Consider the following 133,692-nt stretch of genomic DNA (forward strand, 5'->3'; position numbering starts at 1 on the left):
ATCATTTTGTTCGGCGTTCTCTTGGGTCCTCGCCTGTAACTGAAACAAGTGAAACTAGAAAACGCGACACCACGTAAGCACGATTGTAAAAATATGAAAGTGCAATGATGAAATTGTGAGTTCGTAATACATATCAAAAACATTTGAAAAAAAAACACTGTCAGTATAATTCTGTTTCATCGATTTTAATAAAATTTTAATAAAATAATTTCGTATGTCGTGACAAGATTTCAATGACATGTACGAGTATGTACCTTTCATTGTCACACAGAAAAATACTCAAAATGAGTCAGCAATTTTCACCTCGTAATCTGATTTCGTTCTCTCGGAGGATTTTTTTAGAATTGAGCGCATAATTAATGACGATAGGTCTCAACAAGTGCTCGCTCGTGTTTGAAATAGTGCACAAAGGGGCACCCGAAGTCCTCCACCAAACACTTGTAAAGTCGACGTGTGACTGCGATGTTTATAAACTACGAACAAAATGTCAACATAATAAAAATATTTTCAACAAGACCTATAAATTATTTCTTGCTGAGGCGTTTTTTTTTTTTTTTTGAAGATGTTTTTTTAACAACCTCTTTAAAATAGATTTATAAACTCATAAATTAAAAAAAAACGAATCTTTAGTTAAAAGAACTCGTTACAAATCTTTAAAGGTCACATAACATATCTACATTTTAGATGTCCAGGATGTTTAGTTTTTCATTCTATAAAGGCACATTATGCCTCAGATATCCATATTTTCATGAGTTTAATTATGTTATGAAGTGACATTATGCCCATGCAAGGGTAAATAGTGAATGAGTAAGTAAAGGTAAAAAAAAGTTGCTATAAATATTGCACTTTTATCATTTATTTTGCATGAACGATGAATAAGCCAGTGGCATGTTGTCCAAGGAAATATCGGAATATTTACTTGTAACGTTCAATATATAAAAAGAATGTAACAGTCTTTTTATATTATCTAAATCATTTTCATATATTAACTGTTCAGCATTATAGCAATAAATTCAGCTCAATTTGGTAATGAAAAAATGAGCATAATGCAACTTTATTAATGGACATGTTCGATGAAATGGATGAAATAAAGAAAGACAGAAGCCCAAAAGAAGGTCCAAAACGGCAAAGTTGTAAATGTTGCAGGATCGATTTGATTAAGAGTATGTTCACTGATGGTAATGGTTAATTCAAAATTCCGCTCTAACCCCTGGCAACGGTTTTAGCGGATTCAATGGAGAGTAAAATGGAGGATGAAATTTTGATTTGAGTCTGCTTTAATAATGATACAGATATCTTTTGTTAAAGAATAATTATAAATTATCATAATTGTGAACAAAGCTTATGTCATTAATCAAATAGAGGAGAAAGTAATCCCGAAATAATTCCTAAAACGACAACACTGAAAATGGTGCAGGCTCGGTTTGATTGAGCCTGTTCCTGGATGGATCTGAAACGTGCAAACTATCATCCACATTCCTTAGCACCGGTTAAAGCAAAAACTCTACATTTTATCTTGGTCATGGTAAACTTTTGATTTCAAAAACATCCGAAATTAAAAAAAGATGTATGTGTCTTAAACATAATGCTAGCATTTTTTAATCGTGAGAATAATATGTTATCAAACATCAGACAGTGTACCTTAAAAATTGAAGTTGATCCTTCTCAACATTAAGATAATAAATAATTAATTTCACCACAAACGATCGAGGCTCATTTTCAGAACGTCATTTCAAGAGACGAGATGTATTTCCTGATACTTTTCTTAAACATTTTGTGCGCGATTCAAACAATATTTGCCTTATGTTCCGAAGATGGGTCATGTTGCAAGAACTTTGAATGTGATTACAATATACTGCAGAAGTTGATTCAACTTGAGGAGAAATCTTCTCAACAAAACAAGCAAATAGCATCACTGCTTCGAGAACTCAACGGTTAGTTTTTATTAGTTAGTTTAATTAAACATTCTGTCGATGATTCTCATAGAATAACATTACGTTGAACCTGAGTTAATTTTAGAATATCGGTAGATCATCTTTCCATTATAATCTGTTTTAATTGTTTATAATATAAAATGTGTGAGTATCCATTTATGAAAATTATCATGAATAATTTTGGATGGGAAATTATCATTTTAGGAATAAACATATATGGAACATGCTTCCTTATAACCCGAATAAGTAATAAATATAGAAATCAATTATTTTACTTTTAGTTCACAACGTTGGATTTAATATTTTCAATTCCTTAACTTAATAAAACCGCGGTTTATATAGTTATTAATGTATTTATGAAAATATTTAGCAAACATTTATTTGTGGTATTTATCGATCCTAACATATCTTTAAAAACAATGGGGCTAACTTATTGTTTTTTCATGTATGATATTTGGGAGTTAACACAAGATGCAATATTTTATAAATGGTGTAACAACGAGTGTAAATATTAAGGCTAGTGCTCACGGGATAAATTTCTTTTGATCTGACATGCATTTTCAATTTATTAAATGTTTCTTTCATTTTAATTGTTTTAAGTCAGTTAACATTTTTTTCATAATGGTAAGCTATTTATTTGTGTTTTTATTATAAACTCAACTCAAATCATTTATTTGTAAATAAAGGCCTCCGGCCCAAAATACATCATAAGGTATAACATATAATAAAATGTCAAGTAGTTGTATATTGTGAAACTTAAGTATCATTAATTATATTCATAAGTTGATAGATGTAAATAGATATATTTTTAACAATGTCAGGGTTTTGAGAAGACAAAAGAGCATAGAAATCTTGAAGTTCTGTTCCATGTATATACCAGCTAAATAAATACATTTGTCTAACAGTATCATATTTAACACATTTAAAAAAGGCATGGTACTCACAATCAATTACATTAGCATTATTAAACTGTTGGCAAAAGTTACATATACGATTTTCTTTTATAACATTATTATATCTACCTAATTCAATATTCAGCTTGTGATTTGAAAGGCGAAACTTTGACATAGTAATTCTATATTTTAACTGAATATCCATAGTTAAATATTTTTCAACAGTAAGTAGGCTTTTAAAGTTATTATAGTGATCACATCTACTAGAGGATTCAAGAGCTGTTTGCCAGTCTAGTGTACAATAGTTAACAACTCTTTGTTTAAACATGGTAATAAAAGCATTGACATCGCCAACATCTTGACTTATCCATATAAAACTGAATCCATATTTATACAAAAGTGTTCTAATTTTGGTTGCCCAGCAGTTTCTACCGGCATCATCTAGAGATTTTAACATGTTATAACATTGCTTTGGATATCTATGTGATGGCATGGTTAACAAATTACACCAATATCGAATACAATTTATATAATATGTAGTACATAAAGGTGATCTACCACATTCACCAAGAACCATACATGTATTAGTAGTTCTACGTACATATAAAATACTTTTACAAAATTTATTATGAATAGATTCTATTGTATCTATATATTCATAGCCCCAAATTTGAGATGCATAACAAAGTATCGGTTTGACCATGGAATCAAAAATCTTAAATGAATCAACAACAGAGAAATAACCAAAAGGTATTTGATAAGCCTTTATGGCAAAGAGAGCTCTTTGCGCCTGAGAAACTAACTTAGAATGAGCAGATGACCATGACAAACTTGATGTAAGTAAGATACCCATGTACTTATACTGAGAGGTAATATTGATTTGTGTCCCACGATACGACCAGTGTTCATATCGACGAAGAGGACCTCCATTTCGAAAAACCGTAATTTCAGTCTTATCCATATTTATTTCCATCCCAGTATCACAACAAAAGTTGTCAATAATATTTATTTGCTGTTGAAGCTTAAATATTATATTATTATATTGATATATAACTTCTATGTAACAATGTCTACAATGTCCTGTTTAAGTACGGAAACGTTTAGCGACCACCCCTATATGTTAGTTAAAACAGAATGTTTGACAATTTATTTAATACATATTATATACCTAACCAATTTTTACAAACTTACTTGATCTGAAATATTTATCTAGTATTATCTACAGCACCTGCATGTTGGTAAAAACAGAATTTAAGACAACTTATTTAACACACAATATATATTTGACCAATAATTACATTGTTTTTAGATCTTGAATATATATCATTTACTCAATCTGCTGTTAATATTGCTTGATTCAAATTTATGTGACATTTTTCTGTTCATTTATATGTATTTGTTATATATAATTGAGGTTTTTTATATGCATACCTCTATCATTACACAATATAACATAACATATTTTACAATTTATATTTGATAATGAGGACAGAAAAATCTCGAACAGCAAAAAGCCTTTTTAAAGATTATATATAAAACATTTGATTAAGGCTTTTTGTATTCCAAAGATTAAGGAATTTTTAAATAATTGTGCTTCAGATACTGTTACAAGATAAAGATTATATAAAAATGACAAACTCCGTTAGTTGTTAATAAGCATAAAATAAGCTAGTGAAGTGGTACCTGATGTAAATAAGTAATCATAGAAACCATTATATTTTTGTAAGATATATAATATATATAGCTTTAAACGACCACTTCCGACAAATTTACGATTTTAAATGTATGTACATAGGATGGTACATGAAAAATATTAAATAAAAAGGTATATTCGGCCTCTTGATGTTATTATAAGAACAGAGATCCCAAAGCTTTAGTGATATTCGTCTTATATGATGTGTGACACGAGAAAAGTCAAGACATTTGTATTTGATAAAGGAAGCAATTAAATCAAGTTATGTTGTAAATCATATATAATACGTATTTTTTTGTAATCTATCGTACGTTTTTATCTTATAATGCAAGATAAACTACTTTTAACTTTTTGACAAAATGAAAAAATAAAACACTTACATCTTTTTAAATATGTAATTCTTTCCTGAAATCATATTTGCATATAACAAACATACTATAAAACTGTAAAAAAAGTCATTTGATATATATCATATAGGGGTGGTCGGTATACGTTTCCGTATTTAAGTGCGATCTTTTAATCAAGTTTTAAACATAATGTATGCATTGTTACTTTGGTTTTAGATGCCAAGGATAAGCTATCTGTTTTGAACAACACACTTTCAATGCAACACAAATCTGCTGACGGGGGCACTTACACTCGTTGGGGACGAACGGAGTGTCCGGCTTCGGCTGAACTGGTTTATAAGGGTTATGCGGCTGGATCCCACTATACCCACCATGGTACGGCATCAAATCTTTTGTGTCTTCCAGAGGATCCTATTTATCAAACATTCACAGCAGGGTTCCAGGTAGGAGGAAGAGTTTATGGGGCGGAATACGAAACAAGCGATCAACCTCTATGGCGTCATCTTCACGATCACGAAGTTCCGTGTGCCGTCTGCCAAATTCCACGCAAAAACATTCTTATGGTTCCCGGTAAAAATGTTTGTCACAAAAACTACTTACTTGAATACAAAGGGTATTTGATGGCAGAGCACTATGCCCATAATGCTGCATCAGAATTCGTTTGTGTCGATGAAAACCCAGAAGTCTTACCAGGCGGCCATGGTAGTCAAAATGGAAAGTTGTTTTATTTTGTTCAAGGGCAATGTGGGTCTCTAAAATGTGGTCCATATAAGGACGGATTGGAGCTTACATGTGCCGTTTGTTCTTTCCTACCGTATGCCAACTCAACAACTCTTAAACCGTATATTTAATATGACAAACACCCACTGCCTTAAATAGCACGCTTAAGTCGCAAAATGATAAATATATATGTTCTTCATAAAGGATTTCAATCTTATTTAATATTACTTTTGTAAATGTCATAGATAAGAAAAGTATGTTTAAACATATTTATGCAATGTTAATTCTAGTACACATTGAGAGTACAGTCATATTTAACTTGACTTGAATTACAATAAAATGTATGATATAATATAATATATTACGAATACTTGCGTGTTTGTACTATCTATTTATTTTATAACACTTGACTTTGAATTTATAGCGTAGTTTTTATTTTTTGTAGTTATCAAACGGAGAACATGATTACTTTTTTCTTGTAATATGATTGCTTATTAACTATTGAACACACATGTTGTTAATAATTGTTAAGGAACAAAATTTGCAAATCTAAAATTGTCGAACATCAATATATAACACAACATTATGGTTTGGCTATTTTTTATATTCTATTTATATATTATACATGTATGATATTGAATATTTTTATAATAAGTTGTTTCCTTCCGTATCAAAAAGATATAATTTATAGGATCTCAAAAGTTTTTTTATTTTACTGTAACCATAATCTCTTTTTTTCATAATGTGTTTTACAACACGCACATCGGCAAAATAATCTTGTTTTTTTTGTAGCCAATTTAAGTCGTATTGTCGCCACGAAAATTTAACTAAAACTCCGTGAGTCGGATATGTCGCCTTGTGAACAATATAGTTTAGGAGTAATGGCCAGGACAAACATGAAATATGAAAATTAACAAAGGGCAATAATAATAAAAAATAATAAGTGCAGTGCAGCAGTTTCGGTAAGATCTATCTATGAAGTTCTATTCTATGAAGTTTCAAGTCCATATCTTTTATAATTTATGAGAAATGGCCTGGACAAAAATAAGGTATGCAAATTAATAATTCAATAAAAGGGTAATAACTCAAAAATTAAAAATTCAGAGTAACAGTTCTTGTACACTGCACTTTTTCTTAATGAGATCTATCATCCTATAAAGTTTCATGTCCATAGCTTTCATACTTGAGGAGAAATGACCTGGACAAAAATAAAGTATGAAAATTAACAAAGGGCAATAGCTCAAAAAATAGAAATGCAGAGTACCGGCTCTTGTACACTGCATGTTTTCTTAATGAGATCTATCATTTTAAAAAGATTCTAGTTCATTGCTTTTAAACTTTTGGAGAAAATAAAGTATGAAAATTAACAAAGGGCAATAACTCAAAAATTGAGAAGTGCAGAGTAATGGTCCTTGTGCAGTGCACTTCCAGTTATTGAAAGAAGCATGCATACCAAGTCTGAAGTCAATCCGGCTTGTTTGGTTCCTTCTAGGTGCCCTACTTGGGTGTGTCCGGGGGCGGCGTCCTGTGAACGTTGCCTTTGCCTTGTTGATTTTTATTCTTGTTATTTTATATTGACTGAGTTATGCTCCGAACAAGTTTTACGGGAACGCCGACACCGCCGACGCCGCCGACAACTCCGGCAAAAGTAACCCCTGTATATTCCCTTTTCAAGGCGACACAAAAAAGATAAAGTACAGAGTTGTGTAAGCGAAATGACGACATAATTAGGCATTACGACATACAATTTGGTTTTTATCGTATGTTTCGCATATTTGCATCCTCTTTACCAAAAACAAAAATATGACATGGCGATCATCTGCCACCATATGTTTGTATTTTCACGTTTTGTCTCTAGCAACGTACATGCTCTAACAGAAGTAAATGTACAACACCATTGTCTAAAGAAACTTTCGGAAGCGATAAACTGGACTGATTCGCTTGTTATTGTTGTATAATTATGCAAGCTGTAATTACTTCGCAAACATTTCTACAAAGGTAAGTATAGTCAAACTGGCTTTTAAGGTTTAATTGTAATAAACAGGTGTCTATAAAAGGATTGCCGACACAAAAGAAAGTGTTTTATAATGTGTACATCATCAAAATCATTCGTTATTGTTCCTACTCAAATAATGATTAATTGACAAAAGTTTGATAGAGAAAATTTTTTAATAATGTTCGTAAAGAACCTGTGGCCGTCGCTTTCCAATCGCATTAAAGATTCCCTTGAATCTAAAACCATTTAAGTCTTTCCAATGAAAAGTTTTATCACTAGTCAAGAGCTGGGGAACTCACAAGACACAAGCATAATTTTGTAGCTCCGTGACTGAAACCAAATAGGTCAGCATAATCGTTAACGGAAAGTCGTCGACCTTGTGAAATTCCGTCGGTTACATACAATCCGTTGTTCCACATCTAAGATATGCATGTATGTTCTATACTCGTTTCCCTCAGGGTGAATTTACCGTCATCAAAAAAAAGTGTCCATGATCACCTAATTGCAATATCCGCAACTCTCTTGTTGAATTCCTCGGATTTATGAGATCTGTAAACTTCTTCCCAATAAATATCTTACACAGCTTTAAAATTATTCATTAATTATTTAGTGAATATCATATTTAATATAAGAATTTACCGATTTATAAATGACATTCTAAAATGACGGGACGACCAATAACGTCCACGATCCCGGAAAAGCATATGCATAACGAAAGGCACCATGGAAGAAGAAGCAGTTTTACCTCGTCCAAGAATTTTTTAAAAGAAAATTTTTGTTTCTTTATAATTTATAGTTGGTCCACAAGTCAAAATATATCATTTAAAAAGACAAATATTGAAGGATATCTTGAGAACGTAAGATGAAACAAACTTTGATCGATCAAGTGTGCATTTTCTTGACAAAATGCGATAAATAAGTATAACACGTTTGCTTGCAATGCATATTTATGATGCGTAATTCGTCTGGCAAAGTCCCTAGTGAACACACCGAACAACCCTTACCATTCAATGAAGTGTTTTCAAAATCTACTTTCTTTATGCAATAATTTTAAGTCGTGACAGTATGTTTCACACATAGATTAACATTGTTTTATAAAAACCTAAGGTTTTATGTCATATAAGGACGTATTTCTAGACAAGAATTTTATAATCTAACGTACAAGACTGTTGTCGTCGCCTGATTATATAAATTGTGTTTAACTATTATAATTAATGTTATCATCACCTTATTAGTACATCAACTGTGTTTAACAAAAATTCATATTACCTGAATACACGGATAAAAGTGTTCTATTTATGTCTTTGAATGTTATACATAATTCTTGTAATTTGATGCAAATTAAGCATCAAGAAGTAAAACGGTAACCATTTGCCGTTTTTTCATTTCATTTCATTTTATTTATATTTTTTTTCAACTTATCATTTGGGCTAAGTCAAATAATAATGTATATTTCGGAAACGATTATGAATAATTGTATTTATTTTTATTAAAAGTTTTGTCAACAGATATTCGACACCTTCAAAATTATTTAAATGTGATTTGTCTTTTACAAAATTAATACTTTTGACATCAAACGTCTCTGTCGTCTTATGTAATTTAAACAATTATATTTCTTTAATATGTCTTATAACAGCACGCGATTTTAATCCGTTGTTTATATTAGAATTATATAGATTTCACTAAGTGTTTTTAAACATGTACTTTAATCTTTAATTATTTGATTGTTTAGGTAAGGGGTTATTTTATGTAATTATATGATAAAGTAATTTAACAGTTTATTGCAGTGTTTGTTTCTTTCCCCTTCAAATGTAGCATAATTTTACTGATGATTAAATTCTACATTTAACTACATTGCGACTGGACATAATTATTTAACGGACTTGGTTTTTATGCATAACGGGCTAAGAAATAATGCTCTGAGCTATTTAAGCCAGTACCAACAATTTGTCTTCAAAAATTCAAATTCATTTGCTCAGCAGCCTGTTCTTCATAAATCGGCATTTTTATTGTGAGAATGACATTTTAGTAACATAAAAAACCTTTAAATGCTTTTGATTCAGATCGGGCTATTGAATGTACTTAATTATAAGTAAGAATCAACTTTTCAGAACATTTCTTTATTATTGTTTTCGTAATTTTCCGTTTTGTTTTTTAAGTTGATATATATTAAATTAATAGCAATTAAAACAGTAGAAAAGTTTATGTGATTATACATCCGACTATAAAGTTTAAGGATGAATACGGATAATATTTATTTTATTTTATTTAAAGCAAATTTTATCTATGTTCTTTACGGATGTTTTTTTTTTCCAAACATTATTGACGTCGTCGAATTCGTTTATGATATATGTGAAAGAGGATTTGTTAGGAGGTTGTAGTTAAGAAGGGTACTTAAACTGGTAAATTGTTGCTAAAACTTTAGTGTGTAATAGGAACAATTATGTCTGTAAAACAGCTTTTTTAGCGTAAGAAGATTCGTTTGTTTTTGTATGCTAGATTCCTAAATTATTGATTCAATGTTACCTATAGCTACCAGCTAGCATATCTACATTTACGTCTCTTACTTCAATAAATATTTAATTCGACAATTGAAAATAACGATCATAAAAATGTTATTGCTATAATTGTTAATGTGTAAAGAATTATGAAACAAATATCAGAAATTATTCTTTTTTTAAAAGTTTTTGCAATTGTCATTTGTCTAACTTTTGATATCAGGTGCCAGATTAAGTATTTGAACTTGTATCTCGATTAATTTAAAGTTTTAAAGTTAAAGAAAGACAAAGGGGTGCAAAAATACAGTAGGATAAGCTAAATAAAACAATCACATGTCAAGCTGTATAGAACGGGCAGCACACTGCGTGCGTAATCGATTGTTTCATGTTTGCCATCGTCAAATGTCGCTAAACCGACAGGAAAGACATTTTTCACAGTGGGAGAAAAGCCGTTACTACTAAAATTGTAATTCAAACACCTCCACATGATTTTGATTGATTTTATTGTACTTTAAATTGCATTATGTTTACAATCCCTTGTTTCTATAAAATTCAAATGCCAGAGTGTCTTAAATAATCAAAGTTTACAAGGTTCATCGATGTCGTGTGAACATTAAGAAATACTCTGTGAATAGTTAAGATGTATGCCGTTAAACGTTTTCATGAGTAAACGATGGACGATTGAAACCGTTGTGATTTTGTTTTAAGAATATATTTAAAAGTAAAAGAAGTGGCAGAACAGGAAAATTAATATAAGTTTGTACATTTAATCAAAGATGTTATATTTTAGATCCATGACAGCACGACATTATTGTTGTGTATACATGTTATGTGGTATTTAAGTTTCTTGTTTGACCTTTATCAACTCGGTTGGTTCCATTGTTCCTACTTGAATACTGTAAATCACCCTTAGGATATGTTGCCTGCTGCTTTTTCTTTTTTTTCTTTTGACATCTTGTCTGTGATATGCAGGCTTCGAAACCTCGGATTCCTTTTCATAATTTTATTTTATTTAGTTCCGCTCATTGTTTTCTCATTTAGGGCACACGCATTCTCTTACTTGGACGGATGTTTCTGAATTCAATATTTTCACCATTTCGTGTTTAAATGTTGAATTCTGCGTCTTTATTCTTTTTACTCTATTTTAGTCATATCTATTTGACTTTTCTTAGTTGGGTGGTTTCAGTGTATTGTTCTTTAATAATCTTTAATCATATCTTGCATACTTTTAAAGTTTTCTTTTCCCAGCCTGCCTGCAATATACAGGCTTCGTAAGTTCTGATCCCCTCTAATATTATATTTTTGTTTGTTTTTGGTTTTGCTCATTCTTTGGTTGTTAAGGATACACGCATTTTTCTTTTGTTTGGGGACCATGCGCCGCTGTCTATGGAAAGTCACTTCACTCATGTGTCAAATCGACGGTTCCATGTTTCCGCCGAGTAAACGCTTTAAAAATACCAATATGCTGATACTTCTAACCGCTCATTTTTGCTATGTCATGTTTATGTTAATGCTGCTGAAGCAAGTGCTAGTGAACGTGCACTGCCGCTTGCACTTTTCAGTACTGTCCATGAGCATGCTCAATCAAACCAAGCCTAGATCATCAATTTGCCGTAGTGGGCTTTTTGTGGATTCTATTTGCCTTTATTTCAAACAAAAACAATTACATCATACTATGCAGGCTTGAGATATTCAATGTCCTATCTCGTTTACAGCATTTAATTCAAAACAACTAAACATAATAAATTTGATTAATTTATAAATCACAGCAAATTCTCAAATGAAAGGAATGGCGTATATTTTGTGTTACCAATTATATTATATATTTCAGTAAACTTTTACATAATTCAATCACACTCACTTTTCTATTGTCGCAGATGCATTTCATAAAGTAAAATATCAGAAATAAATTTTCAGATCAAGAATATTAATTTTGATGCAAATTATAACAGAAACCAAAACCAACTGTTTCCCACAAGTGAGTTAATAATGATAAAAGAACTGCAATAAAGTGGTACAGACAAAGAACCACATCCACTGATAGTATCATACATATGTCAATCCATACAAACATAACATATAATGTTTCCAAGTATGTACATTGTAAGTTTGTAAAAAAAGTGTTTTGTTCAACGCCAAGAGATATACAATCTCAAATGTTCACTTATTTTCTCGAGTACATGCAAAAATTAAAAAAAAATATTACATAAATTTAGTTTTACTATGTTGGTGTAATCCGACAAATGTATATGATGAGATATTTAACATGCTTAAACATGTAAAGCATGGATTTAATGCATATTTCAATTATAATATTGCTTTTCGTTGATGCACAAAATACAAGTTTTGCTTTAAATATAAAAAGAGCACATATTAATCATTACGAACATCGGGAAAATGGGGGATACCTCGAAATTTATAAAAAAAACCACACACAAACAATATATAAAACTCAGAGACTCGGTTTTAGCAAGACTGTTTTTGAGATATAATGTAACAGTTCAACATCTATCACGCCCCTTTCAGCGGCAAAAGCGATATTCAATCATATCAACTAAATGATCTAAAACAACAAGAAAATCACAGAACCGAGGTGAAGTGTACGAGTCCACATTCAACAACTACATCACGGCACTGTTCCCTTTCACTGTTCACTTGAATGCTTTTATTTGATATAAGTCTTCGAAAGACTTACTTCTGAACTAAAACATTTTAGGATTTTCGCACCTAAACTAAAAAACTTTTACAGTTAGAGTTTCGTAAATAAGCCCAACTGGTTGACCAATCTATTATGACCGGTAGTGCATTGTCATGTTGTAACGGTAAAAATGTGTTTGTACCGAGGGAGTAGCTTGGAAAATCCAATATTTGCCGAGTTTCGGATAATATCTTTTGCTTTAAACAGAACTTATTTTAGTTCGATTGTGTAGGAAGCTATTAGCTTATAGACACATTTTAGAATATGTTCCTAAAACCAACCAGTACTGAGCAATGAGTGTAAAGTTTCTTGCTCAAGGAAACAACGACTAGCCCCTGACGGGATTTGAACCCGGGCGGCTAGCGATCATTGGATTACTACTCCGACTCGTTAACCACTCGGCCATGCCGCTTCTTAACATATTTTATTCCCGCAGGTTTCTACAATCACAAACTAATGCTAGATGTACGGACTCGATTGGTGCTCCATGTACGTGTGATTGTCACTTCAACGTACATTGTCCTTGACGTTGTGGGCTTGAATCAATCTGTGATTTTGGAGGATTTCATGTGAGGACGCAATCTACAGAACCTTTCGTTATAAAATTTTCTCGATCGTACTAAATACAAATTAAGTTTAACGTGGTCTGGGATTATTGTCGCCATCCAATACCCTGTAATAGCTTTTCACTTATTGCTTATCCTCATTTTATTTTCATTACCGTTTTAAGTGCTTTTGGTAGCGTTTTTTTGTTGTTGTTTTTTAATTACACTTGTATTTGAAATTGTTATCGTACTATATTATTAACTCAATGTTATCAGCAAGAATAAAATAAGATTTAGGGCAACTTAATAACGTACTCTTTTAAACGGGTGCTGCATGTGCAAGTATCACGGTAAAAGTTAAACAAAATGATAAAATGTAGATAAGTGAGTCATTTAAAAAAAAGAAGAGAGATACGAAACTATCTATTAATGCACATTGGCCTATTTTTTAGAACTACTTGCCTATCAGAACAGCTTTCACTCCAAACTTGTGTCTATTTGGTTAGCACGTCTATTTTACAAACAGGATTGGCTTGTACATGATGTTTTGGTGTATAATTACAATGTAAAATAAATACAACATGATGTTCCTCGGCATTTCTTTGATCCTTACCCAAGTTCCTTATGTTCATTGAAACAGAGAAACTGTTAGAATAGTGACTTAAAACATCGGAATTGTATTCAATAACAAAGAGAAGAAAGAGAAATAACATCTAATATCAGAAATCTAGATGTTGAACAAAAATTGTATATACACTAATCAAAACTTACACATCCTGCCGCATATTAGTTGGCAAAACTAAAAAGGATTACATGTGAAAATAATATTTTTTATTTTAAATACCCATCAGAAATTTCATTAATTTCTACCAATAATCTACACAGTTTAAGCCGGATTGAAAACAAAACGCTCGAAGCTAACAGAACATTATTTGTTTCTTTGTTTTTATTTATCGCACACATTATGATGTACATAAAGTTAGTTCCCTATTCCTTATTCCTTTTTCGAATAAGGAATAAGGAATCAGTCAAATCTAAATAAGGAACAGCAGAATTAGTATTTATTTAAAATAAAATTATCAGAAAACTAGAACGGTTCTTTCTTTCACAAATCTGTTGAAAAATGCACAAATCAATCATCAAAATCATAGAATGAAGCAACCGCATCGACCTATTTTTAAACAATATTCAAATCGAACAACGATTAATGAACCCTTTCCTTATAACTCATTCAAATCATTGCATAAAGAATCTGTATATATTATTTAGCTAAATCTATACGTTTTACATATTTTAGGTTATTGAACAATTAAGATGACGGCACATAACTTACTCGTAAGTTCAGTAGGTTTTAATAAGTATAATATGTACATACTTAAATTCGACTTTGTCCGTTGTTTCTGATAAAGTTTTTTTTGTAACTTTTGGAAACTTTAACGATTGCTCAATATGGCTACATTAAAAATCACGCAGACTCGGTTTGAACATGTTTATGCTCCCTAGCTGCAGAAAAAAACAGTATTAAAGTGACATTATGCTCATAATTGTATTGATAAGTTGAGTCAAATAGACTTTATATTTCAAAAGATTGGCTGTTTTACAATGGTAATTGACCAACAGCTGATAACTGGAAAATGTTTGGGATCAATATAAATCTGCTTGAAATATGGGAAGAAGAAAGGTCTGTACAACGCATTTAAATTTTACAAGAGTTTTATTGTAAATGTAAGGTGACGAAAATGCTTACGAAAAAAACAAGAGGGCCATGATGGCCCTAGGGTCGCTCACCTGTATATAGGCCCCCGGAGCGGGGCCAGTTTAAACCCCAGGGCTTTTATTTGAACAAACTTGGTAGACACCCATTAGAAGATGTTTCATGCTAAACATCTAAGGTCTAGCTTGTTGGGTTTTTTAAAAGAAGATTTTTTTAAAGTTTTTTTCTTTATACATATAGTTAAAAACAATGACACGCCTGGGGCAGGGCCAGTTTTGACCCCAGGGCTTTTATTTGAACACTCTTTGTAGACACTTACTAGACAATGTTTCATGCTAAATATCTGAACTCTAGCTATTCAGGTTTTTTCAAAGTAGATTTGTAAGTTTTTGCTATACACATATAAGGAAAATCAATGTCCCCTGGGACGGGGCCAATTTTGACCCCAGGGCTTTTATTTGAACAAACTTTGTAGACACTCACTAGAAGATGCTTCGTGCTTAATATCTAAACTCTATCTATTTGAATTTTTTCAAAGAAAATTTTGTAAGTTTTTGTCATACACATATAAGGAAAATGAATGACCCCCGGGGCGGGGCCAATTTTGACCCCAGGGCTTTTATTTGAACAAACTTGGTAGACACTCACTAGAAGATGTTTTATGCTTAGTACCTTAACTCTAGCTATTTGTTTTTTTTTTCAAAAAAGATCTTTTAAGTTTTTGTTATAAACATATAAGGAAAATGAATGACCCCCGGGGCGGGGCCAGTTTTGACCCCAGGGCTCTTATTTGAACGAACTTGATAGACATCCATTAGAACATGTTTCATGCTAAATATCTTAGCTCTAGCTCTTTGCATTCTTTAAAAGAATTTTTTAAAGTTTTTACTATATGCATATAGGGAAAATCAATGACCCCCTGGGGCGGGGCCAATTTTGACCCAAGGGCTTTTATTTGAACAAACTTGGTAGACACCCATTAGTAGATGTTTCATGCTAAATATCTTAGTTCTAGCTCTTTGGGTTCTTTAAAAGAAGATTTTTTAAGTTTTTACTATATGTATATAGGGAAAATCAATGACCCCCTGGGGCGGGACAAATTTTAACCCCAGTGCTTTTATTTGAACAAACTTGGTAAACACTCACTAGAAGATGTTTCATGCCAAATATCTAAGCTCTAGATCTTTTGGTTTTTTAGAAGAAGATATTTAAAGTTTTTTCTTTTGGTTGCCATGGCAACCAGAGTTTTGCATGGAATGGAATTCTTTGAACAACTTTGTTAAGGCTTCACACAAGGAACATCCCTGTGAAGTTTCACTATGATCTGCCTTATGGTTTCAGAGGAGATGTCGTTTTAAAAGTGTGAACGGACAACGGACGATGGACGACAGACGACGGACGAAGAGTGATCCTACAAGCTCACCCTGAGCATATGCTCAGGTGAGCTAATTACAAATTGTTAGTAAATCGGCCCCGTCCAGTCCTGCATCAAGCTCTTCGAAAAATGTTAACTTGTTATGACTTATCATGTCATGTTGTGTGTAACACAGTGCAACCCAATACTTAATAAATGATTTGCTCTTGTGAATGCTTGAAATAAAAGAAATTTAGTATAAGTACTGTGTCTTATCAAGGCCAGGATTTCGGATACTTAGACGGTTGTAGCAACATAAAATTGGATGCAAATTATTGCACCATGTGTCATTTAAGTGTTTGAGACTTGAAAACAGATTTACTGTGAACAGTTTCATAGAATGCTATCTATGATTCTTGAAACTGCTATGAGGTAACATTTTAAAATGTAAACTTTTATGGTATAATTACACGATATTACATGTATTTATTTATTTGCGTAATATGTACATGCATAACTAATATAATAAATCAACTGAAGCTTTGCGTTTTTAATAAAATATTTCATTAAGTTCATTATGGACAATCATTTTACACTTTTTAGTATTGTTCTTTTAGTATTGTTCCCTTAAACATTAAGAAATATTTAATTATCATGTTGCTCACCTACAATACAAAGGGAAACGTAACATGAAATTATCGAAACTTATGATAAATAATTTGCAATGTATATACATGTTTGTCAGTTGACTGTGTTAATGTACAGACACGTCATTGTAGACCCTTAAATGATATGCCTAAAGATAAAAGTAGAGCAAACGATAATAAGGCATATACTCTTCCAAACATTGCAATATATGTTTTGTATTTAAACATCAAGAGTCATAAGAACATAATTTGATTTACATTTTTAAAAAATTAAATGCCCATGCTCCTTATCAATACATATTATCAAATGAATAAAAATATTTAATAAATTCAACTTTGCATATTATCTTGTAATTTTGTTTAAATTACTTGTATAAAAGTACAGCTTATGTCATCACTTTTTTACGATTTGTTTTGAAAGATCTTTTTCGCTTTTACTAAGTAAATCTTGATTTAGTAGGATGTAACAACATCCGATCAATAAAAAGAAGTTTGACAAATATGTGTAACAAGTTTGCTTGCAGTGCTTATCTTATGATGCGTAAAACGTCTGGGAAAGTCCCAAGTGAACACATCTTAAAACATTTATCATTCAAGAAACTGTTTTCACAATCGACTGGCTCGTGGCAGCCTTTTGACGTTATGACAAAGTGTTTCGTACTTTGATAAACATTGTTGTGAACACAAAGGTTTAATGTCACATGGGGACGTATTTGTAGACAGGAATTACATACTCTTGTTTAAGTACTATCATGATGTTATCTCCATATATTTACATAGATTGTTTTTATATGCCTTCGATATTATATTTAACCATGGAATTACTGACGAAAGTGTTTTCTGTATATCCCGAAAATTATACGTAGTATTTGTGATTTGGTTTATTTGTTCAACCAAAAAATCAGATCATTTATCACACTGCTCAAGCTACTTTGTATTATGTTTAAATTAAGTGAATGTTATGTATCTGTATAATTATAACGAACAATTTTGATATTATATATTATACTTGTCTATGGATAGCCAACACCTGTAAAAACGCAGAAAAAGTTCAATCGTTTCTAATACTATTCACATCAAACATATTTGTATACTTTGCAATTTTGTAATTTAGATAATTATGTTTCTGTAATGAGTATTGTAGCAGCAATTGATTTTATTCTGTTATCTAGATTAGAATTAAATAGGTTTCATCAAGTCGAATGTAAGATTTAAAAAACAATCTAGAATTATTTAATTGTAAAAATGAGGGTAACTGTTTCTTAGTTGTACGATACTAAATTTAAACAGTTGATTATAATGGTTGTTTCTTTCTCCTTAAAATATAACATAATTCTACCCTTTAATTTGTTTATATTATTACTATTTAACTAGATGCTTATTACAAGAAATACCATGTGAAGGCAATCTCCAGATTTAAATTAGATTTTCAGACAAAACAAATTGAAATTACTTCAACATCTTTAAGTTATTTCACTGAGTATAGCTGGGAACTCAAAACTGAACAATTATTTGGGACATAACATGTCTATTAACGACGCTAAATTTTAGAAATTTTCTGATTAGTGCTTTTAGTGCGAGTTTTTTTTATTAAACAAAACGTTTTGGTATACATGTATGTAACAGTCTATTGTAAATATAAAATATCTCAAATAAGTTGCACAGATACATAAACTCATAGTTAATCAATTTTATTTCTATTTTCAATTATCACTTTTAGCTGAAAACCATTTCAGATTCTGCAATGTAATGAAGTTCCGTCGGAAATCTAGACCTAATATTGCACAGTGTTATCTATAGGCTAACAAGTATTATTACTTGAGAAACATAAATAATTCATGTTATATTTGTAAGTTATTTAACCTAAATGTAAATACAATTTCTTTTTAAATCTGATTTTAAACATTTTATTTTATTATTAAACATCATTAAAATTTTTATGATAAATGCGGATTATATTTATTGATATTTTCATTTTAAATGTATATTTATTTTACAGGTGTTTCAATCATTATTAACGTCGTTGATTTGGCTAGGTTGTAGTAGGTTCTAGATGAAAGTAGGATTGAGTTGTAGTTAAAGGTTTGGAGATACCTAAATTGGTTAAAATAAAGTATCTTTGCTATCAAACATTGCTTGGTAGCAGTTACAGTTATCAGTTTTTCAAATCAGTTTTTTTTTGCGTTCAAAAAAATAAAAGTCCTATGCCATTTTAGCAGAAGTGCATTAATATAAAAGGCAATAAGACGGTAAAAAGTATAACTATTGTACTTTCTCATCTAAAAGTTCAACGCAGTTTCTCTGATATAAACGTCGGTTTGATTGCCTACATTTGCTCATATTTCATGGATTTTTTTCTAATTTCTAACAATAGCACTAAAGTGAATTAATCCTTAATAAGAAACTTATTGTTTCAAAAACAAGATATATTCACGGACAAAACTCAGGTTTAAATTGGAGATGGCGACAGGAAGAATATTATATTCCACTATAGTAACGGTTGAATAGGGTAAATGTTGTTTATATATTTTCAAATGATATATTTTCAAAGTCTGTTTTAGCAAATTTTAAAATAACATGCTATTATGTAAACGATTTTACTTACTATTTCATTGGATAGGAAGACATTGATTTTTTTAATAATATTTAGATTATCGAATTGATTGCTAAAATCAGTTATAATTATTTCTTTTTTCAACTGATTGTAGGCGGTTATACAGTATATGAATATTTTTAAACATGAGATTCAATTAATATATATCAAGAGGAAAGACGTTAACATCCAATAACATGTGAATACATGTTGAATCAAAAGCATAGCAATTTCATAGAAGTATATATATTTGAGCATGGATTAAATAATAATCTTTTTCTATGTATTGACTCAATGATAATTTGGTCAATATGTTATTCGTTTCTGCACGGTGTATATTTGGTTCACAGTATAAAAATCTAAATGATAATAATAATAATAATAATAATAATAATAATAATAATAATAATACGACTATTAAAAGTAAAATAACTTTTATCATTTACCCCCTGCAATTATCGACACCCGTCCCTTACTTAGTTCCGTTTACTATCATTTAGTGTATGCTTTATATGACGTGTACAAATATACATGACGTCATTTTTTTTTCACTACCGCGTTCTTTTGAACTCCAAACTGAATCTGTATCGAACGTTTGTTACTATAGAATAGCTTCTTACTGGGCGAGTTAAGGTAGGTGTGTCATTTATTTCACATCCAAATGCACTTAAAATGTGTTTGATTACTGATATTTTGTTATTTAGTCATTGTAAACATCCACAGCTTCCATTCTGCTCCATTTTGATAATCTCTAACAAACCTGCAGTTGATCACGTGGGGGTCGATAATAGCAGATAAAAAAATATGCTTTCTGCATTTATCGACCCCCTCCTCTTATTTTTTCTTAAGACTATATTTTGTATATATACTGAGGTAAAATTACAAAGTAAGTGTTAAAAATACTTTAAACTTTGGTTTCAAGATTATATTATTTACGAACAAATAGATATGTCATTGTCATCTGTATTAATTTACGATCGAATCAAGTGTGTGTCATTATCGTCTATATCTTCCGTATACATCTTCTATATCTGCATGTATAGCAGGTCAGTATTTTGTGTATATAATCACCCCTTCTTCTATTACAGATATGTCGTCCCAAATTCAAGTCAAGAAAAAGGTAAAATACAAGCCAGAGCAAATGGCCATGGCAATACACATGGTTAAAACAGGTACCATGAGCAAAAAGTTGGCAGCAAAAACCTACGGTGTACCTAAAACCACCTTACTTGACAAGTTAAGTGGTTGTGTTCCAGAGGCTCCAACAAGGCCTGGGAAGAAGCCTGAACTAACTGCAGCCGAAGAGATGACATTAGTAAATTATATTTCGCTTATGCATGAAATCGGTTACCCGGTTACAAGGAAAGAACTCCTCAGAGAAGTAAAGAAAATACTTGATATTGATGGAAGAAAAACGTCTTTTAAAGATAACTTACCTGGCAAGGACTGGTTTTCAAAATTTCAGAAACGCCATCCTGAAGTTTCTATGAGGACACCCATGTCCCTAGGCCATGAACGAGTCTCTATTTCTTTTTCTATGATAAATGTTTGGTTTGAGGATGTATTTGCCTTCTTAAAGAAGGAAATACCAGACTACCAAGCCATGTTGAAAAATCCAAGAAGGGTTTTCAACGCTGACGAGTCTGGGTTTCCTTTAGCCGTCAAGTCAGGTCGTGTGATTGCCCCTTTGGGAGCACGTCACGTGTACCAAGTTGTAACAAATACAAAAACCCAGATTACAGTGATGGTCTCATTCAATGCATTTGGGAAAGATGTTCCTCCAATGATTTTATTCCCAGGGGAAAGACTTAGGAATGTTGGACTGTCTGGTTTTCCTGAAGCAACCTATGCCACAACCCCTAATGGTTGGATGGACTCAGAAACATTTGTCGAATTTCTAAAACTTCTGTTGTCCTTTGCAAAGGAAAAGAAATTACATTTCCCATCATTCTTTTTGTTGACGGGCATTCAACCCATATGTCACTGCCTGCAGCACAATTTTGCCACGATAATAAAATTATTTTGTATTGTCTGTTGCCAAACGCAACCCATGTGCTGCAGGCCTGTGACATTGGTCTCTTTTCGCCTTTGAAATCAGCATGGCAAGCTGCTGTCAAAGCTTGGCAGCTTGAGCATATAGGCCAAGCTTTGTCAAAAAATCAGTTTCCTGAAATATTTCGGCAAACTTGGTACAAAGTTGCAAATTTCGAAAATGCATGCCATGGTTTCCGACAGTCTGGGCTTTTTCCCTTAACTTCCAATGACATAGACAGAACTAAATTGGGGCCCTAAAAATGGTTGTTCGAGGCAGTTTGCAACAGGAAAACCAAACAGCTAATAATGAAAGGGAGTCAAATATACCCTCAACAACCAGCAGTGAAAATACTATTAAATTAAATGATACTAGTAGTTCTGAAAATGAAAATTGTAAAATACATGTAAATTTGTCTCAGTCTGTGATTTCACTTGGCGGGGATTCATTTTATTTACACTGTCTCGTTTATAGGAACATGGTGGGGCTAAGAGCGAGGTTTGGTGCACCATTAACCGGTTTAAACTCCCCAGCAGTCATTATTATGCTGCTGACCGTTCCAAGGCGGCGCCCCACTATGTTCCTCAGATGTTTGTCTATGTTGTTTCATACTGTTTTGGTGACACTTTTGCTTGTGTCCCTTGTTGTTTTCTCGTCTACGGTAAGTATCTTCCCCATTGCCTCTAGTTTTTATTTCTTTGATTACCCCCCCACCTTCCCCCGGTCTCCTGTCCCCTTCCCCTTTGTGGGCCTATTATTATTTTCTTTGAATTCCTAATCAGTTACATATTATTTATCGTTTGGTGATTAACCTGTCCGTGCTCTGTCTTTGCCCTGTCCTGTTTTTGTTTGGGGTCCGCCTGGGCTCCTTGCCATTGGTTCTTGTTGCTGGGTCATATGGGGGTTGCGTTCATTGAACGCCGCCTTTCCTTGTTGATCTTGTTTATCATATTTCATGTTTAACAGCTACTTGTAGTGTCGGCACTTTGCCATCACAGTCTAGTGTATCTGTCTTATCAGTCTCATGTACACAGTCTTTGTCTGATACGTCTGTCACAGTCAGTACTGCAATGTCTCTATTTCCAGTGTTTCCCCAAGTACTTCAAAAACTTCTGTTAAAGACCAAAACTATGTGTCTCCTGCATTTCATCACCTAAGTATCCCTGAGTCAGTTCGTAAAAAGCAACGCATAGCACTTTGCCAGAAACTACCCGAGGCAATTTCTGGTTCAGTGGCGTTACAAATGCTTAAGGATAGAGAAAAACAAAAACAAGAACAAGCAAAGTTGAGGAGAAAACAAGAACGAGAAATGAAAAAGAAACAAAAAGAGGAAGAAAAGGCTAAAAAGATAAGGGAAAGAGAAATTAAAAAGAAACTAAAAGAAATGAAAAATAAATCAAAGAAAAGAACTGTAAGTGATGAAAGTTCATCTGATTCTGACACTGAAATACACTATATGGACAGTGATGATTTAGAAGAGTCATTTGATGATGACCTGGCAGGGTCCTGCCATGGGTGCCATTTAAGTACGGGGGATCCAAATGAATGGATCGGATGTGATGACTGTGCCCGTTGGTGGCATATTGCATGTACTGAAAATCCCAATGTTCAGGGTCTTTCTCATGATGAGTTGCAGGAGATACCATTTAAATGTTCAAAGTGTTGAACAGTCCTAGGTTTAAATAAGCGTAGAAACATGTAGTTGTTAAAGAGATTGTAGAATAAAAGACATCTGGTTTTGTTTTTCCAAAACATTAAATCTGACTGTTGTTTACATTGTTTAAAAATTGTTAAATAATTGTTGTTCCGTCCAGGGTTTGTCATTTGCTGTTTACATTGTTAACATTGTTAAATGAATTATTGTTGTTCTGTCCAGGGTTTGAATATTGATATATGTTATACAAATTACAATGTATTGATAAATTCAACACAATGGAATATTAAATAAACTATGATCATGTTTATCTTTTTATTCAGTGAAATCCGTGTTATTTGTGGTGAGGTGACAAGTTATATTTTTAAAAACCAAATTGGGGGTCGATATTTGCAGAAAACGGTCGATAATGGCAGATCAACACCATTCGTAAATGTTTTAGATTAAAACATCCCATTGTTTGTTACAAACCTTCTGATTGGCTTAAAACAACCAATGAAAATAAACCTTCTTCGTATGGTAGGTACCGTGCCCACAAATTGCAATAAAATGTCAAGGTGTTATTTTACGTGCTAAGGGGTCGATAATAGCCTGCCTTTCTCTAATAATAATTGTCTACACTAATAAGGATAAGAGAATTAAATTGTACTGATTACGAATGATCCTCCTTCGGCATAATTAAGATATTGTAAAGATAAAGAAGCACAACCACTGATAGTATCATGCATATATACATCCATACAAACGTAAAATATAACATTACGACTATGTAAACTGTCATAGGTGCTTGTACAATCCCGTGATTTGTTAACCGCCAAGAAATGTGTTACCTCAAATATTCAAAGACTATATCCGAGGACAAAAACTATTGGTCCTCCGTGTACAAGGGATTTAGATCGTCGACATCAATGATTGTTCCTCATCGCTGTTGGTCGCAATCCACTCAGGATCTTTTGATTATGACATGTGATGTATCTATCACCAGAACCTTTTCTATATAAACTATCATTTCCACAATTGAACTAAATAAACAGTTTAACTTGGCGTTTGAACATGTTTTTTTATATACCTATACCCGCCAATTACTTATCTCCATTTTATGTTATATAATTTGAAGATTGAAAGTGTTCTAGGATAGCTTATTTTGTTCACTTGGCAGAAAATTTACCGTACAGTGCATTTAGCATATACTTAATGAATATAATGAACATAAATTTTTTATCTCATGGTATTTTAAATTCGGATTATTTTTTACTTTTTAAAAGTATGAAATAACATAATAAAATTATTTGAAAATGAATACAGATAAATGCCACGTGCGTTATGCATATTTTAAGATTTCAATTATTTAAACATATGTATTTAAAAGCTATAGCGTTTTTTGGTGTATACTAGAGTCATCCTTTAAAAATAATCCGATATAACTCACTTGGAAATCGATGTGGTATAATAATAATGATAAATTTATTATCAATTTCAAATAATATTCTATATAAATAACAACCAAAATTGAATATAATTTACTCCATCAAATGAAGGAGTCTCGTTTCTTCTTATGTCGCACACATTGGAGTTTATATGATGTTGTTTTTTGTAAAGTTGTTTCTATACATGTACGTATTAAATTTAAATTAACTTTCCTACATACATATGAGGCAGTCGCAATATTGCTATTTTATCATGCAATGTAATATCTTACATGTACCTGAATTACCATGTTGTTGGCGTCAATTAAAGTTTAAATATATAAACAGATCTTAAACACAGTAACGATATTCTATTAAATACATAGTACGTGTTACATTCTGTAGGTGATTAAACAATTTAGATGTTTCCACCATTAATTTTACAGTTACGGCCAGATTAATAATAAAATCCTCGAAACTAACAGATCCACATGTGTTTCTTAGTATTTATTTATTTATCGTACACATTTTGTAGAGATGAAATGCTGGTATACTTACTTAATTTACATCTCTACATACTAATACATATATTTTTTGACAGCCGCTTTTTCGCGATATTAATGAATGTTGTTATAAACTATTTTAAAGCTATTTTCATCCACTATAAATAATTCAAAAGATGAGTACATCAAAAAGTGAATATAAACGGAAAACATCACAGGTGTGAGGTTAAGTACCTAAACAGCTACAAAGGAGGGTTAAAGGTTTAGGGGGGGGGGGGTTAGTTGGAATACGAAGTAATAATTATGTTATACATAACATATAGCTAAAAAGAAACTTTAAAAATCGATGGCTAAATTAAAAATGATGCATACTCTGTTTGAACTTAGCTGCAGAATAAACAATATTGAAGTGCCACTATTGACAATCATAATGTAACTGGTAAGTTGGGCCAACTATACTTTAGATTTCAAAAAATTTGCTGAAATATAGAAAGAAGAAAGTTTTGTACAACGCATTTAAAAAGTTTTACGCATAAAGTGACGATAATGCTTACAAAAAAAAAAACAATTCCAAAGTTTAGTAAATCGGCCCTGTCCAGTTCCGCATCAAGTGGTGGCCTATTTTTGAAAAACAATATCTTGTTCCATCATGTCATGTTGTGTGTAACACAATGCAATAAATGGTTTGCTCTTGTGAATGCTTGAACTTAAAGCAATTAAGTATCAGTATTGTGTCTAATCAACGCAAGGATATCGACTTAGACGGTTGTAGCATGCAAGTTATTGTACCATATGTCACTTTTTATATAACAACAAGTGTTTGCGATTTGAATTTGAAATAATTCCGAAGACAAATTTGTTTTGAAAAGTTTCAAGGTATATTATCTTGGATTTTTGAAACTGATATGAGGAAACATTTAAAATGTTAATTTTTATTCTATATTTCTTTATTTCTTTGCGTAAAATGTACAAGCACAACCTGTATTAGATAAGCAGGAGCTATGCGTTTTCAAAAAAGAAATGAAATAAAAAAAATCATTAAAATAATTATGTACAATTTTTTTTACACATTTCAGAAATGCCCCCTCAAACATTAAGAACGATTTTATTGCCATGATGTGGCTCGCCTAAAATAAAAGGGGAAACGTAAGATGAAAATTATCGAAACTATTACTAAAACATTTGAAATGTAAATGTTTGTATGTCGGTTAACTGTGTTAATGTATAGATACATCATTGTAGACCCTTAAATGACATGCCTAAAGATAAATGTTAGAGCAAACGAGTTTGATAGTCAATATAAAGGCATATACTCTTCTGAACATTGTAATATATGTTTTGTATTTGAACATCAAGAGTCATTAGAACATAATCTGATTTTCATTTAAAAAAATAATAAATGTGCATGCTCCGTATCAAGACATACTATCAAATGAATAAAAATATTAAATAAATTCATTTTTGCATATTGTCTTGTAATTTTGTTTAAATTACTTGTATAAAAGTACAGCTTATGTCATCATATTTTATGGATTTATGTTTACGTGTGATGCGATCTGTATTGAATTATCTAATTCGCTTTAAAGTAAATCTTGACTACGTAAGATGTAACAAACTTTGATCAATAAAATGTGCATTTTCTTGACAAATTATGACAAATAAGTATGACAAGTATGTACAGACTCAATCAAACCGAGTCTGCAATTCTTCTGTTATTTTGTTGTGATTAATGCTTCCGAGGGATCACTTTGTTTCCAGAATTTTGCTTGCAGTGCGTATTTTATGATGCATAATACGTCTGGGAAAGTCCCAAGTGAACGCATATAAAACACTTATCATTATAGGAACTGTTTTCACAGTCGACTGACTTATGGCAGACTTTTGTCGTTATGACAAAGAGTTTCGTACTTTGATAAACATTGTTGTGAACACAAAGGTTCAATGTCACTTGGGGACATATTTGTAGACAGGAATTACATACTCTTGTTTAAATACTATCATGATGTTATCTCCATATATTTACATATTTTTTATATGCCTTCGATATTATATTTAACCATTGAATTACTGACGAAAGTGTTTTCTGTATATCCCGAAAATTACACCCAGTATTTGTGATTTGGTTTATTTGTTCAACCAAAAAATCAGATCATTTATCACTGGACTGCTCAAGCTACTTTGTATTATGTTTAAATTCAAAGAATGTTATGTATCTGTATTATTATATGGAACAATTTTGATATTATATTATACTTGTCTATGGATAGCCAACACCTGTAAAAACGCAGAATACGTTCAATTGTTTCAAAAACTATTCACATCAAACATATATGATTGTATACTTTGAAATTTTGTAATTTAGATAATTATGTTTTTGTTATGAGTATTGTAGCAGCATTTGATTTTATTCTGTTATCTAGATTAGAATTAAATAGGTTTCATTAGGTCGAATATAAGATTTACAAAGTTAACAATCTAGAATTATTTAATTGTAACAATGGGGGTAACTGTTTCTTAGTTGTACGGTTCTAAATTTAAACAGTTGATTATAATGGTTGTTTCTTTCTCATTAAAATATAACATAATTCTACCCTTAAATTTGTTTATATTATTACTATTTAACTAGATGTTTATTACAAGAAATTCCATGTTAAGGCAATCGTCAGATTTTAAATTAGATTTTCAGACAGAACAAATTAAAATTACTTCAACATACTATTTATTTCACTGAGTATAGCTGGAAACTCAAAACTGAACAATTATTTGGGACATAACATGTCTATTAACGACACTAAAATTTAGAAATTTTCTGATTAGTGCTCTTAGTGCGAGTTTTTATTCAACAAAACGTTTTGGTATACATGTATGTAACATTCTATTGTAAATATAAAATATCTCAAGTAAGTTGAACATACATATATTCTCATAGCCAATCAATTTTATTTCTATTTGCAATTATCACTTTAAGCAGAAAATCATTTCAGATTCTGCAATGTAATGGAGTTCCGTCTGAAATCTAAACCTAAAATCTATAGGCTAACAAGTCTTATTACTTGAGAAACATAAATAATTCATGTTATATTTATAAGCATTTAAATTTAAATTTTGTAATTTGGTAAGTTATTTTACCTAAACGTATATACAATTTCTTTTTAAATCTGATTCCAAACAAGTCTTTTTGTTATTTTTAAACATCATTAAAAGTTTTACGATAAATGCGGATACTATTCATTGATATTTTCATTTTAAATGTATATTTACTTTACAGGTGCATCAATCATTATTATCGTCGATGATTTGGCTAGGTTGCAGTAGGTTTTAGATGTAGGAATGAGTTGTATTTAGATACCTAAATTGGTTCAAATAAAGTATCTTTGCTATCAAATCAGATATATTTTTCGTTCAAAAAATAAAAGTCCTATAATAATTTCCGATTAGAGTATGCAAAAGAAACGTATTAAAGTGTAAATAGTATCCATCCAAAACGTGCACATCTGTCTATCACCTTCTCTGTCTGTTCTTAACAAAATTAGTATATAGCACGTACCATAAAATGCAATTTTAGTAGGAGTGCATAAATATAAAAGGCAATAAGACGGTAAAAAGAATAACTATTGTACTTTATCATCTTAAAGTTCAACGCAGTTTATCTGATATATACGTGGGTTTGATTGCCTACATTTGCTCATATTTCATGGATTTTTTTCTAATTTCTAACAATAACACTTAAGTGAAATAATTCTTAATACGAACTTATTGTATCAAAAACAAGATATATCCACGGACAAAACGTGATTTGAATTGGAGATGGCGACAGGAAGAATATTATTTTGAAGCATATGTAAAGGCTGAAAAGGGTAAATGTTATTTATTTATTTTCAAATTCTGTATTTAACCAATTCTAAAACCACATGCTAAACGACTTTACTTAATGCTTTACCAGATAGGGAAACATCGATCGATTTATTTATTTAGATTTTTGAATTGTTTGTTATAATAAGTTATACTTATATATCTTTTTTCTACTGATTTTAGACGTTTATACAGTATATGAATATTTTTAAACATGAGATTCAAAAGGTTATATTATACATATTCAGAAGAAAGACGTTTTAAGTCCAAGAACATATCTGTGAATCTTCATAATATGTCAAATATGTTATACGTTTCTGCTATTTAATACGCATTTAAAAAAAATAATATTATTAGGGCATTATAAGAAATAATATTATTAATCTTAATAATAATAATAATGTGACTATTAAAAGTAATATTATAACTTTTATCATAAAACTTACTGAATTTAGGACAGAAATGAGTTTGACTATTGCAATGAAATAAAATAGCCTTCATATCTATATTTACTTTTTCAATATAGTAAACCATCATTCAATTTAGCAATTGAAAGTAACGGCTATACAGAAATCATAATCATCTTTCATGTATAAAAAAAATATGAAACAAAAGTCAGATACTACAACACTAGTTTTATAATTGTAAAAGCTAATCAGTTCGTTTGACTCATATAATATTTGATGCCAGATTGTGTACCTTTTTACATTTATCTTGCATATATTTAGTTTTTAAGTTAAAGTATGACACACTAGTGTTAACATAAAAAGGGTAAAGTAATAAAAGGTCAAATTGAGACAGAAACATGTCCAGTTGTATGATACGGGCAGCACACCGCGCCCATTTATGTTACATGTTCACCGTCCTCAAATGTCCCCAAATGGACCTAAAAAAATATGTTCACTGCTGGAGAAAACCATTTCTGAAAGTTTCTTTTTGTATACCGCCGCAGATTTTTCATTAATTTCATTGTTAATAATTTGCATTGTGACTATAATTCGCTGTTTCGTATTAAATCTAAATATCAAAGTGTCTTATAGAATCAAAACATAGGGTTTATTTAAGTTGTGTAAAAATATAAAAAAATAAAACATGCGAATAGTTTAGATATATGCGAGCTTCAGAATACTGTCATTGTTAAAGGTTTCCTTGATTAATCTATAGTTTATAATCACCGTTCTAATTTTGTTTTAAGAAGTACAGATTTTTAAAACAGAAAATGCCAGAAATAGGAATATTACTCGAAAATAATCAAGTAATACCGGTTTTCCTCCATTTAATACGTTGCCTACCAACAAGGCATATATATTGATTGTTAATTTTCGAAAAATGTTCTTCTTTGTCTATTTAAAACATGAAGAAACTATTATTATTGTTAACGTCTTTGGGTTAATGAATCAAAACAAATACAGTTCTTAAATGATAAGTTAGAAGTACTATTTGTGTAACCAATTACACAACTTAATTGTTCAGTCCCGGATAAGGGTTGTTAAATATATATTGTTTAATAAATATAAGAGAGATAGAATTGTTTTTTTTTTGTTCACGTCATTCCGTCATTCCTTAAAGTTACGTTTGTCTTTGATCTGACACGCTTTTAGAATAAATCAGACGTCATGTGGTTGTAAGTATATCAAAACAGCATGACATATTCTAACAGATTTGTAATTTCATTAACATATGTAACACTTGCTACTTGTTTCCAAACATCCTTGCTAGATCTCAAGAGACCATATTATATTTATATACATTGGAATACAATTGTGCTGTGTCTGTAGTTCCTTTAGAACTCAATATTCAATCAGTTTGAGAGTTAAATCTGTCACTGGAAGTTCAAGTATATCAAAACAGTTTATAAATGAGATAGTATTGCATTAGTGTGCTATATCGATGGGTTATGCAGCTGTAGTTGATGTTGTACGTATGTAGTCGTACAAGCACACAATAACTCCACATTATCACAGTGACACAGTTTTCTAGATTTAAAGGAATATATTCATTAAAAGACGTTAAAGAGTTATGCTCTTCTTAATTTATAAAGACATGAGAATAATATCAATGCACAAACGTAACGTGACTAGCTTTTATGCTATATTACAGCAAATACTTATACTTTAATATTCATGTAATACTTTTGCTTTAATGGTAGAACATAAACAGTATTAAATTAACTTGTCTTAGTTTACTTGACAAACTACAATTACATTTGTTTATTTTTCTCCATGCCGTAGATGCATTTCTTAAACTAAAATAAACATCTTTAAATTACAGGTAAAGAATATAGATCTTTATGCAAATTTCAGTAAAATACAATGTTTGAATAATACATTTAATGTCAAATTTTGAAAAGTAAACGTTGCATTATTCTATGTGAAATCAAGTTGTTGATTTAAAATAAATATATTGTCCAACAAAATATACAAATATTTCTTTAAAAATAATTGACATGTGTTATTATTGCATGGCGTAAAGAATACTCAACTTGACGAAAATATAATTATCCATTAAAAAGAAATAAATATGCATCTAAAACCGTTTCCTAAATATATATATATTTAAGAGGTAAACAATTATTAAAATGGACTTAAAATGCTATATGCATTTAAGGTACAATCACTCTAATGGGCACTATATGGAACTGTAAATTTGACAACATAGGTCATAAAAATGCCTGAATGCACAATTTAAACAAACGAGTTATGGTCACTGTTCTGAACTTAGAGCTTGAATGTTTGAAGGGCCCTTTTTTATAAATGATGAACCTTTAAATGATCTATTATTGTATCCTTGTGAAAAATGTTTTCCTATTTATATTGTTAAGAAACCAACAAATAATAACATCCACTAACAATCCACAAATTGCCAAGCAAAACAATTGTTTTTTTACTTAAACTTATGAAGTATGTATAAAAGTTTTCCCCACCTCAAACATTGTTTCCAGGTGTTTGACCATATTCCTACTGAGAGAGCCTAATTAACAAAATCCCTAAAATTTACCAAAATTTCAAAGGTTCTCTATTTTTTTCAAAAGTACGCTGCTTAATCCTATAAAATATAAAATACTTTTACCTTGTGGTTTTGATTTTATTGGACTTCGAACTCGGATCGCTCGACTACCTCCCTTCTCTCGAACTCATCGGCCAGTCCACGCAAAATTCCTATATAATATATATTGTCCTACCTCGGATCGCTCTAACACCGATCGCTGGAACTCTCGAACCTGATCTCTGGTCCCTTCGGCAGAAATTTATAGAATGATACTTGCACATGTTTTTATTTTAGTAAATGACTACAAATAGATGCTGCTGTAAAATGTTTTTATGCCACCGCAGCATCTGCGATGCGGTGGCATATAGCGATTCACCTGTGTGTATGTGTGTGCGTTTGTGTGTTATATAGATTATATAGTGAAATTATAAAATCTTCTTGTAAAAAACCACTAGTCCAATTTCAACCAAACTTGACAGGATTGATCCTTGGGTGAAGGGCTGTCAAAGTTGTTCAAAAAATTTCATTCCATGCAGAAATCTGGTTGCCATGGCAACCAAAAGGAATTATAAGAATAAATTTAAAAAATCTTCTTGTAAAGACCCAAAAGGCCTAGAGCTTAGATATTTTGCACAAGGCATTGTCTGGTAGACCTCTACCAAGATTGTTCAAATTATAGCCCTGGGGTCACAATCGGCCCCGCCCCGGGGGTCATTGATTTTCACTATATGTACACATAGTTAAAACTTAAAATACCTTCTTGTGAAGACCCAAAAAGCCTAGAGCTTAGATATTTTTCATAAGGCATTGTCTGGTAGACCCTTACCAAGATTGTTCAAATTATAGCCCTAGGGTCAAAATCGGCCCCGCCCCGGGGGTCATTGATTTTCACTATATGTACATATAGTAAAAACTTTAAATACCTTTCTTGTAAAGACCCAAAAGCCTAGAGCTTAGATATTTTGCATAAGGCATTGTTTGGTAGACCTCTACCCAGATTGATCAAATTATAGCCCTGGGGTCAAAATCGGCCCAGCCCCGGGGGTCATTGGTATATAGTGAAAACTTATAGTAAAAACTTTTAAAAAAATTTCTTCTAGCAATTGACAAATGCTAGAGGTTAGATATTTTGCATGAAACATTGTGTAGTGAACCTCTAGCAAGATTGTTCAAATTATAGCCCTGGGGTCAAAATTGCCCCCGCCCCGGGGGTCATTGATTTTCAATATATACATATAGTAAAAAATAAAAAAATCTTATTGTCTGAAGGTACAAGGCTTCAAAAACTTAAAATACCTTCTTGTAAAGACCCAAAAGGCCTAGAGCTTAGGTATTAATGCGGTGGCATAGCATTTTTCTCAAATGCAATCTTGTTTTAATGTTTTATTTATTCATTTTTTTAAATAAAATTTATCCCATAATAAACATAGAAATATATTTTGAACATAATAATTCTTCATATTTAAAAGAAATGACGTATCTGACAAACTGATGTACTAACAAACAATTATATTGACGTATTTATCATTCGAACGATGTAAGCCGGAAAACCTTTATGTCTATGTCCCACGTGATAATAGTTCAACCTCGGTTGGTTCGAACTACCGATCTTTCGAACAAATTTGCACAGGCCCTCCGAGTTTGAGCGAACGAAACTCGACTGTATATTGGTAATTGTCTACAATTTGTTGAAAAAAAGATAACGAAGTTGAATTATCCTGATTACGAATGATTCTCCTTCGGCATAATTAATAGATGCAATCATAAATATTGTTATAAGACCACTCGATGTCCCGTCATACTTAATATACCTTACATATTTACTTTTAGAAAACAATTATCTTTTGAGTTCACATTATTTTTTTTCATTATGGAAAAATATAGTTTTTGTCCATATTAATAATTTATCGCCTCATCATTTTTATAAGAACACAATTACTTAGGTGCATTTTCATTTTTTTTATTTGACAAATAAACTTTTTAAATCAACAAGTTTATTTGACATCGGATAATGTAACGTTTCTAACGGAATAATCATTTTATACAGATTTTTTCGTTACAGCTGTTCACCAAAAGTGCGAAGAATGTAATAGAAATGTAATGATGTTATAAAGATAAAAAACCACATCCTCTGATAGTATAACCAAATTCTCTGATAGTGTCATACATATGTACATCCATACCAACATAAAATATAACATTACGAGTATGTAAACTGTCATGGGTGCTTGTACAAATCCCGTGTTTTGTAAACCGGCCAGATATGTGTAACCTCAAATATCCACAGACTCAATCCGAGCACATGAACTATTGGTCCTCCGTGCACAAGGGATTAGGATCGTCGACACCAATTGTTGCCCCTCATCGCTGTTGGTCACAATCCTATCAGGATCTTTGGATTTTTACATGTGATGTATCTGTCCACAGATTTGTTACTTATATCATCATTTCCACAATCGAACAAAAGATACAGTTTAATTTGATATTTAAACATGTTTTATTTAATATAAATATGTAACAATCTCTTTCCTATCCCCGCTAATTACTTACTAGTATCTTCATTTTATTTTAATTTTGAGAATTGAAAGTGCTTTAAGGTACCTTATTTTGTTTGCTTGACACGTTTTCAACTGTTATTTTAAATATTGATTCGTTTTTAAAATATTAGATAACAGAGTAAAATAACATTAAAATGAAAACAGATAACTGCCACGTGCATTATGCGTATTTTTAGATTTCAATTATGTTAACATATGAATTTAAAAGCGATAGCAAATGTTTTGTGTAGGTAAAGCGTGTATATTATATTTAGCCTTAAATAATTCTCTGATATAACTCACTTGAAAATCTATGTGGTATGCAATGTTTGTAATAATAATTGAAACAACAATAACTTAGTATTCACGGAAACCAGTAAAACGTCAAACTTTACAAAACCAAACTCTGCTAAACTGATGATTTTCAGAGTAGAACGGGAAAATAGAATGATATAAATGTAGAATAGTGATGTTAAAAGTGTACATCGACTTTTTATTCAAATATAAAAAAGAGATGCGAAACTTGTTTCATGTACCTTGGCCTTTTTGTAAAAACTCCTTGTTTATCAGATCAGCTCTCACTACTACCTTACATGTATTTGGTTGTAACTTTTATTTTACATACAAGCTTGGCTAGCACTTGATGTTTCCGTGTATTCGTACAATGTATAAAACGTGCAACATGACTTTTCCCGACATATCCTTGATTTGTACCCAAGTTTGTTTTGTTTGTTTAAAGAAAGAAACTTTTAGATAAACAAGTTTAGATATTTACGAATGGTTTTAATAACAAAATACAGAAAGAAAATGCGAAGAAATAAGAACCGATTCCGCATATAATGAGAATTTTGTTAGGCAAAATTAAAATGATATACATACATGAGGTTAAAACATTTCATTCCACATACCCATGATAAATTTATTATCAATTTCAAACAATATTTTATACGAAAAACAACCACATTGAATATAATTAACTCCCGAAACTGAAAGAATCTCGTTTCTTCTCATGTCGCACACATTGGAGTTTATATTGTGTTGTTTTTTAAAGTTGCTTCTATACAAGTACGTATTAAATTTAAATTTACTTTCCTACATACATATTAGTCAGTTGCAATATTGCTATTTTATCATGCAATGTAATATCTTACATGTACCTGAATTACTATCTTGTTGACGTCAATTAAAGTTTAATGATGTAAAAAGATCTTAAACACAGTAACGATATTCTATTAAATACATACATTTTACATTCTTGAGGTAATTAAACAGTCTAGATGTTTCCACGAATAATTTACACAGTTACACCCGGATTGAAAATAAAATCCTCGGAAACTGACAGAAACTCATTTGTGTCTTTGTATTTATTTATCGCACACATTTTGTAGAGATGTAATGCTGGTATACTTCCTTAATTTACATCTCTACATACTAATACATACATTATTTGACAGCCGCTATATCGCGATATTATCATATTGACTGACTTTAACCTGTACTATTGTCATGTTAAAGTTAATTGAAATGTTATAATGTTTAAAGATCCTAATCACAGTGACGATTTTTAGCTAAATCTATACGTTTTATATATTGCCACGTAACTTAATGTTATTTGTCAATAGCGAGTTCTCCCCCGTAGACCATTTATCCTCCGTCTTTTTTTCTGGAAAGTTGCCAATTAGTAATGGTTCAGTAAGTTTTAATAAGTACTGACTAAAATTCGAATTTGTTCGTTGTCTCTGATGACGTTTTTGTAAACTTGCCTTGCGATTGTACGCTGTCTTTTATATATTTAGTTTGATAAAAACACTTTGTACTTTTGATCAGAATCTATTTATACTCACAATTATGGCACAGGAGACATTAGTTATTGTTTTATTCCTGTTAGACTTAAATCATACAAGTATTTATAGCTGAAATGATGTGAAATATCCATGATAATGATTCCCATGTTATCTTTTATCTTGTTTCCACATTTTATAGCTGTTGTGACGTTTCACGAATGAATGTTGTAATTATTTTGACGCTATTTTCATCCACTGAACTATAAATTATTCAAAAGATAAGTACATCAAAAGGTGAATATAAACTCTATTGCATTTATTTATCAAAGTCAGCAAATACCTTAACACATACAAATAATACAGTGCAGGTTTGTTTTGTTCGGTTTTACGGAAAACATCATAGGTTCGTGAGGTTAAGTACATTAAACAACTAAAAAGGAGGGTTTAAGGCGGGTAGTCGGAATACGAAGTAATAATTATATTATACATAACATATAGCTAAAAAGAAACTTTAAAGATCGATGGCTAAATGTGGCTTAATTAAAAATGATGATGACTGCAGAATAAGTGTTTGAGATTTGAATTTGAAATAATTCCGAAGACAAATATTTTTTGAACAGTTTCAAAGAATATTATCTAGGATTCTTGAAACTGATATAAGGAAACAATTTAAAAGTTTTATTGTATAATTATACGATATTACATGTTTTTATTTCTTTGCGTAACATCTACATGCACAACTTGTATTAGATAAGCAGTTGCATTGCGTTTTCAAAAAAGAAATGAAATAAAAAAAATCATTAAAATAATTATGATAAACAATATCAACAAGGAAAAGCAGTTCAATGAAAGGCGGCGTTCATTAAGTTTATTATTCACAATCATTTTATATTAGAATTGCCCCCTTTAACATTAAGAACTGTTTAATTGTCATGATGTTGCTTGTCTACAATAAAAGGGGAAACGTTACATGAAATAATCAAAACTATACTAAAACATTTGGAATGTAAATGCTTGTATGTCGGTTAACTGTGTTAATGTAAAATCACATCATTGTACACCCTTAAATGACATGCCTCAAGATAAATGTTAAGCAAACGCGTGTGATAGTCAATATAAAGGCATATACTCTTCCGAACATTGCAATATATGTTTCGTATTTGAACATCAAGAGTCATAAGAACATAATTTGATTTTCATTTATAAATGCCCATGCTCCTTATCAAGACATATCATCAAATGAATTAAAATACAAATAAATTCAATTTTGCGTATTATCTTGTAATTGTGTTTAAATAACTTGTGTAAAAATGCAGCTTATGTCATCATATTTTATGGATATATGTTTACCTGGGATGCGATCTGTATTGAATTTTCTAATTCGCTTTTAAGTAAATCTTGATTACGTAAGATGTAACAAACTTTGATCAATAAAGTGTGCATTTTCTTGACAAATTATGACAAATAAGTATAACAAGTTTGCTTGCAGTGCTTATTTTGTGATGCGTAATACGTCTGGAAAAGTCCCAAGTGAACTAATCCATTCAAGAAACTGTTTTCACAATCGACTGACTTGTGGCAGCCTTTTGACGTTATGACAAAGAGTTTCGTACTTTGATAAACATTGTTGTGAACACAAAGGTTTAATGTCACATGGGGACGTATTTGTAGACAGGAATTACATACTCTTGTTTGAGTACTCTCACGATGTTATCTCTATCTATTTACATATTTTTATATGCCTTCGATATTATATTTAGCCCTAAAATGACTGACGAAAGTATTTTCTGTATATGTATATCCCGAAATGTTATGCGTAGTTTTTGTGCTTTGGTTCATTTTGTTTTTTCAACCAAAAAATCAGATCATTTATCATACACTGGTATTAAGTATAAGTGAACGTTATGTATCTGTATAATAATAACACACAATTTTGATATTATGCTTGTCTATGAGTAGCCGACACCTGTAAGAATGCAGAATAAGATCAATCTTTTCAAATAGTATTCTCATCAAACATCTAGATTTTATGTAAACATGGCATTTAGATAATTATGTTATATTAATTAGTATTGTAGCAGCACGATATTTTATTCTGGTATTTAGATTAGAATTAAATAGGTCTCATGTCGAGTGTAACATTTACAAACAATCTAGAATTATTTAATTGTATAGAAGGGGTAAGTGTTTCTAAGTTGTACGATAATACAGTTGAACTCTTTCTCCCTAAAGTTTAAAATACTATTAGAGATAATTGTATTCCTTTAATTTGTTTATATTATTACTTTTTAACTACCTGTTTATGTCAAGAAATACCATGTACATGTAAAAGGCAATCATCAGATTTCAATTAGATTTTCAGGCAAAAGAAAATGAATTTACTTCAGTATATTGGGGATATATAACTGGGAACTTAAAACCGAATAGTGTGGGACATGGCATGTCTATTAACGAAAACGAGCTACTTGAAAGTATAAATAATTAATCATTTAAGGATCTTATATTTATAAGATTTCAAAACTGAATGTACATTTAGTTGTTGTACCTTCACAAATCATTTTTAAATTATTAAATATCATTAATGATCAACACAGATGGTTTTATTGAAATTTTTATTTGATGTAAATTTAAAGTTTTATCTATGCTCTATACAGATTTTTTTCCCAAATAATTAATAACGTCGTTGATTTGGCCAGGTTGTAGCTAACAGAAGGCTTAGGTTCTAGACGAAAGTAGGACTGAGTTGTAGTTGAGGGTTGGAGATACCAAAATGGCTAGAGCTTAAAACGAAGTATCTTTGTTATCAAACATTGCTTGGTAGCGGTAACAGTTATGTCTGCTAATCGGAAATATTTTTTGCGTTCAAAAAAATAAAAGTCCTATAATTATTTTCGATGAGATTATGCAAATGAAACGTATTAAAATGTAAACAATATCCATCCAAAACTTACACACCTACCTATCACCTTCTCTGTCTGTTCTTAACAAAATTAGTATGTAGTACGTACCATAAAATGTCATTTTAGTAGGAGTGCATAAATATAAAAGGCAATAAGACGGTAAAAAACTAACTATTGTACTTTTTCATCTTAAAGTTCAACGCAGTTTCTCTGATATATACGTCGGTTTGATTGCCTACATTTGCTCATATTTCATTCATTTTTTTCTAATATCTAACAATAGCACTAAAGTAAAATAATCCTTAATACGAACTTATTGTATCAAAAACAAGATATATTCACGGACAAAACGCTGGTTTAAATTGGAGATGGCGACAGGAAGAATATTATATTGAAGTATATGAAACGTTTGAAAAGGGTAAGTGTTATTTATATATTTTCAAAGTCTGTATTTAGCCAATTCTAAAATAATATGCTATGTTTTTTCATTAAGATTATCTAATTGATTGCTAAAATCGGTTATAATTATTTTTTACTGATTGTAGGCGGCTACACAGTATATGTACATTTTTTAAACAAGAGATTGAACTAAAAAAATAAATACAGAAAGACTTTTATAACCCCGAACATATCTGTTCACAAGCGTAGCAATTTGATTATAATATATATAATAAATATCTAAGTATGAAATAAATTATAACTGTTTTGATATGAATCATTTCTTCAATGTGTGCAAAATTTGGCAAATATATTATTCCTTTCTTCACGGTGTTTATATGGTACACTGTATAAAAAATATGGATAATAATACTGCGGCTACTTAAAGTACTATAATAACTTTTGTCATAAAAGTTATTAAATTTTAGACAGAAAAGTTGATTATTACATTGACATTAATTAGCTGTAATATATTTTTCAAAATAGTAAATCATCATTCAATTTAGTAATTGTAGGTTACGACTATACAGAAATCATTGCTATTTTTTATGTATAAAGAATAATTAAACAAACATTTAAATACTATAATACTAGTATTATTAATGTAAAAGCAAAACAGTTCGTTTAAAAATTCTTGACTCATATAATATTAGGTGCCAGATTAAGTAATTTTAAATTGATCTTAAATATCTTCTGATAAACAGTTTATAAGTTAAAACATGACAGACTGGTATAAAGCAGGGTAAACTTAGTAATAGGTCCAATTGAGACAATCACATGTTAAGTTGTATGATACGGGCAGCTCACTGCCCGTTTATGGAACCAAAAGTTTCATGTTCGCCTTTTTCAAATGTCGCCAAACTGACAGGGAAAATAATTATGTTCACAGCTGGAGAAAACCGTTTCTATTAAAGTTTCAATTTATATACCTTCACAAACTTTTGGTTAATTTTATTGTTCTTAATTTGCATTGTGACTATAATCCGCTGTTTCGTATTAAATCTAAATATCAAAGTATCTTATAGAAGCAAACTTAACAGGGTTTATTTAGATTGTGTAAAAATGTGAAAAAAAACCCTGCTAATAGTTAAGATATATGCCTGATTCAAAATGTTGTTTTTGTTCAAGGTTTCAATGATTAATTTGTAGTTGATTATAACCATTGCAGTGCTGTTTAAAGAAGTACAGATTTTAAAAATAAAAAGTCAAGAATCGAAAAACATCAAGTGATGCCGATTTTACTCCATTTAATACGTTGCCAACCGATTTCTTTCTATCAATAAGGCATATATATTATGCTGCCTTTTGAAAATCCATTACCATATAATTGTGCTTTCAAATGTCCGTTTGTTGATTTCAAGATTAAAAAGGTATATTGGTATAATCTCAAACAGTAAGCATGATGACCCATATTTTTTCACACATTTGTTTCCATTATTAATCATGAAAATGTAAAAAGGTTCTTTTCACAAGTGTATAATTTCCTTTTTTGTCTATGTAAGAAGAATGAAGAAACAATAGAAAACGTCTCTCAGTTCATGAATCACAACAAATATTGTTCTCAAATGAAAGGTTGAACTAAACTGTTATGTCCCGGATAAGGGTGGTAAAATTATATATTTTAAATAAATATAAAAAAGATAGAATTGTTTTTTCACGCCATTCTTTTAAATTACGTTTGTCTTTGATCTGACACTCTTTTAAAATAACTCAGACGCCATGTAGTTGAAAGAATATCGAAACAGCATGACATATTCTGAACAGATTTGTAATTTCTTTAACATATGTTAAACTTGCTACTTATTTCAAAGCATTGGCTTGCTATATCTCAGGAGACCATATTATAAATACATTGGACTAAAATTGTGTTGTGTCTGTAATCCCTTTAGAACTTAATACCCAATCATTTGAGTGAGTATTTCATTGGTAGTTCAAGTATGGCAAAGCAAACGTTGCATGATTTTATGTCAAATAAATTAGTTGACTTAAGAATAAAATGTCCAAAAAATAGATACATAAATATGCACTTCAAAATAATTGTGTTCCTAAAAGAGTGTGACCCAAAAAGTATGTAAAAGGACAACAAATATATTTAACCTTTAAAAAATATTTACCTTAAAATAAGATCTGTTAAAAATCTATGTATAAGGTACACAATTACAGAAATGGACACAAATATATTATTCGCTAAAAATGAATATGTGCCTAAAATGATTCAATTTGTAAAAGATAAACAATTATTAAAATGGACAAAAATACATGTATCCAATAAAAATGTGAAAAATGGTTGTTGAGTAAAAGAAATAAATATGGTCTTATCGAATTTTATATGGACCATTATTTACATTATAGGATGTTTACGAGACTTGTTACAACAGTTTGTATTAGTTTAAGTCAACCCAATATGAAAGCGATTGCTTTTAGCACAAAAACATGTTTGCGTTACATTTTTAATGTGTTCCAATATAGTTTCTATTCTTTAAAAAGTCTTTTTCAACGGTGTCAAGCTGTATGAAAGATACCTTTTAGGCATTTTGAAAACTCAATGTCTGCCGATTCGTTATTCAAACAAGTCGTTCGCAAGACATGCCACTTGCCTGTGCTCGAGTCTGCTGGAACGTTTGCGAAAATGATTTTTAGTAAGAATATTGCTCTACATGATGTAATTTAAAACGATATTTAGTAGTTATTGTCTACACTTATGTAAAATAAAGGTTGGGGGAGCTGAATTTTTACGAATGATTCTCGTTCGGTATAATTAAGAGATTGAAAAGATATAGAACCACATCCACTGATAGTATCATATATATGTACATCCCTACAAACATATAATATAATGTAACGAGTATGTAAACTGTCATAAGTGCTTGTACAAATCCCGTATTTTGTGAACCGCCAAGAAATGTGTATTACGATCGGCGACATTAATGTCTGCCCCTCATCACTGTGGGTTGCAACCAAATCAAGATCTTTGGAGAATTACACATATCTTTTACAGGAATAACAGGGCCATTCTTTTATACTAGTAATCATTTCTACAATTTAATATTAAAATAACAATAACTTGTTATTCAAGTCTAAAAATTCAAACAAACAAACAAACAAACTGTTTTTAGGATCCGAACGGGACAACAGAAACATAAAAATGTAGAATAGTGATGTTAAAACCATTCTTCTACTGTCTATTTAAAACTTAATTGTATTCGTACAATGTATAAAACGTGCAACATGACTTTTCCCGACATATCCTTGATTTGTACCCAACATTTTATTGTTTATATTTAAAGAAAGAAACTTTAAGATATATAAGTATAGATATATACGAATTGTTTTATTACCACAATACAAAAGTGAAGAAAGGACAAACTGTTTGTAGAAAGAGATATTCAGTGTTTTATCTAGCAGGTTATATAGAAGTGCACGTAATTGAACAATAAAGTTGTTTGCATGTTCCACGGAGAGTTGTCCCCCGTAGACCAATAACCATCCGGCTCTAAATCTTTCATGGCAATACGAAATGGAACAGTAAATGTTGATACGTTTTGTCTCAAAGTTGATTCGGTTCATTGACTTTTTTGTTAACAAATGTGCCCTGCGCTTATACGCTATCTTCTATTTAACTCAATTTAACCCTTTTAAGAACATGTCTGTGAGAACATCACCGTGTACTTTTAAGCAGAATCTATTTATACTCAGAATACATTAATTATCGGTTTATTTCTGTTAAAATTATATAATATAGGGATTTATAGCTAGAATGATCTGAAATATTCATGATAATTATTCCCATGTTATCTATTATCGTGCCTAAATATTCTACAGTTGTAATGTCTTTCTTTCATGAAGTTATGTAATAAGAAACTATTCTAACGCGAATATTCCCATCCAGTGAATTACAAATCAATCAAAATATGAGTACAAACTCCATTGCATATAATCAAATTTGAAAGCTGTTTTCTCTTATACAAAATATGCAATTAAGATATCTAATGTCAAATACCTTAAACAACTAAATAAGTCATTTTGATTTTTAGGGAGAAAGCTAAAACACGTAATAATCCAACGAGGATCCGAAAAGACTGGTCGCCCAATGTGGCTGAATTAAAAAAAAAACGATAATGCTCGGTTTGAACATGAGCATGCTCTCATGCGACAGCCTTCACAGACTTCATCTATAATATGTATTAAATTGATGTCATGTTGAATTTATTCATATTTACAGGTAAACTGCGTTCAACTTGGATGTCCCATTCATAAAAGGCAGTGAATAGTCACAAATAGAAATAATGTAGCTGTCTTTGACAGTACTTTGGAAGGGGATAATATTCGTTTCAGTCACATACACCTATCAAAATTAACATTAAAAATATTCTAAGGACAATACAGGAAGGTCAACTAGAGAGGATGGAATAAAGCATAACTGACTATACAGGGAGATCAAGTTCACTTTACAAAAAATATACGCTTCGTTTGGATATATCTGATAACTTAATTATACGAACAATCCATCAATTACTGATAGAAAATACAGGTACATGTATGTAAGCAAGTTACATTTTAATAATGTTAAAGTATAGAGTATGGTCCTTTTATTTACTTTTGATCAAAATTAAGAAAAGCAAGTAGCATACTTTAAATAATAGGTAAAAGTAACATTATGCTCGTTTAAAGTAACATTATGCTCAATTTTGCTGAAAGATGGAATTGAATTAGATTTATATTTCACGAAATTGAATGTTAAACTATTCATTGACCGATAATTGATTATGGCAACGTTAAGGGGGAAAACTACCATGAATATAAAAAAACTGCCCCAATTGTTTCAGTTTTCTATTTACAATTACACTCACAATTTATACTTATACTTGGATGGGAATAATGTCCATTTAAAAAGTTTGTGAATTTCTGTCTTTCCTGTGTTTTATTTAAGACAAAACAAAACAAATAAAGCCCATTTACGTTTCCAATATGTCATTCTTGCGCACAAAGATTACAGATAAATTTCGTCTTTGAGTACCGCTGAAGCCGATGAGAGTGGGCGTGAGGTATGTTACACGTTTTCATTATCCCTCATGAACAGTCTAAATTAAACAGAGCCTGTAGATTCCATGTACTTGTGTTGTGATTAATGCTTCCAATAGATCACATTCTTCCAGACTTTTGAATTGAATGTAAAACGAAAAATGAATTCGGTTTGAGAAAGAGGGCTCAATATAGAAGATCATTCACAAACTTTATTAACAAAAGTGTAACAATGTAAGTATAACATAATAGTAATCATCGGTCAACAAAAAATATAAATTAGATGATTGCTCTAAAAAACCGCCCAGCGAAACAAGACACTGAGCTACATAGCAAACTGCACATATACAAATGTTAAGTATTTTATGAAACAAAACAAAACAGCAACAAAAATCCTCTATATTTGGTGATAATTGATTAAAATGATTTTTAAGGTATTCTGCATTCTTTTTAATCTGGTCGTTTCATAAAGACATGACTCATTTACCTGAAAACAAAATTAACAAGATTGCATTTGTAAAAAATGCTATGCCACCGCATATGAGGAAAACCTATGACCCCCGGGGCAGGGCTAATTTTGACACTAGACGCAAAATTTGAATAACTTTGGTAGAGTACCTATAGATAATAACACATACCAAATATCAAACCTCTAAGCCTGGTACCTTCAGACAAGAAGGTATTTTAAGTTTTTACTATATGTACATATAGTGAAAATCAATGACCCCCGGGGCGGGGCCGATTTGGACCCCAGGGGTATAATTTGAACAATCTTGGTAGAGGTCTACCAGACAATGCCTTATGCAAAATATCTAAGCTCTAGGCCTTTTGGGTCTTTACAAGAAGATTTTTTAAATTTATTCTTATAATTCCTTTTGGTTGCCATGGCAACCAGAATTCTGCATGGAATGAAATTCTTTGAACAACTTTGGAAGGCCTTCACCCAAGGAACAATCCTGCCAAGTTTGGTTGAAATTGGACTAGTGGTTTTTCACCAGAAGATTTTTTAAGTCTATACACACACACACACACACAAACAAACACACAGGTGAATCGCTATATGCCACCGCATCGCGGATGCTGCGGTGGCATATAAATGTATAAGTTGTTAGACCATCCTCAATTACATAATACAAAGCGTGGAAGATGTTTAATAAAAACATCGTCAAACTCATAATATATTTTACCGTCTATTTAAAATAACAGTACCAAATAGCAGGACTATTTTCAATTGTCTGTAAAGAGTTCAACTGTATTACGTTCATCACATAGTATTTTAATCACGTATAGCCTGTTCTCACTCTTAGCGATTATGTTTTCATTTGATGACCTCTATCTAAAACGCGAAAGTTAAAGGATATATAATAACAAATCTATGCTAAAAATGTATATACATACATGTTGATGGTTGAATTGTATATAATTGTACTTCAACAGTTCATATCCTGATTCATAACTTAATCTAAAATGCTTATCATTTGGTCGCGTAGTGATGAGGCACCATCAAATAATATATTTACAACATTTAAACATAACATTTCATATGTTCATGAAGTGATTAAATGTTCCATAATATTGTATGGACTTTTCCATAATATTGTATGGACGAATACATTACCCAGCAAATAAAGCTGTCATTTTCAGCTAATATCATATCATTTCCAAACCCATAATTGGCTGAACAAACTTTTCTTTCGTGTCTTTAATACAAATTATTTCAATTTATTGAATATAATTATTAACATGTCTTTATACGCAGTTTATTTCCAAAAAATCACGTTCATTATTCACCATAATTGTATTCAATTTACTCACATAATAGTATTCACTTCATCTATTCAATATCTTGCTGTTTATTGCAGCAGCACTTTCATTTAACAAGGCAATCTTTTACTTGAGGTTCAACTTATCACACGCCAATGGCACCAATAAACAATTATCGTCACATATTTCCCTGTTTGTGCTACGAGGAGAATCAACGGCACATTTCAACTGCTTCATTGTTAAAAGATAACCGTGACTTGCGTTTCCTCAATCAAAGACAATTTTTTGAATTCTTAAAACTTGAATATTTAAATGTTCTTGAATATTCTCTATGTCTAGGCATAATCAGGAAAGCCAAATTTAAGTCTATCAAATATAATGCAGAAGGCGTGTATCACGATGGGCAGTACTGTTTTGCTTGTAAAAATACAGTAATACAAATTAACACAATATTGAGCAGGTATGTCTCTGTAGAATTTGCCATTGTATGACTTGATGAATTAGATTCTCCTCCATCACTCTTTGATCCTCCAGCTGTCCCTATAAAGCAAAATTCGATATGCATTAGATGTTATATTTTCATATAAATAATCATGTAAATGAAAATAAACCTTAACAGAGAGAATTATTGAACATCGTTCATTATTTACAAAAACACATTTGACAAAGTTTCAATTCTTTATTGAAATTCTTGTCATTTTACAATAACGCAGAAAACGTACTTATTTACGGGTAGATCAAAATATTTAAGGCTACTATGTTTTAAGTTTAATAAATATTTTATCTCAAATGTTGCATTGTCCAAAACGAATAACACGGTAGGTAAACGAACTTACACAGTAAAGAAAGTCACATTAAAAGAAATGAAGAAAAATATCCGGCTGATATGACATTAAAAATTAACCAGCATTTCTAAGATGTTCAGGAATATGTTGACTTTAGGGATCATTCCTGTGAATGAAGCACTGACTGCCGTGTTGCGTTTCATCGATATAATTCAGTAAATTGATATGCATTGAAAACGTTACTGTTTTTGATATATGGTTTACCTTAAACATTTGCCAAACTACTAGTGTCATACAATAGTAGCAGAATGAATAGAAAAAATGATTCAGATACTTTTATGGGGTAGCCAGTGATGCTTTAGTTCACCGTTCACGAAATCGACGTTACCTCGTCAAAATGGTCTCAATCACATTTAATCTGCTAAATCAGTACAATACCAGTAGTTTGGCAAATATCTCCGGTATACCGAATATAAAAATCAATAATAAAATATATGCGTGATTTTGTTAAATAATATCGACAAAACTAAAAATTTTAGCCAGATCCTCAACGTCACGAATGGTCTTGACCCTGAAAATAGTTTTATGAGGTTCAAAATTTATACTCTCAATAACCATTGGCGCTTATTCATTTCTTTCAATCTGATTAAATATTAAACATATCTGTTCATCTCCATACTATGGTGCTCGTCTCGGACATAGAATTGCTTCTGCCTTTCTATAGTACAATACATGTTTTATTTTCACATTCCTTTGTTACTAGATATGCACGGTTATGTTACGATATATTCGAGCCTTTTGTACCATTCGTATGCCGATATCGCCATATTTAGATACGGCAAATGCCATTAGCCGGAAATTATCAAAGCAGACAATTTAAAATTATTAGAAATGATTGATTTTTAAAACCTTCAGAGACATGAGCATAGGGGCGATTACATGGTTCTCCAGAGTTTGCATGCTGTTGTCAGTTCAAGATGCGTTAAAAACGTCTCGAGGAAAAGCTCAAGGACAAGTGCTAAAACAAGGAATCCTAATGGAAATGTTCTTAAACTCAGCCTTTTATAACGCATAAATCATATTAACGCAACTTTAAATCATGTATCACATTTCACAGCATTTTGTGTTAAGATTTAAAATCACAATGCATAAAATTGATTTGTTCACGGAATTTCTGAATTCTTGTTTTTGTTTGTGTCAACAGCAGCAAACAACAGCAGCAGCAATGAAGTGTAGAGTGAGTTAGAATAAAAATGATCACAGTATGACTCAAAGCATTTTGTACAATACATTCATTTGATAGATATGTATAAATATGTATATGTAAGTGATAAAATTAAGAAAGAAAAACAGTGTTGTAAAGTGTTTGATGAATACAAAATTTCGAATACCTAATAATTATTGTGTTCTGAATGTAAATGGCCAAAATGTATGTCTTGAACTTCAGTCCGATTTTAAATGAAATAAATCTCTCGATATACATGATATTCTCGAAAGGTGTAGTTTTCGTGTATTTCCGTGTTCGTGCAGGTCCTTTTTAAGTGGCGTTTCAAACGTGCCATATGGACAATGATATGTGAAAAATATGTGCGAATATTGAATAATGTTCTTAATGATTACATGTATGTGAATGGTTGCGGTGTGAGTAGTTTAGGTATATTTATTTTTGATACGCAAATGATGTATACGTGATTGAATCAGAGCCCTACAAATGTGATTGATATGTGATCAGGTAAGGGTACTACTAAGTACTCACAGACTGGAAGTAGAGCAGGAATTGCTGTGATATTTAAAAGAAATAATATCGTTGTAATATTCAAATTTGAATAATGAAAGAACGTACATTAAAAAGGCACAGTAACATCGCCCGAATATAGTTTGTTTTTCTTTATTCTTGTATTTTGATAGATCATTCCGGCAAAACGAATCAAAATACCAAAACAACTTCCGAAGACAGTTTCATTTATTTAGCCTTTTACAAGAAACAACCAGCTGCAGATATTCAGGCGATATAAACAATGCCTTTTCAAAAAATATTTAAAATCTAGATTTCGACTCACCTCTTTTTCTTGGAGATGTTTCAGCTGAAAAATTAATAAAGATATATATTTTTGTCCAATCCCTACTTTCTATAATAACTATAATTCTTATAAAAGGCACATTACATATACTTAATTGCTTCTGTAACATTATATAACGAAGGAAATACACATAACATTCAAAGTTATTATTTAAATGCTAGTTGTGGAAATATGATCATAGTTATGTTTGTATCAGACAAGTGTAATGGTATGGCTATATTTTCTGTATAAAAATAAGTATATGAAAAATGAAATAAGAACGAATGAAATAATGAAAATAATCTTGGATTATGAAATTATTTGAATACAGTTAAATCGACACGTAAAATGTTACAAAAACATTAAAGCTATGAAAACACACAATCACAATTCAAGCAAAACTTTGTATTTAGCAATTTAAACACTATTATTTTATCCCTTTACTGACTGTGTAAGAGAAATGTCTTTATCTATATTTGATTACTTGGAGGAATTATTTTGTAAACACTAAAGGATATGTTTAAATCACTTACATTTCACATTTCAACATTCTAAATTATCAATATTTAATTACATGTATTACAAATCTGCATGCTTTAGGGGTAGTATTTGTAAAATAAATATCAAATGCTTTATGATTATTGATGTTGATGCATGTTCTAAAACGTCAGCACTTCACAGACCATCAATATTTATCAACATGTTAGAAAATTACATGGGCAAAACAGTTATCTTTTTGTGAAGGTCAGACCTGTTTCGAAAATGTATATTATTGTTTTGTTTATACTAGTAGTTGACCACTTTAAATGGACCTTTTATATATTGAAACGATGTTTGTTTAAAGATATACTATGCTCAAATTTGATATTCGAAAATATTGATAATTGCTACACAGACTCTTTGTAAACATAAAATAAAAAGGTTTTGCCTTCATACAAAGTAGATATATTGTGTTTAAAATTCTACAAACTATAGGTGGTCATAATATGAATATATAGTGTCATTAAAAAAACAACTGGCAGTTTTTTTTAAGGAAAGACCAACTTTACTTGACTGGTAACAGGAAATGCAGCTTCCAATACACAGTTTATTCATACTTTTATTCAAGTTAGACATATTCAGTTAGAATGTCATAGATTTCAACAAATATGTGATTAAATTGTTTCACTTAAAGATGAGCATAGTATATCTTTAAGCTTTTTAACAAATATTCAAGTTGAACCACACAAAGGCGGCCATATGTTCAAACATTTAAACTTAATAAATTGCCATTGAAGATATATTTTATACCAAAGGCTACCAGACCGACTGCAGAATAATTGAAAAATGAAAAAAGGTATGTTATAATTTCAACTACAATATAGAGCAATTATAATGTTTTGTCCAGCAAAGACATTCGAAATATACACATTTGTATTAAAATGTAATATAACTGTAATGAATCTATGGTATTGATAACAAGCAATGTTTAACGCTGTTTAGTACTTGTATTGTTGATGTTGTTGGAAAGATATGTCTTAATGTCTTGCAGTTAGTATTGATTAAGGAAACATTGGTAATTAAGTTGTTACTTGACTGATTGGTTTACTTTTCTAGAATGAAAAAAGCGACTTAGATTGATGAATGAAAGGATTTCTACCGGCATATAAAAGACAAATACATCACATGATGACGTTAAACAGGTCTTCTGAATTTCTTCGGGTCTACAAGAACAGAAATGGTCATTAAGATCTTCATGCATTGTCCAAAATCGTAATTTATATTATAATGTTCAATATCAAATATACTAGAAGAAAGAGTCACATCACAAAGAAATTATTCTTTATCTTCAAAAGATCTTCTTAATAGTTATTATACATGTATATTATATTTTTAATTTTTGAAATAATTTTTCTTGTCACCAATGATAAATAATGATTTTGTATTGTCTCTCAGAAGAAAGAAACCGCTTCTTACTAACTTTCAAAACAATTTCTAAACTGACAGATAAATAACAAAATTAAGCTAAACTAAAAGCAGTCTTTCAAATGCGTTCTGAATTAATTATGATATCAAAAGAAATAAACATCCATCTTTCCTATACTTTCTTTCCCTTATTAATTAATAAGTCTAAATCTTCTTAATTAAAACCAAGAAATCCGTCTTTGTTAAGACATTAATTCGAGGAAAACTGTAATTAAAGCATTATTTGATTAACGAGTACGTTTTTCTAGAAGTGATTGATGGTAAGTGAGATTTCTGTTGACAGAAAAGAGACAGCTATGTACCGTTTGATGAAACCCATTTAGCCATTTAACATACTATTGTTTTTCCAAGAAACTTGGCGGTATTAAAAAAATATGATATCATTTTACTAGTCCTGGAGATATAGATATTACAAAATACCATACATACAACAGTATATGTACAGTAATAATTTAGAAAAAGTACATACTATCTGATTTAATTCTAGCTAAGTATGAGTCTTCGCGTTTGTGCACAAAACGTGTATTTAGAGACGACATACCCCCAATTAGTAAAATTCGAAAAAAGAAGAAAAATAATTATAATACAGGTGGTGTTTATCTGCTATTTTTATACCTCCTTGAAGTTTTAGTGCTTGGGAATTCACCACAAGTACGCAGACCCGTGTATTTGAATTTTTTGTCGCATCAAAATGATTCTATTAAGACAAAATAATGAAAAAAATTAGCGCTTTTTTCATAGGAGATTATTTTCGCTATTTAAATTTTCGTATTTTGCTGTTTTATTCTGTATCCTACTGTCGCAATCCTATATATCTTTATTTAAAATTTAAGAATATTTCATCTTTTTTCTTTTATTTCAACAACTTAAACATACGTATCAGACTGGATATATAGAGTTTACATTAGTCCTAGATGATTCAATCGTCATCTCCTCCCTATCAAGTTTTATTTAAATTGACGCGATTCTAAGGCCTTTATGAATTAGTTGCATGCATAGGATTATATCATTACGCTTCTAACAAATTGCCTAAGATTCTTTAAAGACAAAATGGATAAAGAAAGAAAATCAAAGCCTACAGCAAGAGTGTATGTGAGGTGTTATGTTAGAATTATATGAAGAAAAAAAAAAAACTACAATAAAATTAGAATATCTTGTAGGGGGAAAATTACCGAAGTCTCAATTTTTGGAAGAATAGTAATTAATCATGGATAAAACGAGATCATATATAAATAAAGAAAATGCCTTCTACGAAATGCTACTTACCATTTAAAACAATTACTTTGGTACTTGTAATTTGCATATTAGACGATCGACACACGTAAGTTCCGTCGTCCTTCATTTCTGCTCTGTCTATTTTTAAAACACTAGTGAATTTACGTTTTGATATTGAATATTGTTTTGATATGTGAATTCCTCTCTTAGTATCTGATGTAATTGCTTGTCCATTTCGGAACCAGTCCATTTCATCCGGAGGATAGCTTTCACCCGTGGCGTTACATTGTAATGTAATTGTTTCTCCTCGTTCTACATACTGTGGTTCTGTAATATTTATTTCAGGAATTTCTACTTTTGGTTCTGAAAACAACATGTTTGTATGCGAAATTAACTTATATACGAGTATAAGATAAGATAAGATATTGTTTATTATTATTAAATGTCAAGATGTTAATCTATATTTATTATTTCCTGTTTACTTCGATTAGAATTTGTTTAGGTTCATGATTGATTTAGTTTTACTAAATCGGATATGATTGATTTGATTTATAATACTTTCTACATTGGATATCAACTGAATATTATTGTTATTTTTTAACACCATTTTACCTATATATACCGGAAAGTTTATTCTATTTTGCGAATATTTGTTAATGCCAATTACACTTTATTGGCTAAACATGTTGTTTGATATTTTATCCAGATTACATTTATACAACATGCCAAAATAATACAAAAGATATTATATATTACTTAACATTTTGTACCATATTCAAAGGTAGTGAGTGATATTTCTCTAGGAAAATCATTAATTTGCACAGACAGATAATTTTTAATATACTACAGAAATCTTCAAACGTTGACTGACAACGAAGCTGTACAAAATCATGATTAATTTATAGACTTCACGGTATACCCTTACCAAACACATGAAGTGTAACCAATCTCCTGACCGTCCTATCTTTGGAAGAAATCTGACATTCATAAACGCCATCATCCTCCAGTTTAACATCTTTAATCATTAGATCCCATTGGTTCTTGTGTACCACGTGAGATACTCGGACACGCTTATCGTCAATAACTGTCATTTTACCGGAAGTAAGTGGAAATGAGCTGTCGAGGCGCCGCCATACGACCTGTTAAAGTAAAATGAGGCTTTTATCATACACGTCTTTCTTATTGATTAAAAATAGAGGACAAGATACAATGACAAAAAGGCCAAGATATTGAATAAAAAAGATGTTGCAGAAAATATCACAATAATTGACATAATTGAATATTCTATTTAAACGATTTTCCCCCGCAAAATAAATATTGAGATATATGTGTATATTTGTGTTATGTAACTCTGATCATACTTATCGTCATCAAAGTAGTAACATTTACGAATTCAGTTCTATTTGGATGATTACCGTTCTTTAAAACATGTAAAACGAGTATATAACTTACATTGATTTTTGTGGAATTAGACGCACATCACATAACTTTTTGTTTGATAATTATAAATTATAAATTTATGCGTTTATTGATTCCAACACTTTAAAGAGTTAATATTTGAGTATCGCTGAAGTCAGAGCTAGGATCGTGAGTGTTGCATTTGTTTCCTTATCCCTCATGTAAAGACTCATCACACCGAGACTGCAATTTTTATGTCATTTTGTAGTGATTATACTTACGAGGAATATCCCTTCTTCCAGATGTTTAATACAGCATCAACATTATTAGGAAAATAGCAAATTGAAATTATGTTTACATTTTGTCTATAAAGGTGATAATATCTTCAATATGCTGATTTTTTATTGCAATTTACATTTTGTAGGATATCAGCCATAGCTAATGATACAGTTTAGTATTTCAACACCATTGCTGTTCCGCATAGATAAGAAATAACATAAAACCTTCAAGATTGCTTAGTTGACACAAACAACTCCGACATCATTCATAAACCAGTTATAAAGTCTATACAAGAGTTTTTTTTTACATGTACTCATTCAAAAATCAAAATATTCTACGGAAACATTATCAGAACACATTGGTATGAGTAAAAAATGAACCAGTTAATTCGAAAGAACAGTGTTATCTACTTTCCCGAAGTTTGTGATAGTATTTGGCAAAGGTCTAGAAAATATTTTCAAGAATGCACGCTCTTATCATTTTAGGTCTATAACGTTTGAGAAATTTATTCATTGTATCAAAACACCTGTTTCAAATATTTGAATGAAAGCGATATATGTAAAAGAAAATGTTATTATAACACTGTGTATAATACGTATTCGGAAAACACTTAGTTTAGGTATAATTGTGTACAATAGCGGACATATTTGAAACAAATACACATTAAACTTGTACTTCCCAAGCAAAACAATGTTTGTAAATATTTGTTATTATGTTGTGTCAATGTATGGTTCAACCTTAAGATAAGCTTACTTTATTACAGTGACCAGTCATAAACGAACACGCATTTTTTTTTCTTAAAATGTCAACCATCAAACATTATCTATTCTTTAACATTCTGTTATAAATATATGCAGTTAAAACTTAAAAAAATCCTACTAAGTTGTTGTCAAGTTAGAGTGACATTATGCCCATCCAAAAATAAATGGTCAGTGAATAGGTAACATTGAGTTTTGTCATGATTGTCTTCATATTCTATATTCAACTATGAAAAATTAATCAGTAATCCATGTGAGCAACGGGGTTTTCGATGAACATCATTCATTCGTGCAGTCTTTTTTATAATTTAGAAATACATTACTAATTCTACTCAACTTGACAACGAAAAATGAAGATAATGTCACTTTAAAGTGAAAGATATTTTCTGAATGTTATGAAAACTGTGATGAAACGTCAATTTGTCTGATATTTGCAAGAAAGTAATCTTAAAAGATAAGTTGATACAAACGAGGATTTAATTTTAGATTTCCATTAAATTTTCTTAACTTTCATGTTGCTCTATAAATACGGGGAAAACATATTTACTTTATGTTTTAATGTGTTAAACATATGTCCCTGATTAATGCATTAAAACCAAATTTGTTTCCAATCGATCACCAGGGACCTCATTAAAGTTGCTGCAATCAACAGGTTTCTGTGAATATAATCATATTATATTTTGTTTATCTTGCGGGCATTTGAAATATGCAAAAACGCCAGCCAAACAGTGGCTTCATACAAGGCAACTTGCTGGGATCTTATCAGATTTGAACTAAGTCCCAATTTCTGCTAGTTTTATTTAGGCTAAGATACGGAAACAATTCGGAAAAAATCATTTTGTCGATTACCTGATATCAAATGATTTATGAATAATGCATCTCAGACAAAAAGGAATCTTGTTAAAATGCTTGCTTTATCACTATTTCTTCTTTGATCTATTCTCAATGCATTGTAGTGCATATAACTATTGTACGAATCATTGTATTTGATTAACATAGCAAAACATAGATTTATCTTATATTTCTGTTTAAAAATGATAATTTATATCATTTCGAACGGTTGAATGTGCTTTTAAAAACACATAATAGTGAATTGTAAGAATATTTTTCATTTCAATACACTTTTGCGCATTCTAAATATTTCTTTGTTTCTATTGAGTTAAATGTCATTTATCAAATAATTTTATCAAAAGTGTGCAAATGAAAAATATGAATCTCGGCCATTTTTATGCATACACAGTTGAAGTTACACCTTTTTTTCAATTTTTGTCGCAGAAAAAGCTTGTTTCATATGGAAGTTAAAATTCTTTTTGAATGTTTATTCTACCTATGCTCAAGCTTGTTTCACATTAAGGGGTAATTTTCTTTATCAGAGTTAGAGGTGTGCAGATATTTGGATATAAAGAAATATTACAAATAATTATAAAAAATGGGAGAAAAACAGTATACTTTCTAGAATAAAAAAGAGAATGACGGTAAAATTTATTGAATGATAAGAGAAAAGCGGAATACGTTATTAAATAATACATGTAATAAGAGAAAAACTGTATATTTTATAAAATATAATGAAGAAAAAACGGTATACTTATAGCTGCTTATTTACATAATAAATTATTCAGTAAGGTTAGATAACTGAGGTGTCGGAAAACACACATATTGTTGACAGCATCAAAACAAACAAAAAATAAATAAATTACACTGACCGTTTTCGTCCCTAAGTTGTTTATACCACAGCTCAACATAGCCGAGTCTCCTACGTGAAAGCTTACGTTGAAAGGTGCTGGTAGGAATTCTGGTGCAAGTGTTGATTGGAACAAGTTACCAGCTGGAAAAGAAGAAATTCTTTATAAAAAATGCATTAGAAACACTTTCAGATAAAGTAGTATCTGTGAAATGTCACAGCCCTATTTTTCCTCGTAATATCAGGAGAAACTTGAACGTGCCGTATTATCAGATAAATAAACTATGTGGTAAAATAAGATGACTCATCTTTCACACATTTTATGAACCCATTTCTTTTCTCACAAATTTATTTAAACACTTGTAGTATTTAAAGACGTAACTCTGTACGGATTTTGACAAGTCTCAAGAAGAAAAGTAGTTTGTACAGTTAGATTGCACTTGCATTTTTATTATATCATTTGTGGAGTAATAATAATTTCTCATGCATACAACCTTTTTATTTTGACTCTATTACGTAAATTGAAAAGTTGAAAGTATCTTCAAAAAACGGACTTAAATTTATTCCTGGAATAATAACAAAATAAAAAAAAATAAAGCGAACAAACAAACAAACAACAACAATAAAAACTAATGACGTAAATGCCTTATTGCCTTAAGAAAAAGAAACAATGGCCTGCTATATCTATACGTTTACATGTATATTCTTCCCTATAATGCATTGTATGTTTTCAATCATCGAGTGCTGTAATAGAATAGAAAAAACCTATCTGATAATACTGCCTAAATATAATTATATCAAGGAAGCTTATTCCCTTTGCGGCGATGATAAGGCAAATATAAAAAATGTTAGATGTATTAGATAAGCGTCTTATTTCATTTCAAACTCATCAATTTATCATTTTAACAGTGATTTTATGTGGCAACGTGATTAGATATAAATATTTAATGACAACTTAGCGTTCTGTAATCAAACAAACCAGCACGTTTCATTGCTTAAGTTAATCTATGATGTCTGTTTATAGTCCACTTCCCTGTAAGAACTAAGGAAAGACGTTATCAAGTTTATTATCTCGTCATGTTATACTTAAATACCTTTCAAGCGGATGATAAAATCAGGAATATAAAGACCGAGGCAATATGCATTGCTGTCAAATAGCACGCTAAGGAGATGAGATGACAAGATTGTTTTTTTTTCACGAAAGATGGGGTGATTTTAATTCTTAATCGAATTGATAATAACGTGGTATCAACGCTAAAATTACACGAAATATAATTGCAAGTTGTTTTTCTTAATTCCATAGCTTAAATTTAAACAAAACCAGAATACTTTAGCTGAAACGTTTTATTACACATGTATATAAATTCAATGTTGTTTTGTTTTCAAGTAAAGAAGCCGATGTGGGTAGAACTTCACAAAAAATTGCGAGCATTTTTAATGAAGTAAAAAAAGACAAAATGGAAATTATTAAAAGATTCTTTAACTGTTTGGTTAATTTGCAAATAAATACAAAATTAATAAAGTCGAACGTAAAATAAGTTTAAGAGACACCTAAAAAAGAAGTTGTTCTACTTTGAAAAATCATCAATATAAATATTTGCATCAATATAAATAATTTAATTTCAATGTTTACAAAATGGGTATTTCTTAGCTACAAGAAATAATTATCATGTCATTTTAATGCAAGCACTGCTAACATTTCTTTTTGTTTTGAACACTTAAAAATAACATAATTTGGCATGCTAACTACATGTAGTTTTACTTCGGCCGAGTATCTTATTTTAAAGATATTTCTTGTAAGATATGTTTCTCGGTTAGTTGCCAGACAAGTCAAATCGTCAAGTGTTTCGTTATGGATAATTATTGTTTAACTAGTCTTTTGTATGAAACGTGTCTTTTGAATAAATCGGATCAATATCAGGTCCAATGCTCTTTAAAGCTCGGCTAAAGGACAATCCATTTCTATTTATTGCTCTTTCAATATTCATAATGATTCCGTGACAGAAATTATTTGAATAGAAATGTTTGCAATGATTACATTAACGAATATGATAAGATGCATTTAAAACAGTTGAATGGGGCCTTTAAAATCTTTCCACGCAAGGCACCAACGGCACCAACATGCGTATTTGGCGTACAATCTGATTGTTGCTTTTCCTGGTCCATTCCCTTTATGGTCAATCAAGATAATTCCGCATTTGAAAACAAATGTAAATGGTATAATTAAATATTATGAAGCAGTTTAAGATGTTTGCATTTTATTTCCTATGCTGATATTTCTTTATTGATAGTGAAGCAATTCTGACCGGACTAGAATTAATTTTGTAAAGGGCGATATAATATCAAACCTATCACACCCTCGTGTCAAACCATGTTATGCCAATGTTTGTCAATATTTAAAGTACAAAAATTAAAATTTGGTGTAATATTAATATCTTCTTTGCTTTTTAAGAATTTCGTCTAACACAACGTAATCAAAATAGAAAATATCCACACAACAATTGTTAGAGATATAAGACAATTTTCCTTCCATTCTCCTTAAAGAAAATCAGTGAGATATTTATCTTTATAAAACTGGCATTTGATTAATAATTTAAGAATGACGATTAAAATCATATTTTTTTAAGTCAGCTTCAAAATAATGATTTAAACAAAAAATAGATTAAAAAATACGTGTTTTACCATTAATAAAAATAAAAACTTTAAGATAATTTAGCGTAATTTATGTTTGTAAATATACATATATATTATTTAAAATCATAAAATGTATTTTTGACAAAATCAACAAAACTTATTTTAAATATTATCACGCCCGTTAATTAAGTGTTTAATTTTTAATCGTATAACGTACATATACTGTTTTTGTTTGTTTAACTTGCCAAAGTAATAATTTAATTATTACAGTAGTTTTGATGAATAAAGGTTTAAAGATATAGAGCTTATCTGTAAAATAGTATTATTATCAAACTATACACAACCTTTTTGAATGGCCGGATTGATATTTATTTAAATCATTGAACATTTCATCATTAATTGTCAGCGGTGGTGTAAAACAATTTAATTGCACTTTATGTAGAAACTAATTTAAAAATATTTAGTTATATTAACGTTTAAATATTATTTAACCTATATTGAAATTATATGTAACTGTTATACATACACTTATCGATTTTATAAATAACATGATTATGTAAATTGGCCCTTGCGTAATGCATGATTATCAAAATATTGAATATGATGGCAAATATTATATTCAAAACTTGCTAAATAACAGCCTTTAATGCTCAGCGATTTTAATAATAGACAAGACACATAAAAATGTATGTAATATATATGTAAAACAAACGTCGCCACACTCTGTTTTACAGTCATAAAGAAATTGATACAATCAAATAAACTTTACTTGAACTGTATACATCCTAATTTATGGCAGAAAACTATAAATCCATATTTCCAGAATCGCATTAACCTTAGTCATATGGAGCAAATCAGTTCACAGAAAGGTCTTCTGACAAAAAAATGAAAAAAATAATATTTTAAATATTATAGCGCACGTGAAGAATGGGAAACACAAGTCAACGTTTTTTAGACAACATATCCCAAATATCCATAATATACAAATATCTTATCAAAAGTGAAGTCTTGTTAACTACCATTTATAACATAATAATATGTTTTATAATGTCATCATTTGTAGATGGCACTTTAACATTCATGCCGTGCATTTTACCACCAACTGCGTCATAAGAATAATCCATTTTTAAAACAACTTTTTAACTTGATTATTGAGAAAGCATAAAAAGTGTGGAACTATAAGTTAAACAGATGATTTGATTGAACCTTATTGAATAATAATCAGATAAGCAAAATAGTTGAACATATTTTCATTCACATGTCGCGTCATTTTAAATTTTGGAAGAAAGAAAGAAAAAAAAACCACACCAACACTAATATTAAATAAATTATGTCAATTATCACTCCTCCGTAGCATCATAAATGAAATAAATAAAACTCGTTCAACCTCTTTCAAATCCTTGTAATATCATGCATCAAAATGTATTTAAATCATTACCTGGTTGATCGAATGCATGAATTAATGAATGAATTAATTCAATTATTCAATGGAGCAGTAGTTAGCGAGAATTGTAATCAAATGGAAGTGCAGCAATGCCATTAGGTGCATTTTACAATGAAACTGTTAAACTTTAGCCGACTTGTATATAATTGTACATATCAAACAAGAGGAATTCAAATCCATTTCAATTGTAGACTGTAGTAAGTATTTCAACATCTATAAATTATTCTGATTTGATTTTCCCTGATGTATCAAATTCTGTTTGAGCAACATAATGTTAAGAATTCAAGGAAAATATTTATAATATGTGTATTAAAGTTGATTGGTCCATAATGGACACATTTTTTGTAAGTATTTCAAATATTGATAAACACCGTAAAAATGTAACATTTGAATATTCTTGTACGGGACTGCCCATGCACGGCGCAGCCGTAAAAGTCGTTAAAGTCGTTCGTGGGATAAGTGAAACTCTGCAGTGCAATATACTCGTTCTTATGTTTATTTGTAGACAACAATAATCCTACTAAACAGCTAGTCCAGCGGTTATCTGATAACCAACTTACAATAACAATACATGAATTTCAGTAAATAACAATAAGCAAACAGAATTACTTCGTCTATAACAATTTAAAGTCAATATGCCCTTAACATAAATATCTTGAACAAAAAATAATATATCTCTGTCTCTTGACAAAAAAAGAAACATTTGAATATTCTAAAGGTTACAAAAATGTAAATAGAAATGTATTTTATAAATTGAAAAAATACTACAACTTAGTAAAAGTAAATATTGTGAACTTACTGAACAATGCAATCTTTATCCCAAACCACTTAAAATATGAAACTTTACATTTATGCGTGCTTCGCTCGCCAAGTCGCCTTTTCGAATGCGGTTTTGGTGCGCGATGTGAGGGGACGTGCCTGATGAGTATTGTTCCTAAAAATATACAATTCTGTAATTTCTGACCAATCAAAATGTTAATTTTTATATAAGACGCGGTTCCAAAATTAGATTTGCCGCTTATGGATAGGGTCTAACGAGCATTTTTGATGAACGATATATAAACAAGATTTTGGCACATAGCAATTAAATCTGTCTTCTGACAGGCCAACGAAGGGGCAACCAGATAAAAATTGAAATCTATATGTCTCTGTTTCTCGAACCTCAGTGCATGATGACCTAGCCATGTCTCCTACAATTCTTATAAAACAGTTCCTTGAAAATAAATGTCGATCAAGTGCAAAGTTTATGTCTTTCAAAGTAAACTTATTGTTTTCTACACGGGATGAACTTTTAAACACCCTTGATTTAAATGTAGTATCTGCTAAAGAATCCCAAGAGTTAAGAGCAAAGACACAATCAATTTTCCAACAACCATTTGTTTATAAAGGCATAATAGTTGGTTTGTTCAAATTGCATGTGTCGGGGGGTATATACATATTTACCGGCTTAGTTTCAAAACTCTTAGATTAGGGTGACATTACCTAGCTGATAAACATTCTAACTGGCGAAACTGATTTAGAAAGTTTTCTCATTGATCAAATTTATTTAGACGACCACAAAAAAAGCAGTCTTGACATCTATTTATCTTGAAGAAATCTCACCTATAAAACAACAGCATACATACGTCAAATGGAACATGGTATATAATTCTCCTTATATTTTTATTATATTGATTGTTTATTTCATGTCTTTTTACCATATTATATCATATCAAAGATAAAAGTATTGAGACTTAATTTACACACTCAGTCTGGTTTCTGCACCTTGTCAACTCAATAATTGTACGTATAAAAGTATAATTTATGAGTGACAACTTAGAAATGATGCAAATACAATTAAACTCGAACAAATATGTGCATTTTAAATAGGTTTCAAGGCGAAATGTTCTTTTTTCTATGTTTTTATTCATTACGAAATTTCAATGCTCAAAATGTTTTTTCCTGATACAACATCAAATTCATTTTAACGCATTTTGGTCGATGAATAATTAATTTGTTTCAAAGATAAAAAATATTCTTTGAAAAGGACATTGTTAAATAAAAACTTATGCATTAAAATTTATAATAAAATTGGAGTTCAATTATATTAACGATCAATCATTTTATTTCTTTATCATTTCAAGTATGATCATACTTCGTGAAATATTGACGAGATGAAATATATCAATAACACCAAATGCAATGTTTCAGTATCTGATTATTGACGAAAACCTTTCCCTGCAAATCTAAAAATGCATACTATAGAATAATAAAACGGATTCAATCAGTTTTTTTTTGTAAAAAGTTTTACATTGAAATAAGTAAAAACCGATACAGATTCTATGTTACGTAAATAATAAATCTTTTTTCTATTTATTATAACGTCTCTCTTTTCTGTGGGTTCTGTGGCACGAAACTGTCACATTGAAGATTCCATGATAACCGCCGTATGAACACATCTGCGGAGGTTTCTAAATTCAGAATTTCACCATTTTCGTGTTTAAATGTTGAATTCTGCTTAAGCCGGTGCTAGGGGGCGTGGACGGTAGTTTGCACTTGACAGTACCGTCCACGAACAGGCTCAATCAAACCGAGCCTGCAACATTTTCAATTTTGCCGTGTTGAACTTTCTTAAGGGATTCTGTTTTTCTCTATTTCATATACTGCAGGATTTTTTTTATACCTCTTGTATAGATAATTAATTTAAGTTCTATTCAACAGGTTCTCGATTTTGCTTCAGTACACCTGATGCCTTGAATGTCGACGTATATAATATGACAACAAAATATTATGCAAACTAACATTTTTTGTAAGTAGATCTACTTGTATCTGTCAAGTGGCACTTTTTTCGATTCAAATTCTAGTAAAATGACCTTTATTGTACACTTAAATTGATCATTTAAGCAACAATCTGTATTATTTATCTGGCCAAAAAAATATAACGCTTTATTCAACAATACGGTCAACTGGCTCCAGTGACTGTAAACACTATTTTTTAAGATGATAATGATTATCTTTAAAATTTCTCCTTAATTTAGATATATATAAACGAAAAAATACAATAAATGCGAAATGTTAAAATATAACATATATGTGACTGGTCCTCAAATTGTTAAAATATGTACATTATATATCACTCTCCCGTGATTAATGTCAATAGTTTCATATCTCATCATCCATAGTGTTTGTTTTGATATCTAAATTGTTAATAGCTTATTTTGCGATATTCTCAAAAATGCAGAATTTTGTTTAGCATATACAGCTTATATTTATTTCAAATAATATTCAGTTCATCAAAGCATTGTACGTGATCATACCGATTAATTTACTTCCTATAATAGAGGCTAATAACTAACTAATAAATGTTTGTAAGAGAATAAAAAATAGACAAAGGATATAATTTTGGCAGTGAAAAAATACATCCTCTAAAAATGATCTTCACTGGATAGGATTGAATTTATATTTTCGTTTTTAATTATCAGTTTCAACTTATGAACTTGATAAAATATACTTACAATAGCAATATATACCGTCAAAAGCAAAAATCCAGATTTGCACTGTTAACAGTCTCAATATATCCATATCTTTTCCTCTCACATCATCTAATTCTAACAAACTGCGATGCCATTCTCTTTTTTTTAATATAAATATTTTATATGTGCCTGTTTGACTTTTCACATTACCGATAAATAATTCATAGTATCCCTTTCAGGTTTGTACAAGTTCATATAATTTTTCAAAATTAATTTCTATTTCGCTGATTGACAAACTACGAGACTTTAATGAAACCAATTTTGATCATCGACCCAATAAAAGCAAAAGTCAAACTATAATCTTGAGAAACACATGGTATTCAAACCAATCATAAAACACTTTTAAATATATATCAAACTTTTCATATGTAAAAATAAGAAACGACACGATCTATCAATACCGGATCAACATTATCACGTGCAATGCTTTTAAAATTAATCCTTTTAAAAACTTTAAGTACTTTACTTTCTAAAAATACTTTAATAAAACACACATGTTTACAACCGCGAGAGTTAACTATAACTGGAATAGTGAATACAGCGCAAGACAAACGTCTAAACTCCAATACTGTGTTTATTCCTATAACATCTCCTCCAGAGAATCACTTCGGCGATATTGCGGCCTTCGGTTGTTATAGATTTTTCAAACCGTTATCTAAGTCTATTATAACTTGCTTGTATTAGTAAATATAAAATGTTATTAAACTTTTTACATTAAAATAAAATTTATGCAAACAAGCACGTATATCACAATTAAATAATTAATTTCAAAATGTTTAAAACGACTATTTAACTCTTGGTTTAATTGTTTTGTTTGTACCACTGTCACTTTCAACATCAGTCACTGTTAAACTTTTACTGTTTCTATAGTTCACATATTCTACTTAAGTACTCTATTCCAAGCCCCATCCCGTTAAATTATGTTTATCGTCTTTTTATAAAGATTAATTCTTAATTGGCACACCTTATTCTTTCTGACAATTGAGAACTAGTGATTGGCATCTTACAACATTGTACCATCTTATTTCCTACAATACTTCTACAAATAAAAACTAAAAACACTCGAATGCAATATGCGAGAACGCTTGTATTTAGGGACAGTACACAAGATGACATAATAAACGTGCAAAAACATGTATAGCATAAAGCAATAAATGTTTCCGTTAAAAATTAAACAATACATTTCATTTAGGCAAAGCTTGTACGCTTTTAAAAAATTGTACTTTTCACAAAATAATTTTGGCATTGAATTTGAATGTGTGAGTGTCCCTAAGAGTTGCTCGCTAGAAACTGATTTCCGAATATGAAAACCCCGATTAAATACAGCTCGAATCATTCGAGCGAACAAAGAATGTACATAAACCGGTTTTGTATTAAAAATGCTGGTACAAAGGTACTCATCTATACGTTGTAACAATGAGTACCAAATAGTAATGTTATGGGGACACACGATTTTCGATTTTGCGAAGATGTGCTCTCTAAACTCAAGAAGCAATGAGAATTGATAGACTATATACATTGGAAGACACCAGTCGGCTCTCAAATTATAAATCAAGCACCAAAGAATCATTAACACGATACAACAATGTTTTAGATATTTGAACCTGTAATCATGATAACGTCATTCGTTTACTAACCAACTTGACAATTATCGTAAACATACCATAAATACAAACAACCACATTTCGTTAGATGGTCATCAGGACCTTTCTTCGAATTATACAACTAACAAATGTCCTTCATGAAAGGTTACTGAGAATATAGGCCTGCAACATTGAGCAGTGTGAAGCGAAAGGACAGCCGTCTGAGATGATTTGGCATTGAAATATGTTCATGGCATTATATAAAGATTACACTCACTACGGGTGTTTGTGATTAGTGGTGTTAATTGAGACGACATTATTTATCAAGGGTGAACATTTTGTTCTATCACTAACAGTTGAATTTGTGCTATTTGTTTTAATTTACCAAACAAAACAATATACATGAAAATATCCAATATCTTTTAGCCCGGTACTCGCTTTGTGCATGAGAGACGTTTGGTTATGTCGGCGGAACGTAATGTGATTTTGCAATGTGACATTACGGATTGTTACCCTCTGTCGACATAACATGTTACATAGTAAACAAATCATGCTTGTTATAATAAATAAAATGTCATCTTTGCAATTCATTTTAAGTATTGTACTATAAGAATTATAATGCAGAGAATGCATGCAAAATACGCCCTCAAATCAACGGGGAAAATAGCGTGAGTATAATAAAAAAATTCACACCTTAATATTAAGTATTTTTAATTTTCTCAAATCACTTAATATACAAACTACCGGTAACAATCGTCAACTTCAACATCAAACTAGTTAAATATATACATATGCCAAACATAGGGGATTATTTCTCACTACTTTTTATTACTTATTAACTCATATCTGTAAATTCAAATTATATTTCGATAAAAATGGTCATGGTTGTGTATTTTTTGTTTATTATAGTAGAATTCATAAAAAATGTAACAGTATATAATTATCATGTTGTGTTTTTTTCAATTTACGGACATCAAATAAATACTTAAGTGACACACTCACTTGTGAGAAAATAAAATCAATATAATTGTCATCATATATTTAATGTGTTATCTATTTGTGAGAGCTTGAAATGAATATTTTAACATTGCTTTAGCAGCGATCAGACACATTGCTATTGTTTATCAAAACACTCAAATTTTCCAAAACATGTTTGAACATCAATACAAATTGCGTGTATATCATATATGTACGTGTTTATTTTGCTTTTCATTCATGATTCCATAACATGATTTTTTCTTTTTACAGAACACGTTTATCAAACAAAGTTACAAACCATGAGAACAAAGATCAGCAAGGGATAACGACATCCGATGAACACCCCCAACAAACAAAAGCTATTGACAAGGCGCCAAGCAGAGTACCGAACAGAAACAGAAGAGTGAGTTGTTTGAGTTAAATTAACACACTTATTTTAATCTAAATCAGGGACATCTATAAACTTGTTTCAGTAGTGAAGTCTTCATTCAAGACATGTCCCACTGTTTTGGTTCAAGAATATATACTAAAAAAGACAATATTTACATATCGAATAAAACGTCACGGTTTTAATAGAAAAAGTTACCATTTGTGTGCCTTACAAATATTGAAAAAAAAAGAAATGTTGGCAAGACAAAAAAATTTATTCTTGCCAGACAGATAAATCTTGACAACGTTAAATACAACTTTCAAACTTTATGATATTCTGATTTAGAATAAGATGTAATCCAATTGCGTACCTTCAACACGTCTCGCAAGGAAATAAAAATATTCTCTATATCTTTTTAGCTCTACTTCAAATGCTTAGCACGCAAACCACCTATATCTTTTAAATACAATACTAAGAGTAAAACATTTAGATACCCATATAGTTCAATGCTAATCTCATGTATTACTTAACTGATAAATATAATAATTGTTATGATAACCATTTATTTATTTCCATATAAAACACCTAAACCATAGTCTTATATGCAATATAATTATCAACTTAGGCGTCAACGCTGTTTCCGTAAAACAATTACATACTTTGTCAAGTAAGTATTGTTTTGTGGAATTAATATAATAATTATGGAGATATTTTAAAACTTTACACAGAATTGTTTTGTGAAATTAATATGATAATTATGGAGATATTCTAAAACTTCACACAGACAAACCAAATATAGCTGCATACTTTTCTCTTGTTTATTTATAAATATAATAAATAAGCCCATGTTACCTCTTGTTCCGTGTTGCAATATTGCGTGTTACACGGTGTTCAGGAAGGTGAGGTCATTACACCAAACGACCTGTTATAAAACATAGCAACGGTTTATATTCTAATATTTGAAGACAGGTCAGTGTTATTTATATTCAACACGGCAACAGTATTATTCTAAGTGCTTAAACTTGTATTTATTAAAACTAATAAACAACCTTTTACCTACTCTCTCTTAAATGAATTAAGGATTGCTATAGAATAATACACTGTAAAAAGGTAATCAGAAATGCAGCAAAAATGATTTAAGTTAAATATATCTATTTAAAGAGCCATGATGAGTGTTACTTTAAAACTACAATAGATTTATCAGAACGAAAGCCAACTTGAAGGAACAACAAATTCAAAAATAGTGTTCCTTCAATGTATTTAGTAGTTACTGTATATAACTTTCTTATTGAATTTAATAATTTCTTTATCAAGAAGACCGTTTTGACATATACTGGTAACTGGAATTAGATAACAACGAGAGATAAAGCATGTAAAATAATAAGTTATTGACAATACAATGATAATTTCGGATGTTTCTATAATCAATAACTGATCAAGTATTGAATGTGAACTTCTTGTAAAAAAGAGATAAAAAGCTGGGACATAATGTATTTTATCAGCATGAAAACTGAATATAAAAACATCTCCAAATGAAACATCAATAAATATCAACGTATTAATTTTTAACCACCGTTTGGTTTTCAAACACATAAAATTTGTTCAATCTTTACCATCTCTTATGTTTGAGAGCTTTCTCGTCTGATAGTATGTCACGTGGAAGTACGTCAGCTTCAATATATTACAATAATAAATTGTGCCCACTCAGAAATAAATTTCCTTTTCAATTACTTTAAAATCGTTGCTTTAAGTATTTTCAAGTATATGAATTAGTCAATTATTAGACTGAATAGAACACATGTAAAATAAACTGAAATCCTTAAAAACCGCCAGAGAGGTAAAACATGTTTTTTTTCTGACATTTGTAATTTTCGAACCATTCTTTGTAAGCATAAAATGTAGAATAGTATTAACATCACTAAGGTATTTTATAATACATTTGATACTCTTTATTTATGCAGTCACAATACGGCACGGAAAACTGAACTTGGCATTGGTTGTCTCCGTAGTGATACTAAATCACGCCAATATACATTTAAGAAACTGAGAATTGTGAAGTTTCATAACAATACACGAGATTTTGGTGATCTTATATAAATAAATATCATAACAAATATAATTTTAAATCACTCTTTGACTTAGAAAATCTGAACAAATATCGACACGACAACGCAACATTCACATAACTCTGTCCATGATATATGCAAGACGCGCAGGCAAGACAACCAGTAGGGCACCGAACAAAAAATTGAATAAGGCACACGAATTGAGAAACAACGGGAAGGAGTCCACCAATAACTGTTACAATGAACAATTAAATCAGAATAAAACATACTTTCTTGTGGCAAATCTTTACTTTTAAAATCATGTAAAAATATCAGAAACAAAGACTTTACATGAATCAGTTCCATATTGGTATCAATTGACGTTTGAATGTTTCTTATCTTTGTTTGTTCATTGAAAATTCACAGTAACATGTAAACAGTTTGAAGTGAAAGTGTTACTTTGATGTATGTATCAACCCTTCAAACAGTTGTACTTCAAACTAAACACTATTTATAAAAGTTACAAAAAAATTTGAGAAAATATTTTTGCCTGATATTTTATTATATAAGGACCAATTTAGACATTCAATTCAATAAGTCTAGTACGTGTTATAAAGATATGCTTATAATATATAATGTAGCTAATATAATTATGTACAATATTAGATTGTCACAAACAAAGTAATTGATACATTAAGCAAATTAATTCGAAATTTTAAAATTATTTAAAAACTATTAGGTTTGTAGATTATTGTACAGGTCATTTTAAATCAAATATTTCCATTGTCATGTCGCTTATCAAGTGGAATAATTTTGAGTTTATTCCTTTTAAACGATGTAGAATATTGTTTTAATTTCCATTGTGCCTTTGACATATTTAATCATACCTATACATATTTACAAATGAGAACGTAATTATGTTCTTTGTCCATCAATTACTAAGATAATTTATGGAAACGTGTATCCTACAGCGATTATATAACGAAAAACAAATCACCGATTCACAAGCGTTTTAATATTCACTACGGTAAATTTAGTCGTATTAAAATGTTTTAGTATCAATACAATTGACATATTCAAGAACATATAATTAGCTGAAACGATTGGATGTGTTCTTATGAATTCTATGTTTAAAAATTAACTTATTATAATTGGAAATGAAACCAAGATAATATTAACATTCCTTTGTCAATTATCTTAACAGAATTTAGGAGAGAAATTATGATGCCAATTTGATAACAAGCCGTAATGTTTTTCAATGTAACACAAACGTATTATTTATTCATAATTTGGTTAGAAAATGGAACAAAATCTAAGCAAAACGTTCGATTTAGTTACGATCGACCGAGGAGTGAAAATAAGATAAAAAAACTCTATAAAATCAGAAACCAAAATTGCTTTAGATCCATCATAACGCGCAATATTTATATTGCTATAAAATAAATGTTTTCGGTTATTGTTATATTAGTTACGTGCAATCGATTTGCTTTTAAAGAATATGCACTAAAAAGCACGCAACATTTGAATATATTTTTTTTCTTTCGAAGGAAGTCTTCTTTTTTCCCTGTATATTTTTAAGCGCACACATACTTATATAGACATATAACTGCAGCATCCGAATAAAAGCAAAATTGTTATTGTTTTGCATTATCTAGTATTTTACAAGAGTGTCAGTCATTGCGTTCGTTCTCGTTTCTTTGTTAAGAATAACGGAACGGGTAAGTTTATATGGAATTCGTTGTTTGTTAAATCAGTAGAAAGTATTTAAAAAAACATAAAAGAAAAACAAACAAGCGATTCACTGAATTGTAAAGCCTCCCGTAATGAAAAATCATTTGATCTAAGCATTGTTACAGTATTAGTCAGATAAAAATATGTTTCGTATCTTTATTTATAAAACCCAAAAAGTTAATTAATTTAGTCTCAAGCATATTGTTCACTTATTAGTGTATTTCACTGACGTATACATCAAAATAGACCACGAACGATAAAATTAAATGTGTCACAAAACACCATGATCACCGGCGAATGAACATATCTTTTGGTGTTTTTAAATTCGAACTTAAATAATGATAATTAAATGTTGCATTCTGCATAGGCCAGTGCTATGGGCGTGGACGGTAAATTATCAATCACGACTAAGAGCAGTCCTAATTCATCAGAATGTTATTTGCCTCTTTTTTAAGATTCTGTTTATTTGCTTATCTGTTTTCAATTAGAAAACAAAGTGACAAATTCACCGGTGAGAAAAAAGTCAGTATTGCAAACATATAAAAGTGATATCATTTTCTTAAAGCATTAAATGAATATTTTAACATTGCTGTACCAGCGATCTAACACTTTGCTATTGTTGATTGAAACAGTCAAATATTTACTAAACTTGTTAACACATCAAGAATGAAAGAACAACATGAAAGGCGTTTTACTTGGTTTCTATAAATAACTTAACATTAGAGAGGGATAGGTCTGAAGTACAAGTTATATAAAAATATTTGCCATTACTCTGAATCAATAGCAATATACTGCGTTATATATGCTTGATTATGTTTCTTATTGCAAAACAGCATTTTAATTCATAGGAAAAACTGCAGATGGTTATTACAAAAACATTCTTTACTTTTAAAGGAACCTCTATATAATTGTTTAAATTTAAACATCTTAAAAATTTTACTGACTATAAGAAAGAAAACAAAACAATGTTTACAAATTTTATAAAAATGTCACGATTTTTGATAACAAAATAAACGTAGTAACTGTTGGTGTGTGTTAGAATATTGAAAGATTCTGGGCACGATAATTTTATGATTTTATTCTTACCAGACAAATAAATCTTGACAATGTTACAATATAACTTTCAATGTTTATGATTTTCTGGTTCACAATAAGATGTAATCTAATTTTCCACTCTCAACACGTCTCGCCAGGAAATAAAACTATTCTATAATATAATCTCTTTAGCTCTACTTCAGATACCGAGCACGCAAATCACTTATACTTAATGAATTTTGTATAAAATAAAAGACATACGTCTGACACGGCGTATATCTAAATACTCTAATGTGTTACTTAAATACAACGTGAGACCAGTTCATGATTATTTATTATGTAAAACCTTCAAGCCTTTACTTCAATGTAAATTGCAAATACGAAACTAGAGTTTTCGATCGTTGTCTTTGTTTTATTATAAATTCTTTGTCATATAAGAATAGATTCAGTGAATAAATATAGTGCGATAATTAAAAATGTTATGCAGGCAGTTCAGATAAAAAAAGTTATAACTATATACCTCTTATATAATATAAATATATCAATAAGCTATGTTGCCTCATACACAGTGATCAATTTAAAATTGCGTGTTTCAACTTCATCTAAAATGTTCAACAATGCTTTATATATTCGAATATCACGCAATGAAATGCATATATCATAACCAAACAATAACATTCTTAGTGCCCGAATGTAAATGACAGTTCTTAAATAATGGACCTGTTTCCGACTCTCATTTTAACAGACGGAATAATGTTACAGAAATATCTTCGACTTATTCATTAAATCATTCAAAACTAAGTTAGTGATACCACTTATTCCCAATCAGATCTAAAATTTGTAAGTGAATTTACCTTTTCGAAAATAACTACTGTAAGAAAAATTTACACCCCCCTGAGTAAAACCACTGGCCTTTCGTAAGCTAGCTTGTTTAATACATGTAATAACGGCTCTAAAATGAAAAGACCTTAATCTACCTAGTAATCATAGTTTTAATGTAAGTAATCATGAAGACGACGACAATGGCAAATATTTGTAATTTTAATTTAATTCCAACCACACAGAGATAAAGCACGGTGAGTTGTTACTACTTATTAATAATTCAATTATTATTTTGACTCTCAATTAAATTTCATTTTTTTTATTTACATTGAACAAACCATTAATGCAATCCATTGTACCATCTGGTACCAGCTTATAACTCGCTACAGGACATGTAACAGTTTGTTTAGTCAAATAGACTGATTATCTATAACCTTGACATGCAAAAGTACTCTCATTTCTGAATATTTCAATATTTACAATGTGTCTTCTCATATTATATATTTTTTCTGTCTAGAGAAAAAACATGGAAATATAAGAAAGTCACATGGTTAAATAGATAATAATTAGAGAAATAATAGAACTTCTGTATGCAAAGCTTTTGGATAATCAGTCTAGTCTAATAGCCCGGGCGTCTCTTATTATTTCTGAAGTATATAAATTATTCGGCAATCTGAATTGAAAGGAGGTCATTCATGTCCTTTATTTGTTATGTTACAGATTCGTGTTCATAAATGTCGCTCCGTTTGAATTCTAATGCTAGCGTGACTTATTGCGTAAATGCCATATTGCTTCTGATAATACAGATCACTCTCATATTTCAAGTAGCCAATGATTTTTTTAAAAAAAAGACAAAATATATTTTGATACAATTCATGACTTTCGATGAATGATATAATTGCTTGATTTGCAGGTCAACATAGACTGTTATTATGCCGTTGTTACTTAGTCAATCTTTCTTTTGTAATTGAAAATATAATTATGATAACATTAATAAACAATATATTATTTTCGACTATAAAGTATAATATAATAAGTGGATCTGCATATTCATTAGAAATTTCCAAAAAAAGACAGTTGTGTTACAACTATACATTATTATAAACAAACTCATTAGCACCACTGTTCTACAATTCCACACATGTCATTCATCTAATCGTCACTATCTCTTGTACAACTATTGACCGGAAAATAATATGTATTTTAACAGTAGTGTAAAACATGATTAATTAAATGATAAAAATGAACGGAACCTTTATAGTTTCGCTACTGTTATATTTGATTCAGCCTGGGTGAATGATAAATGATTTTCGAAGAGCACCGGTATCTATAAAAATGCCCAAACCAAATTATTTCTGAATCAGTTGTGAGAGACAAATGACCATTGGACTTACTGGTTATGGCATAATTACGGCTGTCAGACGATCTGACCAGCAAATATTTTGATTACATATACAATGATCTCCATATTGAGCTAAGCGGAATGACTCTGCCATGATTCAGGTTCCTTTTCAAAAACTTACAAGTCTTAGACCTTTCGCAAGTCTTTCAAACTATTTAATTTATTTATCTAATTGATAATTTAGTAGAAAAGAAATAGTATATCATGTCACTGTCTTCTTTTATAAATTAAATATTGAGGTCTCGTACCGCTTCAGGAGTCATAATGTCAAGATTTTATCTGCCGATTGTATATTTAAATAATTATTGCGATTGTATTATGTCTCCCTCAAGTAATGGCAATCTGCAGATGACATATTTTGCTCCATTTAAATAATTATTGCGTTTGTATTATGTCTCCCTCATGTAATGGCAATCTGCAGATGACATAATTTGCCCCATTTAAATACTTGTGGCGTTTGTATTATGTCTCCCTCAAGTAATGGCAATCTGCAGATGACATATTTTGCCCCATTTAAATACTTGTGGCGTTTGTATTATGTCTCCCTCAAGTAATGGCAATCTGCAGATGGCATATTTTGCCCCATTTAAATACTTGTGGCGTTTGTATTATGTCTTCCTCAAGTAATGAAATACACTTCGTATATTAAAAGTTCACTGCCCACTTAAATTTGATAAACAGGAGAAAACATGTATTACATTAGACATGCTATCCCATTCACTAAGGTTAAATTATTGATTGTAGTTTGATTTTGATCAGCACTTCAATTAATTCATTTCTAAGTTATGAGAAAATATAATTTACATATTAAACAAGTCACTTACAAAGCACTTTCTTTGTATAAACAGCCATCCCAAGTGAGTCTACATTCAATAATACACAAATACATACATTATAAAAATAAGATAGAGAAAATAAGAATCCCTTAAGAAAGCCCAGCACGTCAAAATTGAAAATGTTGCAGGCTCGGTTTGACTTTCACACTCATTTAATATTTTAAATAATGTTGGTTCAGTAAAACTGTTTTCGGGTGAATATTATTCGATGTTCGTTGTCCTTATCATGCCTTTTTTTTTATCTTATTAGCAAACGCAATAAAACAGTATATAATATTTATCACTCACTTTATTTTCACGTTGATATCACAAACATATGTATTTCGGCACGGAAAATTGAATTAACCATTGATTATCATTGTAATGATACTTCAACACGCTAATACAAAATATCAGATCACATTTTATTAAACGAATTTGAATCGTGTCAAATATCATTGAATCGAACACAAATAGTGTCCAAAGTACTTGATATAAAAATGGGTATTTTCAGTAATTGGCAACGGGCGTGGACATTACATATTAGTAGCCTAGACAGAAAGTTACTTAATTAAGTTTTCTCTTTTTCATTAAGAAATATTTTCAACAGTAATATATTTTATCATGTAATGTCTTGTAAAATCAATGCTAGTATAAATATTGTAAATATTTGTTCAACATCGGTATATCTTGAAGTTTTTTTATTTTCTAATCTTTATTTGTTTATTTTAGATCTCTGTTTCACCGACAAACTGTTTGATGTAGTAGTGTAACTTTGATGTATGTATTTTCACACATGTGTAAATTAGGTATTTCACTTTTGTTTCTGCTTATATAAATAAAAGAGTACAATGAATCTACGAATCCAACAAATATAAATGTAGCATTTAAAAGTGATATATTTTGTTAACGCATTAAATAAATATTACTTTGGTAGCGATTATACTTATTTATATAATTCTTGTCATTGAAGTTCACCTCAAAGTCAATATTTACAAATTGTTCTTGATGTACCCTGGGAAGCCTGTACTCTCAGACAAATGTTTATGGTGTCGCCTGCTTAATTTTAGCTAATAAAGCATTAAGCTGTTCCAGATAAACCATAGTAATTTTCAGTATTCAGCACCTCTTATGATTTAAGATGTAAACAATGTAAACAATAAAATAATGAAGTATTAAGTCTAGGTTATAACTTCTAGCCAGTCTTATCAATTACGGCAAAATTGCACTATAACATTCCTTACTTAGTACCATGTCAAGTTAATAAACTATATTATAACATTCTTAATCTCAACAAATCTTCTCCCATGATTGACAAACACATATAATAAGCTTACATCTTTGATAATAAATCAGTGTATTTTATATACATGCGTCTGTTTCATCCATTTAAAACTAGACAAAAACGTGAACTGTTTCCAAGTCAAGTTAATTCATCTTAGTTTAAACATATTTTATTCATAATCATACACAGTACATGATATACAATCATTCAATTTATACAATGATGAAATGGATTAGAACGAAAGATATAAAATCTAATATAGTTCTTCTCCGACTCTATTTTGAATTAACAACAAAGTGATGGCATCAATCTACTGAGACAATGTGTATGAATTCATATACATATATTAGATATATACATAATAAAAAAAAACTATGTTAGAGAAAAAAAACCTTAAGGATACATACATATTCAGACATATATAATAAATTGGGGGAATTAGTTATAATTATAACGTTATCCTAGCACATTAAGAACTGACTTGCTTTGGCTGGTTCTGGAGAAAACAAATTTAATGGTAAAAAAACCGACTGTGATAATGAGTACAAGATGTTTCAATAAATCATGTTTCGAACCTCTTACTTAGTTTGATATATTTATGAACTGCAGAAAATGTAATCTCATTTGCTTCAATTGATTTGGATTCCGTTCCGAACAAGATGATCTCTAATGAAGGAGCTATATTAATTTATCTTGTATTATCAGTCTACAGCTGTACAAATTCAATTACTTAATGTGTGTTAAAGTGGGATATTCGATATTCAAATACAATTGTATTGTTCTGCATAATTATAGTAACATATTAATATCGAGCAGTGAAACATTGAATTTCTTAAAACTGACCATATAAAAAACAACTGTTTAATTACATTTTCTATTATAAGAGTAATATCTTATTTAATAAAACGTTTTTGATATACAATTAACTAAGACTGATATGACATTTTCTTAACAATAATAGATGACTGTACTAGTTATGATATTAAGTTCATTTCTATAAATTTATATTGACAGAAAACAAATATTTTTCAATATGTTATGAAAACGTGTATCTTAAGATACTAACTACAACATAATTTTTTTCAGAGCTTTACAACTAGCTAAATATTCAAATGATTTATCCAGTCATGTATAAGTATTACCATACAAAACAGATGATCATAAAAATGGTATATTTTACTCTGACAAAATATATATTTCTATGGTCTTTCGTTTTGTAGAAAAATAAATGTCTAAAGCATTTCAATTTGAATTAAAACCAGGACAAGATCTGAAAATCCTGTTTGTCACATTCTATTACAACAACGGGAAGAGATATAAAAAAGCAATTATCATAGTATTGCAAGCAATCCATAAGTCCCCTACCGGTAAGAGCCCAAGCAACATTCTGAAGGGCCATTGGCCATTCACTTAGGTTCCTATTTTAAGTAAATTTGTTGAAAAAGTTTTTTAAAAGTGATCACAGGAAACAGTTTTTATGTACAGACAGACGGACTGAAGGACACTCTAAAGTAATTTTTTAAACATCCCTGTTATCAAAATATAACATTTTTAAAATCCTATCATGATTGAAGAAGTTGGAGTAAAAATTACCAATTTCTCAAAAAAAAAAGTCTAAGTTCAAAAGGGGCATAATTCTGGAAATAGTCTTGCTAGAGTATTGAACACTCACAAATGTTGAGTGACAATAAGAAACATTTATATGAAGTTTGAAGTAGATACATTCAGAAAAAGAAGTTATTAAAAAAAACAATGTTTTTTTCATGAAAATTTTAAGTTCAAGGGAGGTAATTCTGATAAATTTTGTGCTAGAGTTGTAAACCTTGTCACATATGATGTGGTTGATGACAAGCAACTTATATTTAGAGTTTGAAGAAAATACCTTAAGAAATAAAGAACTTATAGTGAAAAAACTTAAAAACTAGAATCAGAAATCTTGAAATTCAGTCTATTTGTTGCCATAGCAACCAGAATTTTCAACATAGGAAGATAAGAAAAGGATGTGCATAATTTCCATACTGCCATCTACCCATATGTCAAGTTTCATAAACATATTTTCAGTACTTTTTGTGTTATCACTGGATCCAGGTTATGTGTAAAATTTGCCATATTTTCAGTCTATCTGTTGCCATAGCAACCATAATTTTCAACATAGGAAGAAAAGAAAAAGACGTGCATAATCTCCATACTGCCATCTATCCATATATCAAGTTTCATAAAAATATTTTCAGTACTTTTTGCATTATCGCGGGATCCAGTTTATGTGTAAAATTTGTCATATTTTCAGTCTATTTGTTGCCATAGCAACCAGAATTTTCAACATAGGAAGAAAAGAAAAAGACGTGCATAATCTCCATACTGTCATCTATCCATATATCAAGTTTCATTAAAATATTTTCAGTACTTTTTGCGTTATCGCGGGATCCAGTTTTGTGGACGGACGGACTGACGGACGGACAGACGGACTGACGGACGGACAGACGGACAGACGGACGGAGGGTAAACCTAAAGTCCCCTCCGGTAAACCGGTAGGGGACTAAAAAGAAATAAATAAAGAAAGAGCATTTGCTCCAAATGCGCCAAAACATATAATGATTCTTTCACAATGAAGTGAATAATATTGTTTGTGCGTATAACGATTGACGCAAGTTTCAAAAATTACACGTTTAGTTCATGTATGAACATCACTTCGGTTCTAGCTTATCTTTATGTTACATTTTAAGAATACATATATTATTATACTTTTATATCATGGTAGCATTAAAACAAAAGAAAAACTAGTTTTTGGCGTAAATACAGAAGTAATTGAGGTAACTGCATTTGATCCTGTTTCGTTTGGGGTTTGTTGCCGAGAATATTGCATGAATAGTTTCAAAACGATTTGGATTTAAACGAAGTACAGTGCAATGTACGAATCAAATCATAAACGATTTCCGAAACAGAAAATTATACATGCAAGTATAAACAGTAAAGATATGGAAACATTTTCAAAACAAAAGATGTTCGCAAGCGCTTCTTATTGAATTGAAAAAAGAATATGCTGGTTTTGATATTATTTTTCAAAACATTGCCATTGATATTCTTCCTTATAAGCATGAATTAGCACAACAGTATCATATGTAAACATTATTTCAAGAAACATAAACAAAAATAAGAACATCGTGCTTGCAAGTATATTCTACTAAAAACATTTCTTGTCAAATAAAATATCATTCATTTTGGATTCTATGAACTACTTTACTTATAAAAAAGAAAATGAATATACTATAAAGTAGCAACAATGATAAGACGCTAAACCTGTTATAACAAGATCACAAAATTAATTTTACAAAATCAGGACATTATCTAAACCATACAAAAATTTAACTAAAAGTTCATTAGTGATACAGAAAATGAGATAGTAAAATGCTGAAATCCATAGGATCCGTAGACAGAGAGGTTCTCAAGTTAACCTTACAGTAGAAACATTACTTATTATAAATAAGAAGTTTATACCATCATGGTGGCTTTTTAATTTCACAGCAGATAAAAATACTTGAAAGTGGGAGCTATTTCGCTCACTGTACGTAACCTAGCTCGTTACATAGTGTTACGTACAGTACAAGTGCTGATCCTAAAACAGCATCTACTTGAAAATAATTTAGATAGTACAATCTATGATTTTGATAATATTCGTTCAACTCTAAAAAAATGTTCTAAGTTATACAAGAGAAGAAAATCTATTATAGATAAGCTAACTAAGCTAAATGTTATATGAAAAAAGCAGGTTGTGCTATCGACATCATAGAAATATAATCAACTTATTTTGGTTCAATGTTTGAAGAAGTTTGACAGCACATTACTGTGAAATCATTGTCATTGTACGTATAACATCACTTTCACCTCGAATGGTTTTGTTGTTTGTGATTTACTTCGCGACAATACAGTAGAGGTCATATGGTGACTTTTCAGTTTTGGTGAAAGGCCTATCCGTGCAACATTTAATGCAGGAGCATGTGCCTGAGTAGAACCACTGTCATGCCGTAAGCTAGCTGGATGAATAGCTTCCTCACATATAAGAATCTAAAGACCATAGAAGTCCATAGAAAGATTCACACCTTCAGCGGTGACGGGCAAGTAGTTTGAAGTCAACGACGCCACCACGAATGATAAATAAATATCTATCTTTATTTAAAAAAATACAAACATTTTAGTGACTACAATATACAAAATACAGTGTTTCAAATTATGTTACTTAAAGGTAAAGGTGCTGAAGTTACTACAAAAGTGTTAGCGAAAAATAACATAATCAATTTTACATCATCAAATTTATTTTATAAATCGCGTTTCTAACATTCAGCGTACTTATGTTTTTCTTGGAAAAAGTAAGATAAGTACCACTTAATATGAATATTTTCATTTTGTATGTCTAGTGCGGAAATGGGAAAAAAGATTGGTCACCAATTAGTCTGAAATATAGGTATCAAATATACAAATAATATCTACATCACGAGCATTGTATTCAAATTAGCTAAAAAGTGAAATAATTTCAGATTATACGTGACTACGTTTTCACATTTATTTACAAAGCATGGTCACGTAAAGAATTCAAACATGCATCTTGCCTTTCTTACTTTTACATTGAATTTATTATCACGGTGATCGTAAAATAAAAGCACAGAAACCAAAACTGGAAGAATCCCTTACATAAATTAATTGAGAAAAAGCACCGTGTTTTCTAAAATGTAATTAAACAGAGTGCAAGAGCCTGATGCTTTTGAAGATTATATTTCGGTTGAGCTTATGTGAAAACTACATACCTGGTATCTTATTTAAAATACCGTAACCGCCGATATTGAAATTTTAAAAATCATGCGACAAGAAGATAACGTTATCACCAAAATGGATTTGAACTATTACATGTCAACGTATTTAAACATTACATTAACGTTAATACATACACTTAAGTTCAGACAATGTTATGAATTGTTTATTTATTCCGCTACTCAGGATAATATTGCATCAACAGTGTACAGATGGAGAAATTCAATTACTTAATGTGATACTGATATGCAATTGCTAGATAACAAGTGTTTTGTTTTACTTAATCCATTTACAACAAAACAGCTACGAGAAGTGATGTCAAAACTCAGCAATAAGGCAGAAAATGCATTGTGCTTTATCTTGATTATATTTCACAATTTCAACGTTTGTGCCATCGAAGAAGTAAACTCGATTAAGGGAAACTTGTCACGTGTAATGTTTTCACCACAGTGCATTTAAATATTACTTTTATATTCTTTTTAGTATATCCATTTGCATAAGTAAATCCGTTTATAAATGGCGAACACTAATTAAAAACGTTATAGTTCAATACAAGTCATTATATATTTTTTTTTTGTCGCCAAATATCTTTAATGAATACATATCTCTATCCAAACTGATTAAATTCTACTATGTAAATATTAATCATTTAAAGAAAAAAAAGTCTTAAAAATCCACATGACTTATCGCGATCTTTACTGTACTGTATCGTCAATCCGCTGAATGGTTTACCTCAGACAATTCATTTATCAATAAATAAACAATAAACACATATTAAGATAATGAACACTGTGTTGCGAGTGAATCAGGTCAACGCCACAAATGATTCAAATATTTTGATTGATGTAATGTGTTAAATAACATATTACAGACTTTAAAGAATAGAAAGCTAACTTAAAAAGAACTGTGAGAAGATCATAAACCTTGGTGTGTTTAATCAAGCGTGAGGGATAAATGTTCTAATATTTTTACGCACTAAGCTTCATCAGAATCAACACTTGCCGCTTGTTTTCTATGTAACGTCGAGTAATAGCAAACATCTTACATTCTTATTCACATTTATCCATATCATATATCAATACAAATGTCACAACTCATTTTCTTTACCATTATAACTTCAGGGCTTATTCGGGTCTAAAAAGAAGACATTTTAAACATACATCATTCCTGTTTACTCAAAACCTAAAATGATACGAAACGTAAAATGCTGCTATTCATCACATTGTTGTTTTTTATACTATAAGCTTTCGCAAGAAGATACAATATTAAGAAATAAAGATGTATTGTATTAATTCTGTCCTCATTTACTACAAATACAGCATAAACTCCCGCAACATTGCTTGTTTATTGAAATATTTATACAGCAACCTGACAAAAATGATTTTTCGTGATTTCATAAAAATTCAATTTAGCAACAACATCCAGAATTGAGGCTATTAAGTGAAAGAACGCATTTGTTCTATTGTAATGTTTGTAAAGATATTTGGCTTGACGTCAATAATTTTCTCTATCGTGAATATAAATTACGTAAAAAACTAGTATTTATATGAAAATTATAAAGAAATAAAACTTATTCTATCACATAAGTCACAAATTCTAGCTGATTAATCTTACAAATATCGGGATTGCATAACATAAAATCACAGTTTGCATGTATGTGCTTCATGTATGCGTTTCATATATTTCTAAAAAAATGCATAATATCAGATGAGCGTCGTTTTCTTCGTGATGCATAAAATACAAATGGTAAATATAAGACGTAAAATATTTGTTTCTTTTTTATTTTAACACGCAATTAATGTTGTAAATTTTAAAATACAAGAAAAAGATATAATTATATAATTTTTTAATTTTTAAAAGTAGTAACGGTTGCATAAAGTGGACATAGAAAAATCTTTTGCTTACTAGTTACGCACGCTTTAGCCCTTATGTGGATAGATATTACGCGCACGAGAGAGAGAGAGGGAGAGAGAGAGAGAGAGAGAGAGAGAGAGAGAGAGACGGTACTGTTAGGTGGCCACATGATCGCTTGAACGTGAAAGCCATTTAGTGGCCACGCATATGTTTACTTGCACCCGCGGCATGGTAACGTAATACAATCGTTTGCGCATGTAATATATATTGCTTGACCTAGTAATAGCTATCTTCGACGTTATAGCCGTCGCTTGACCACGTAATAGACTAAGTACCGCATAGGTGATAAATAAAAGATTTCCTAAATACCATTTAAATAAATACCAAAATAGATTCATTTTTTTTCTCACAAAAAGTATGATCCGATAATTATCTTGTAATGACTTTTAATTCTTCTTGATGTTATACTAGAAACCAATGATAATATTTTCAATTAACTGCAGTCGTTTTTTGCACTATTACAATAGTTTTGAAAAATTGTTTGAAAACCTTTAGCCAATGTGTAATCAGATTTGTGTTTATAGGATGTTGTTTCCGGTTCATAGACCTGACACTTTAAGATAAATAAATCTGATATATATATATATATACTGCTTTCCCGTTTGTCTGCAGTCTATAGATCAAGCAGATAAGAACTATGTTTTACACCATAAAACGTGCAAATCATTCACATTAATCGATATTCTTATATGTTTAGATTGCGGGATACAAAAATATTCTTACAACATATATTGTATTTTTATTTTCAATAAAACGTGCATAATGTCGTCATGAAAGGAACGTTTTAACAACAAATTACAGCCTCGTTTTTCAATTCTTTGAGTAAAATTCATGTTGAGTTACGACTTAAATGGGAGAATATATGTTGTCATATAGTTAGATTTAAATAAATATTTGTTTCCTCATTATGGCATCTTTCTTATATTCACTTATTATAACGTTTACAAAAGTCACACTGACACACTGATATCGAAATAAGTTAACAAACATTCACTGAAATATTTGCTAAGCGCAATTTTTACAGCTACGATTTCACTATAAACTATCAAAGACAATTTAATGAATTGTACAAATATAAATAGTCATAAGATATTGTAATTGATAAATTGTCCACATAATATAAAGTATTCAAGACGATCTAAATGACCTATAGGCAGGACAGTGCTGACTAAATCTATACAATTTTAACGTCGTCATATGAAACGTATACACCAATGACAGTTACAATATAAAATCTTCGAAAATAAAAACACTAATTTATACTGCAAAAAAAACTACTGCGTACAATTCTTGCAATTTCATATTTCATGACGGTTGAATATTACATTACATAATTCGTCAGAATTTTGATTTCTACCCTTTTTGTACATTTGTTTAACTGTCAAAATACAAAAATCTGTACAAATGTCATTTCATTAGGAATTGTCTGTTCTATTTCTTTAGCTGCATACATATTAATATATATTTAAGTCATGTTTAGATGTATAGTATTATAACAAAACAATGTTATTCTTAGTAAGATACATCGATGGGTTTATATTATATACACTGTCAGGATTCTTTATTCTTTCCCACCAATGATAAAGGAGTATAAACTATTCATCAAACATATGCAGACTAAAAATATCCAATAGTTATTATATAATATTTCATGTTTACCGTGTTAAGTTGTATTGTGATATATTATTTTCAAGATGTCTCGAAATTTTGGATACAAGCATTTAAAAAACAACAACAGGTTTGAAATGGTATAATACAAGTTATATATAATTAAAATGTTTGCATTTAATTTTGTATACTACGTATACGGATTGTAAATATATACGATATATATGTTAAGGTCATATAAAAGATTTACATGTTATACAAATATATGTTCAATCAATTTGTTAACCAGACAATAAGGTGAATGTTCCTTGTCAAATACCTCTTGTATCACCAGTCCACAGATGTTCAAATTCAATTACTTAAAAAGTGTGAAAAGGTAGACTTGTTTTTCCCTGGCATAAAAATGTCTTGTTTTACCGATATGAATTTCATATTAATAACATTCTACCTATAATTGTAAATTGTTCAGTTTTTAATATACAACTTGATGGTAAATTACTTATGTATATTCCTACAAAATTCATAAAATATGACTATCATATGAAATCATAAATTGTGTTGTTTTTTTAACTTAGACAAACATTAAGCATTAAGTTTAAATAGCTTTGCTTGATGGTATCTTTTAATTGATTATATTCTTATTTCATTCTATTTGATAACAATTTGTTGAAAAACAAGTATTTCAATTTGATGTGAAAGAACGAAAATAACTTCTTCCGTAAATTGTCATATTTTTTACAACATCTTGAAGAGTGTTGGGGTTCAAATTCTTTTAAGCTGACATATTTAACTACATGTACAGCAAAATGTTTTCTTTTATGCATAAATGTTTAGAAATTTAGACAAAATAAATGTAATTTCCTTATATCTTAAAGTATTATTGGCATGAAAAAGATAGATATAGTAGCCAAGTTTGATCTCGATATGACAAACCCAGATTTTATATACAATAAAACAAAAATAGTTCTTGGTTTATTAAATGAAATTATAGAGTGCGTACAAAATGTATATAGATTGATCCGAAATTGAGATTGATCTAGTTTCAAAACTAGTACTGGCACGCACAGTATGGATATTATTTTCGAAAAAAAAATGCTTCTTTTGACAGCATACAATTATTTCTTAAGCTCATATTGCTTTATGTTTAAACTAAATAAAGTTGGAATCATGTCCAGAAAACAATTTACGTATACGATAAATTTAAATGATAACCATTGCGTTAAGATGATTTAGATTAATTACTTCGTATGAACTTTTTTTTGGTTAAAATATAAATGCAGAGATCAATGGGGGATAGCCACAAATAACAGCCGCGATAGGAAAGTAACACAGAAGGTCATCTAAAAGTTGACTGTTTTTAATAATCTTCAATATGAGGTGAATTAGAAAACTTTATATAGGACTTCAGATATCTACTTTTACTCCTTTAAGCCAAAGTAAATGCCGGTCAATAATTCATCTTGTTTTAATTTGTTTCTATAAGACGCCCGCTGAACTATATATTTGAGAGGTTTTATGTTCTATAAATTAAATTTTGGCAAATATCCATTACTTTTTTGTATTCGTACAGAAACAAATGTAAGCTATTGTAATTGTTTGCAAAGATATTGAATACAACGGGCATTTCTATCCTGGATCTGAAAAGAGCACTTTTCCCAGACAACATACCATATATAAAGCAAAAAATATACCACCAATAACTTTAAAAGAATAGCCGGCACTACGCTTATACATACCAATTTCGTTGGATTAATTGTCCTAAAACATAGATTATTATTTGCCCGATTTTAATTAAAGTTGGAGCCGCCTTCAAAACTAAAAATTAATGTCGCCTGTATAATTGATAGAATCAATATTATGCATTATGAGGCATAATTTGATAAAAGATATAAATAAAGGTAAAGTTGTATTACTGCAAACAAATATTTCCTGTAATATATTAGATTGCACAAATTAATGGCAAAAGTTCAAGCATCTCTAAATGAAAGATCATAAAGATAGTATTATCTTGTTCAGAACGAGAATACTCTAAAATGCGGATCTAAATGCCAATAAATCATTTTATCTTTCAGCCTTATGCATCTTCAGTTACAGTAAGTAAAGTGGAATTATCTTTAATAAATATATGGTATTTATGTACATGTTGCCTATAAAACATGTGTCTTTCGTTGTCCAATAACATACCCTGTAGATTTTACTGCTTTTTACCATTTTTAATATTATAAAAGTATCTTCATGCAAATATTATTCTTTTTCACCATATACGAATAGCATGTTGCGCCATCTGAAAGTGATAGATGATATATAATATATATTGACTTTATTTTATAACTTCTTGTTAATATAAAACTTAATTTGATATAAACGTTGTTTTTTCTCGTTTAATATATAAGTACGCCTCATGGTTTTATAAACAAAAGTACATTCTTTATTAGAGCATTTACCCGAAGATCATTCAGATACTACAATCTACATTTGTATATACTTGATTTCCTTTCATTCATATCGATATAAAATGCCATAAGCAATGCCAACGAAGAATCTTTAATTACAATATATAGGATATAAAGGTATGGGGGTTATAAATATTGAGTACGATATGGAAGAGGAAAGTCATAAATATTCTAAAACGATATGACAAATTTAATGGTTAAAAGATAAGATATTTCAAATGCCTATTTGTTTTGGGATTCAAATCAGTTAAAATAACTGAAAAAGTTGAATACATACGGTTGAATTTTATATGACCTTAGATTGATTTGATTGTGCTTTTCTCGGAAGACACAATGCAGAATGTGCAAATAGGTGAAAGTCTTTCCTCAAATTGAAACAATTTAAAATTTCAAATGTCTATCATTTTTATTATGATTATAAGAAACTTATTCCAACTAATATTATATGAGCACTGTACACAAAAATAAGCCGGTACTCCTAATTGAAAGGTGGAAAATTTAACGAAAAGCCCGTGGAGGATTAACAAGGAAATACTCGAACATTTAATTGCCGTAAAGTATTGACATTATGTTAAACCATCTTTAAATATAAAATATATTTTTTCAATAATTTTAGGAACTTCAAATATCAAGCGCAGAATATTCATAACAATGTATGTCTCCTCATTGTGTGTCGACTTTGCAAGAGTAAAACTAAATACTCGTATTAATAATAGTAAGTAAATTTTAGAATTGCTGTCAATGATTGCTTTTGACAAAAAGGCACAGAATTGTATCCAATTTGTTAATGAAACTTTGAATCTGACTAATAATTTAGATTTAGATTCTAAAATTGTCTATTGATACATTCTGATCCGTTCGTATGTAAATTACACGAACTGTGAATAACATAATTTTATATTTATTTTTCTTGTCGCTTAGACAGTTTTGTGACAGCAACTATACATTATTATAAGAGATTCATTAACACCACCGTTTGTCCTATGATTCCACATATGACATGCGTCAAAAAAGTCACCATCTCTTGAGCTGATTTTGATAAAAGATATAAATATGTATTTAAACAGTAGTGTGTATCACGATTAACCAAATGGTGAAAATGATTGAAGCCTTTATAGTTTCATTACTTTTATAGTTGATTCAGCCTGACTGAATGATGACTGTCTTTGTAAGCGCGTCGGTATCTATAAAACTGCTCAGTCTTTAAGATGTGTAGTTTGTTTGTTCCCACGTCAATTTTGATACGGCGGTCGATCCACCTTAGTTACCTCATTTCCCGGATAAATAACCTGAAATTTCTCTGCAAGGGACCGATAACTCAAGCTAAATGATTTTTGAACCATTGGTGAGAGACATATGACCATTGGACTACTGGTTACTGGAAAATATCACGGCTCGTCAAGCGATCGAACACATTAATTAATATACATATTAGTAGCCTTGACAGAAAGTTACTACATGAAATTTATGAATTCTCTTTTTTTAATAACAAATACTTTCAATTGCAATATATATCATCAGAAACACAGACCATGTAATGTCTTGTAAACAAATATTATATTATTATTTGTCCCACATCAGAATAGAATAAAGTTTTTAATTTTCTTATCTCTATTTGTTTATTTTAGATCTCTGCTTCACCGCCAAACTGTTTGATGTGAGAGTGTAACTTTGATGTATGTATTTTCACACATGTGTTAATTAGGTCTTTCAATTTTTGTTTCTGTTTATCTCAATGAATCTACAAATCCAACAAATACGATTAATGTATAAATATAGCATTTAAAAGTGATATATTTTGTTCACGCATTATATAAATATTGCTTTGGTAGCGATTATGCTTATTTTTATCACTCATGTCATTGACGTTCACCTTAAAGTCAATATTTACAATCATGTTTACGTATATACTGATTAAAGAAATAGAAATAGATATATCAATGTAATTAAGTTCACGGACGCTTTTACAGATTGAAAATGAATAAACGTAAATTGAATTTTTGTAAACTTTAAACACATATTTCCAGTGTAGTGTACAGTTTGGATACATGTATTTAATAATGGTATGATCAAATATGAAATTCTTTCTAACGACACTTAACTGTAGAAAAAACATACAATGATTGAATGTTGATGTTATTACATAATGTTATGTATTTTCTCCCAATTACTTCATTTCCTCCAAATATTTTGTTTACTTTTATAGTGTAGAAAGCTGTCCCGTACTCCACTTCAGTGTTGGTATATTTGTTCTGCTCCTACGGGATCATTGATTCCAACACCTTAAGTGTTGAATAATGAGTTCCGCTCAAGCCGGTGCTATGGGCGTGAGGGATGTTGCATCTGTTCTTTATTTAACCTTGGAAGCCTGTATTTTCAGACAAATGTCTATGTTGTCACCTGCTTAATTTTAGCTTTTTTATATTTCAAGAATTAAGCTGTTCTAGATCAAACTCAGGAATTTTTACCAGTACTAAATTCAGCACCTCTTATGCTTTAAGAGATAAACAATGTAAACAATAAAATAATGAACTATCAGTTGTATGTTTTAATTCTAGCCAGACTTATCATTTACAGAAAAAATCCTTTTATAGTACCATGTCAAGCTAATAAACTATATTACAACATTCCTTATCACAACAAATCTTCTCCCGTGATTGACAAACACATGTAATAAGTTTTCATCTATGATAATAAATCAATTTCTTTGATAAATATGATTCTGTTTCATCGCATTGAAAACAAAACAAAAACGTGAACAGTTTCCAATTCAAATTAATTTATCTTGTATCATCAGTCTACAGCTGTACAAACTCAATTACTTAATGTGTGTTAAAGTGGGATATACGATATTCGTTTAAGACCTTACAAACGATTGTTCTGCATAAATACATATTATCATCGAGCAATGAATTTTTTAACATAGAATGAACTCTTTAATTATCACATTTTTTTTGTAAAAGTAGTGTATTATTGAATAAAATGTTTTGATATACAAATAACTAATACTAATATGACATTTTAGTAACATTAATAGACGTACTAGTTAAGATATTGCGTGCATTTCTATAAATCTATATCGACTGCGTCTTAACAACACAAATATATTTCAATATTTAATGAAAACGTGTATCTTAAGATACTTACTACAACATTTTTTTCAGAGCTTTACAAGAAGCTTATTATTCAGATGATTTATTCAGTCATGTATAAGTATTACTAAATAAAAACAAATGATCATGTAAGATTGCAAGTTTTACTCCGTTCAAACTTATAGACCCTTTGTTTTCGTTTTGTAGAAGGAGGAATTTTTAAAGCATTTCAATTATGATTGAAATCAAGACTATATCTGAAAATCCTTTTTGGCACATTACAACACTGGGAAGAAATTCATTATAATATCATATTATGTCTTATGTCATTTTGTCAATGCAGACTAAAGTTTACTTTTTATACATTGTATATTTAGTTAAAAGTGCACACTTCCTTATAAAATGCGATTTCCTAAAAAAGGATAGTTGAAATAGAAATAAAAAGGCACCAGGAAAATTATCTCTAAATGCGCCAAAATAAAAGAATGTGTATTTTACAATGACGTTAATGCTCCTTGTTAAAGATATTGTTTGGGCGTATAAAATGTACAATTGACATACCATTGCTATGTAGTTGAACTGAATCAAGATTCACAAATAACACATGAAGTAAGGACATCATTTTCGGTTCTAGCATAATTTTATGTTACAGTTTAAGAATACTTTCATTTATACTTTCATTTATACTTCCATATAATTGTATAATTAAATCAAAAGACAAACTAACAAACTAGTATTTGGGCGTAAACACGGAAGTAACGTAAGTAATTGCATTGGATCCTGTTTCCCCTGGGTTTGTTTTGCCAAACATAATCCATGAATAGTTTGGAATAGGAAAGATATGGCAACATCTTTGATATAAAGATATTAGCAAGCGCTTCTTATTGGATTGTTAGACGAATATGCTGTTTTGTATCTTAGATGTTTTAAACATTGACATTGATATTATTCTATCGTGATCATAAATAAGTCCATATGTGTAAACGTATTTCACAAAAATAAACACAATTAGGAAATAAAGGAATCTATCAGGGAAAAAACATGATAGAGAGAGGGAGCTATTCCGCTTATTGTACGTAACGTAGCTCGTGATATAATCTAACCTGATCCAAAAACAGCATCTACTCGAGAATAATTTAAATAGTACAATCTATGATTTTCGTACAACTCAATAAAAAATGTTCTGAGTTATTCAAGAGAAACAATCTATTATAGATAAGCTAACTGAGGTAAAGCAAGTTATGCTATTGACATCATAGTTATATAATTAACTTATTTTGGTTCAATGTTTGAAAATTATTGACAGCACATTACTGTGAAATCATTGTCATTGCCAATTGTACGTATAACATCACTTTCACCTTAAATGAACATCACTTTCACCTTAAATGATTTTGTTGTTTGTGTTTACTTCGCGACAATTCAGTAGAGGTCATATGGTGACTTTTCAGATTTGGTGAGGGAAGACCTCTGGGGCCTATCCGTTCATCATTTCAGCCAGGAGTAAGTGTCTGAGTAGGACCACCGTAAGCTTGACGACTGGATAGTTTCCTCACATTAAAGAATATAAAGACTATATAAGTCAATAGTAAGATTCGAACCTTCAGCGGTGAGGAGAAGTGGGTAAAAGTCAACGGCGCCGCATTGAATGATATACATATGTGACAGTCTTTATTAAAAAGAAACTTTAATGACTACTATATACAAAATACTGTGGTTCAAATTGTGTTACTAAAAGTGCAGAAGTTACAAAACAATGGTCAGCGAATATAATATAATCATTTTTTTATCATCAAACTAATTTTATAAATCGTGCTCCTAACATTCAACGTACTTATGTTTTCTTGGAAAAAGTAAGATAATATGAATATTTTCACTTTGTACGTCTAGTGCGGAAATGGGAAAAAAGCTTGGCCACCTATTAGTCTGAAACATAGGTATCAAATATACAATTTATATCTACATCACGAGCATTGTATTCAAATTAGCAAAAAAAGTGAAATAATTTCATATTATACGTGACTATATTTTCACATTTATTTACAAAGCATGGTCACTTAAAGAATTCAAACATGAATCTTGCCTTTCTTACTTTTACATTGATTTTTATAATCACCGTATAATAAAAGCACAGTAACAAAAACTAGAAGAATCCCTTACATAGAGTTTTGTTAGTGAAATGAAAAGGCCCAGTGTTTTTTTTAAATGTTTTTAAACAGAGTGCACGACACGGGCCTAATGATTTTGAAGATTATATTTCGGTTGAGATAAGGTGAAAACTACATATCCGGTATCTTATTTTAAAATACCGTAACCGCCGATAATGAAATTGTGAAATTCATAAGACTACAAGATAATGTTATCAACCAAATGGATATGAACTATTAGATGTCACGTAAATAAACCTTAACGTAAATAGCCACACTTAAGTTCAGACAATGTTCTGAATTGTTTATTTATTCCGCTACTCAGGATAATATTGCATCAACAGTGTACAGATGAGAAATTCAATTACTAAATGTGATATTGATATGCAATTGCTATACAACGAGTGTTTTGTTTTACTTAATCCATTTACCACAAAACAGCTACGAGAAGTGCTGTCAAAACTCAGCAATAAAGCAGAAAATGCATTGTGCTTTATCTTGATTATTTTCAACAATGTCAACGTTTGTGCCACCGAAGAAGTAAACTAGATTTAGAAAATTTTGACGCACGTAATGTTTCCATCACTGTGAATGTCAATCTTACACTCACCCTTTTTAGTATAACCATTTACATATGTGTTTTCGTTAAAAAAAGCAAACACTACTAACACTAAGTATGTAAATTAAAAACGTTATACTTCAATACAAAAACCTTGAAACAAAGTGATCCCTCGGAAGCAGTAATCACGAGATTAATTAATGAGTCTGTATATTAGGAATAATGAATAAGTGCAACATCCCTCACGCCCCCTAGAACCGGCTTGAGGGGTACTCAATTCTCAAAACGTAAAAGTGCTGGCATCAATGATCCCGAAGGACCAGCAAAAATATAACAACATTGAAGTGAAGTACGGGGCAAGTTTTTATAGCTACCACACAGCACTTGACACCTGCTATAGTGAAGTTCAAAATGTTTTACGTTCTTATTTTGCATCGAAATCCATACAAATGTCACAACTCATTTTGTTTACCGTTATAATTTCAGGGCTTATTAGGGTCCAAAAAGAAGACATTTAAAACAAATACCATTGTTCACTCAAAACCAAAAATGATACGAAACGTAAAATTCTGCTTTTCATCACAACCCTGTTTTTATTTCAAAGAATGGTAGCGAAATTTCAGACCCTGATGTTCTTATTTGCAAATACCGAAAGTAGTCCAAACTCCTCGAAGCGGTAACTTCCCTTCATATGTACATTTAGGCCGAAAAATTAAGGGGAGTTCACTGCGTAAAGATTGTCAAATGACAGGCGCATTAATTTTCGTAACGACAAAATAGATCCAGACTGGTCAAAGATTTCTAATATTGTGTTATTCTTATAGATATACATGTACATGCTTATATTCAGCTCCATGATCATTTACTTCAGTGAATTGAATATCAGTGTTGCAATTAGTCTTATAGCCAATTTACTATAGTTCAGTAGTTATAACACTGAAAACAGCATTGGTGACACTATACAAACAAATTGGTTTATAATCTCACAACCTTCACCTTTCTGACATTCTGAGACCCAAACAAATTCAGCGCCTTCTGTGCTTTGATTTTTATACTATTAGCTTTCGCAAGTAGATACAATATTAAGAAAAAGAGATGTATTGTATTAATTCTGTCCTCATTTAGCACAAATACAGAATAATATCCAGCAACATTGCTTGTTTATTGAATTATTTATACAGCAACGTTACAATAATGATTTTTCGTGATTTCATAAAAAAACAAAACAATTTAGCAACAACATTCAGAATTGAGGCTATTAAGTGAAAGAACACATTTATTCTATTGTAATGTTTGTAAAGATATTTGGCTTGACGTCAATAATTTTCTCTATCGTGAATATAAACAACGTAAAAAACTAGCATTTATATGAAAATTATAAAGAAATAAAACTTATTCTATCACATAAGTCACAAATTCCAGCTGATTAATCTAACAAATACTGGAATTGCATAACATACTTAGCACATTTTGTTTGTATGTGCTAAATGTATGTGTATCATATATTTCTTAGAATTGCATAATATCAGAATGAGTGTCGTTTTCTTCGTGATGCATAAGACACAAATGGTAAATACATGTATAAGGCGTAAGATATTTATTTCTATTATATTTATAAAATAGATAAATACAGAATCCCTAAAGAAAGCCCAACACGGCAAAATTGAAAATGTTGCAGGCTCGGTTTGATTGAGCCTGTTCATGGACGGTACTGGAAAGTGCAAATTACCGTCCACGCCCCCTAGCACCGGCTTAAGCAGAATTCAACATTTAAACGTGAAATAGTAAAATTTTGAATTTAGAAACATCGGCAGATGTGTTCATACGGCGGTTATCATGGAACCTTCAATGTGACACTTCCGTGCCATTCCATGAAAAGCGGCGTATGGTCCCCAAGTAATAAAAAGCGTGTGCCCTAAACGAGAAAACAATGGGCGGAACTAAATAAAATGGAATTTTGAAAGGGGATCAGAGGTTATGAAGCCTGCGTATCACAGATAAGACGTCAAAAGACAAATTTAAAAAGCAGGCAACATATCCTAAGGGTGATTCAACATTATTCAAGTAGGAATATTGGAACCACCTATATAGAAAATGCCGAAAAGTTGAAACTAAAAATACCACAAGCACAACAATAATGTCGTGCTGAACGATCTTCAAGGATCGAAAATATAACATCATTGATTAAATGTACGGGGAGACTTTTTACAGCCGCCACACGGCACAAATAACACGGATGTGATCATAAAATAGATAAATACAGAATCCCTAAAGAAAGCCCAACACGGCAAAATTGAAAATGTTGCAGGCTCGGTTTGATTGAGCCTGTTCATGGACGGTACTGGAAAGTGCAAATTACCGTCCACGCCCCCTAGCACCGGCTTAAGCAGAATTCAACATTTAAACGTGAAATAGTAAAAATTTTGAATTTAGAAACATCCGCAGATGTGTTCATACGGCGGTTATCATGGAACCTTCAATGTGACACTTCCGTGCCATTCCATGAAAAGCGGCGTATGGTCCCCAAGTAATAAAAAGCGTGTGCCCTAAACGAGAAAACAATGGGCGGAACTAAATAAAATGGAATTTTGAAAGGGGATCAGAGGTTATGAAGCCTGCGTATCACAGATAAGACGTCAAAAGACAAATTTAAAAACACGCAATCAATGTTTAAATTTTAAAATATAGATATCTTTTTTTAGTATGTTAAAGTAATTACGGTTGCATATAGTGAACGTAGGAACATCTTTTGTTTACTAATTACGCACGCTATATCTCTTATATTGATAGATATTACGCCCATGAGAGAGAGCTTGTTCAATGCGCATACCGTTCTGTTAGGTGGCTACGTGTTAACGTTAACGTGAAAGCCATTTTGTGGCCATGCGATATGTTTACGTACATCCGCGGCATGGTAACGTAATACAATCGTTTGCATGTAATGTATATCGACACACGTTATAGCTATCTTCGGCACACATTATAGTTATCTTCGACACACGTTATAGCTGTCGCTTGACAACATAATAGTACCGCGCACGTGGTAAATAAAATATTTCCCAAATACCATTTAAATCAATAGATCTTTTTTTCTCAAAAAAAGTATGATCTGATAATAATTTTGTAAAGACTTTGAATTCTTCTTGGTGTTGTACTTGAAACAAATGATAATATTTTCAATTAACTACAGCCATTTTATGCACTATTTCAGTATTGTTTGAAACATTGTTGAAAACCTTTAGCCAATGTGTGATCAGATTTGTGTTTATAGGATGTTGTTTCAGGTTCATAGACATGGCACTTCAAGATAAATAAATCTGTGTAACGGTTGTGAATTATATACACTTCTTTCCTGTTTGTCTGCAGTCTATAGATGAGGCTGATAAGAACTATGTTTTACACCATAAAACGTGCAAATCATTCACATTAATCGATATTCTTATATGTTTAGAAAGCGGGATTCAAAATATTGTTACAACATGTATTGTATTATATTTTTAATGAATCTTGAATTATGTTGTCATGAACTGAACGTTTCAATAACAAATTACAGCTTCGGTTTTCAGTAAAAAAATCATGTTGATTTTTTACTTAAATGGGAGAAAATATGTTGTCATAATTATGGTTAGATTTCAATTTTTTTTTGTTTCCAATTATATTTGTACCACACACTTTGGCATCTTTCATTTGTATTTACATATTATTAAAGTTTACAAAATATGACTTGACACTATGATGTTGATAGTGGTTAATAAAAGATAGTTAACTGAAGGTTTGCTAATCGCCAAATTTTTACAATAAAAATCGTTTAAAATAAAACTATCATAATGACAATTTTAATGAATTGCACAAATATAATTAATAATAAGGTATTGTAATTGATAAATTGTCCAAATTATATGAAGTATTTAATAAAACCTAACTGACCTATAGGCAGTGCTGTGTCGACTTAAGCTATACAAATTTAACGTCGTCATATGAAACGTATACACCAATGACAGTTACAATATAAAAACTTCGAAAAAATAAATTATGTTGCAAAAAAACCTACTGCTTACAATTCTTGCAAGTTCACATTTCATGATAGTTGCACATAACATTACATAATACGTTAGAATTTTGGTTTCTACCCTTATTCTACATGTGTTTATCCATCAACATACAAATACCTGTAAAGATGCCGTTTCATTAGGAATTGTCGGCTCTATTTCTTTAGCTGCATAAATATTACCAAATATTTAAGTCTTTTTGAGATGTATAATATTATAACAAAACAATGTTATTCTCAGTAAGAGCCTTCAAGTTAAAACATCGATAGGTTTATTAGGATAAGTTTTAAAACATCGATTGCATCGTTCATTGACCGCCGCCTTTCCTTGTTGATCTTGTTTATCATATTGTATAAAAAAATTTATATACCCTGTCAGGTTCCACCAATGACTTAAGGAGTTATTATACATCAAACATTCGCATACTGAATAAAACCATAGTTATTATATATTGTTTCATGTTTGTAAATTATGTGTTTAGTTATAATGTGAAATCGTATTTTCAAGATGTCTCGAAATGTATTTAATGGTTTGAAATGGTTTCAAAAAATTACATATATTAATTTAAAAGCTTGCATTTAATTTTGTTTACTACGTCTACGGTTTGTAAATTTATACGATATATATGTTTAGGTCATATAATAGATTTACATTGCCTTTACATGCATATGTTTAATCAATTTGTAAACCAGACAATAAGGTGAATGTTCCTTGTCAAATTCCTCTTGTATCACCAGTCTACAGATGTACAAATTCAATTACTTTAAAAGTGTGAAAGTAGACTAATTCTTGTTTTATTTCCCTGGCACAAAGATAGTCTTGTTTTTCAGATTTGCATTCCATATCTATAACGTAAAAAGTTGTTCGAAACTTAAACAAATGGATATAATAAAATCAAAATTCATAGTCATTCTACCATTCTACCTATTTTTTTTTAAACTGTTTTTTAATATACAATTTGTCTGGTAGACAATAAAGTCAATGTGTCCTGTGTTTTCATCTTTGGTTTATCATTCTCTTGTCATACAAAAGCATTTGTCTCACAGACGAGTGTTGAATTCACTGTCAGATGTGTTTGGTGAGATATTTAATACGTTAACAAACATGATAGCTTTAATTCTATCTAAAGGTTATTGTGAAGGAATTTAAAAAAAAATGAATAACTGAGCTTATTACATTAAATTAGTCATGTTTCATTACGTTCCGCATTAAATTAATAATAGTTTTTTTGCCCTTTTCCATAAAACTAAAAATACAAGTCGGTCGATAATAATACATCGGTTGCAAACATAAAATGATCTGTAGCTTTGGAGGTTATTAATATTTTACCTAAAAACTGTTAAAAGACAAATCTAGAACAATATCAAATTGATAGTAAATTACTTATGTATATTCCTACATAATTCATAAAATATGGCTATAATATGAAATAAAAAAAAATATTGTATTTGAGTTCACCTTTGGCAAGATCAAATACGTGTGCTGGATAATATATTTTGAATGTCTATATATAACAAATTGATTGAAAAAATAAGTATTTCAATACGATGTGAAAGAATGAAAATAACTTCTTCCGTAAATTGTCATATTCTTTTACAACATCTTGAAGATTGTTTTGGCTCAAATTCTTATAAGCTGTTATATTATATTTAGCTACATGAACAGCGAAATGCATAACATGTTTAGAAAATTAGACAAAATAAATGTAATTTCCTTACATCTAAAAGTATTATTGGCATGAAAAAGATAGATTTAGTAGCCAAATTTGCTCTAGATATGCCAAACACAGACTTTTTATACAATAAATTTTAAAACGTTCTTGCGTTTGAAAATTCTAATTTTGTAGGGTACTAAAAATGTCTAAATATTGATCTAAAATTGAGCTTGATCCAGTTTCATAACTGGCACGCAATGAATGGATAATATTTCCGAAGAAAAGGATGCTTCTTTTGTCAACTTACAAACATTTTTTTTCTTACGTCGATATTGGTTTAATTTTAAACTAAAGCAAGTTTGAAACTTGTCCAGAGAACTGATGACGTATGAAATTAATGTAAATGATAACCAATGCGTCAAGTTAACTTTAAGTAATTATTGCGTTTGAATTTATTTTCTTTTGTGAAAAGTTTAATGCAAACATCATTTGGGGATAGCCACAAATAACAGCCTCATATAACGATATAGTGATTAGGCAATGAGACAGTTGGCCATATGGAAAAGCTGACTTCTTTAAATTACCTTTAGTATGGGATGAATTAGAAAACTAAATATCTTGTTTACCCCTTTTTGCGAAAGGAAATACAGGTCAATGATATACCTTGTTTTAATATGTTTCTATAAGACGCCAGCTAAACTAAATATCAAAGAAGTTCTATACTCTAGAAATTAAATTTTGGCAAATGTCCATTATAATAACTCTTTTTGTATTGATATAAACAATTATATGCTATTGTAATGGTTTGTACAGATATTTTGTACAATGGGCATTTCTATCCTCGATCATAAAAATGAATATGATAAAGCAACAGTGCAGTACAACACAACAGATATAAAGCAAAACATATCACAAACATATACCATCAATAACTTTAAATGAATAGCCAGCAGTACGCTTATAGATATCGATACCGTTAAACATATATTATTACTTGTCTGATTCCAATAAAAGTTGGAGCCACCTACAAAACTAAGAAATAATGTCGCCGGTATAATTGATAGTCATTATATGCATTATGAGGCATACTTAATTACAAAGATATGACTAAAGGTAAAGTTGTATTACTGCAAACAAATAATTCCTGTAATATATTTGATAGCACAAATTAATGGCAAAAGTTCAAGCATCTCTAAATAAAAGATCATTGAGATAGTATTATTATATTGAAAACAAGTTACTCTAAAATGCGGATCTAAATGCCAATAAATCATTATATCCTTCAGCCTTATGCATCTTGAGTTACAGTAATTAAATAGGATTAATATTTTACAAAATGTATATCTTTTATGAACTTGTTGCCCATATTACATCTATCATTCGTTGTCAAGAATCTTTAATATACCTTTAGACTTTTCTGCTTTGAAGTATTTATTTTTATATTATAACGAGCTATAAAGTTACTTAACTGAAATGTTAAATAACAACTGTCTGCTTTGCACCATTTATGTTCATTACAACGGGCCTAAAATAACTTTTTTTGATATGTGAAAACGATTGAGCATATCTCATGCAAATATTGTTGTTATTCATCATAAACAAATTGCATGTTGGTCAATCTAAATGTGATTGGCTATTAAAAAAGTATTTTGCTTTTATCTCATATTTTTATTTTATATAATATTTGATTTGATGAAAACGTTTTTTCCCCCATTTAATATATAAGTATGCCTCATGGTTAAGCAAACAAAAGTACATTTTTCATTAGAGCATTAACCCAAAGATCATTCAGATACTGCAATCGACATTTGTATATTCTTGATTATTGTCATGCATTCCCATACAAAATGCCACAAGCAATGCCAAAGACGAATCATAAATTACAATAGATCGGATATAAAGGTATGGGGGTTATAAATATTGAGTAAGATATGGACGAGCAAAGTCGTAAATGTTCTAAAATGATATAGCAAATTTAATAGTTCAAAGATAAGATATTTCAAATGCCTATTTGTTTAGAGATTCAAATCAGTTGAAATAACGGAAAAGAGGAAAATACTTTTTCATTTTATAAATGGCTGTGCTTTTCCAGGAAAGCACAATGCAGAGTGTTGCAAAAATGAGACTGGTTGTGCTCAAATTGAAAATAATTTCCAATTTGTATCATTTTCAACCCTGGTAATATGAAAGTAATTTCTGCTAATCGTATATGGCCACTGCAGACAAAAATCAGCCGGTATTCCAAATTGAAAAGTGCAAGAAAAGCTTGGTGAGGATTAACTAGGAAATACTCGAACATTTATTTTATAGGCATCACATATTGCCAAACATATGTTAAACCATCTTTTTAGTAAAGAATATATTTTTGTTTTGTAAAATTATAGGAACTTCAAATATCGAGCGCAGAATATTCATAACAGTTTTTGTCTCCTAATCGTTTGTCGACTATGCAAGCGTAAAATTTAATATCTAAAATAGTAAGTGATGATTATAGAATTCTAAATTTTATAATTATTGTCAATGATTGCTTGGGGTAAAAAAGCACGGTATTGTATCCAATTTGTTAATGAAACTTTAAATCTGACTAATTATTTTCATTAATTATTTAAATTTAGATTCTAAAATTGTCTATTGATACATTAAGATCCGTTAGTATGAGAATAACACGAATTGTGAATAATTTGATAATTGTTTTCCTGGAACATAGACTAACAAGAGCACCGCTAGGCGGAGCATTATATGCCCGAAAGTGTTTTATTTTTTAGTAAGGATGAAGCATTTGTAAGACATGGGAATTCGCTGTTCATCCTATAAAATTTTACAGCTGTAGGTTGATTAATACTTAAGTAATTAATAATGACCTTAACCTTTAACCTTGTGACCCCAAAATCTATAGTGGTCTTCTACCTTATATGGACAATCATCCTAAGAATTTTGAATATTGTGGGCCAATTAGAACTTTAATTATGCTCTGGAAACTGTTTTCAGTATTAAGGTAAAAGTGACTTTGACCTTTGACCTTGTGACCCCAAAATCAATAGGGGTCTTCTATCCAATATGGACAATCATCCTATGAAGTTTGAATATTGTGGGCCAAATGGAACTTACGTTATGCTCCGGAAACTCTTTATGGTTTTAAGGTAATTGTGACCTTGACCTTTGACCTTGTGACCCCAAAATCAATAGGGGTCTTCTACCCAATATGGACAATTATCCTATGAAGTTTGAACACTGATGGCCAAATGGAACTTAAGTTATGCCCCGGAAACTGTTTCCAGTATCAAGGTAATAGTGACCTTGACCTTTGACCTTGTGAACCCAAAATCAATAGGGGTCTCCTACCCTATATGGACAATCATCCTATGAAGTTTGAACATTGTGGGTCAATTGGAACTTAAGTTATGCTCCAGAAACTTTTTTCAGTATCAAGGTAATAGTGACCTTGACCTTTGACCTTGTGACCCCAAAATCAATAGGGGTCTTCTACCCAATATGGACAATCATCCTATGAAGTTTGAACATTGTGGGTCGAATGGAACTTAAGTTATGCTCCGGAAACTGTTTTCAGTTTTAAGGTCATAGTGACCTTGACCTTTGACCTTTTGACGCCAAAATTAATAGGGGTCTTCTACCCACTATGGACAATCATCTTATGAAGTTTGAACATTGTGGGTCAATTGGAACTTAAGTTATGCTCCGGAAACTGTTTTCAGTATCAAGGTAATAGTGACCTTGACCTTTGACCTTTTGACCCCAAAATCAATAGGAGTCTCCTACCCAATATGGACAATCATCCTATGAAGTTTGAACATTGTGGGTCGAATGGAACTTAAGTTATGCTCTGGAAACTGTTTACAGTTTCAAGGTCATAGTGACCTTGACCTTTGACCTTTTGACCCCAAAATCAATAGGGGTCTTCTACCCAATATGGACAATCATCCTATGAAGTTTGAACATTGTGGGCCAAATGGAACTTAAGTTATGCTCCGGAAACCAAATTGCTAACGGACGGACGGACGTACGGACGGACGGACGGACAGACGGACGCCAGGGGGTATAACATAATATGCCCTTTCGGGCATATAATAAACCATTGTGAGAATAACATTACTTAATGGTGAACGATTTCTGTCTGCGTCCCGTAGATCAAATAGATAACGACGTTGTCTTGATTCAAAAATTGAAAATGACTTTAAGGTCATATTTAATCGACAATGGTAAATGATAAAAGCCATTTGGAATGTTCTTTTTGTGTGACCTTGTCACTTGGTATAATCATTTCATGTCATTGTCATTCTTTTTCAGCAAAGCATCACATTTTCGTATCGTAAGTTTAAGTTTAGTCTTTTAATCTTAATATCTTAAGTTAATATAAGTAAAAACAGACATTCAATTGTCTTAATAAACTATGAAACATGTTGGCCCATTCGATAATTCGACATGAGGAATAAAAACACTATACCGACATGTAAACGTGATACATATTAAATAAATAAATTGAAGTTTATATCTACACTATATTTGGTTACACATTAAGCAACAATTAAAGAATTAAATATATTTTAATGAAATATATCATAACATTATAGCAACGACTATAAAACATTTATTTTGATATCAACACAATAAATATTATTAACATTATGACGTTATTTGATTTTGCCCGTCACAAAATTGTTTTATTAATATCTTCGCTAATTTTGCCATCTACTATCTAGTAATTTATCAACAAAATACATTACTGAAACTGTATAACTCATATTATTTTTCCTATCATATCAATCATAAAACGTATTTTTCCTGTAAAAATCTATTTTGCAAATAAGTGATTTTTTATTTCTTATTGCAAAATATTAAATTATTTGATTGATAAGATGTCAAAACACGAACAAGAGGAAGGTAAATATCAGTTAAATGAAAAATGGCCCACAGGGCATCGGACACGGAGTTTTTTGCTTCCTTTTCTTATTGTAGAATCAAGTCGCAATTTTCTTTTTATCTGTAAAACATGTTGCTTGTTATGCTGCATAACTGTAAAACTATGTGTTTATATATGTTGCGCAAGATTTCAATCACAAAAGTATGCATCTATTCTAAAACCAGAACTTTTACCCTTCTTCTAGCATAATTTGATGGCGTCATATATATACATGTATCATATTTCACAGTTTTTGCATAGGCTTTCGTTTAACGAATGTATTATAGGATTTTTTACTTTTCGGTCTCGAATTTATTTTTGATTCTGTGTTGATACTACAGTTCAAAGTGTTACTACATGCATTTATAGTAACAAGTGTTTTGATAACCTGCTTATGTATGAAAGTGTCGCAATTATTCAAAGAATGCATAACTTATATACTTTGTCACAGACAAATGCGAAAAACAGTACTTTGCAAAATGTTTTCATAAATATTTACCAGAGGTTTATCGGTAGTTCTATTGTTAAAACATTAATGCTTCTATTGGCGTAAGAAAATAATTGTTTTATTTTAACAAAAAAGGATATAAATGTTGAATCTCCTATAGTTAATGATATAATATTTTTTGTCTGTTTCTAAGAAAGATGAGTAAGATTCAATATAATATTCAATAAAATGATTTACTCATTGAGCGTCTTGTTAGGAAATAGAACAACATTAGTGTTAGTTTAGTTTCTACCCATGTAAAAGTGTAAAAGAAACAGAATCTGCAAACCACCTCATTAGCAATATATCTTACTATAATTGGGCAAAATATATTGAGACGATTCAGATAGTACAGTTTTCATGTTTTTTGTATGATAACATATTTACTCTGCATATTTCTCTGCTTACAATTGGTATGTCTTTATAAATCGTCGTATAATAGGTTTTCGAGATGAAACTCTTAAAAATGCACCAAAGGGCTTCACAGAACAGTCAAAATTAAAATATTGTAGATAATGCTTCATTGAACTTATTTATATACAGTAAGTATCAATCCTATGTAACCATCGTTCAACATTGGATATTAAAACTTGAAGACATTTGAAACATCAATGGTTACGTGAACAGTACACGCTATCATGTAGCAAACGGCACTTGGTCCTAATAAAATTAATTAATAACGAACGACATTATTGACATTAATGAACAACAACGAACAAAAGTAAATATCATTTAAAAAGGTAAATATGGTTATGGAGTATGCAGAAGCATAACCAATAGTCAAATGCATGCAACAAATAAAGGCCGGTCCAAGTTGGAATAGTCTTACAACAAAAAATAAAATAGTGTAATCTAATGAACTTACTTAAATTGACACAGTGTATAGCATTTTGAAAACCAAAACGGGTCATTGGTGTCTACTCGTTTAAAGAGTCACCACCCTACAGTTCAGACAATGCTCTCGTCACATGACCTAAATTGTGCTGGTGCAACGAGAACAAAAAGACAATGTATTGAATTGTGATGTTTTTCAGCGACCAAATATATCTCTTACCAACAGTCTGCAGATAAATAATTCAATCATTAATGTAATATCGATATACACTTGCCACACAACGTGTGTTTTGTCTTTCCTAAAACACTACTTTCTCGACACCTAAGAGAGGTATCGCCAAAATAAACAATGGCTCGTGCTTTGTCTTTATTACTATCAACTGTTCCATAGACAATTAAGAGGCCGAGCTTGTATCGTGTAAAAAAGTAGAAATGTTGCCATTTCAATTTAAGCACCATCTGATTATACGCATTTCTGTTTAATTCGCATCCTTTTAAGTTTAAAACACACTTCACCTATAAGAAATATGCAAAAAATAACAACACAGAATTGTAGTAGCGACGTTGCCGAATGGTTAACGAAATAGTGAAAAACAGAATCCCTAAGGAAAGCCCAACACGGCAAAATTGTAAAATGTTGCAGGCTCGGTTTGATTGAGCCTGTTCATGGACGGTACTGGAAAGTGAAAGTTAACGTCCACGCCGCCTAGCACCGGCTTAAGCAGAATTCAACATTTAAACACAAAAATGGTGAAATTTGGAATTTAGAAACATTCGCAGATGTGTTCATACGACGGTTATCATGGAACCTTCAATGTTACACATTATTGTCATTCCATGAAAAGCGGCGTATAAGTAATTTAATGTTTGCTCAAACCCCGTCAAGTGAAAGTCGTTACACACATCAGCATGGAAATCTACACTATATTGGTTAGTACTGATTGGGACCAGAAACGTATTTCCGGATGTTTCAATAAGTTTATAGCTTCCAACAAAATAAAACAAAAATAAACAGAAACAAAATTGAAAACACATTAACCAATATGACATATTACCATAAACTATTGTCTAGATTTAAGTAATTTATATGTTAAATTTGTATCTGAATTGATTCGAAACAACAGCTTACTTTAAAAAAGTAATTCTTCAAAATCACAACAAAGTGTGAATATTATTTGTCATATCTATGTACGGAATATATCAATCATGTGAAACATCGTGAAATGCTATTAATGTGTTATTGTAACCTCGTATGCAAATTGAAGTACATGTTATAAATAATTTAAAGACAGAACTGTCAGTATTAAGGGCAAACTTTGAATCGAATCATCGGTTCAAATATTTTATTGCTATTTTGCTGACTAAGTGTACGTTTTAGAGGCACATAAACAACTTATCCATAAAATACTTAATTTATATTGTTCAATGTATTTGTGATGCTAATTACATTATAACAATTTTACATCATTTATTGATACGTTTTGTTCGTCTGTGATAATAAAATTAAGATGATTAATAAATTATTTATTTGATAAACCAAGTACTGGGTACTTTTATGATAAAAGCCATTAGTTTAATTTAATATTTCATTAGTATTGAAAGTCTCACAGGAATCAAAAGTTCCAATCAGTATTTTTGTGTTTCTATTGCTATGTTCTCATCTAAAATTAATTACTAATAGAAAACACTTCATTTCTTGGACAAAAGTCCATAAATCTCTTTCAGTTCATGAATTTCACGCATTTTTGTCTAGATAAAATAGAAAATTAGAATCCTCCAAAAAGCGCAATAAACAGATAATGTTCTAAGGATCGTAGTGGTAAGTACATGCACAACCGTACACCACAACCGTGACTTGTTTTCTCTTTTAGGGCAAACACATTCTTTTACTTGGGAACCATACGCCGCTTTTCATGGAATGACACGGAAGTGTCACTTTGAAGGTTTCATGATAACCACCGTATGGACACATCTGCGGTGTTTCTAAATTTAAAATTTAATCATTTTCCTTTTAAAATGATTTATTCTGCTTAAGCCGGCGCTAGGGCCTGGACGGTAACTTGCACTTTCCAGTACCGTCCCTGAACATTGTCGATCGAACCGAGCCTGCAACATTTTTAATTTTGACGTGTTTTGCTTTCTTTATGGATTCTGTTTTTCTCTACTCTGCTGAGCAGAATTTAGAATTTTACTCCATACCATTGTCATTTTGTTTCAGCCTTATATCATTCATGTGGCGATTCTGAAGTTTTAACAAACAGCCTACAACATTATCAATAGTCAGTAAATGCTAGTAAAAGACGTTTAAGTAAGTAACATGATTGTGCATTCGATATAGAGGCAGAGAATCATTTCCAGAAACCGAAAACATGCCACATGTACAATATCATTAATCTTACAATTTATCAGGGATAGGAGTGATATTACTCTGAATATCGTGGTGACTGCTTGTCAAAGTTAGCAATAATTTATTCTTTAATCATAACAATTTGTTAAGGTAATACAAATTAAATCCGATCATCTTTCTGAATTTGATATCTATTAAACTACGCTGTGGAAATAAATCACACAAGTCATTTAATACATTTTGTACTATTATTCATAAAACACGTGAATATTCCGGTCGCCTTTCGTGCCATGTTCTTGTTATTTATTATTTTAAAAGTAACGTGATCATAGTCATATAAATATTAGCCTTCATATTACAATTATTAAGGACAAACCTTATTTCCCATCAAATAAGTATGACATTCCTTACACTCTAGCCCATATAAGTTCATGAGGTATAGACTTACTCATATTTGTACCTAAATTCAGTTACTTTGTGAACCACATTAATGTATTGTTCGTATTACAAATTCTCTTGCAAAAGATAAGCTGTTTTTGCCTATCGATTACATGTTAGCTTAACACAAAAAAACTCAAAATAACGCATTCAATTGTTATCTCAAGTTATAATGGATAAAACGATTACATTATATTTTTCTATGGTACGTCATATATATGCTTAATTCAAATATCTTGACTGTCTCTATTTCTCAAAAAGATTTATTGACTGTGATACCTTACTCTATATACATTTAGAAACAACAAAACGAACATTTACAATTGAAACAAAGATTAAAGATTAACTGCATTATCATTTTTTTGCAAATTAATCTTTATCAAGCCTTTCAACCAATTCACCAATAAGACGAAATTTGACTCTTATGCAATCGGTTTTCTGCGATTTTCACTTTATTAAATGTTTATAGATTTGGCTCCTCAAGACAAATAAATCTTTGCAACGTAAGAGCATAATATACACTGTTTCCATTTCTGTCTGCAGACAATATATCACACAGATAAGAATTGTGTTTTAAATACAAAACGTTAAGATCGTTTCACGTTAATCGATAGTCTAATACAAATAAATCACGGGATGCGAAATAAATTCAGGAAATGTATAGTGTATTCAGCTGTACATGCACATTAAAGAAGAAAAAATGAACCACCATTTGCACGATTAAGATATAAAAAGAAGGTCCTTATGTGGATGAGCAACGGAAATAGATCACCACTATCGACACCATCCAAGGATTTATAAGAGGAATCAATTTGTACACAAGGCCACCATCGACATCGCAAGGATCTTCAAGGTGGAGCGATGGTTATAGGCGGCCATTCTCGACATTAAGCAAGGATCTTCAAGGGAGAGTAAAGTTTACATGAGGCTACTTCTGACAGCAACGACTGACCTTGCATAACAGTGCCACATTTACAGATGGACAGTGCCGACATCAACATAGGATTCTACAAGAGAATACGATAGGACAATTGGATCAAAAACCAACACAAATTAAGTATCAAAACATGTTTCGCTTTATTCAGCTTCCTCAGTTGATACATACAAGAGAATACAGCATTTACAGAAGGATCTTCAAGAGAAAAAAATAGGTTGATACATTCATACAATTTGCCAAAAAATAGAGAGATAATTTTTTTTTTTTTACATATGCATATTATCTGAATATCAAGTAGAAGTAAAAGTGTAGCCGGAGTAGTTGATATCTAATTCAACTTGATGAATGTTCATTTCAATACGTATAACAGAGTCTTTCCTGTAAGAATTATATGTTTGTGTTTTAAAATAATAATAATAATAATAATAACACTGTTGACGAAAATAGAATGATAAAGATAAAAAATAAATTTGAGCATTTCATGAACATTAGTCATTTTCAATGGATCCTGACGTATTACGATAGTTGCACTACTTACGGAATACGTAATAGAGTTTTTTGTTTTTATATCAATTACCAGAAGAGATATGTAGTCTTTCGTACACCATCTTAAATAACCATTGTTGTTGTGAACTGATCATTTTGATTATCCATTTTATCGTCCGACAATCAACATTGCATTGTTTGATTTGTCACATTGACTGGGTGAACAGGGCGTATGTGGCCGTGTGGTTAAGGTCGTGTATTTTCATTTATTTGCCCCACACCGTTGTAGGTTTGAATCCAGAAAGAAACTTTGGATTCTTCCATGTGGACACTATTCTTAGGGAACGTAGTTCTACTCAGGTACCCGTTTGTGCCTGACATAATGCACGGAAGGGCACTTGAAGGTTTCTTTTACCAATAAAACCTAACCACAAATAACTGTATATAGTGAATATCTACCATATATCCCCATGGATTTGAAAACCTAAAGAGAGTGAAATCGTAACTTTTGTAAAGTAAAATGAAGTCGTACATATGGTTTAAAAATATTTGGACAAAAAGTATAAATGCATTTAGACATATAACATTTGTTCAACTATGTGGACAAATCATCACTACTTTTTTCAATTGCTTTCAAGTGATTGAATATGTGTTTGCATTTGTATTTGCTGGTGAAAATAAATGCCCTTAAAATTAGGCAGTATAAATGCTTCTTAAGTGTCTGCATAACGTTTCGAACCGGTCAGAGACCGTTAATATTTGTTATAACTCGAAACACTTTGCCATTCTGTCAATCTTATAAATGAAAGAACTGACAAGCGGTTATGCCTATGTCTGTTTGTGTTGTTTACTGGCAAATGCATTGGAAAATCGTATCCCATGACAATTTAAAACAATTTTCAAAAACATTAGATCATGTTCTTATGTATATATTTATAGACAAATATGTTTTTCGAGTAAGCAATATTCACGCAGTTTCCAACACACTTTAAATGCACGATATCTTTTTTAATAATATTTCTTTAAGATTTAACGTGTATTTTCAAGTAATAAGTTCGTTTAATTTTGCTATTGATATCTATTCGTTTTTCATAAAAAAAGAAAAAAAACTAGAAAAATATATTTAAATCGATTTAGAATTAAATGGGGCTACTTTAATTTTGTTGTTTTTGAATCTTATAAGCATGAATCGCTATTTCACAATAACTGGACAGAGGAGAGTTTTTTTTTTCTTCAAAGACTAAAAATAAAATAAAACGTGGCCAAGTACAAATATTTACAGTTATATCAATATTTTATGACCTTTTACATCTTTTTACTTTTATTACATATTTTCTTTTAAAAGATAATATGACATTTCTTTTACAGATCACGTATTTGATCATGTTGGTTATATTAATCTTTTATAATATCACTATAATCTTATAACAGTAACACCTGATACTGGCCAATTTCGATCTTGCAATACGCTCTTTTTCATTTTTCTAAAAGGCTTTACTGAAATAAATTGTAGAACACGATAACAGTTGTCAGTTTAAGTGACATTTCATATGAGGTAAAAACAAATAACAATAAATATGATTTTAATGATGATTTAGATGTGCGCTAAAAACAGACCTCTACATGACTGTTGTAATCTGTCCAGTTGATATAAAGTTATCATGCTTATATACACGATGAATATCATAAAATTATAAAGTTAACTTACAGTAACAATATATGGCACTAAAAACAGAAATCCAAATATATACTGGAAACAATCCCGATATATCCATATCTGACTCTAGCATATGTTTTGGTGATTCATTTCAAATTTGGTAACATTTCATTATATTTAAGACACTTGTCTTGACAAGTGCCAAATCTTTATTTGTTAAATACATATGTTTCCAGCGGTTTTGATATAGATATACATTTTTGTTGAATCTATCTCTCCACAATAAATCTGATTGATACTAATTATTCATTCTTCCTTTCTTTGAACATATTCAAAATATATGAAAACACAATGAAATATTTTCTTATATTAACCAAGGCACATTTCCTTGAAGTGTAAATGTCTATCTCGCTCTTACTTAAATTCTTTTTTTTTAAATATCAACAGATAGATTTGATAATACGATATTACAATTTTATGTCAAATAACAACATTACACCTTTCAATTATGCTGTAAATATTAACTCTCACATTTTCAGGCGTGTCTTGATTATCATCTACAATGAACAACAAGTGTGCCATAAAACCCATTTAATCCATTTTGACTTTTTGATCAGATTTATCATATAAAAACACAGATGTAGCCAGGGTATATGATGAATTAAGTGTAATACGAAAATCGTTGTTGTAAATACAGCGCTAGACATCAGTGGAATTTCCAGTACTATATTATTCCTATAAATTTTACGCATCACAATCACGTCTACGATACGGCTGTTTTCATAAGTTACACGTATTAGATTTAAAAAGAACGAAAGAAAGTCGAGACGTTCATATAGATATGATATTCAGAATATACATATTATAAAATACAAAGAAAAAGAAATGAAAAAGAAAATAAAGATACACTATACAGGTATCGTTAATAACAATATGAACTGCTAAACAGAACACAGCAAGCGATGTTATAATGTCTAAAAATGATATTCCATATTCTCCAATGCACAGCCAAAGATATTTATTCTTTCTTCCTAACGATGATTATTGTAGTTAAACGCTTTTATGCGTACGATACATTAAAATATTTTAAAAAACGAAACCCATCATAAGTTTTATCTGAGATATGAAATGATTGTCTTGTACTTAATGTCTTAACAGTTGCAAAATCTACTTTATCCAAATAGATAAACAATGTTTCTTATATTTTTATTGTAATACTATTATGAAATTCCACACTATTTTCCCTGCAAGTGTAAATCAGTATGAATTTATACTTCCAAAGCACATAATAATTATTGTACAGGGCAAATCTTTATTGGATGTAATCATCGTAATTAAAATTTACTTACAACTACAGGTGATTAATATTCCTAATATACAAAACAGCAAATGAACGTTCAAACGTTTTGATGTATCCATATTAATGAATTAGATATATTTTAAGGCATTTTGAAACACTAAAAAAATCACCATTGTACGCCTTTCACAAACTTTTTGTGTATGTTCAATTCGGAATTCCCGTACTTCTATTATTGAAAGGGAAAATGTTATATTCAAAATTAATTGTCATTTGTCGCAGGTCTTTTGTCAGATTTATAGGATTTTTTATTTGCTTTAATTGAAAAGTAAACAAGGTGACACACTAACTGGTGAGAAATAATACCATATAACAAACATATAAAAGTGATATCTATTTGAAAACACATTGAGTAAATATTGTTATAGTAGCGATTAAACACCGTTCAATTGTCCGGTAAAACATCTAAATATTTACATTCATTATTTACTTATTTCAGTAAGAAAGAATCAAAGAGAATGCGACGTTCGGTAGCTATATTTGAATTCTAACACGTGATATAACATTTAAATAAATATTTTTCTTTTTTGTTTTGTAAATATGTTATTTTTTACGAGATTAAAAGATGATGAGTACGATATAGATGTTAGTTTAAAAAATTGTCTATGTCTCCACTTTCTTTTGTTTTGTATACAAATTATATTTTCAAGATTATTATGAGCCAATAGGATATGTTCTTTCTTTTAAAATAGTCAATAAAAGCTATTTATCTGCTTTGTAAAATTGTCAATTAAAGGTATGTTTTGTTTTGTTAAATAGTCAATAAAAGGTATGTTCTGTTTTGTTAAATAATCAATAAATGGTATGTTCTGTTTTGTTAAATAGTAAATAAAAGGTATGTTTACTTATTAATAAGATATGTACGAAATTAAAACAAAAATGCAAATATCTTTTGAATTCAAATCTACTGAAACAAAAATCAAAATATAAAAAGATAAGAAATATATTTACAACCTTATACATAATGTCATATGAAGCTATACATTATGTAAAAGAAAACATATATTTTATTTTTAGACTGATCTTGCTCCCTGTAACATGATTTATATAATTTTTGGTACATGTATTCTTTTTTCTCTCTAGAATATTAAATGATTTCATGCCAATTTATCTAACGTCGATCAGGTAAAGGATAAAATTATATAGTTTTACCTTTATTACTTTGTTTCAGTCTGAAGGAAAATATGATATTAATATCTAATTGTATGATAGTTATTATAACTGTAATTAGGAAGGAATCCGCCAACATCAGATAGTACTTACAATGTAGGAATTGATTTATAGGCATTGACAAAAATGTGACTTTTGTTTCATTAGTTAATAAATAGATAGCAACGAGAGCCAGTATAGTGCGTTCCCGCAAAGCATACTGGCAATAACAGTTTCTACCCAGCCACGACCAACTGACACTTATATGCCGTAAGATCACTGTGGTCATTGCTCCATATTCAGGGAATATATAAATTTAAGTTTTTCCCTAGAATGATGACTTTTGTAGATTGCAAGATGGCCATGTACACTGAATAGATTAAACGTGAAAATGATTAAAGACAATCTTATATTAATCAGCATACAAGAGAAATACATAAAGTATCACAATAATGTTTTTAAAATAAAGACATTTAAACAACTCATGTCTGTCTATAAACTTTATCATTTATAAACTGTCAAATAAGTGTTTGTTACATGAGGAAATAAATGTTATATGTATCGAACAAAATCAAATATATGAAAAGTATAATAGTAAATGAAAACAAATAAAGTATTGTATTCTTGTAACACTACGTACATAAAGGTACAGCAACCAGTTTTGATGTATATAGCCATAGACAGAAACAATAATAACTCTCTATGTTGTGGTACAATGTTGATTAAAATCTTTGTGAAAAATAAAGTTTTCAATTTTATTACAGCGAGACAAATAAATATTGTGTTAACGATACAACATAAATTTCATGGTGAATTATTGTACGGTTTTGAATCAGTTTCATTTTTTTCCCTACTGTATGAACGTCTCACCAGGAAATAAATTATTCTTTCCTCGGATCATTATGTCTACTTTAGATTTAAAATATTCAGATCACATTTACAACTATCAAGTTTGTATTCAAATATATCAGGAAATAAGTCTAGGCTTTAATGATAGTCCTTTTGTTTATCATTCAATGTATACATAAGTAGTATATACGCCTCCTTTCCTCTTAATCCTAGCAAACTTGTCATAACAGTAAATAAGAAAAACTAAAGGACTTTTCAGAACGGCAAAAACGAAACTTATGAAAGTTCAGCATTACTTGATTTATTTATAAACTGTAATATTGGTATGTGAGTACCAACCAACATTGAATCTTATCTCCCAGTAAACATTTATATCAGTATTGAAACTGTAATGATAAAGAATAAAGTTTGGGTCATGCTGTGACAAACGGTGCTTAGTCATCGATAAATAAAATAATGATAGTATATAAATAACACATGGGTTTGTGGGTAACAGTAAACATATCATCCCGAGAAAAATACTGTTACCCGAGGAGGGTAACAGTATATTTACGAGGGATGATATTTTTAATGTTACCCACAAACCCATGTGTTATTTATTTTATTACCCCGAACAAATACTGTGATGATCTGAATTTGTGAACTCAATCTAACTGTAGCAAAAATAAACCAAGAGTAGCAATAACTAAACTGTCCTTACCTTGCAAGTTTTAAGTGTACTGTACTGTAGGACTACTTGAGAAGCTGTTTTTCTTTTATTCTTTAAGCAAGTGATGATATCTACCAGTCATAAACATACAATAAGTTGTGTTTTATTTAGAAAACAAAACACTAACCCATTTATAAGGTTATGATCTGTGAAATCTGATCCTTTTGTATCCAGAAAATTCTTCGCATGGTTTTTGACAAAGTGCATTTACAAAATAACGATGATATCCTACAGATGACTGTCCACCAACTCTATCTGTAACGTTTCACCGGTTAAAATTATTAAATAATCCTTTGTTGCATGCCTCAATCGTCTGCATGTTCCAGTTTGACACAAAATTATTCACTTTACAATAACTTCCGTTAAAAATGGGCATTTACTTTTTGACTATTCAACAAAATGATAACAAAAAGAACTCTAGGGTGCAAAGAACTAAATTTTATGAGAGTCATAGTTACTTTGGTGATGCCCTAGGCCTTATCGTGATCAGATTTTATACTGTTAACTAGAACTCCGCGAGTCGGATGTGTCGCCTTGTGAACAATGTAGTTTAGGGGAAATGGCCAGGACAAAAATGAAATATGAAAAATAACAAAGGGCAATAACTAAAAAAATAATACGTGCAGAGCAGCATTTCTGTACACTGCACTTCTTATCAATAAGATCTATCATTCTATGATGTTTCAAGTCCATAGCTTTCATACTTAAGGAGAAATGACCAGGACAAAAATAAAGTAAGAAAATCAACAAAGGGCAATTACTCAAAAATAAGAAATGCAGAGTATCAGTTCTTATGCACTGCACTTCTTTTTAATGAGATCTATCATCCTATGAAGTTTCAAGTCCATAACTTTGATACTTTCGGAGAAATGGCCTGGACAAAAATTAAGTATGAAAATTAACAAAGGGCCATAACTCAAAAATTAAGAAATGCAAAGTACCGATTCTTGTGCACTGCACTTCTTAATAATGAGATCTATCATCCTATGAAGTTTCAAGTCCATAGCTTTTATACTTAAGGAGAAATGGCCCGGACAAAATTAAAAAATGAAAATAAACAAAGGGCAATAACTCAAAAAATAAGAAATGCAGAGTACCAGTTCTTGTGCACTGCACTTCTTCTTAATGAGACCTATCATCCTATGAAGTTTCAAGTCAATGGCTTTTATACATTAGCAGAAATGGCCCGGACAAAAATAAAGTATGAAAATTAACAAAGGGCAATAACTCAAAAATTAGGAAGTGCAGAGTACTGGTTCTTGTGCACTGCATTTCTTCTTAATGAGATCTATCATCCTATGAAGTTTCAAGTCTATAGCTTTTTTAGTTGAAGAGAAATGGCCCGGACAAAATTAAAGTATGAAAATTAACAAAGGGCAATAACTCAAAAAATAAGAACTGCAGAGTACCGGTCCTTGTGCACTGCACTTCGGGTTATTGAAAGAAGCATGCATACCAAGTTTGAAGTCAATCAGACTTATAGTGACTGAGTTATGCTCCGGACAAGCTTTAGCGGACGCCGACGCCGACACAGACGCCGCCGCCGCCGACACCGCCGACAAAAGTAACCCCTATATGTCACCTTTTCAAGGCGACACAAAAATACTGTTACCTATGAAACAGTACAATATTCTTAGTCACGTGGTACACTTGCATTTACAGTAAGAATAACTCCAAGAGGCTTATGGGAAGTTAACATTACGAAAAAAAGGAGGGGTAATAAAAATAACTATCACAGCGATAAAAGATGATGCTATTTTGAGAACGTAAATTTGTTAAAGAGTATGTAGAGCCAAGGCAATAGTCGAATGCATGATCATTCCAATTTTAGAATAAATTGACGGCTTATAATGATAAGGTGTACTTCTACTAACTAAATCATAGCGATTAAGGGCTTAACAAATAGCAAAATTGACCATGAATGTCTGTCTACATGTATAACTAATCATCAGGCTTTAGTTCATACAATGTTCTAAATTGTGTTTTTCCAACGACCTGATATATCTTGTATCAACAGTCAATTATTTAATGTAAAATCGATATACACTTGCCACAAAACGTGTGTTTTTGTCTTTTCTAAAACCAACAATATCTCAACACCTAAGAAGGTTATCGTCGAGATACAACAATAAAATATACAATGACCTGTGCCTAATATTTATGATTTTCAACGATTTCATAGAAATGTAAGTGACTTAACTTGTCTCGTGTTAGGAAAATGTTTTATCGCAAATTCAAAGTATTTAAAACAAAAAAGATACAACATACTACTACTATGAGCAGAAGGAATTTAAATATGAAATACAATTTTGTCAGGCAGGGGATATTAATAATTAATATGTTTTATTTGTATTTTTTATTTGTATTCAAATTAAAAGCCACTATTCAAACAATCATTTTCAAAACAGTACTTTCGTCAACATTTTTGTCATTTATTTGCACTGAATTTGAAGCGTGGTTAAACGTGAATAATTTATTCTTTTTACCTCATATGCAAGTTGCGAAATTGAAATGTACCAAATGAAGTAATAGATAAAGAATATTATCGTGAGAACTAACGGTCAAGGTTTGAATCGAATAATCGATTCAAATATTTGTATTGCTATTCTGTTGTGTAAGTAAATCATAAACGTTTTAAAAGACATCAATCGCAAAACCATGAAATTATTTTTTAATATTATTCTTTGTTTTTGTACAATTAAATTGTTATAAATTTAATTCAGTTATCTTCCCAGTCGTGTTATTAATGTAAGATGATTAATGAAACCATAATTTTACTAACCAAGTCCTGATTGCTTCTATGATAACAGCGATTAACTCAGTTTTAATATTGCAATTACATTAAAAAATCTCACAAGAACCAAAACTTGCCATCAGTTATTGCATTTTTACTGCCAAACTGTACATGCAATGTACAATTAATGATACATAAAAACAATTTTATTTGTAATTTAAAATCCCTAAATGTTAGATCCCTCATGAACTACAAGTGTGCTGGCCTAAATAGAGACAAGAAAAGTCCTGGAAATGTTGCAGGCTGAGATTGTATTACCTGTTCCAGAGTTAGTTAGTTAACACTGGCTTAAGCAGCATTCAAAATTTACACAAAACCTTTATCGTTTTGTTTCACCTATCATCTTTTTCAGGTGTCCCTTTGTATGTAAAGCAAACATATTTTGAAATTACCTCTAGAGATATTACAGTCGTTATTTAAAGTCATTTTATTTGCGTTTAGTTGTAAGTCACGAAATGAAGACAGAGAAACTTTTTTGTCAGAAAAGACAACAAGCAGCATGTGCAATATCGTTAATCATGTAATTCATCAGGGATGGAAGTGTCATTTCCCTGAATGTCGTGGTTGCTGGATGTCAAAGCTAGCAATAAATTTTCCTTAATCATAAGATATTGTTTTACAATATATAGGGAAAACAAATTAAATCTGACCACCTTCTTTATTTATTTTCTCCGTTAAACTAAGCTGCGGAAAGAACTGTATACAAAGCTTGCAAAGTTATAACTATTTCCTTGAAAATGAAAAAGGTCATCGTATTTGGTACAAATTGCTTGTTATTTTTTTAAAAGCAACTAGACAATCATCACCATGTGTCATGTTTCAATAAAACGTTGGTAAACATTTTGTCAAACTGTAATATTGTGTTAGAAACTTGAATGTATGTAAATTATATTCCCCTATACATTATACCAACACATGTAATAGTATTCTAATTAAAACTATTAAAGTGAACCTATTTCCGATCAAATAGTTATTGAAATTTACATGGTTATTCTTTTAAATCTTTAACACATTTTTTAAAGGTCGCAGGGGAACGCTTTTACCCAAATTCAATTACTTCCTGAACCACATTAATATCGCTTCCTTCGTTTCACAAAAACTTTTGTAAACAGATTAGCTAATAACTGTCTATTGATTACAGGCAATCTTAGTATAAAAAAGAAATATTGTGATTTCGAAAACTCTGAAGTTAATCATCCAAATATGTAGCTAAAATTGAAGTAGAACTACGATTACTTATAATTAATTGGTGGCGCCATCGCTGGTTAGAACACTGACTGTCAACTCCTGAGGTTCCGGGTTCGATCCTGGGTAACACCCTTGGATTTTCAGACACATGAGTAGGTTTCCACCTACCTAAGAAGGCTTATGCCTTGACGCCCGGTTAAATAAAATAAATTATATCTTAACAAGTGGACGTCATCTAACGTTTATTTACGTAGCAGTTAGCGTTACACCCAAAATCCATACATTTATTAATTAATTCTTATTTCAATCCACTTGAACATCTCGTATATATTGTTTTGAATTGAATGTGCATGGATTGTGATATAACACTTTGTATATATTTTGAAGTAACAACTAAAATTGAATATTTATAGATTTGACTTTCAAGACAAATAAATTATTGCAACGCCAGAGCATACTATACAATGTTTGCCTTTCTGTCTGCAGACAATAGATCACACAGATATGAATTCTCTTTTAAATACAAAACGTTAAGATCATTTCACGTTAATCGATAGTCTAATACAAATAAATCACGGGATGCGAAATAAATTCAGGAAATATATTATATTAAATAGTATGATAAAAAAATTAGGTACGTAATAAATAGAGGAGAAATACGAAGACCAATATCGACACCAACTGATGGTTAACAAGAGGTCAATCTTAAATGAAGGCCACGATTGACATTATGCAAATGTCTACAAGGGGAAGCAATGGTTATAGCAGGTCATTATCGTCATGAAGCAAGGATCATAAAGAGATACAAAGGCTACACAGAAGGCAACTTTCGACATTAAGCAAGGATCTACAAGGGGGCGGGGAGAATTGGTTACAGCAGGTCAATATCAGCAAGGATCTATTAGGGAAAGCAACGTTTACAGATGGCCACTGTTGACATCAACTATAGATCTAAAAGGCAGAGCAACGTTTTAAGAAGGGCACTACTGCCATCAACCAAGAAACAGTGCCATCTTTACTGTTGACTTCTACCATTAACAAAAAACTAGGATCTACAAGATAACACAACATTTACAGAAGAACCAGTGGGAGAATTAAATTAGTTGGTGCCAATTTGCTATGTCTTAGTCGGACAGAATATATAAAATATTGTGAGTTTTTAAACCATATCTATACGTGTAAACAATAATATGAATGCCAGAATAGAGAAAGCAATGTTTATTTCATATAAGCAATTAGTTGAACTGAATATAAAGGTTAAAATTTAGATATCTAATTTTAAATGTTACTTGATAACTATTCATTTCAATTTACATGTTATGTAAAAAAACATTAAATCTTTCCTATAATAATTAAATCACTGTGTTTATAAAATAATAGATATACAGAGTTTTTGTTACAAAATCTAAAACTACCGTTGTGTTTTTTTTTGTTTTTGTTGTCAACAGGTTAATTAGAATAGTCCATATTATCTGACATATCAACTTGCATTATTTTATTCTAATGCTGAATAAGTATAACTTATGTACCATATACCAACCTATACACAGTGACATCTTAACCTTTATGTATATAGTATAATGAAGTCGTTCATATGTTTTTACAATATTTGAGCAAACAGAATAAAGACATTTAGAGCTAGTACGTTGTTCAACTGCTTGTGTTTGTTTGCCTCTTTTGTATTTGCTGGTGGGAATGAATGCCAATGTAATTAGGCAGTATACGTCCTTTTAGAGTGTCCGCATAACTTTTAACCGGTCATAGGCCTCTTATCAGTTCATCTATAACAAGTGAAACAGTGACACATCGTCAATCAGATAATTAAAATAAACTGACAATCGGTTATGTCTGCTTGTATTGTTGACTGGCAATAGATTGCAATAGATTTGAGTGATCGTATCCTGGCACAATATAAAACAGTATTTAAAAACGATTAGATTATCTCTTTATGTATATATTAATAGACACATGTTTATTTTGTGTCAGCAATACTAGTATTCCAGTAGTTCTCAAGGCACAATAAGTGCACAAGTATTGTCCTTAAATATTGTAATGAAGAATCTATTTTAAAATATTAAGAACTTAATTTTAATTTGCAAATAATGTAGATCATTATTTAAAAAGAAAAAGAAAGAAAGGAAAGAAAACGAAAGAAAACGAACCTCAAGGAAACTATTTTAAACTTATCAACGTGAATTGATCCTATTCTGCGATATATGAACATAGAAAGTTTTGTTGATTGAACAAAAAATAACACGTGGTCAAGTACAAATATCTACACTTAATATTTAACAGTTTTATAAAGCATGTTCTTACTTTCCTTTAATATTTTTTAAGAAATATAACGTGTCTTATAACAGCATATTAATGTAATTGACCATGATATTTATATTGAACTTCTTTAATTGCTTTGAAATATCTTATATCTTAATTGGCCGAAACAGTACTTGCAATGTGCTAGTGTTTCTAGAACATTTATTCTCGTACTGAAATAACTGGTACAAGACAGGTAAGATCTTAAGTCGCAATGTTTAAGTCTTAAAATAGAAAGAAATGAACAAACAAATATAATTCTAAAAAATAACTTTGACTTGCGCAAATAGAAATCGTTACAGGGTAGTGATTTGTCCAATTACATAAAAGTTATCACACCTATATATATGGCCATTAGTATTAAAATACCTATTTTATCTATGACATAAGTGTTGTTACATAACATATAATAATATGGGAATGAAAGATAACTTACAGTAACAAGATATGGCACTAAAAGCAGAAATCCAAATATATACACCAAACAATCCTATTACATCCATATCTGGCTCTATCACATATTTTGATCATTTATTTTAAATTTCGTAGCATATCATTATATTTGAGACACGTGCTCAGTCCGTTATATTTATCGGTTGATAAAATATGTGTTTGTTATACTATACACATTTTAAATGCATTTATCCACACTGAATCTGGCTGATACTTATTATTCATTTTACTTTTTCATTTGACATATTTAAATTGAAAACAAATCTTAAATGTACATTTTTTTTATTTAAATCACGAATCTAACTATAAACTTATTTTTTGAAGTATAATTTAAAATTAATAGATTTTACATTTAAAATGTTAAGACATTTCTATGTCAAATATCACATTACATCCCAATTATGCTGGGACTATTAACACACATTTTATGAACAACAAGTGTGCAATTAGAACTCTCAAAATCTATTCCGACTTTTTGATCAGATTTATCATATAAAAACACAGATGTAGCCAGTAACTACAGGGTATATGATGTTAAGAGCAATTGTAAATACAGCGCTAGACATCAGTGAATTTTCCAATACTATATCATTCCTATAAATTTTACGCATCACAATCACGTCTACGATACGGCTGTTTTCATTAGTTATTAGATTCCAAAAGAACGATAGAAAGTCTTGCCGTTCATTTGGATATGATATTCAAGTAACAGAATAGAAAATAGACAAAGAATGCACTTTACAACTTTACTTAACATGACATGAGAAAGATAACCAACAAAATATGACCTCGTTTTTCTATATGTTTTCTGAGTTAAAAAAAACCACATCAACTCATAATTGAAGATAAAATTATATGTTGTGTCAAATTGTCATAAAATGGTGGTGCGAAATTAAAGACTATTATACATTGTTGAGAACACTATTGATTCTATTGGACTCGTACACAGCTGCAAACCTGTAGGTATTACAACTGTGAAATCTTCCAGTAGAATTCTTATCTAAAATGTATAATAACCTATTTTCATAAAGTTATTCGATTGTATTTAATTCAGCTTTAAATTGTACGGTTACATTATTGCAGTAAGAAAGAAACTGACAATTAGTTAAAAGAATATCTCGTGCTTCTTTGAAATGACAGTTTAATTATTGTATCTTTAAATTGGGACAATGGTTTCTAGTTGATACATGTAAAACATGAATAGATATTATTCGTTAACTGTTACTATACGCAGTGTGCTTAAATCTTATAACAAAAACCTTAACGCCTTTGTAGATTATAAAGTATGCCAATATCTTAAATTAAAACCAAAAAATTATATGGATTAAGTCACCTGACTATAGTCTAAGAAAAGGTAATTTACTTCTTATTTATAATACATCTTTCAAATTAAAAAATACAGATAACTGATGCAATAATTGAATGCACCTAAATATACGATAACTAACCTTGCACGAGATTATATGTGAATGACAAATTATTCTATTTTGATATTGTTATCTCTTTAAGATGAAGTCATCAGGTAAAACTAATCAAATTCTCTGCGTGACATATGGATAACTTTTATAAGATTATAAGTTGAAGAAGAATTACTTTAATTTATTTGCATATAAACGATGCATAACAAATTGTATAAATCTATTGCACACAACAGTAAAATATATCTTTTTCAACCTTAAGCAACAGGTCATATGTTTCTTAAAAGTAGTTTAGAGAAAACGTACAGACTCAATCAAACCGAGTCTGCAATTTTCATGTAATTTTGCATCCAAAACCCTGATCGCTTACTTAAAGGAAATACGAGTAAAAAATATGATAAACAAGATCAACAAGGAAAGGCGGCGTTAAATAAACTTGTTTTCTACAATAAAATAGATAAATACAGAATCCTTAAAGAAAGCCCAACACGGCAAAATTGAAAATGTTGCAGGCTCGGTTTGATTGAGCCTGTTCATGAACGGTACTGGAAAGTGCAAGTTACCGTAAAGTTACCGTAATAAAACTATTTCACTTGCACCAGCTCAGTTTGTGCCTACTTAATAAAGTTTTGGGTGTGGTATAACGAGTATGTGTCAGTGTCGCCGTTAAAAACAAAAACAAAAAAGAATGGATGTGAGTATAGTTTGTTTCCTAATCCATAGCGTGCAGTAACAACAGGTTCTACCACTGCGATAAATGGTCTAACATTTTCAATTTTGCCGTGTTGGGCTTTCTTTAGGGGTTCTACCACTGCGATAAATGGTCTTGCTAGGGGGCGTGAACCGTAACTTGCACATTCCATTACCGTCCATGTACAGGCTCAATCAAACCGAGCCTGCAACATTTTCAATTTTGTCGTTTTGTACGTTCTTTAGTGATTCTTTATTTCTCTCTTTTTAATAAGATTGTCATGGACAATGAAAATTTTTAGCATGAAAGGTTTAAATAAAATAGAGAAATACAGAATCCCTAAAGAAAGCCTAACAAGACAAAATTGAAAATGTTGCAGGCTCGGTTTGATTGAGCATGTTCATGAACGTTACTGGAAAGTGCAAATTACCGTCCACGCCCCCTAGCACCGGCTTAAGCAGAATTCAACATTAACACGAAAATGGTGAAATTTTGAATTTAGAAACATCCGCAGATGTGTTCATACGGCGGTTATTATGGAACCTTAAATGTGACACAGTAGTGCCATTCCATACATGTGTTAGTTTTAGAGAAAAATATCGCAATATCATTATCATTATTATTATAACAGATAGTACATTTACAATTAAACCCATATAATTAGTTATCCTATGTTTGATCAGTAGAATAAAGAATGACATTTTTGTAACAAACTATATGACAACACAGCAACCATTCTAATGTTATGGTCATAGACAGAAAGTATAATCGTTCTTTACGGTGCAGTAGAATGTTGATTATTATCTTTGTGAAAAATAAAATTTTCAATATAGACAAATAAACATTGTAAACGATACAATATAAGTGTCATGGTAGACTTTTATACGGTTTAGAATAATTTTAATTGGATTTCCTACTGTATGAGTGTCTCGCCAGCAAATAACTTATTCTTTCCACGGATCATTATGTTTGCTTAAGATAAAACATATTCAGAATGTTGATGCTTGGAATTTGGGATGTTGTACCTTTGTAGAAGGGATATTGCAGCTTGGTGGAATGCCATGTTGGGAGCTTGGTTTGAAATAGGGGGTATTATAACTTGGTTAAAAGAAATGTATTAATCAGGTAGTTGTGAATCTGTAGGTGTAAGGTTTTGGATTAAGGTAAGCCTTAGGAGTCGATCCTGGCGCGCCAAGAACTGCCCTAGCCTCGACGGGCACGCACGACTCAAACCCCACCGCTTATCCACTGATCTTGATACCCCCTCTGTCCCAGGGTCGCTTTCACACGTGGCTAGCCCATGTGAACTCCTCCACACTCTATCCTCTGAGTTATGCCTTCTTCAAAATGAAAAAGGGTCTTAAAAATTGCCGTGAACCATTTTTTATAGAAACTGTGAGCGAAAAAGTCTGGTCCTAAAATTATAAAATTCAATGCCGACCTTATTACCCTCAGCCCAAACTTATACCCAAGTAACCCTCCCAAGGTCCAAAATGAAAGACCCTATTTAGAAGTTTGCCCTCACCCTCGACTCCTGGCTCATTAGCATGTGTCACAACTGCGAATGTTTCCAGGTTTTGCCTATTTTCTATATGTCCAAGTCCTCATTAAAGGTACTTGAAAAACAAAACAGCGTCAAACTTCAAATTATATAAACCGCCTGTTACTATTTTAACCTTCTGTGTTGCCTTGAAAAAAAACATTCTCTTTGATTATCATAAAAGAACACAGTACCTTTATCAGTCAAAATAACTGACCAGCACCAACATGGTTGCAAAATGATAAAGGGTAGCGGAAAACGGCTTAGAGCCTTGATACACTGGCTAGAAAACTAGTATGGGATTTTATGTTCAAGTTCTAAAAAGAGGTCAGTTACCAAAAAATCATCTGTTTAAACCCGTTTGACGTATTAACGTGTTAACCAACCCATGAAAATGCCCTTGACTTCTATTCAATCCACTGGGAGAAGGGTGCAGCACTTTGAAATTCATTTTGATTGGAAATAGCTGATTTTTGGGCAATTTTGACCGATGTCACTTCATTATGCCATGGGTAAACAGGAAAATTTAAGATTGGAGTAATTGCAGTTTACAAAGCGCTATCGGTACAGTCATTTATTTATAGAACTGTAAAATTCATAGCAACCAGGGAACTTCCATAGCAAATATTATCTATCTAACATTGAAATTTTCATAGCCAAGCACTGACTTCCAATGAAACTATCCTCTCTCTCCTCTGTACAGGCACCAGCCTGAACATCTTATGTAATTGTTTTTTCCATCAGGCAAAAGCAACCAGGTAATGCTTTTACTTTGTTGCACTATTCAAAAGATACAAATATGAACTTTGTGATATCCAGTTTAAGATTTAGATTTTATATCTGCTTTTGTTTATTATTTACACATATACCTTATTTCCTTTCATACTACAGCGGTAGCATCGCGTGTCTCGTATGAACCACCGAACCTTCCGGGTACACAGTCGCTCTTCCACTATACGCGACTATCAGGACCAAGGCAAAAACGCATTCTGAACTGAATCTTGGTAGTGGTGGGTTGTCTATAGCTATGGAGAAGGGATGCTGTAAGCTTGTAAGGGTGTGTTGATGCTTTATGTAGGGAGCGGGAGGCGTCGCGAACGTTTTAGCTGGGAAGAAGTTTGTTGCAACTTGGCAGTAAGGGTGTTGTAAACTGAGTGTATTTGTGGGCCGTAGCTTGTAGTTTGTGCCCTGTCCTGTTTGTTTGGGGTCCGTACCGTGGCTCCTTGCACGGTTCTTGTTCTGGGTCGTTTAGGTTGCGTTCATTGAAACGCGCACTTTGCTTGATAGATCTTGTTTATCATATTTTGGTAGTAGCGATGTTGTAGTTTGTTAATAAGAATGATGAAACCGAGTAGTGGAGTATAGCTCTATTTTTTGGTAAAGGAGATGTGGTACCCTGGTAGTAGTGTTGTTGTAGCTGTGAAATGGGTAGTTATAGTTGGGTAGGTGTGTTGCAGCTTGGCAGGTGGGATGTTGAAGCAAGTATTTTGTAGATGTGCAGTAGTGTTTTTATAGCTTGGTAGTAAGGATGTTGTACCTTGGTAGCAGGGATTCTGTTTAACGGTAGTTGAAATGTTGCAACTTGGTAATAGGCTGTTGTACATTGTACAATTAAGGAAAATATTTAACTGAATTCTTGACAGGCATAAAAATAAGTAAAATATTTGCCTTCCAATAAAACATTCAATTTTATATTAAATTATTTTCATTCAAATAAGAAAAAACACTAGAAGTACACATTTTTTAATCCATGTCTTTTTAATTGTAAAATAGGGAAAAACAGAATCCCTTAAGAAGGTCCAACACAACACAATTGAAAATGTTGCAGGCTCGGTTTGATTGAGCCTGTTCATGGACGGTATTGGACAGTGCAAGTTACCGTCCACGCCCCCTAGCACCGGCTTAAGCAGAATTCAACATTTAACACGAACATGGTGAAATTTTGAATTTTGAAGTTTATTTTTCCATAAAACAAACACATGATAACATTATGTTATGAAATACAAGCATCAATGGAAAAATTATCATTATATAAATTTATCTAAGGATTTGTATAAACAGAATGAAATTCAATTCATCCGATGTTTTAGGCATAGGCGGTGAAAAGTTTTATATTCATGATAGCTGTTCAAGAACTTTATTTATTAAGTAATTTGAACATGATAAAAATATATATGATCAATCCCCGAGATTATATATGAATTTTGAGTTATACGTATAAACATTTGGTATCAGTGAGAGGTCAAGTACTATTAACAGCTTGTATTTTTCCACGGATAAAATCGTGTTTTGGAATCTCTCATTTATTGCCACATCAGTGTTGTGCGTATTGTGCGTTCTTTAAGGATTCTTTACTTCTCACTATTTTATGTGTGTTGTGTGGAAAATATGATAAACAAGATCAACAAGGAAAGGCGGCGTTCAATGTACGCAACCCCCATATGACCCAGCAACAAGAACCAGTGGAAGCCGTACAATGTCGCCCAGTACATATTTATAACATTTTTCATCCTTAAAGATCGTTAAGCACTATATTATTTTTGTTTGTGGTATTTCAAGATCCCTCTATTTTACCCTTTTTAGGTTGGGTGTTTCTAGTATTCCTATTGAATACTGTATAAAAACCTTTAGGACATGCTTTTAAATTTGCCAGTGCTAGGGGGGTAGACGGTAACTTCTATCAAACCGTGCCTGCAATGTTTTCAGTTTGGTCGTTTCGGGCGTTTGTAAGGTATTTCAAATTTCTCTATTTTGAATATTCTGAGCATAGGACAAATAGAATCCATTAAGAAATTCCAACACGGCAGAGTTGCAGGCTCGGTTTGATTGTGCCTGTTCATGGACGGAACTGGAAACAGTGGAAAGTGCAAGTTGCCTTTCCGATTATGATAAGATCCGTCCCTTGATGAAATCGTAAATATATTGTAGATGATAAGAGTTAAATACGCATACCCTAACAGAAGTCTGTACATCATGAATAATGAAAAAATGCAATTTTCTTCAGGCCTACAAAGGGCGTCCAGGAGAGAACAAACAAAAAACGAACGAGAAAAAAGTGTGATGAAAGGAGAGCATCCGTATAGTATTTTCTAAGATTGAATAGATAAGTACAGAATCCCTAAAGAAAGCCCAACACGGCAAAATTGAAAATGTTGCAGGCTCGGTTTGATTGAGCCTGTTCATGGACGGTACTGGAAAGTGAATCCTTCCATAAGCTAAAAATAATTCAATTGATGACAACAAATTAAATATTATGTTACTCATTTCATGATATATTTAAATATATTTTATAGTTCAACGGTTGAGACAGGACTGAAATGACAGTTGCTGTCTGAATATTCTGGAGATAAACTGTTTAAATGCAGAACATGCAGACTGTAGTCAATAAAAGCTTTATATGATGTTTCTGAAATGTCAAAATTAAGGTACAAACAATGTCTAGGGAAATATATATTACCTATAATAATACATTGGCGAACTCAATATGTTACAGTCATAGCAGAACATCGTCCGATTAAACAAAAGTTCAGTTCTGTTGGCTGTTATTTCAAATGTTAAATAAATGTTTTACGAAAAACTGTCGATGTACAGAATGTCTGAAAAGAGAAGATCCCGCAAGAGCAATGATGAAACAAAACGTAGTTGACAATACTACACTCTGTTTAACTTTGTCTGTTCATGCGGGTTTACTTAATGAAAAGTACAACTTCTCCCACGCCCCCTAGCACTTGCTGAAGAGGTCTTGAGAAAAGCCTTAGTTAAAGTCACTGAGTTTAAATCAGGAAAAAAACATAGGAATAGGAATTTTATGAATGTCAAATTCTTTTTGTAGTATTGCCAATTGCCAAATGTTAAGCAAAAGTGATTATCACAAAATGATAATTTCATATAAATAAACAATTATGTGTAAAATATTTATTACATATATTAAAATGTATTAATATATTAGTTTTTTTCTTTTCGTTATTATATACATGTAACAGAATCATAGCCTTATATATTTTACTTTGTTAGTTAACTGTTTTTGTGTCTCATTGTGCCTTTATTTATGTTTGTTACCTCATTTTTTAATGTATATGAAATGAGTAAAATGATATGCACCTATCATTCATTATTAAGGCACCACATCATTGCACACTAACTGTCGGAAAAACCTGTCGCTACAGCTGCCTTCTTGTAGTTTGACTATACTCAAGGTCCTAAAACTATGCACAGCTTTACTTATATTTTCACCATTGTTGACAGGAGATAACGCATATCTTGCCAAAACTATACAAGAAGAAAGTTATTGCTACAAAAATGAAATAACTGTCTTTAAATAATATGAAGCAAAGTAAATCGTGTCAGGTGTTTATATTCCAATCGTTGAGTATATAATTTTATCGGATGCTCAACTCAACAAATAGGACGTCTTGCAAGCTCAGGAAAATAATTTCTGTACATTCTGTATGTATAGCATAATCAAAGTATGCGCATCTCCTGTATTTTTGTCTTTCTTTCTTGCGGAAAATAAAATGTTGTCAGACATCAAAACAGTTATTTTACATTTCTACCATGATAAATAAGAATCAACTGAATAGATTTAGTTATCTTTTTGTAGACCATTATACTACTGTTTGCTGAATCAATGAAAACCTCGAGAGTGTTGTAATGATGTTTCACTTCACAATCTCCTAGGTAAGTACAGCTTTGCAAATAATCAACTGTCACACTAGGGATCTAATCTTTTTTATAAAACCCCGTAATACAATATTCAAACATAAAGTAAATAACCGCATGATTTCTATCCGTCAAACTTGGATGTTGAAGACCCCACACTGATCGCGTATGTTTCTAAAAAATCACTCGTATTTATATGTTAAAAGGTGTCTTAGATTCAAAGAAGACATGACATTTTTGACAGATGTACTGTAAAAAAAAGAATTAAATGAAATCCACACAGCTTTTGGTAAAGCATGTTAGTACCTGAAGTTCAAAGCAATAATATTATATAATATATAACATTTTAAGAGTGATTCATGAATTTCCAAATAATTAGAAACAAAATAATTGCGTTCAAAATATCTAAGTCATTATGTAAATCACTAAAAAAAACTGTCAGTTAGTCAGAATTTACAATGCATTTAATGTCACCATGCTGCTTAATTGGCATTAATTTGTATTGTAAAACATTTTACGTTTATTTTATTCACACAATCGTGCATATTTCGGTAGACATAATATAATTTATTCGGACCTGAGAGTTAATTCGATAAAGCAAGCAAATGATGTGTAAAATTCTGACAAGTCATCATATCATTTGGACTAAATACTTCAGACGGCTGTATTGTTTGGTGCATGACTGTCTCATTATACCCCCACAAACGAAGTTTAGGGGGGGGGGGGTATATAGGAGTCAGCTTGTCGGTCGGTCGGTCCACATCATGGTTTCCGGACGATAACAAGAGTTTGGAATGAGGTATTGTAATCAAACTTGGTATATAGCAACCTAATGTGGAAACTCCGGTTGGTATTGCATTTGGACCCCCTGGGGTCAAGGTCAAGGTCACCATTACTAAAAATAGAAAAAATGGTTTCCGGACAATAACTACAGTTAGGAATGAGATATTGTTATCAAACTTGGTGTATAGCAACCTTATATGAAGACCTGGGTTGGTCTTGCATTTGGACCCCCTGGGGTCAAGGTCAAGGTCACCGTTACTAAAAATAGAAAAATGGTTTCCAGTTAGGAATGAGATATTATTATCAAACTTGGTGTATAGAAAGCTTATATGAAAGACCTGGTTAGTATCGTACTTGGACGCCCCTGGGGTCAAGGTCACTGTTAACTAAAAATAGAAAAATGGTTTCCGCGACAATAAATAGAGTTTAGAATGAGATATTGGTTATCAAACTTGGTGTATAGCACAATGCTTATATAAGACCTTGAGCGTTGGTATTGCATTTGGACCCCCTGGGGTCAAGTCACCGTATTACTAAAATAGAAAAAAATTTCCGGACAATAACTACAGGTAGGAATGAGATATTGTTATCAAACTTGTTTTCTTATGGGTTTGGGTATAGTAAGCTTATATAAAGACCTGGGTTGGTCACCTGCACTTGGACCCCTGGGGTCAAGGTCAAGGTCACTGTTATACTCAAAATAGAAAAATGGTTTCCGGACAATAACTAGAGTTAGGAATGAGATATGTTATCAAACTTGGGGTATAGCAAGCTGATATGAAGACCTGGGTTGGTATTGCATTTGGGCCCACTTGGGTCAAGGTCACTGTTACTAAAAATAGAAAAATGGTTTTTCGGACAATAACTTGACTAAGGAATGAGATATTGTAATCAAACTTGGTGTATATCAAGCTTATATGAAGACCAGGGTCGGTATTGCATTTGGAACCCGTAGGGTATTGTCAAGGTCACCGTTACAGTGTTACTAAAAATAGAAAAATGGTTTCCGGACAATAACTAAGAGTTAGGAATGAGATATTGTAATGAAACTTTGTGAAAAGCAAGCTTATTTTGAGACCCCAGTTGGGATTACAATTAATTGAAATATTTCTTTGTACACAGTTAATAGTTTGTGTTCTAGTTTGTGTTCAAATTTTTCTTCAGACTACTTATTTTTCAAAAAGTCAAAGTTGCTGGTGGGGGTATTAATCACCTTCAGTGATAGGTCTAGTTTTTTACTATTTTGCATTAACAAAAAGTGATGTGCATAATGCAAGTTTCGGATTTGTATATATTTGAAAACAAAGTAGTTGTATAAGATTCATTTTTGAGACATGGTACTTAAGATTTAATGGAAACAGATGGTAAAAGGCCTGAAATTGTAATTGCTGTTAATTTTTACAAAGTGAAAGTAGAAAAAGTTTCATCAGCTTAGAGATTTAAACTTTGCTTTTATAAAGAGTGTCATGATTGAATCTAATTAATGAATAAATGACTGGTCACCATCCTACTTTTTGAATTATCTGCCTCTTCAATTATTCAAGATAATTTACTAGAATAAGTCTTATTTTTTGACTTCGCCTTTGTGTTCAGATATCGTCAACAGTCTTCTTATTTAGACCTAAAACTGTGTCTCGTCGACTCGAATAGAACAGTGTAAATATTGTTTGTATTATTTTTCAAAGTGATAATACAGTTGGAATGATAAAGCTAGCAGATATAAGCAAGAATGACTAATTTTGATGTTTAACGTTATGATTACATTACATTTTTGAAAAAGACATAATACACAAATAATATGATTGTATTGTTTGAGGCTGTAACAAGTTTCGTAAAATGCTAATTATTTTCATAGAAGCGTTCAAATGTTAATTTCATATTTTTTAATTTCTTATTTTACATTACAGATAGTTATACTGTTTTAGCTTCATTGAGTGAAATGAAAGTTATTTACTGTTTTTTTAAGGGAAAGATTGATAATTTACCAGTTATTATTTACTATATAAAATTAAAAATTATATGTTACTGTAATAAAAGTATTACGTTAAATATATTGTTCGAAATGGTTCTTAAAATTTAAAATTAACAGCTATATATAGACAAGTGAGTAAAAAAGTATTAGACAATTATTCCAGATTGATGAAAAATTTAAGTTGACCTCAAAGTACCGCATTAACTTTCAATGACATGCTGATTCAAAGCTTCAAAAAAATAGAGAAAAACAGAATCCCTAAAGAAAGTCCAACACTGCAAAACTGATCAAAGTTCGATCTAAATATTTGAATCTTAAGAAAGGAAATGCCCAAAACAATCGGGTTGCGACGATGACAGGAAATGACAAATAAATGAAGTTACGTGTCAAGAATGTCACGGCAAAGGAATATAAAGTATATTTAATTAGATTGCAATGTATGTATGCTTATCAATTTATCTTAATATTCTTGGAATGTACTATTCTAGATAATATAAGAGATGCGGATATTGGCAATACCATTCGTACTTTACGTTTGGGAAAGGTCAGTCTGGAAATTTTTGACTTGATGAAAACACACTATACGAGGTTCTCTTCAAATGTAAGAACAGTGTCTTAAGTAATAACAACAATTTCAAAGGTCCATTGACCAGTATTGGTAGTAAATGAACATGTAACAAGAAGTGAACTTGTGAACGATTTATCGGAATAAGTAAATAAACATACGTTTCAGTCGTTCTTTTATAAATAAGTGGAAAAAATATCTTACTAGTTTTCAGGTTATATGCTATCATATGATATATATGATATATATACAGTATATATATAGTTTCCTTGCAATAAAAATAATAAGAATTTATAACTACTGTACAATTTCTAAATTGCAAAATAGCACTAAACAGATTGACTCAGTTTGATTTGTTTGAGAACAACACGGCACTGTGATAATATTTTGCTCACACGTATCGACAAAAACTGATAATCTATATTTCTTTGTTGTTTCTTTTTTTCAAACAGTATAATATATGTACATGGTGTTTACAAAATATCGTACCATCAAGCTTGTTTTGATTTTTTGGGTTTTGTAAAAAAAATACTTGTACATCTTCAATTTATGAAATTGGC

General features: G+C 30.6%; 2 protein-coding genes across 5 annotated transcripts; one reads left to right on the forward strand and one right to left on the reverse strand.

The window, feature by feature from the left end:
• The first annotated feature begins 1,723 nt into the window (after positions 1–1,723).
• LOC132729697 (uncharacterized) lies at positions 1,724–5,721 on the forward strand. The gene is made up of 2 exons (XM_060715521.1): positions 1,724–1,934; positions 5,084–5,721. The coding sequence occupies exons 1-2, from the start codon at positions 1,745–1,747 to the stop codon at positions 5,716–5,718; spliced, it is 825 nt and encodes a 274-aa protein (XP_060571504.1). The 5' UTR covers positions 1,724–1,744; the 3' UTR covers positions 5,719–5,721.
• Positions 5,722–44,946: 39,225 nt separating this feature from the next.
• LOC132729691 (zwei Ig domain protein zig-8-like) lies at positions 44,947–121,639 on the reverse strand. 4 transcript variants are annotated; one of them, XM_060715512.1, is made up of 6 exons: positions 121,488–121,639; positions 56,676–56,797; positions 53,463–53,676; positions 52,589–52,900; positions 49,358–49,381; positions 44,947–47,052 (listed from the first exon to the last, which is right to left on the reverse strand). In XM_060715512.1, the coding sequence occupies exons 1-6, from the start codon at positions 121,552–121,554 to the stop codon at positions 46,907–46,909; spliced, it is 885 nt and encodes a 294-aa protein (XP_060571495.1). In that variant the 5' UTR covers positions 121,555–121,639; the 3' UTR covers positions 44,947–46,906. The 4 variants fall into 4 exon arrangements, with proteins under 4 accessions (XP_060571495.1, XP_060571496.1, XP_060571493.1 ...); XM_060715513.1 differs by lacking the exon at positions 121,488–121,639 and adding an exon at positions 112,042–112,195 and having other exon boundaries at positions 52,589–52,864; XM_060715510.1 differs by lacking the exon at positions 121,488–121,639 and adding an exon at positions 112,042–112,194.
• Positions 121,640–133,692: the final 12,053 nt, after the last annotated feature.

Source organism: Ruditapes philippinarum, unplaced genomic scaffold, assembly GCF_026571515.1.
Source record: "Ruditapes philippinarum isolate M1 unplaced genomic scaffold, ASM2657151v2 ctg1519_1_1_1_1, whole genome shotgun sequence".
In the NCBI taxonomy this organism is placed as follows: Eukaryota; Metazoa; Mollusca; class Bivalvia; order Venerida; family Veneridae; genus Ruditapes; species Ruditapes philippinarum.

Coding starts and splice junctions, on each gene's coding strand:
- LOC132729697 (XM_060715521.1), top strand. CDS start 1,745: ATGTATTTCCTGATACTTTTCTTAAACATTTTGTGCGCGATTCAAACA. Junction 1,935..5,083: donor ACTGCTTCGAGAACTCAACG/GTTAGTTTTTAT, acceptor CTTTGGTTTTAG/ATGCCAAGGATAAGCTATCT.
- LOC132729691 (XM_060715510.1), bottom strand. CDS start 112,111: ATGGATACATCAAAACGTTTGAACGTTCATTTGCTGTTTTGTATATTA. Junction 49,382..52,588: donor CAAAGTAATTGTTTTAAATG/GTAAGTAGCATT, acceptor TTAATTTTTCAG/CTGAAACATCTCCAAGAAAA. Junction 47,053..49,357: donor AACATCTCCAAGAAAAAGAG/GTGAGTCGAAAT, acceptor TTTGCTTTATAG/GGACAGCTGGAGGATCAAAG.